The sequence below is a fragment of the Mustela erminea genome, chromosome 5 (assembly GCF_009829155.1).
Source record: "Mustela erminea isolate mMusErm1 chromosome 5, mMusErm1.Pri, whole genome shotgun sequence".
Taxonomy (NCBI): Eukaryota; Metazoa; Chordata; class Mammalia; order Carnivora; family Mustelidae; genus Mustela; species Mustela erminea.
The window spans coordinates 73,777,862-73,902,956 of NC_045618.1; the positions used below are offsets into that span (position 1 = coordinate 73,777,862).

Sequence of the window (125,095 nt, forward strand, 5' to 3'; positions counted from 1 at the left end):
TTGTTTATTTTTATTTGGTACAGTTTATTTTTATGTAAATTATGCATTACAATAACCATTAAATATCCAAATTTACTATAGGATACTTTCCCTCAATGTTGTACCAGTCTTTTTGTATGATCCCAAATACAAAATATTTCTCCTGTAGGCATTAATTGGCCTGAAAGTATTTTTTTTTTAGTTATAGATAATGAATTTCTGCATCCACGTGGTACTGTTTCTTTCTTTTTTTAAAAAAGATTTTATTTATTTATTTATTTGAGTGTGAAAGAGAGAGAAAGAGAGTGTGCAATAAGACTAGGGGGAGAGGTGGAGAGAGATGAAGAGGGAGAGAATCTTGATCAGATCCCTTATGAGCTAGGAGCCCCATGTAGGGCTTAATCCAACTACCCTGAAATCATGACCCCAGTCAAAACGAAGGACCTGAAGACCAACAAACCAAGCCCCTATTTTCCCCCTGTTTATTTTCAACCAGCATCATCCCCTCTTTGGGTTTCTCCCTGCATATCTGAATACAAATTTATAGTGGCTGGTCCCATATTCCTTTCTAGCATAGTTTTTTTTTTAATTTATTTTTTATTTTCAGCATAACAGTATTCATTATTTTTGCACCACACCCAGTGCTCCATGCAATCTGTGCCCTCTATAATACCCACCACCTGGTACCCCAACCTCCCACCCACCCACCAATTCAAACCCCTCAGATTGTTTTTCAGAGTCCATAGACTATGCTTTCTAGCATAGTTTTGTGGCAGGTTCTGACAATGTGATTTAGAAGGTGGAGAGAAAGGGAAGTGATACATGAACCTGAACACAGTCTTGAGTTTCTTACTTCACTCTGCATCTGGGAAAGCATTTCCATGTTGGCTCTGGGCTCATGAAGCTACTTGATATGAATCAGTGTAGAGTGCTCTCCATTGATTAGCTCCTTTAACTAAACTTCCATCTATGCATCTAAAGATAACTGTTACAGGGCTTTATAAAAGATGTGTCCCTGACTAGATCTTTATCCTGATAATCTTGATTTCTTACCTTGTGGGGCAGTTTTTTTAAATTGAATGTTAGCAACAAAATATGACAGATGCATGGTAATGATTAGCATCCTTGAGGGTAAAACCTGTTAAGAGGATAGCATTAGGGGGTGGGAGTTCGGGGTACCAGGTGGTGGGTATTATAGAGGGCACGGATTGCATGGAGCACTGGGTGTGGTGCAAAAATAATGAATACTGTTATGCTGAAAATAAAAATAAATTTTAAAAAAAGAGGATAACATTAGTATTTGCTGCCTGATTCACATAGACTTGTCACCTGATGTTGGAGTCAACGAAACAGTGAGAACATAAAATAAGAATCTCAGATCATTCTACAGGGATTTGAAAACTTCATGCATCATGATTCTTCCATTTAGAATTCCTATTTTTAATTTTTTTTTAATTTTTTATTTTTTATAACCATATATTTTTATCCCCAGGGGTAAAGGCAAGGGAAGCAAGGGCAAAAATGAACTATTGGGATTTCATCAAGGTCATTTTCCATTCTTTTTTTTTTTTTCCTTTAAATTTTTTTATTTTTTATAAACATATATTTTTATCCCCAGGGGTACAGGTCTGTGAATCACCAGGTTTACACACTTCACAGCACTCACCAAAGCACATACCCTCCCCAATGTCCATAATCCCACCCCCTTCTCCCAAACCCCCTCCCCCCAGCAACCCTCAGTTTGTTTTGTGAGATTAAGAGTCACTTATGCTACCTAAAGCAATCTACACATTTAATGCAATTCCTATCAAAGTACCTATTTTTAATTTTTTAGTGATTCTGAAATTTAGGAATATTTGACTATAAAATACTGTGGTGTTTCTTCTAAGATGCTTTTATTAAAAAGATAATATTCCTTACAATTGGTATTATTTTAGAACTACATAAATGCTGTATTTCAAGTAAAGACCATTTGTTCATTTGTTTAATTTAACAAATATTAATGAATGCTTAAAAAAATGACAGTTGTAGTTCTAAATATTGGGACACAGTGCTGAAAAGAGACAGAATCACTCAGCAATGACTTGACTTCTTATTACTTTTTCTGTATTCAACTCCAACCTCTTTTCTGCCAGGCAGTAGGTTATAGGCTGGCCCACATCGATACATAAAAATATAAAGTACGGTAGTAGAATGTTTCGGAAGATTACTATCCTCCTGCTACAGAAATGCCCTGGGATGTGTGTTAAAGAATTCTCATATCAGGTAGTGTCTTAAGAACAAAACTGACCTGAGAAGTCAGGATTGCTGTTGTTCAGACTTCCAAGGGCCACCTGAAGACTGACATGTGCCTCATGAAGTCAGGGAGGAGACTGATGGCTGACTTGGGGAGGATTCTGGCCAACATGCACGCATTTCAGTCCCTGTCCACCAGGCGGTGCAGCTTCCTACCACAATCACATTTCCTGTGTGAATGTGGGCTTCCATTGATCATTTTTCTGTCACTCCAACATTTTTTCATGTTAAGAATGGAAGACATTATTTAGGTAACACTCCAGATATGAAGTGTTCTCCAGGCTTCGTGACTGTGCTACTCTTAATGCTTGGTAAATAAAATGCCTTTTAAAACTTGGATCCTTTTATCTATTGTGTCAGCAAAACTTTTAACTATAATTTTATCCAAGAGCTTTATGCCCAAGGTGACACAAGTCTCTTCTTTTTCACCAGGACAAACTCATAGAAATTCAGTGACCCAGAGGAAGGCCAACCGACCCTCTTAGAAGAGGCTTCCTTGACTTTGAATTGTATTTATTCAACAACTATGTTTCACACCTGTATAAGTACAAAGGCATGTGGAAAATATGCTTTAAACAATTCAAAGGGTATATAATAAAAGTTTTCCCAGACATTTGGATAACCATGGAAGATCAGGGGTTTCTGACTGGCTCTGTGGTTTGAATTGGACTCTGGATCTCAGAGTTATAAATTCAAGCCCATGTTGGGTGTATAGATTACTTAAAAATAAAATCTGTAAAAAAAAATTCCATGTTAGATTAATAATAAACATTTATCTCTTGATTTTTGTAATACCTTTTTTTAAAGATTATTTATTCATTTGAGAAAACAAGTGCATAGGCACAAGTAATGGGAGGGGTAAAGGGAGAGACATACTCCCCACTGAGCAAGGAGACTGCTGAGGGGCTTGATCCTAGGACCCTGAGATCATGACCTGAGCTGAAGACAGAGGTTTAAATGGCTGAGCCACCCAGACACCTCTCTAATGCTCCTTAAAAATTTTAGTAAAGACATCCCAAAGGGCAGAAAGCCACAAACAGATAAAGATGAAGGGGGCTATCAACAGACAGTGATTAACCAATTTAGAAAATGAGTTGTATGTAGATAGGGGTGAACTCGCATGAAAGACTAGATTAAAGAAACCTGGGCCTATTGTAGAAGCACCTCAGCTGTGCTGTGCTTTGGAAAGGGTCAGGGAAAGGAAGCACTTCGTATTTTCGGATAATTGAGGAAGATGACATTGCCCACATTGGTGCACACATGTGTGTGCACAGGTGTGGTTGTGTGCACGTGTATTGAGGGTACTGGAGGAGAGAAGGTATAAAAGAAGACTGAGTGGTCACCTTGGGTGCTCAGAACTGAGCATACAAAGCATGGGAGGTTATTGTGGTTCAAATGAAGTTAGGGGAAAACATAAACTAAAAGGATTAATAATCTAATGAACAAATTCTGGTACCTGTTCTGAGCTTTCTGAACACAGCTGGGCTGTGGAAACTAAAGAGTGAGGAGGAGACCTTGATGACAGATCTATTGTCTGAGAGCTGCAACCTGAACTCTTCAACAAGAAATGATTAGATTTTTCTGCTTTAGGCTTCAGCATAGGCATCTGAACAGATAATGAGTAGTGAGGAGGAACACTGGCATAACAATAGGTAAATTGAAAGAGGTACAGTGAATGTCTAAACACTTTGCCTTCTTGACATGTGATTTAGTTCTACCTGAGGTGAAATAACATACTGGGAGCATACATGATTCTTACATCTTTTTTTTTTTTTCACAATTCTTACACCTTATGTTGTTTACATAATTCATTACAAGCAGTTTTTAAAAATCATGGAATGTTTCAAGAATTTGTGTGTCATTCTTGAACACAGCTATGCTGATTTTCTCTGTATAGTTTGGATTTTAGAAGATGTGCTGTCTAAGTTAGTCCCACCTGTCTAATTTTTCAGTAGTGCCATTCACCCACTTTTATCATAGATGCAATGAATATCATAGTTAGCTAAATTATCAATCCTCAATTCTAATTTCAATACAAATTTTACTCATGTTTCTTTTCAAATGTAAGGTTTTCAAAGTTGCATCATGCAAAAGAATTTTAGGTAGTGAGATTCTCACTGGGACATAGAGAACTATGACATGACCCACACAACTTGCTATACCAGGAAACCCCTATTTCCTGTTCTGGGGCCAGAGTAGCACGTACCCAACAATCCTTCCCTCACCCTGTCAGAATCCCCTCAAAGTGCCGAGTCCTGAAGTTGAGGAAGAAGACATTTTCCATCTTGTGGGAGAACTCAAACATGTTGCTCTCCAACCTTCTCAAGGTGGTCCTGGCTTCCGTGTGGCTAGGTAAGGATGGTCCCTGTGGGAACGTGTCTCCTCTATGACTTAAAATCAGGAGAGATAGGCAGGATCTTGTGGGAACCTTGGGAAGGAAGGATGACAGTGTGTAAAACAGAAGTTCGTTGTGGCACATCACATATTCCAGAAGTTTCTGATTCTGTGTTTTTTTCCCTTCAGGATCCAGTATTGCCCAGAAGGTTACTCAAGCCCAACCAGCAATGTTAGTGCAGGAGAAGGGGACTGTCACTCTGGAATGCATATATAACACTAGTGATCCACGTTATATTTTACTTTGGTACAAGCAGCCCAGCAATGGGGTAATGGTTTTCCTTATTCATCAGGATTCTTACAACCAGGAAAATGCCACTGAAGGTCGCTACTCACTGAATTTCCAGAAGACAAGAAATTTCATCCAACTTGTCATCTCAGCTTCACAGCTGGAAGACTCTGCAGTGTATTTCTGTGCACTGAGGGAGCCCACAGTTGAGAGGCATGATGGAGGGAGGTATATCCAAACCCCAGGGCTCTTGTTGATGCATCTCCCTGCAGTAGGGCCCAAGGGGGGAAATTGTCATCCCAGACAGGAAGTGGCACAGGGGCAGGCTTAGAGGGAGAGCCTCACTCTAAGAAAATACCACTCTGGTTAAGAGTTATCATGCATTAAACACTTTCTAATCCCTGAAAATTTGTGCTGTAATTATTTATTGAAGGCTAGAATAGCCACAAAAAAGAATTTGTCATTTTGCAATTAGATTCAGCTAGAAAAATTGGCTAAGGAAGTTTAGAAACATTTGACTCAAAAATCAGCAATAATGTGTGTGAATTGCAGAATTTTTCAGATCAGTTTCTTCAATAAATATTTATTGAGCATATATTATGTTACAGACATTGTTAGAATAAGGAAGGTCATGAAATGTCTCTGTGGTTTTCCTTTTTTTAATATCATGCTGTTTTATACCACTTAATGTTTTATTTTAATTGTGTTTGTTTGCTGTGAATCATTGTACTTACATTTAGTTTCTAGGGTGTCTATTGTGTGATATGTTTGTATCCATCTTATTAACACCTCCAGGATAGATGTGCTCAGTTTGCATACAGGAAGTTTACCTGCTTCCCACCAGTATTATTCACAAATATGCACAATTAGGGGTCCTGAAGGGGATATTATGAAGGAGCAGAGTATGAATTTTTCCAATAGTCTGTTTCTGCCTCTGACATCAACACTCCTTCAAAATTACTTTTTTCCAACACAACTGCACCCAAAACCGTAAGATACCTAGGGATAAACCTAACCAAAGAGGCACAGAATCTATACTCAGAAAACTATAAAGCACTCGTGAAAGAAATTGAGGAAGACACAAAGAAATGTAAAAATATTCCATGCTCATGGATTGGAAGAACAAATATTGTGAAAATATCTATGCTACCTAAAGCAATTTACACATCTAATGTAATCTCTATCAAAATCCCATCCATTTTTTTCAAAGAAATGGAACAAATAATCCTAAAATTTATATGGAACCAGAAAAGACCTTGAATAGCCAAAGGAATATTGAAAAAGAAAGCCAAAGTTGGTGGCATCATAATTCCAGACTTCACACTCTATTACAAAGCTGTCATAATCAAGACAGCATATTACTGGCACAAAAACAGACACATAGATTAATGGAACAGAATAGAAAGCCCAGAAATAGACCCTCAACTCTATGGACAACTAATTTTCAACAAAGCAGGAAAGAATGTCCAATGGAAAAAAGACAGCCTCTTCAACAAATGGTGTTGGGAAAATTGGACAGTCACATGCAGAAAAACGATTTTAGGTGTAGAGCCTACTAGTATGAAATACATTTACATTGTTGTTGGACCAGCACAACCATCCATTTTCAGAGTTCTTTTCATCTTGAAAAACTGAGCATCTGTACTCATTACACAATAACTCTCCATTACTCCACCCTTCTAGTCTCTGGAATCTGCCATTTTGCTTTCTCTTTCCATGAGTTTGACTAGTTTAGATCCCTCATAGAAGTGGAATTCTGCAGTATTGGTCATTTTGTAACATTTAATTTAACATAGTCTCAGGGTTCATCCATATTATTAATAATATATCCAAAGAGATTGACAAGTAGCAGATGAACAATTTTTGAAGATATCTCAATGGGTACAGAAAAAGCATTTGACAAAATTCAAATCCATTTCTGATTAAAACTCCAAGCAAATTATATAGAATTGAGGGGAAATTCCTCAACTTAAAAAGGCTCAACCCAACACTGACATCATGGACCATAAATGCTATATTTCAAATAAAGGCCATTTGTTCATTTGTTTAATTTTTTTTAAAAGATTTTATTTATTTATTTGACAGAAAAAGAGAGATCACAAATAGGCAGAGAGGCAGGTGGGGGTGGGGGGGGAAGCAGGCTCCCTGCTGAGCAGAGAACCTGATGCGGGGCTCAATCCCAGGACCCTGAGATCATGACCTGAGCTGAAGGCAGAGGCTTTAACCCACTGAGCCACTCAGGTACCCTCATTTGTTTAATTTAATAAATATTTAGTGAGTGCTTAAAAAATGATGGTCATCGTTCTAAATATTGGAGCACAGTGCCAAAAACACAGACTCACTCAGCAATGACATGACTTCCTGTTACTTTTTCCATATTCAACTCCTACAACTTTCCTGGAAGTCAGTGAATTATAGGCTGGCCCACATGGGCACATGAGAATATGAAGTATGATACTATAATAAGATGCTTTAGAAGATTACTATCCTCCAGCTAAAGAAATGCCCTGGGAGGCTGTGTTAAGGAACTTCCACATCAGGTAGTGTCTTAAGAACAAAGCAGACCTGAGAAGTCAGGATTGCTGTTGTTCAGACTTCCAAGAGCCACGTGAAGATTGACACGTGTCTCATCAAGTCAGGGATGAGACTGATGGCTGACTTGGGGAGAATTCTGGCCAACATGCACGCATTTCAGTCCCTGTCCACCAGGTGGTGCAGCTTCCTACCACAATCACATTTCCTGTGTGAAATGTGGGCTTCCATTGATCATCTTTCTGTCACTCCAACATTTCTTCATGTTAAGGATGAGAACGTTTTTTAGGTGACACTCCAGAGATGAGGTGCTCTCCAGGCTTCGTGACTGTGGTACTCTTAATGCTTGGTAAGTAAAATGCCTCTTAAAACTTGGATTCTTTCTTCCATTGTGTCTGTAAAATTTCTAACTATAATTTTATCCAAGAGCTTTATGTCAAGGTGACACAAGTCTCTTTTCTTTTTCCCCAGGACAAACTCATGGAGACTCAGTGACTCAGACGGAAGGCCTAGTGACTCTCTTTGAAGAGGCTTCCCTGACTATAAACTGTACTTTTTCAACAACACAGTACCCTGCCCTTTTCTGGTATGTCCAGTATCCAGGAGAAGGTCTAGAGCTCCTCCTGAAAGCCCTGAGGGACAAGGAGAAGGGAAGCAACAAAGGATTTGAAGCCACCTACAGCAAAGATTCCAAATCCTTCCACTTGGAGAAAGGCTCAGTGCAAGCCTCAGATTCAGCTGTGTACTATTGTGCCATGTACGACACAGTGACAGGAACTGCAGGGGGAGCTGAGCACAAACTCTGAGCAGAACAGGGGCCTGGGTGCTGAGCATGTCTGCCTGATCCACTCTGGTTCCAGAACAGTCTGTGGTTGTTTGTCCCTCAGTGTGTGGTTGGAACAAAAATCATACAAACCACTAGAGCATAGGAATCAGAAGTAACATTCCCCAAACCCAGGTGTTCCTTAGTGACATTGAGAACAGTTTGATGCCAAGAGTTCCCCAGACAGAGCATAAGTAATTTCAAGGTAGAATCACATAACAATGAAGTAGTCTTGTGGTCATCCTTGCAGTGCTGTTCAGGGCACCCTGGTGTACGTTGTTGTGTCTATTACACTTTTAAAGAGACACAATGGCATCCCCTCAGTGTCTTCCTGACAGAGCATGGCATGAGGGGTGATGGGGAGCTTTAGCCCCAAGCCCGGTTCAGTAAAGAAAGAATAGAAGGTAAGAAAAGAGGAGGAACACATGTACCCAAGGAAGAGAGAGGCCAGAGACTTCTGCCCTGCTTTCTTTTCTCGTAAATGAGGTGGCAGACTCAGGCTGATATTCAACATGCAGAGGTAGGTGCAGAAACAGAATGGAAGAAATGGCTCATATTCTGACTGGTTAAATAGATCAGTTGGCTTTCTTTTTTTTTTTTTTTTGAGAATGAATTTTATTTCATATAGCTGTATCTGTATGTGCATACATATATGTATGTGTATGTGCAAACACATTTATACAGAGTGGAGGTTTTTTTTAATTAACATATAAAGTATTATATGCTTCAGGGATACAGGTCTGTGAGTCATCAGTCTTGTATAATACCCAGTGTTCATTAGAACACATACCTTCCCAAATGTCCATCACCAATTTACCCCATCTTCTTACCTCCCTGCCCTCCAACAACCCTCAGTTTGTTTCCTGTGATTAAGAGTCTTTTATGTTTGTCTCCCTTTCTGGTTTCATCTTCTTTCATTTTTATTTCTCTTCCCTGATGATCCTCTGCCTTGTTTCTTAAATTCTTCATATCAGCAACATATGATTATCGACCTTTTCTGATTGACTTATTTCACTTAGCATAATACCCTCTAGTTCCATTTTTGTAAATGTCAAGATTCAATTTTTGCTGGCTGTATAATATTCCATTGCATGCACGCGTGCACACACACACACACACACACACACACCCCACATCTTCTTTATACAGTCATTGGTCAATGGACTCTTTTCATAGTTTGGCTACTGGACATTGCTGCTATAAACATTTGGGTGCAAGTGCCCTTTTGGATCACTATATTTAGTGTCTTTGGAGTAAATACCAGTAGTGCAATTATTGGGTTATAAGGTAGTCCTATTTTCAACTTTTTGAGGAACCTCCATGCTGTTTTATAAGTGGCTACATCAGCTTGCATTCCCATCACTGTAGGAGGTTTCCCCTTTGTCTGCATCCTCGCAAACATCTGTTGTTTTCTGACTTCTTAATTTTAGCCATTCTGACTGGTGTGAGGTGGTATCTCATTGTGGTTTTGATTTGTTATTTCCCTATTGCCCAGTGATGTTAGCACTTTTTCATTTGTCTGTTGGCCAACTGCATGTCTTCTTTGCAGAAATGTCTGTTCATGTCTTCTGCCCATTTCTTGACTGGATTATTTTTCTTTGGGTGTTGAATTTTTTAAGCTCTTTATAGATTTTTGGATACAAACTCTTTATCTGATATGTCATTTACAAATAACTTCTCCCATTCTGTTGTCTTTTGGTTTTGTTGACTGTTTGTTATGCTGTGCAAAAGATTTTTATCTTGATGAAGTCCCAATAGTTCATTTTTGGCTTTGTTTCTCTTGCCTTTAGAGACATGTCTAGCAAGAAGTTGCTGCAGCCAAGGTCAAGGAGGTTGCTGCCTATGTTCCCCTCAATGATTTTGATGGATTGTTGCCTACTTTTAGGTCTTTCATCCATATTGAGTCTTTTTTGTGTGTGTATGGTAGAAGAAAATGGTCTGGGTTCATTCTTTTGCATGTGACTGTTCAATTTTCCCAACACCAGCTGTTGAAGAGACTCTGTTTTCCATTGGATATTAGTTGAACATTGAGTTGAGGGTCCATATCTGGGTTCTCTATTCTGTTCTGTTGATCTATGTGTCTATTTTTGTGCCTGTACCATACAGTCTTGATGATTACAACTTTGTAATAGAGGTGGAGGTCAGGAATTATGATGCCCCCAGCTTTGGTTTTCTTTTTCAACATTCCTTTAACTATTTGGGATCTTTTCTCATTCCATATGAATTTTAAGATTATTTGTTCCAGCTCTGAGAAGAAAGTTGATGGTATTTTGTTAGGGATTGGTTTGAATGTGTAGATTGCTCTAGGTAGCACAGGCATTTTAACAGTAATTGTTCTTCCAATCCATGAGCATGGACTGTTTTTCCATTTCTTTGTGTCTTCTTAAATTTCTTTTATGAGTATTCTATCATGTTCTGAGTACAGATCCTTTGCATCTTTGGTTAGGTTTATTCTTAGGTATCTTACAGTTTGGGGTGTAATTGTAAATGAGATCAACTCCTTAATTTCTCTTTCTTCTGCCTCATTGTTAGTGTATAGCAATGCAACTGATTTCTGTGCATTGATTTTATATCCTGCCACTTAACTGAATTGCTGTATGATTTTTAGCATTTGGGGTGACATCTTTGGGGTTTTTGCATAGAGTATCATGTCATCTGCAAAGAGTGAGAGTTTTATTTCTTTGCTGATTTGGATGCTTTTTACTTCTTTTTTGTTGTCTAACTGCTGAGGCTAGGACTTCTAGTACTATCTTGAACAGCAGTGGTGATAGTGGTGATAAATAGCAGTGGTGATAGATCTGTTGTGTGCCTGGCCTTAGCGGAAGAGCTCTCAGTTTTCCCACACTGAGAATGATATTTGCTGTGAGTTTTTCATAGATGGATTTTATGGTATTGAGATATGTACTCTCTATCCCTTGATAAAAGAGTTTTAATCAAGAAAGGATGCTGTACTTTGTGAAATGCTTTTACTGCATCTCTTGAGAGGTCAGATGGTTCTTGTCCTTATTTTATTTAGGTAATGTATCACATTGATTCATTTGTGGATGCTGAACCAACCTTGCAACCCAAGAATAAATCCCCCTTGGTCATGGTGAATAATCCTTTTAATGTACTATTAGGTTTTATTTCCTAGTACTTTGGTGATAATTTTTGCATCCATGTTCATCAGAGATATTGATCTATAATTATTTTTGTTGGGGTCTTTGTCCAGTTTGGGGATCAAGGTAATTCAGGCCTCATAAAAAGAGTTTGGTGAGACTGGCTTTTAGTGCTATGCTGGATAAAAGTAGTGACACTGAAAAAAAAATAAAAAATAAAAATAAGTCAGTCAGTCTTATTTTTTTTTAAGTTTGGAATTTTTCCTTCCATTTCAATTTTTTGAAAAAGCTTCAGAAGAATAGGGATTAATTCCTCTTTAAATGTTCAGTAGAATTCTCCTGGGAAGCCATCTAGCCTTGGGCTCTTGTGTATTGGAAGATATTTGATTACTGCTTCAATTTCCTTGCTGGTTATGGGTCCTTTCAGGTTTTTTATTTCTTCCTGGTTCAGTTTTGGTAGTTTATATGACTCTAGGAATGCATCCATTTCTGCCAGATTGTCTAATTTTTTGGCATATAGTTGCTCATATGTTTTTATAATTGTTTGTATTTCTTCAGTGTTGATTGTGATCTCTTCTCTTTCACTCATGATTTTATTTATTTGGGTCCTTTCTCTTTTCTTTTGGATAAGTATGGCCAGGGGTTTATCAATGTTGTTCTTTCAAAGAACCAGCTCCTACTTTTGTTGATCTGTTCTTTTGGTTTCTATTTTATTGATTTCTACTCTACTCTTTATTATTTCTCTTCTCCTGCTGGGCTTAGGGTATATTTGTTGTTCTTTCTTCAGCTTCTTTAGGTGTAGGGTTAGGTTGTGTATTTGAGACCTTTCTTGTTTCTTGAGAAAGGCTTGTAGTGCTATATTATTTCTTCCTGGACTGCCCTTTCTGTATCCAAAAAATTTTGTTGTGTTTTCATTTTTGTTTCTATGATTTTTTTTTTAGTTCTTTAGTTTCCTGCTTGACCCATTCATTCTTTAGTAGGATGCTCTTTAGCCTCCATGTATTTGAATTCTTTCCAACTTTATTCTTGTGATTGAGTTCCAGTTTCAAAGCATTGTGGTCTGAAAATATGCAGGGAATGATCCCAATCCTTTGGTACTGGCTGAGACATGATTTGTGACCCAGGATGTGATCTCTTCTGCAGAATAGTCCATGTGCACTAGAGAGAAATGTGTATTCTGTTGTTTTGAGATGAATGTTCTGAATATATCTGTGAAGACTGTCTGTTCCAGTTTGTCATTCAAAGCCCTGACTTTCTTGTTAATCATTTGCTTAGATGATCTATCCATTGCAGTGAGGAGGTTGGTAAAGTCCCCTACTATTATTGTATTATTGTCGATGTGTCTCTGATTTTGTTATTAATTGGCTTATATAATTGACTGCTCCCGTTTTAGAAGCATAAATACTTACAAATGCTTGATCTTCTTGTTGGGTAGATCTTTTAATTATGATGTAGTGTCCTTCCTCATCTCTTATTACAGTCTTTGGTTTAAAATCTAATTTGATAGGATTGCTACCCAGCTTTCTTTCTCTCTCTTTTTTTTAAGATTTTATTTATTTATTAGAGAGAGAGAGAGAGAGAGATCAGAAGTAGGCAGAGAGGCAGGCAGAGGGGGAAGGGGAAACAGGCCCTCTCCTGAGTGGAGGGACCCATGCAGGAGTCTATCCCAGGACCCTGAAATCATGACCCAAGCTGAAGGCAGAGGCTTAACCCACTGAGGCACCAGGCACCCCCTCCAGCTTTCTTTTGATGTCCACTAAGGTGATAAATGGTTTTCCACCCCCTCACTTTCAATCTGGTGGTGTCTTTGAGTCTAAAATTAGTCTCTTGCAGAAAGCATATCAATGAGTCTTGATTTTTTTTTTTATCTAATCTGATACCCTGTGTCTTTGATTGGGACATTTGGCCCATTTACATACAGTATAACTATTGAAAGATATTAATTTTCTGCCATTGTATTGCCTGTGAGGTGACTGTTACTGTATATTGTCTATGTTACTTTTAGGTAACAAGGGTCTATGTTACTTTTAGGCTCTCTCTTTGCTTAGAGGACCCCTTTCAATATTTTTTGTAGGGTTAGTTTGGTGATCACAAATTCCTCTAGTTTCTGTTTGTCCTGGAAACTTTTTACTGCGCTTTCTATTTTGAATAAGATCCTAGCTGGATAAAGTATTCTTGGTTGCATATTTTTCTCATTTAGCACCCTAAATATATCATGCCATTCCTTTCTGGCCTGCCAGGTATCATGAATAGGTCTACTGACAATCTAATGTTTCTACCCTTGTAGGTTATAGACTTCTTGCCTCAAGCTGCTTTTAGGATTTTCTCTTTGTCTCTGAGATTTGTGAGTTTCACTATTTTATGTTGGGGCATTGATCTATTTTTATTGATTTTGAGGGGTGTTCTCTGTGCCTCCTGGACTTTGATGCCTGTTTCCTTCCCCCAGGTTAGGGAAGGTCTGCACTATAATTTGCTCCAAATATACCTTCTGCCCTTCTCTCTTTCCTCTTCTTCTGGGATCCCACTTATTCTAATATTGTTTCACTTTTGGTATCACTTGTCTTTCAAATTCCTCCCCTCATGATCCAGTAATTGTTTATCTCTCTTTTTTTCTCAGATTCTTTATTCTCCATCATTTCATCTTACATATCACAAATTCTCTCTTCTGCTCCATTTAACCTAGCCATTAGAACCTCAATTTGTGATTGTATCTGATTAATAACCCTTTTTATTTTGACTTGGTTAGCTTTTATTTCTTTTATTTCTACAGAAAGGGATTCTTTACTGTCTTCTATGCTTTTTCCAAGCCCAGCTAGTATCTTTATAATTATTATTCTGAACTCAGTTCTGAATTCTTACTAATGTCCATATTGACTTGGTCCCTGGCAGTCAGTACTGCCTCTTTTTCTCTTTTTTTTTTTTGTGTCCACTGATTCCCTGCTATCCACTCAGTTTCACCGTCAGATTGCAGGTGTCTTTATTTTTTTTTTTTATTTCCAGCATAACAGTATTCATTATTTTTGCACCACACCCCGTGCTCCATGCAATCCGTGCCCTCTATAATACCCACCACCTGGTACCCCAACCTCCCACCCCCCGTCCCTTCAAAACCCTCAGATTGTTTTTCAGAGTCCATAGTCTCTCATGGTTCACCTCCCCTTCCAATTTCCCCCAACTCCCTTCTCCACTCTAAGTCCCCATGTCCTCCATGCTATTTGTTATGCTCCATAAATAAGTGAAACCATATGATAATTGACTCTCTCTGCTTGACTTATTTCACTCAGCATAATCTCTTCCAGTCCCGTCCATGTTGTTACAAAAGTTGGGTATTCATCCTTTCTGATGGAGGCATAATACTCTATCCCCAGGGGTACAGGTCTGTGAATCACCAGGTTTACATACTTCACAGCACTCACCAAAGCACATACCCTCCCCAATGTCCATAATCCCACCCCCTTCTCCCAAACCCCCTCCCCCCAGCAACCCTCAGTTTGTTTTGTGAGATTAAAAGTCACTTATGGTTTGTCTCCCTCCCAATCCCATCTTGTTTCCTTTATTCTTCTCCTACCCACTTAAGCCCCCATGTTGCATCACCACTTCCTCATATCAAGGAGATCATATGATAGTTGTCTTTCTCTGCTTGACTTATTTCGCTAAGCATGATACGCTCTAGTTCCATCCATGTTGTCGCAAATGGCAAGATTTCATTTCTTTTGATGGCTGCATAGTATTCCATTGTGTATATATACCACATCTTCTTGATCCATTCATCTGTTGATGGACATCTAGGTTCTTTCCATAGTTTGGCTATTGTGGACATTGCTGCTATAAACATTCGGGTGCATGTGCCCCTTTGGATCACTATGTTTGTATCCTTAGGGTAAATACCCAATAGTGCAATTGCTGGGTCATAGGGCAGTTCTATTTTCAACATTTTGAGGAACCTCCATGCTGTTTTCCAGAGTGGCTGCACCAGCTTGCATTCCCACCAACAGTGTAGGAGGGTTCCCCTTTCTCCGCATCCTCGCCAGCATCTGTCATTTCCTGACTTGTTGATTTTAGCCATTCTGATTGGTGTGAGGTGATATCTCATTGTGGTTTTGATTTGTATTTCCCTGATGCCGAGTGATATGGAGCACTTTTTCATGTGTCTGTTGGCCATCTGGATGTCTTCTTTGCAGAAATGTCTGTTCATGTCCTCTGCCCATTTCTTGATTGGATTATTTGTTCTTTGGGTGTTGAGTTTGCTAAGTTCTTTATAGATTCTGGACACTAGTCCTTTATCTGATATGTCATTTGCAAATATCTTCTCCCATTCTGTCAGTTGTCTTTTGATTTTGTTAACTGTTTCCTTTGCTGTGCAAAAGCTTTTGATCTTGATGAAATCCCAATAGTTCATTTTTGTCCTTGCTTCCCTTGCCTTTTGCATTGTTCCTAGGAAGATGTTGCTGCGGTTGAGGTCAAAGAGGTTGCTGCCTGTGTTCTCCTCAAGGATTTTGATGGATTCCTTTCGCACATTGAGGTCCTTCATCCATTTTGAGTCTATTTTTGTGTGTGGTGTAAGGAAATGGTCCAATTTCATTTTTCTGCATGTGGCTGTCCAATTTTCCCAGCACCATTTATTGAAGAGGCTGTCTTTTTGCCATTGGACATTCTTTCCTGCTTTGTCGAAGATTAGTTGACCATAGAGTTGAGGGTCTATTTCTGGGCTCTCTATTCTGTTCCATTGATCTATGTGTCTGTTTTTGTGCCAGTACCATGCTGTCTTGATGACGACAGCTTTGTAATAGAGCTTGAAGTCCGGAATTGTGATGCCACCAACGTTGGCTTTCTTTTTCAATATCCCTTTGGCTATTCGAGGTCTTTTCTGGTTCCATATAAATTTTAGCATTATTTGTTCCATTTCTTTGAAAAAGATGGATGGTACTTTGATAGGAATTGCATTAAATGTGTAGATTGCTTTAGGTAGCATAGACATTTTCACAATATTTATTCTTCCAATCCAGGAGCATGGAACATTTTTCCATTTCTTTGTGTCTTCCTCAATTTCTTTCATGAGTACTTTATAGTTTTCTGAGTATAGATTCTGTGTCTCTTTGGTTAGGTTTATTCCTAGGTATCTTATGGTTTTGGGTGCAATTGTAAATGGGATTGACTCCTTAATTTCTCTTTCTTCTGTCTTGCTGTTGGTGTAGAGAAATGCAACTGATTTCTGTGCATTGATTTTATATCCTGACACTTTACTGAATTCCTGTATAAGTTCTAGCAGTTTTGGAGTGGAGTCTTTTGGGTTTTCCACATATAGTATCATATCATCTGCGAAGAGTGATAACTTGACTTCTTCTTTGCCGATTTGGATGCCTTTAATTTCCTTTTGTTGTCTGATTGCTGAGGCTAGGACCTCTAGTACTATGTTGAATAGCAGTGGTGATAATGGACATCCCTGCCGTGTTCCTGACCTTAGCGGAAAAGCTTTCAGTTTTTCTCCATTGAGAATGATATTTGCGATGGGTTTTTCATAGATGGCTTTGATGATATTGAGGTATGTGCCCTCTATCCCTACACTTTGAAGACTTTTGATCAGGAAGGGATGCTGTACTTTGTCAAATGCTTTTTCAGCATCTATTGAGAGTATCATATGGTTCTTGTTCTTTCTTTTATTGATGTGTTGTATCACATTGACTGATTTGCGGATGTTGAACCAACCTTGCAGCCCTGGAATAAATCCCACTTGGTCGTGGTGAATAATCTTTTTAATGTACTGTTGAATCCTATTGGCTAGTATTTTGTTGAGTATTTTCGCATCTGTGTTCATCAAGGATATCGGTCTATAGCTCTCTTTTTTGGTGGGATCCTTGTCTGCTTTTAGGATCAAGGTGATGCTGGCCTCATAAAATGAGTTTGGAAGTTTTCCTTCCATTTCTATTTTTTGGAACAGTTTCAGGAGAATAGGAATTAGTTCTTCTTTAAATGTTTGGTAGAATTCCCCCGGGAAGCCGTCTGGCCCTGGGCTTTTGTTTGTTTGGAGATTTTTAATGACTGTTTCAATCTCCTTACTGGTTATGGGTCTGTTCAGGCTTTCTATTTCTTCCTGGTTCAGTTGTGGTAGTTTATATGTTTCTAGGAATGCATCCATTTCTTCCAGATTGTCAAATTTGTTGGCGTAGAGTTGCTCATAGTATGTTCTTATAATAGTTTGTATTTCTTTGGTGTTAGTTGTGATCTCTCCTCTTTCATTCATGATTTTATTTATTTGGGTCCTTTCTCTTTTCTTTTTGATAAGTCGGGGCAGGGGTTTATCAATTTTATTAATTCTTTCAAAGAACCAGCTCCTAGTTTCGTTGATTTGTTCTATTGTTTTTTGGTTTCTATTTCATTGATTTCTGCTCTGATCTTTATGATTTCTCTTCTCCTGCTGGGCTTAGGGTTTCTTTCTTGTTCTTTCTCCAGCTCCTTTAGGTGTAGGCTTAGGTTGTGTACCTGAGACCTTTCTTGTTTCTTCAGAAAGGCTTGTACCGCTATTTATTTTCCTCTCAGGACTGCCTTTGTTGTGTCCCACAGATTTTGAACCGTTGTATTTTCATTATCATTTGTTTCCATGATTTTTTTCAATTCTTCTTTAATTTCCCGGTTGACCCATTCATTCTTTAGAAGGATGCTGTTTAGTCTCCATGTATTTGGGTTCTTTCCAAACTTCCTTTTGTGGTTGAGTTCTAGCTTTAGAGCATTGTGGTCTGAAAATATGCAGGGAATGATCCCAATCTTTTGATACCGGTTGAGTCCTGATTTAGGACCGAGGATGTGATCTATTCTGGAGAATGTTCCATGTGCACTAGAGAAGAATGTGTATTCTGTTGCTTTGGGATGAAATATTCTGAATATATCTGTGATGTCCATCTGGTCCAGTGTGTCGTTTAAGGCCTTTATTTCCTTGCTGATCTTTTGCTTGGATGATCTGTCCATTTCAGTGAGGGGAGTGTTAAAGTCCCCTACTATTATTGTATTATTGTTTATGTGTTTCTTTGATTTTGTTATTAATTGGTTTATATAGTTGGCTGCTCCCACGTTGGGGGCATAGATATTTAAAATTGTTAAATCTTCTTGTTGGACAGACCCTTTGAGTATGATATAGTGTCCTTCCTCATCTCTTATTATAGTCTTTGGCTTAAAATCTAATTGATCTGATATAAGGATTGCCACTCCTGCTTTCTTCTGATGTCCATTAGCATGGTAAATTCTTTTCCACCCCCTCACTTTAAATCTGGAGGTGTCTTCGGGCTTAAAATGAGTTTCTTGGAGGCAACATATAGATGGGTTTTGTTTTTTTATCCATTCTGATACCCTGTGTCTTTTGATAGGGGCATTTAGCCCATTAACATTCAGGGTAACTATTGAGAGATATGAATTTAGTGCCATTGTATTGCCTGTAAGGTGACTGTTACTGTATATGGTCTCTGTTCCTTTCTGATCTACCACTTGTAGGCTCTCTCTTTGCTTAGAGGACCCCTTTCAATATTTCCTGTAGAGCTGGTTTGGTGTTTGCAAATTCTTTCAGTTTTTGTTTGTCCTGGAAGCTTTTAATCTCTCCTTCTATTTTCAATGATAGCCTAGCTGGATATAGTATTCTTGGCTGCATGTTTTTCTCGTTTAGTGCTCTGAAAATATCATGCCAGCTCTTTCTGGCCTGCCAGGTCTCTGTGGATAAGTCAGCTGCCAATCTAATATTTTTACCATTGTATGTTACAGACTTCTTTTCCCGGGCTGCTTTCAGGATTTTCTCTTTGTCACTGAGACTTGTAAATTTTACTATTAGGTGACGGGGTGTGGGCCTATTCCTATTGATTTTGAAGGGCGTTCTCTGAACCTCCTGAATTTTGATGCTCGTTCCCTTTGCCATATTGGGGAAATTCTCCCCAATAATTCTCTCCAGTATACCTTCTGCTCCCCTCTCTCTTTCTTCTTCTTCTGGAATCCCAATTATTCTAATGTTGTTTCGTCTTATGGTGTCACTTATCTCTCGAATTCTCCCCTCGTGGTCCAGTAGCTGTTTGTCCCTCTTTTGCTCAGCTTCTTTATTCTCTGTCATTTGGTCTTCTATATCACTAATTCTTTCTTCTGCCTCATTTATCCTAGCAGTGAGAGCCTCCATTTTTGATTGCACCTCATTAATAGCTTTTTTGATTTCAACTTGGTTAGATTTTAGTTCTTTTATTTCTCCAGAAAGGGCTTTTATATCTCTCGAGAGGGTTTCTCTAATATCTTCCATGCCTTTTTCGAGCCCGGCTAGAACCTTGAGAATTGTCATTCTGAACTCTAGATCTGACATATTACCAATGTCTGTATTGATTAGGTCCCTAGCCTTCGGTACTGCCTCTTGTTCTTTTTTTTGTGTTGAATTTTTCCGTCTTGTCATTTTGTCCAGATAAGAGTATATGAAGGGGCAAGTAAAATACTAAAAGGGTGGCAACAACCCCAGGAAAAAATGCTTTAACCAAATTAGAAGAGATCCAAAATCGTGAGGGGGGAGAAAGGGGATAAAAAGAGGTTCAAAAAGGAAGAAAGAAAAAAAAAGAAAAGAGAAAAAAAAATTTTAAGAAAAAGGGAAAACACCTAAGAAAAATGTAAAAAAGAAAAAATATATATATTAGATAAACTAGTAAAAAATCGTTAAAAAAGAAAAAGGTAACAGTTAAAAAAAAAAAATTTTACCCGAAGGCGAGAAAAAAAAAACAAAAAAAAAACCAAAAAATAAAAAAGAAAAAAATTAAATTAACTGCAAGACTAAAAAAAAATCACAGGGAAAAAGCCATGAGTTCCGTGCTTGGCTTTCTCCTCCTCTGGAATTCTGCTGCTCTCCTTGTTATTGAAACCGCACTCCTTGGTAGGTGAACTTGGTCTCGGCTGGATTTCTTGTTGATCTTCTGGGGGAGGGGCCTGTTGTAGTGATTCTCAAGTGTCTTTGCCCCAGGCGGAATTACACCGCCCTTACCCGGGGCCGGGGTGAGTAATCCGCTCGGGTTTGCTTTCAGGAGCTTTTGTTCCCTGAGCGCTTTCCATAGAGTTCCGGAGGACGGGAATACAAATGGCGGCCTCCTGGTCTCCGGCATGGAGGAGCTGAGAGCCCAGGGCCGCACTCCTCAGTGCGCCCTCAGAGAACAGCGCCCAGTTACTCCCGTCTGCCTGACCTCCGGCCGCGCTCCGAGCTCTCCGAGCCTGCGACCAGTTCAAGGTAACACCGAGCTGTGAGCTTACTGTCGGCTCTGTCTCTGTAGCTGGCTTTCCCGTTCCAATACCCGCAAGGTCTGCGACACTCAGACACCCCTGCTCCTTCTGTGACCCTGCGGGACCTGAGGCCACGCTGAACCCGCGTGGGCTTCGCCCCGGTTTAGCCTCTGGAGCGATGTCCCTCAGCGGAACAGACTTTTAAAAGTCCTGATTTTGTGCACCGTTGCTCCACCGCTTGCCGGGAGCCGGCCCCTCCCCCCGGGGTCTATCTTCCCGTCGCTTTGGATTCACTTCTCCGCCGGTCCTACCTTTCAGAAAGTGGTTGTTTTTCTGTTTCCTGAATTGCTGTTCTTCTTCTCTTCGATCTGCCGATGGATTTTCAGGTGTTTGCAATCTTTAGATAAGCTATCTAGCTGATCTCCGGCTAGCTGAAGCAGTCTCAGCCTGCTACTTCTCCGCCATCTTGACTCCTCCCTCCCTCTTTTTCTCTTTTTTGAGGTGAGTTTTTCTGTCTTGTCATCCTGTCCAGAGAATAATCGATTATGAGAGAGCAAAATACTAAAATACTAAAATGGCAACAATGACCCTAGAAACATATACACTAAACAAATCAGAAGAAACCCAAAACTGGAAAAAAAGAAAGAAAGTAGAACAATATAATCAGACAGCTGAACAGAATAGAGCAATACACTGGATTCTGTGTCGTTTTGGTCTGTTTTTTAGAAAACCAGATCTCAGAATTATAAAGAAAGAAAAACTTATATATGTAAAAAAATAAAATTAAATACAATGAAAGGATAGAATGTAACTGTAAAAAGGGGAATTGAAAGACAAAAAAAAAGAGAAAGAAACAACAGCAACAAAAGGGATATAAACAGACAAATGAATGGAACAGAGCAATACACTATCTTCTGAGAGTATTTTCATCAGTTTGTAAGAGGACACTACATGTCAAAATTACAAAGGAAGGAAGACTTATAAATACAAAAATAAAATTGAGTACATTGAAGTGATAGAATGTAACTGTAAAGATGAAGATTAAGAAAGATTAACAAAACAATTTTAAAAATGGAGGGAAAAAAAAAGAATATGATCAGGTGAATGAATAGAACAGAGCCATACACCAGATTTGGGGTGGATTTTGGTCTGTTAGAAGAAACTGCATCTCAAAATTCTAAAGAAAGAAAGAGAGAAAGAAAGAAAGAAAGAAAAAAAATATATATATATATATATATGCACACACACATATGAGATTAAATACATGAATGGATAGAATGTGACTAAAATTTAAAAAGATTTTAAAAAAGAAGTTGATAAAATGAGAAGCTGGTTGAAATAGAAAAGAAGAAACATTTTAAAAAAAGAAAAAAGCAAAGAAATTTTTTTAAAAAGTTGAAAGATTAAAGAATCATGGGGAAAAACACATGTGCTCCATGTGCTGTATTCCCCTAGAGCTGGAGTCATTGATCAATAATCTTGGTCTTCACCGGATATTCTTGCTGATCTTCTGTGGGAGGGGCCTGTTGTGTTGATTCTCAAATGTTTTTGCCCAAGGCAGAATTGCACTGCCCTTGCCAGGAGCCAGGATAAGTAATCTGTTCAGGTTTCCTATATATGGCTTTTGGTCCCTAAAGTCTTTCCTAGCAGCTTTAGAGGATGAAAATGGAAATGGCAGCCTCCCAATCTTCAACCTCAGAGCCAAAAGCTTGGAGCCCCACTTCTCAGTGTGCCCTCAGGAAAAAGTGGTCCCTCACTCCTGTTTCCCTGGTCTCTATCTGCACTCTGTGTTCACCCAGCCTGTGACCTAGCATTTCTACCTCAGGCATACCACCCCATTTTGAGCCTCCAAACCCAGCAGACTCCTGCAGTATGCTCTCACACCACTCCTCATGGGGGAAAAAAGGGGGTCTTGCAGGTTTAGCCATTTGTTGGGACGCTGCTTGAAGAACAGTGGCCTGACTTTGCTGCGGATCACAGTTTATGGTAACCCTGAGCTGAGAGCCACTCCTGGGCTCATCCTTTGCAGCCGGCTTCTCCACTCCAATACCTATGAACTCTGCCACACTCAGGAACCCCCGGGTTTCCTGTGACCATGAGGATCCTGAGACCACACTGTCCCACCCAGTGAGTGTTCTACCACCTGCCCCCCCCCAACTCAGCTGCCTGACCAAAGTCCTTCACGAGAGCAGACTTCTACAAGTTCCAATTTTGTGCTCCACTGCTCTCCCTTGCTGGGAGATGGTTGACAGAGGCCCCCTCCCCCTGCAGTCTATCTTCCCAGATATCACCTTGGATTAACTTCTCTGGACCTCCTACCTTGCAGAAAGTGGTGGCTTTTCTATCTGTAATAGAGTTACAGCTATTCTTTTCTTTGATCTCCAGTTGAGTTTGCAGGTGTTCAGAGTGGTTTGATAGCTATTTAGCTGAACTCCTGGGACCTGAAGAAGTTGAGACCTCTTATTCCTCAGTCTTCTAGGACTCCTCCCTTAGATCAGTTAGCTTTCTTACAGTAACAACTCAAGTGAGATTGTTCTCAGTGCCCAGGAAATATGGTGAGAGAAAATGTTCTTGCACTGAGGTTTCCTAACAATATAAACAGAGGACACTGGGAGGGAAATCCTATGGATTTCTCTAACTCCAATTTATAGCCTCTCACAGAGAGCCATAAATCATGGGATTGGGAATATACATGAGAGTCAGAGAAGTCATGTAAAAGATAATGAAAAAGCAATGTCTGTATTGCACTGCCAGAATTTGCCAATATTGTTGCAATCTTCTTTATTCTTAAAATACTTTTAAGTATTTTTTAATTTATCTTAGAGAGAGAGGGAGAGTTGGGGGTGAGTAGAAATGGGAAGAGAATCTGAAGTGGACTCTGTGCTCACACTGGAGCACAACAGGGGGCCAGATCTCATGACCCTAAGATCAAGACCTAAGCTGAAACCAAGAGCCTGTTGCTTAACTGAGTGTGCCCAACAGGTGCCCTGCAATCTTTTTAAAATTATTATCTCTTTATTGGTAGATTTTATGAATGAGTTATAAGAATATTAATAGATTTCCTTATATAAGTTATATTTTCTTTATTTAAATTAGTTTTCTATTTAATTGGCTTAAAATACAAAATTTTTCAAAACTCTATAAATGTAAATCCATGCAAAATGTGCCTTAAACAATTCAAAAGGGTATATAAGAATCTTCCTCAGATATTTGGATAAACGTGGTAAACTATGGGTGCCCGGCTGGCTTAGTTGCTAGACCTACAACTCTTTTTAATTTTTTTTAACTTATACAATTGACAATACTGTGTACATTGTGAATTAAGCACTGTAGATAATTTGTTTCCAAAAATTCTAGAGTGAAAGCTCTTGAATTTCATGTTTCCCCACCTTTTCCCCAACACCACAGTTCTAAGAGATGGCTGGCACTGTTTTTATTGCCAGAGCAGTGTATGGCTGGAGCTGCTACCCTGGTAATCTGGAAGAATGGAAGAAACAAAAAATGTTTTAAAGAATTTATTTATTTATTTTTGTGGGAAAGAGGGAGAGTGTGCACAAGCATGGGGTGGGAAGGGGCAGAGGGAGTAGTAGAGTCTCCACTGAGCAGGGGCCCAGATGTGGGACCCTGAGATCATGACCTGAGCCAAAGACAGATGCCTAATGGACTGAGCCACCCAGTCACCCCAAACAGCAACTCTTGATCTCAGGTGGGTGTTGAATTACTTAAACTGAAGCTTTTCAAAACAATTCATGGTATTAATTATATATGCTTTCCTCTTGATTTGTTTAAAACTCTATTAATAAGATAATAAAGACATCTCAAAAGGCAGAAAGCGACAAACAAAAAGAGAAACAGAAAAGAAGCTAACAGCAGACAGTGAGGCCAACCAATTTTAGAAAATGTGTTGTATACAGAGAAAGGCAAACTTGTATGGAAGACTAGACAAGAAGAAAACTTGGCCTAGTGTGGAAGCACCTCAGTGTGGGCTGTGCCATCTGGTAAGAGTTAGGGAAACGAAATAACACATAATTTTGAATAACTGAGGAAAATGGTGTTGCCAAAATTGGTACGTGTGTGTGTGTGCGCGCGCGCGCGCACGCACTGGTGTGTGCATGTGTTGAAGCTAGTGGTGTGAAGGGAAGTAAAATAACTAGACTGAATGAGAAAATTTATAAGTCACAGAAGAGCCATGCATCCATAGCCCATTATAAGAAGCAATGATCACTTTCTTAACCCAGCAGGAAACTGGATGTTGGTCTTTGAGGACCTGAGAGGAGCACATAAATAATTTCCCCCAAATCTGTGTGTTACTAAGCTTTTTGATTTTTGCTCAAGTGTTAAACTCTCATTCCTTAATGAAGTGTTTCAGTTCCTCCCGCTATCTCCTGGAAACCACCGATTTTTTTTACTGTCTCCATACTTTTTCTTTTTCAATAATGTCACACACTAGATATCAAAGAGAATGTATTCTTTTTCGGATTGGCTTCTTTCACTTAGAAATATGCATGTAAGTTACCTCCATGGATACCCATTGCTTGATAACTCATTTCTTTTAAGCACTGAATAAGACTTTTTGTCTGATCTATAAAGAATTTTTAAAACTCAACAACCCCCAAAATAAAAAAGAAATGTGCAAAAGAATGAACAGACATTTCTCCAAAGAAGAAATACAAATAGCCAACAGGCACATGAAAAAATGCTCAACATCACTCAGCATCAGGAAAATACAAATCAAAACCACAATGAGATATCACCTCACACCAGTCAGAATGGTTAAAATGAACAATTCAGGAAACAACAGATGTTGGCAGGGATGTGGAGAAAGGGGTACCCTCTTACGCTCTTGGTGGGAATGCAAACTGTTGCAGCCATTCTGGAAAACAGTATGGAGTTTCCTCAAAAAGTTAAAAACAGAGCTACCCTATGACTTAGCAATTGCATTACTAGGTATTTATCCAAAAGATACAAACATGGTGATTTGTAGGGGCACCTGCACCCCACTATTTATAGCAGCAAGGTCCACAATAGCCAAACTATGGAAACAGTCCAGATGAAAGGATAAAGATGATGTGAGATATAGACATATATCAAATACACACACACACACACACACACACACACACAAACACACACACACACACCATGGAATATTACTCAGTCATCAAAAATAATGAAATCTTGCCATTTGCAATGACATGGTTGGAATTAGAGGGCATGATGCTAAGTGAAATAACTCAGAGAAAGACAAATACCAATGATTTCAGTCATATGTGGAATTTAAGAAATAAACATATGAACATAGCAAAGAGAAGGGAAAATAAAGTAAGAGGAAAACAGAGGGAGGCAAACTCCTAATTATAGGAAACAAATTGAGGGTTGCTGTAGGGGGCTGCATGGTAGAATGGGGTAACTGAATGATGGGCATTAAGGATGGTACTTGATGTAAGGAATACTTGGTGTTGTATGCAACTGATGAATCACTGAATTCTACCTCCAAAACTAATAATACAGTATATGATAATTCAATTGGGTTTAAATAAAAAAAATTTTAAAATACAACTTTGAAAAAAGAAAAGACTCCTTTATCTGGATATACCATCCTTTACCTGTTTTTGTTTTTTTTTTTTTTTTACCTTTTCTTCTACTGAAGGACATCTTCCTTTCTTCCATATTTTGGCAATTATGAATAAGACTGCTGTAAATATTTGTGTGCAAGTTTTTATGTACACAGTTTTCTAGCCATTTGGGTAAACACCAAGGATTGTGTGGCTAGATCATATGGTAGGAATCTGTTTAGTTGTGTAAGAGCTTACTAAATTTGTGTTCCAATGTTGAGATACCACTGTGTATTCCTGTCAGCCAAGAATGAGGTTTCCTGTTGCTGGACATCCTTCCTGTGCTAAAACAACAACAAAACAAAACAAACAAACAGACAGACAAGCCAAAAAACAGATCAGCCTTGAAATTTCCCTCCCTGAGCAGACAAAATCAGTGTAGTCCTACAAATAAAGTTTAATTTAGTTTATTTGCCAGACTATCTTGACCTGCATCATTTTTTGCTGTGCTTCTGGAAATCAAAGCAAAATTTGAACTATTTTCCAAGTTTGATATGAAGTACCCACTGAGTGATATCTGAGATCATTTGTAGCAATTCTGATATTATAACTAATCACTGTGAATAATAGAGACTCAATGGCTCCTCACTTATATAAGCTGCTTTCTAACAATATATCCCTGAGCTTCATTCCATGTTTTGGTTTGAGTGCTCCCAGTTCATGAGCTGTCTTTTTGGTGTGTGCACATGACACTTTTACTTATTACTACTTTGGTGAAATTCACTGGATTGATCTGGTCTATTTCTAAGTTTTTGACACCAGCATTTTGTTGGTATTAGTGTTTTAGATTTTGGTCATTCTAATAGGTGAGATCTGCCATGTCTCTCTTTTTTTTTAATTTAATTTGTAACATGTAAAGAATACCTAACATGAGATAAAGCCTCTTAAATCTTTAAGTGTACAGTACATGATTGTTGGAATGGGTGCAATGTTGTACAGCAACTCTCTATTCTTTCATCTTGCTCATGGATCAGTAACTCCACATGACTCCATCCCTAGAGCCCATGACAACTTCTTCTTTGGTTCACTCTTTGATTCTATGAATTTGACTACTTTAATGCCAATTTAAGTGGAATCATGCACCATTTGTCTTACTGTGACTGGCTTATTTCAGTTAGCATAAGGTCCTCAAGATTCATCCATGTGCTTGCAAATTGGAAGTTTTCCTTTCTTTCTTTTTAGGCTGAATAGTATTCCACTTTTTGAAGAACGTCTATACTGTTTTCCATGGTTAGAACACTGTGCATTGCTTCCAAAAGTGTACAAGTGTTCCAATCTCTTTACATCCTTAAGAATACTTCCCTGAGAATATTTTGTGATTTTGATAATAGCTATATATTTTAATGTATAAAATATGGATGTTATTAGAGAATTTATTGTAAATGTAGTGGCAAATACATTAAGATTGTCATTACTAAAAAGGAACAAGAAAATTACACATGTTTATAGTATGTACTTGTTTCTGCCACCTTTGTAAGTTGTGGCTAGTACCAACATTTTAAATACTGAAATATTTAATGGATTGGTCCATTTTCACATACCTGCATGACTGTGTGAGGTGATATTTCACTGGAACTTTGATTTGCATTTTTCTTATAATTAGTGATATTAAATATTTTATCACATACTTGTTGGCCATTTGAATATCTTCTTTAGGTAACTGTCTATTCTAGTCCTTGGACCATTTTTAATTGGCTTATTAGTGTTTTTTTTTAAGTTATTGTTGTAGGAGTTCCCTATGCAGTTTGGATACTAGCCCCTTATCATATATGTGGTTTGCAAATATTTTCTCCCACTCTGTAAGATGACTTTTGATGCTGTGGATTGTTTCCTCCATTTACTGAACTTTTTAGTTTGAGGTAGTGCCTCATGCTAATTTTTGCTTCTCTTCCCTGTGCTTTTGAATGATCATTGATCATTCCCAAAATCAGTATCATAGAACTTTTTTCTATGTGTTCTTTTCAGAAAAATAACTCTTAGGGGCAGCTTCATGGCTCAGTCCTTTAAGCCCCCAACCACTGATCTCACCTCAGGTCATAATCTCAGGGTAGTGAGATTTAGCTCCTTCTTGGGCTCTGGGCTGAGCATGGAGCTTACTTAAGATTCTCTTTCTCCCTCTCCATCTGCCCTTCCAAACCACCCCCACCCCCAGCTTACATGGACTTTCTTTCTTTAAACAAACAAACAAATAAACAAAAAAACAGCTCTTAATTTGTGACTTTTTCTATTGTTTTGCTATTTCTGCTGTAACTTTTGTTATTTCCTTCCTTCTCTAGACCTTGGACTACTTCATTCTTGTCCTAGTTCCTTGAGCTGTAAATTAGGTTATGTAGTGGGTATCTTTTGTTAGGATGTTAGACCTCTATACATAATTCCTAGGGGAATATCTAAGACAAAATAACACTTTAATCTAGGAAACAATGCACTAAAGCATGCATTTAAAAGATAAACTATTAAAATGATTAAGATATTTATACGTGTGGGTATGATTCCAAGATTGCTTTTTGTGATACACTTCATTTAATAGGATACTAAAATTGTCCCTCTAGTAAATAAATGTGATGTTCATAAGCAAAACAGTTGAAGTCTCCCTTGATTCAAATTTGCACTTGATTTCTTATGCAGAGTATGATTATACACAATTTTGATGATGGTTTCTCAACTTCTCTTAATGGGTTTTTAGAGGCATTAGCAATGTGTGCTTTCAATAGCTCTTAATGCATTCCCAGTTGTGAAAGAATTGATATTTGGGGGACCACTGATGAATGTGTAGAGGCTCACACTTGTTTTTATCCTGTGCTCTATCAAGATGTGAAATTTGCTCAATTTTACTTTCATCCTTTTCTGTAAGTCTCAATTTATTCTTGGTATTTCCTCTCTCCCAGTTTTCTGTTTTCTTTCCTATTTAATATTAAATGCTTTAATGTCTGTCTTTTCTTTCTTAGTTCTTTGCAGGTATTACCTTAGTTTGCTAACTACGTGTTCTCCCAACTTTGACAGCTTCTTCCACAGAACTGACATTCTTTGGGATCTCTCTGGTGGGTGTGGTGGGGTTAGCAAGTGAAGAGGAGGCTTTGGTCTTTGCACAGAGAGGCAGCAGGAAAATCCCATCCTATCTGCTCACATTTCTGGGCTGTTTTCTTTTAAGTTTGTCTCTAAATCAATACATAGCAAGATTTTAAAATTTTGCTTCAATCCAATAATTTCTTTTTTAGTATGTTTTGATAACTGATATATTTGAAATAATTTTTAATATTTTGGTTTTGCTCCATATGCTTTTGTTTCCTTCTTTTCTAGACTGCCCTCTGTTGCACTGGAGAATTTTCTTTCTGTTTTAATGACAAATATCCTTAAATTGTGTGTTTGTGCTTGTGCAAATGTGTATATTTTCTCTATGTCTAATTTTATTCTGTAACATTTTTTCCCTTGTATATACCACTTCTTTCTCTTGGTGTGCTTTTTCTCTTGTTGCTTTACTATATTTAGAAAACCTCAGTGTCTAGCTGGAGCAAACACTACATTAGGTACCTATCAGGACAGTAATTTCAGAAACAGTGTCAAATGAGCTGATAAACTAAAGCTGAAATGCACATTAAGAAAAATAATAGGGGTGCCTGGGTGGCTCAGTCAGTTAAGTGTCTGCCTTCAGTTCAGGTCATGATCCCTGGGTCCTGGATTCAAGCCCTGCATCAGGATTCTCGCTCAGCAGAGAGGCTGCTTTTCCTTCTCCCTCTGCTGCTTTCCCGCTTGTATACACACACACTCTCTCTCTCTCTCTCTCTCTCTCTTTCTGCCAAAAAAAAAAAATCAATAAAATATTTTAAAAATTCTTCATAAAAAAAGAAAAATAATAGAAAAAAAAATCAAACACGATAATCAGAACATGAGCTCTCTCCATTCTTTTTCACAATTTTGGTCCCTGGCTTTCCTGTGCTTTGAGTAATTTTCACCAGTAGACCCATGGCTTGTTCCTTCAGTTCTTCTAGTTTCTGTTCCTAGAAAAACATGTGCACAATATGATGAATGCCTATAACATTTTTTGCAGAATAATATTTTATAAATTTAAAAAATCATCTTAACTATTACTCAGTAAGGGAGGTATAAATGGAAGTACACCCACAATATGAAATATAATGGAACAAGGGATGTGTATGGGTTAGTATACTACAAGATTTGCTATTGCATTTATAAAGCAAGTTACAGAAAGGTATACCCAAAATGTGTATTTGTATTATAACAAAATCTAAATAAAATACTGTCCACTTCCTGGTGATTGAAATCAAACAAAACACCTGGAAACATCAACTCCAAATTGTCACAATGAAGAAAGAATTAGGGTAATAAGGGACAAAATGGTCAGAATTAGGGGTGATAGTCAAAAGAAATTTTAGACTATAGGCAATAATAGTTTTAATGATTCATATATTGGAGGCACCTGGGTGATTTAGTAAGTTAAGCATCTGTCTTTGGCTCATGTCAAGATCCAAGGATCCTGGGATTGAGCCCCATGTTGGTGGGGAATTTTCTTCTCCCTCTCCCTCTGCCTGCTGCTCCCCCTGCTTGTTCTCTCTTTGTGTGTCAAGTAAATAAATAAAATATTTTAAAAAATAATTTATATATGCACAAATTCCTCCTATTGTTAAAATTATTTAAAATTAATAAAAGCCATCATCAAGGATTAGGCATATTCTCTTTTGCTCTTTACACCAAAAGATTTTGTCCATCCACCCAAAGTGTAAACATTTCTTCTTCCTGGTGTCCCACAGTTTTTAGTTTTCACTCCTCTTAGACACTATTATAATTATGTGTATTTTTGTCTTCCCCTGTAGATAGTAAACTTGAGTGTTTTCCACTTTTAAATATTCTTTTAAACATTTCATTTATTTATTTATTTATAATTTTTATTTGAATTCCAGTTAGTTAATATACAGTGTTACGTTAGCTTCAGGTGTACAATATGGTGATTCAACACTTCCACAGAACACCCAGTGCTCATCAGGACAAGGGCATTGCTTCATCCTCTCAGCTATTTAACCCATCCTCCACGGCTCCTTTCTGGTACCCATCAGTGTGGTCTCTTTAAGTGTTTGTTTCTTGATTTACCTCTCTCTATCTTATTTTTTCTTCCCTTTTCTTGTTAGGTTTGTTTTTTGAATTCCACATGAGTGACATCATATGGCATTTGTCTTTTTCTGACTGACCTTTTTCCCTTAGCATTATACTCTCTAGCTCCTAGCATGTCATAGCAAATGGCAAGATTTCATTTTTTATGGCTGAATAATATTCCATTACACTTTTAGATATTCTGAACATCTAGAAAATTAACCCACTGAAACTAAAAGCTCAAGAAATGCTGATTTCTTTTGAACTAAATGAAGAAATAAAATAAATAGCACAAGATGGGATTAACCAAATTATTTTCTGATATCAATTTCCATGAAGTTCCATTTTAAAAGTAGGATATGATTCACTTGTAATCTCCATTAAATATAAACAGTTATCTTCTTTTCTGATCATCTGAATTTCATTCATCAGGAAGCTTGGAATGGCTGGGGGTTCTGACTGTTGAGTTGCTTGGTCTGAAGTGTCTTTGCTGACCACTTCGGCCCTCTAGGGGGCACTCTAAGCTTTACCAGAAACAAAGACTTTCTGATGGTCCAAAGTTGAATGGTTACAGAGAGAACCGAAATCACGTGAACCAGTCCAATTATAGATAGCAAAGATTGGGAGAGAGTGCGGACACGATTGGTGTAAAATTCATCTAAGGTTTCCAGTTCTGCCATTGCATATCAACTTCAGACATCTGGAGGCCATGCCTCTAGAAATCCATTAAACAGATAATTCTTCACAGGTACCAGGATAGGAATATTTCTGGACATTGTGACGGTGGAAACTCAACAGAAAACTTTCCACTACCTGTTGTCAATTGTTATGAATAAAATCCCCAGACCCACTGACCTAGAAATTATTTCAAAACCCCAGATGTCCTACCTCTTCATACATCTTGGCTGATTGTGGAAGGAGCAAAAATGAACAGAAGAAGGAGGAAAAAAAAAAAAAGAAAGAAACAAAAAGCGAAGGAAAGGGAGAGTACAGTTTTGACTTTGACCAGAAATGTGTTGCCTGGCCAGACTCAGCTGTGTGGGTGAATAGAGTGTCCACAAGTTGAACAGGAAAGGTGGGGAGGAAATTAAATCACAGGGGACATTATGCAGACATGTATTTTTCACCAACCAAATTCTCTTTGGAAACATTTTTAATGCAGATGGTGACTGTCTGTCTTGGTTTCTAGAACTCTCCTGATTTCAAGAAATTATAGTTACTTCTGTAATACACAATACATGCTATCAGATAGTTTTCCTTTGTCAGTATTTTTATACGAATGAATTCTCATTTTCTGTCACACTATGCAATTTGGGGACTGGAGTTACTCTTCCCTAAGATTCATCAAGTTTCTTTGTAACCCCCAATGAGACACTGACTCTTCTAGAAAGACCATTCAGCTTTCCTCACACACTAGCCCACAGATTTATTCCATAATGTGTTTTAAGAAAAAAAAGAACCCTTATATCTTTCCATATTGGAAATATTGCCTCTACCTGCCTACACTGTTGGCAATCACAATTTTAAGAAAGATTGCTATGAGTGTCACTGGGCCACTGTGGGTGCAGTCTGGAGTTCCCTGAATGACAGGGCTGAGGTGTGATTGGTGCTCAGTGATTCTGGTGGAACTGATTGGTTGTAAGAATACAATTTCTCTGAAAACAACTCTACTGTACTCTCTGCAGACTCAGGGTCTTGATAATTCAGCAACTAGACAACGAAGAATGGAGACACACTGGGAAACTCTGCTGGGGCTCCTGTGGCTCCAGGTTTGCTGTAAGTGGGGCATTCCATATGGGGGCTGGGGAGTGGTCCACAGCCCACCGTGGTGGGGGAAGCTGACATGTGCTCCTAGAGGGTACTACATCCTCAGGGGTGTTTCCTAGGATATTTTGCAGGTTTGAAAATGGCACTGGTGATTCCCTAGTCATGTCATTTGTGTATGATCCTTTCTTTCCACACAGTGGCGAGAGGGATGACGGTGGAGCAAAGCCCTTCAGACCTGAGCCTCCAGGAGGGAGACAGCTCTACCCTGAAGTGCAATTTTTCTAGCACTCCAGACAGTGTGCAGTGGTTCCGACAGCATCCCGGGGGCGGCGGTCTCACCCGGCTGTTTTACATAGCTTCAGGGATGAAGCAGAGTGGAAGATTAAACTGCACAGTGAATACTAAGGAACAGTCCAGCACCCTCCACATCAGGGCCTCCCAACTGGAAGACTCAGCCACCTATCTGTGTGCGGGGGAGGCACAATGCTCCCCTGTGATCTGCAGCCTGCACCCAAACTGCTGCTTTGCCTGCAGCCCTGGCCTCTCCCTGGAGCAGGCATTTGCTCCCACAGCAGCCTTTGCATATTTTTAGATTTATGTTACAGCACATTTTTCTTCCCAAAATTAGACCCATTGGGGCTGTCATTTCATTTGGTTTTGTTCCTCCTTTTCTTCCCAGAAAGTCTTTTGCTGGTAAGGAGCTCTACCATGGAACCACTGGAATAAGTGATACAGGTGTCCATATCCAATACCCTGGGAAAACAGATATCTTGGCCGCTGGCATGCAAATTATATGTAAATTACTCTGATGGAAAAGGCTGAAAAAGTAGACTTTGTCAACAAATACAGATTACTAAATTTTTAGTTACCTGTTGATGTTTCCATTTTCAAAGGATAGTAAAGAGAACATGTGCAGGGTTCTTTCAAGTCTGTATTCAGATTTTCTCTCCTGGAAATACAAATATAATAAAACGATTTTATTGAAGGTCAAGCACTCTACTTACACTATTACATTTATTTTCTTTTTCAGTAATTTAATACACTATAAATAGGTGCTTTTATGGACAAATAAAGGGAGGATTATAAAGCATAAGTGACTTGGTGGAGCTCATATTATTCCTAAATTAGTCAACTGAGGTAACATGACCTATCCTCTGAGTACCTGATATAGAAGACTCTATAGAATCACAAAATCTAAATGACTTCTTTTGATGAATTTGTACATTGTGCTGCCATATACCAATGAGAAAATGATGCTTTTAAGTCGTTTCTAAATAGCACTTTGTGGGGAAGAGCTCATGGAGATTTTCATTCTGTTCAATGAAAATCTATTGTTCTTCTTTGCATTTTGAATGAACCTATTATTTATAATTTTATAACATCATGCCCAGTTTGGGAAAGGGTGCAGAAATCTTCCAGGACTACTATAAAAGAACCCTTCTCTGTCGTAGCCAGACAAAGACTGCTGACCCAGACCCAACTTGAAACTTGCATGTAGAAAGATTCCAGCAATTTTGCATTCCAGACTGCACTGGCTTTTATGTTGAGAAAATGGCATTGATAGGAAAGCCTGTGCCCCTGAAAATTCAGATGGAGGTAATTGGGCAGACTCCCTGACGCTGAGAGCAGAGCCAGCTTCTTGAGCATTGGACCTGTGAAGTTACACAGCCCTCAACTCTCCCAAGGAACCCTGCCCTTGGTTTAATGCTGTGCCCTCACTGTATTAAAATTAACACTAGTTTTTTCTTTATACTTGTTTTTTTATAGGTGAGTCTCATTAGTGGGAGGAACAAGTGCCTGTGCAGAGAAGTGCATGGGCACTAGGACTCAGGCAGGAACACATGCAGACTCAGCTTCTGGGTCACAGCAGGCTATGTGTGAGCTGAGCAGTTGGCAGGGCCACCTGTGGTGTCTGTGCCTGCTTTGGACTAGTTGGGGCTTTGACATGTAACAAAGTGTGTAGTAAATATTGTCAGGAATTACTACAAAGGAAAGTGTTTACATGGACAATTCAATTAAGTAGTTTGGTAGTTTCTTACACAACTAAACATACTCTTATCCTATGATCCAGCAATGGCCTTCTTGAGTATTTACCCAAAGGGATTGAAAACTCATGTCTTCACACAGTCTTTACACAAATATTTTATAGCAGTTTATTCATAATTGTCAAAACTCTGAAGTAAAAATCATATTCTTCAGTAAGTGAATGAATTAATAATGGAGGTATATCCAAAACAATGAGATATGATTCAATGCTAAAAAAAAAAATGAACTATGAAGCCATGAACAGATAGGGGAATCTTATATGCATTTTACTAAGAGAAAGAAGACCATCATTATTAGCCATTAGGGATTCAAATCAAAACCACATTGAGATACCACCTTACACCAGCTAAAATGACCAAAATTAACAGGGCAGGAAACAAATGTTGGAGAGGATGAGGAGAAAAGGAACCCTCTTACACTGTTGGTGGGAATGCAAGTTCGTGCAGCCACTTTGGAAAGTGGTGCAGAGATTCCTTAAGAAATTAAAAATAGAGCTACCCTATGACCTAGCTATGGCACTACAGGGTATTAACCCCAAAGATAGAGATGTAGGGAAAGAAGAGCCATATGTACCCCAATGTTCATAGCAGCAATAGCCACAGTCACCAAACTGTGGAAAGAGCCTAGATACCCTTCAACAGACAAATAGATAAAGAAGATATGGTTCATATATACAATGGAATATTATGCCTCCCTCAGAAAGGATGAATACCCAACTTTTGTATCAATATGGACAGGACTGGAGGAGATTACGGTGAGTGAAATAAATCAAGCAGAGAAAGTCAATCATCATATGGTTTTACTTACTTGTGGAGCATAAGGAATAACATGGAGGACATTAGGAGAAGGAAAGGAAAAGTGAATTGGGCGAAATGAGAGACTGTGGACTCTGAGAAACAAACTGAGGGTTTTAGAAGGGAGGGGGGTTGGGGGATGTGTGAGCCTGGTGGTAGGCATTAAGGAGGGCACATATTGTATGGAGAACTGGGTGTGGTGCATAAACTATGAATCTTGGAATGCTGAAAAAATAAAATTAAAAAATAATAAACTTACACGTGGTTATATTTTCTGAGTTTGTACCTTGCTGTTTCATCAGAATTTCTACTCTACTTTCAGTGCTTTCCAGAATGTAAGGCACACAGCATTCAAATGGATTTTTTTTTTTTTTCCACAAATATCAAATGGATTTTTTCAAGCACACCAGATTTCACCTTGCAAAGTTGTCCAATCTTGGTTCAAACAGTTTCCTGTTGTTGAAATACGAATAACTGATGGAAGTTTCTCCCATGCTCCCTTATCATTGAGATTTGGTCCTTTACTTTTTTTCACAGTCATCTTAACTGGGGGAAGATTCCACATTTTGACAGATAATACTTTTAATCCTCTCCAACAGCAAGGTTATGAGAAACACCAGCTAGGAGGAGCACAGTCTGAGATCAGAGACATTTGAGATATCGGATGATCTTGACTCTGTTACTCTAATCTTTGGCTACGTTCTTTTTTTTTTTTTTTCAGATTTGTTTGACAGACAGAGAGGGTACACACAAGGGCCACATGAGTCAGTGGTGGGATGGGTTGGGCAGAGAGAAGGAGAGGAAGAGAATCTCGAGCAGTCTCTACATTGAGTGTGGAGCCAGGTGTGGGGCTCCAACTCATGACCCATGAGATCAAGACCTATGAGATTACGACCTGAACTGAAATCAAGAGCTGGTTGTTTAAGTGACTAAGACACCCAGGCGCCGTGCTACATGTTCTTTTTACAAGGAGTTTTTCTACATAACAGACAATTGAGGGTGGTAGATTTGGTAGAAATGGAAGACCTTCTATTTTCTTTGTTTAAGGAATGGAATCATGATTTCTTCCTGATTTTTTTAAAAAGATTTTATTTGTTTATTTGACAGAATGAGAGAGATCACAAGTAGGCAGAGAGACAGGCAGAGAGAGAGGGGCAGCAGGCCCCTGCTGAGCAGAGAGCCTGATGTGGGACTCAATTCCATGACCCTGAGATCATGACCTAAGCAGAAGGCAGAGACTTAACCCACTGAGCCACCCAGGCACCTCCCTTCCTGATTTCTAACATGTACGCCAGGGCCATCACTGAATAAATACCAAAAGCATCTACCTCTTTCCAACTAATAACAGTGACTCAGTAGTGAGCAGAGATGTAAATCTTGATCTCCACATTCTTCCTGTGCACTTCATCTCTTATCTAACAAACAATTTGCTTGACCGATTGCTACCTTGATACATGTGAGTCCCTCAGAGGCACAAAGAGAAGAGCATTTCCCCAATGAGTTCAGTAGAGATGTGACCACAAGACGGCAGTGCATCTGTGCTATGCAGAACACGTGGAGGGTTTATTTAGTGCATCTGATGGACTAGACTATGGCAGAAGCAGAGCCTTTTTCTTATTGGCTGGTAGACAATGTGGGAAAGTACTCTGTTAGAGGAAAGAAGGGATGGCCTGATAAGAAAAGGTGCTAAGCTGGCTGGAGACTACAATTCTGAACCTGAGCTTAACTGGGAGGAACCATGAAGACATCCATGGGAGCTTTAATCATGTTCTCGTGGCTGCAGCTGAACTGTGAGTTCAGAGTATATTAGTGGATATTCTTCAGAACTCAAGACTGGCTTTACTCAGGTTTCCTACCATTAGTGTCGAAAAAGAGCATTCTGAAGCACAATAACCTGGAATCTCTTCTCCTTTCTCTGACCTTTTCTTTCTGCACAGGGTTCAGCCTGGGAGAGAATGTGGAGCAGCATCCTTCTACCCTGAGTGTCCAGGAGGGAAGCAGCTCTGTTATCAACTGCAGTTATTCAGACAGTACGTCAGACTACTTCCCCTGGTATAAGCAAGAACCTGGAAAAGGTTCCTTGTATACATTCTTTCAAGCATGGCCACAAAAGAACAAAGACTCACTGTTTTATTGAGTAAGATGGCCAAACGTTTCTCCCTGCACATCAGAGACACCCATCCTGAAGACTCAGCTGTGTACTTCTGCATAGCAAGCACACATTGCTTCCCAGGCACCTGCTGCCTCCACTCAAATGTGGGACTGGGGCGGCCCCTGTCCTCTGACACAGACCTTCAAGGATAGCTTTTGTGCTATTGTTGGTCTGTAGGTGGAAGCTAATATGTTTGACATTAAAAGAGTTTAGTAAGAATATTAGGATGGAGATGATCCAGAGAGATTTAGAATATTTTGTTGGATGACCATTTTCTAATGGATTCTTGATCGGAATTAGTAATGTTTTATTTTGAAATGCAGGTATTAAGGAACTCCACAATTGCTTTTGAGACTCCTCTCCTATAAATAACCCCTTAATACTAACATTACAATCCTTGTTATTGATGGGCACTTATAATATTGTGTTGCAAAAGTAGCATTCATGATTTTTTGACTTCTAAAACATTACATGCCACACATAGAAATATTTAAGGTGCAAATATGAAAGTGATCATTCTATGAAGAATTTTGGGTAGTGAGACTCTTCTGGAGCATAGAGAACCATGACATGACCCACACACTTACTACACCAGGAAACTGAAACTCCTGTTTTCTGTTCTGGAGACACAGCAGCAGGTACCCAGCAATCTTTCCCTCACTCTGTCAGGTTCCCCTCACTATGCTGAATCCTGAAATTGAAGAATAAGGCATTTTCCATCTAGTGGGAGAACTCAAACATGTTGCTCTCCAACCTTCTCAAAGTGGTCATGGCTTCCATGTGGCTAGGTAGAGAGAACCCCTGTTGCAATGTGCCTTCTCTATGACCTAAATCAGGGGAGATGGACAGTGTCTTGTGGGTTTTGTGGGTAAAAGGGATAGTAGCACGTAAAATAGAATTTCTTTGTGCCAAATCACTTATTCTGACACCACTAATTCCATGTTTTTTCCTTTAGGATCCAATATTTCCCAGAAGGTAGCTCAAACCCAAGCAGCAAAGGTAGTGTATGAGAAGGGGGTTGTCATTCTGAAATGCACATATGACCCCAGTGATCTAAGTGATAGTCTATTGTGGTACAAACAGCCCAGCAGTTGGGTGGTGTTATACCTTATTCATTAGGATTCTTAGAACCAGCAATACACCACAGAAGTTTGATGCTCATTGAATTTCCAGAAGACAAGAAAACCCATCCAACTTGTCAACTCAGATTCATAACTGGAGAACTCCACAGTCTATTTTTGTAAACTGAGGGAGCCCACAAGAAGAGGCATGATGGAGGGAGGTGTGCTCAAACTCGAGGGCTCTTGCTGATGTCTCTCCCTTTTATAGGGTCCAAGGCAGGGAATTGCCATCCCAGACAGGAAGTGGCAAGGTTTAGGCTTAAAGGGAAAAACTCACTCTGAGAAGATACCTCTCTAGATAAGAGTTACCATGCATCAACAATATCATTACCCCTGAAATTTGTGTTGAAATTATTTATTGGTGACTAGAATTTGCACAATAAACAAATTACCATTTTGCAATTAGATTCAGCTAGAAGAATTGGCTAAGAAAGTTTAGAAAGATTTGACTCAAAAATGAGTAATATTGTATGTGAGTTGTTAGATTTCCAGATCAAATTTGTTCAGTATGTAGTTATTGAGTATGTATTAAGGTACAGACCTTCTTTAGAATCAGAAAGGCTGAGAAATGTCTCCAGTTTTCCTTTTTCTGTTTTATTTCATGCCATTTTATACCACTGAATGATATAATTTAATTAGGCTATTTTACTGTGAGTCATCTCTACTCACATTTAGTTTCTTTTCCTTTCTTTCTTTCTTTTCTCTTCTTTTCTGTTTTTTTCCCCTTTTTTTTTTTTTTGGTTTTTGCATGTCAGCTTGGCTTGTTTTATTTTTTTATCTGTTTTAAAGATTTTATTTATTTATTTGAGAGAGAGTGAGAGAGAACGTGAGAGGGAAGAAGGTCAGAGGGAGAAGCAGATTCCCTGCAGAGCTGGGAGCCTGATGTGGGATTTGATGCCGGGACTCCAGGATCATGACCGGAGCTGAAAGCAGTGGCTTAACCAACTGAGCCACCCCAGCTTGTTTTATTTAAAAAATTTTTGGCCCATAGAGTTGAGAGTAATCTCGACAAAGCAGGAAAAAATATACAGTGGAAAAAGACAGTCTCTTCAATAAATGGTGCTGGGAAAATTGGGCAGCTATATGTAGAAGAACGAAACTCGACCATTCTCTTACACAGTACACAAAGATAAACTCAAAATGGATAAAAGACCTCAACGTGAGACAGGAATCCATCAGAATCCTAGAGGAGAACATAGGCAGTAATCTCTCCGATATCAGCCACAGCAACTTCTTTCAAGATATGTCTCCAAAGGCAAAGGAAACAAAAGCGAAAATGAACTTTTGCGGCGTCATAAAAATCAAAAGCTTCTGCACAGCAAAGGAAACAGTCAACAAAACAAAGAGGCAACCCACGGAATGGGAGAAGATATTTGCGAATGACAGTGCAGACAAAAGGTTGATATCCAGGATCTATGATGAACTCCTCAAACTCAACACACACAAAACAGACAAGCATATCAAAAAATGGGCAGAAGATATGAACAGAGACTTCTCTAATGAAGACATACAAATGGCTATCAGACACATGAAAAAATGTTCATCATCACTAGCCATCAGGGAGATTCAAATAAAAACCACATTGAGATATCACCTTACACCAGTTAGAACGGCCAAAATTAACAAGACAGGAAACAACATGTGTTGGAGGGGATGCAGAGAAAGGGGAACCCTCTTACACTGTTGGTGGGAATGCAAGTTGGTGCAGCCTCTTTGGAGAACAGTGTGGAGATTCCTCAAAAAATTAAAAATAGAACTTCCCTATGACCCTGCAATTGCACTCCTGGGTATTTACCCCAAAGATACAGATGTAGTGAAAAGAAGGTCCTTCTGTACCCCAATGTTTATAGCAGCAATGGCCATGGTCACCAAACTGTGGAAAGAACCAAGATGCCCTTCAACGGATGAATGGATAAGGAAGATGTGGTCCATATACACTATGGAGTATTACGCCTCCATCAGAAAGGATGAATGCCCAACTTTTGTAGCAACATGGACAGGACTGGAAGAGATTATGCTGAGTGAAATCAGTCAAGCAGTGAGAGTCAATTATCATATGGTTTCACTTATTTGTGGAGCATAACAAATAGGATGGAGGACATGGGAAGTTAGAGAAGGGAGTTGGGGGAAATTGGAAGGGGAGGTGAACCATGAGAGTCTTATGGACTCTAAAAACAATCTGAGGGGTTTGAATTGGCGGATGGGTGGAAGTTTGGGGTACCAGGTGGTGGGTATTATAGAGAGCACGGATTGCATGGAGCACTGGGTGTGGTGAAAAAATAATGAATACTGTTATGCTGAAAATAAATAAAAAATAAATTTAAAAAATTTTTTATTATGTTACGTTCGTCGCCATACAGTACATCATTAGTTTTTGATGTAGTGTTTCATGATTCATTGTTTGCTTATAACACCCAGTGCTCCATGCAATCCGTGCCCTCCTTAATACCCATCACCAGGCTTATGCATCCCCCACTGCCTCCCCTCTGAAACCCTAAGTTTGATCCCTGGAGTCCATAATGTCTCATGGTTCATCTTCCCATCTGATTCCCGCCCCCCTTCATTTAGTTTCTAAGGGGCCTGCTCTATGACTTAGTTTGTACTAGTTCTCATTCCATCTTTTTTTTTTCCATTCCATCTTATTAACACCTCTAGCATAGGTGTGCTCAGTTTGCGCACTGGAGGTTTACCTGCTTCTTCTCACCAGTCTTACCCACTAATGCTCATAACTAGGAGCTCTAAAGGGAACACTGTGAAGGAGTAGTGTGAATTTTCCTCTTTGTCTGTTCCTGCCCTTCACTTCAACAATCCTTCAAAAGCACTTTTTGCCAGTATGTGGCTCAGTCAGCACACTTCCAAACACTGCTGGTTTGAACAGTGTTTCACACTCCAAAATCATCATTCTCTCCATTTCCCTCCTTCCACCTCTAACCCCATTTGCCCAGTGTCTTATAATTTGAATGGTAATCGATTAATAATTGGTCTCACATTCTAGCACCCTCTAATATTTGATTTGAAGGTAGATGTGTGGAGCAGAAATCTTAACAAGAATCTCTTAAGATGTATTAATTACAAAAATTTACCATTTTAAAAAATATTAAATTTACCATTTTAACAATTTTTAATTGTACAATTACTGGTAAACACATTTACATTGTGTTCAACCAGCACCACCATCCATTTTCAGAGTTGTTTTCATCTTGAGAAGCTGAATATTTGTACTCATCAACAATAAGTCTCCATTACTCCATCCTTCCAGTCCTTGGGAACTACCATTCTGCTCTCTTCCCATGAGTTTGACTACTTTAGGTATCTCATAGAAGTGGAATTATGCAGTATTGGTCATTTTGTGACTTACACTTTTTTTGACATAACGTCCTCAGGGTTTATCCGTGTTGTGGCATGTGACAGAATTTATTTCCTTTTCAATGTTGAATAATACACCACTGTATGCACATTTTGTTTATCCACAACCATCTGTGGATGGTCTTTTGGGTTGTTTTTGCCTTTTGGTGGAAATCAGAATTCATAAACATCTCAATACTTTCGTTAAATAAAGCCAAATTCCATCCAATTTTGAATATATATCAAAAGTGAATAGCTGGATCATAAGGTTATTCCATTTAAAAGTTTTTGGGAAACATTTGTAGTAGTTAACTGGAACACCTATCCTCTAGACTTTGTTTTCAAAAGCAAGTTTCAAGGACAAGAGAAAAAGAGTGATCACTAGTCATGAATAGAACTCCAATATTTGGGTGAGTCACAAAATTCTGAAAGAGTTTGTCACTCTTGCCACAGTGCATTGCTTAAATCAGGTGTCTAGGAAGCACTCTGAATGGAATGATGAAGCCACTCTCCAGTGATCAGCTCCTGAATAGCAGTTTGGGCATCCATTATAATACGTTTTCTTTCTTATTTTGGTAAAGATCCAAACTTACAATTACTTAATTTTTCTTTAGTAGTTCTATTTGTATAAAGAAAGTACCAGTAAAAGACTGTCTTAAAAATATTTCAAAACTTGGGAAGAAGTCATTTTGCTACCCTCTAGTCTCTCTTTCAGTTTTTCTCTGGTAACCATCTATAATAACAAAAACAGGGAACAGGCTTTTGCTATCCCAGCTCTGTGTTGTAATCCATTAGCTCTGCTGTGAACTTTCTGATCCTTTTGAACTTTGTTTCATTCTTTGTAAAATGAGAAGCGGTATAGTCTTTAGTATTTTGTTGTGACAATTTATTAATAATATATCCAAGAGATTGTGAAGTAGGAGATGAGCAATTTAGGAGGGTATCTCAATAGGTACAGAGAAAGCATTTGAAAAAATCCAGATCCATTCATAATTCAAGCTTCCACTATATTATATAGAATTGAAGGAAATTTCCTCACCTTGAAAAAGGGCTAACAAAAGACCTACATCAAATGCCATACTTGAGGGTGAAAGCCTAAGTGATTTTTCCTTAATTTCACAAATAAGGGAAGATTTTTGGCTTTCACCACCTGTATTTAATACTGAAGTAGTATTCCAGATAATGCAATAAAACACATGAAACAAACAAAAACTATAGAGTTTGGAAAGGAAGAAGTGAAATTATCTTTATTAACAGCCAGCATAACTGGCTCTCTGAGCAGAAAATGGAAGAGAATATACAAAACAGCTACTAGAATAAATTGGTTTAACAAAGTCAAAAATGTAACTAGTATATGATCCAGCCATTCTACTCCCAGATATGGACCCAAAATATAGGAAAGCATATTTCTATAAAAATATTATATACAAATGTTCACAGCAATTTTATTTGTAAAAGCTCCACTGGGACTAACCAATATGGTTAGCAAGAGGGGAATAGACAAATTATTTTGTAGGCACATGATGTGACACCACACAGAAAAAAAAAAGTCCTGATAATAATGATCAATGAGAATTTTTAAAATAATTAGGTTGAGAAGAAGCCAGACGAAAGAACACATATGATCTCATTTCATAAAATTATAAAATACCCAAACTAATTCGTGACAGAAGTGTTGGCTTTAAATGGGGGTAGGAGAAGGTTGAGAGGATTACAAAGAAACATGAGGAAACTTTTGGGGTAATGCATATGTTCATTATCTCCATTGTGGTGATAGCTTCACAGATAAATATATATGTCAAATCTTATAGAATTATTCACTTTATGGGGAGCCTGGGTGGCTCAGTCATTAAGCATCTGCCTTCAGCTCGGGTCATGATCCCAGGATCCTGGGATGGAGCCCTGCATCTGGCTCCCTTCTGGGTGGGAAGCCTGCTTCTCCCTCTCCCTCTACAGCTCCCCCGACTTGTGTTCCTTCTCTCATTGTGTCTCTCTCTGTCAAATAAATAAATAAAAATCTTTTTAAAAATAAAAGCAAAAGTCTTCCTTAAAAAAAAAAAGAATTGTTCACTTTAATTTGGTAGTTCATTGTTATACAAATTATGTATAAATAAAGCCATTAAATATCTAAAATCTACCAAGTACTATCCTCCCTAAATGTGCAAGTCTTCTTGTGTGACACAAAATGGAAAATATTTCTCCTGTAGGATTTCATTGGCATGAAATGCTTTCTTTTAAATTCTAGATAATGACTTTCTGCATCATGAGCTACAATGTTTATTTTCAACCAGCATCATCCCAACATATTTAGCATTGTCTCTGCATATCTCAATAGAAGTTTGTAGTGGCTTGTCCCAAATTCTTTTCTAGCATAATTTTGAGGCAGGTTCTGACAATGTGATTTGGAAGGTGGACGGAAAAAAGGATACATGAACCCAAATAGTACCCAGGACTGAATTTCTTACCTCACTCTCCATCTGGGTAAGTGTTCCCATGCTGGATCAGACTCATTAAATCTGTGCAGAGATGCCTCCAGGAAATAGCCTGAGCTGTTTCTGTATGTGTCTAGAGATAACTGTTACAGGGCTTTATAGAAGATGTGTCCCTCTCCAGAACTTTATGCTGATAATCCTGATTTCTTACCTTGTGTGAAAAATTATTTGATTAATGCTTAGCAACCAAATGTGACATATGGATGATAATAAGCATCTTTGAGCTAAAACCTGTTAAGAGTATATATACCGTGAGTATTTGTTGCTTGATTCATATGCAATAGTCACCTTATGTTGGAGTCACTAAAACAGTGACAATATTAGAATCTCAGATCATTCAGTCTCAGATCATTGACAACTTCATGTATGGTGTTTCTTTTGTCTAGAATTCCTGTTTTTTACCTTTTAATAATTCTGAAAGTCAGGAATACTTGATTAATAAATGCCTGCCTATGAAATAGTGTGACATTTCTTCTGAAAGCTTTATTAAAAATAGTATTTAATTATATTAGCAATTGCTAATAATTTAGAAACAAACAAATATGGTATATATCAAGTAAAGGCCATTTGTTCTTTTTTTTTTGTTTAATGTGAAAATTATTCAGTGAATACTTAAAAAATGATAATCACAGTTCTAAATGTTGGGGCACAGTGCCAAAAAACACAGAACCACTAAGCAATGACTTGACTTACTATTCCTTTCTCTGTGTTCAACCTCAACCCCTTTCCTGGCAGTCAGTGGGTTTGGGGCTGGTCCACATAGACACATGAGAATATGAAGTACTGTAGTAAGATGCTTTAAGAAGTTTATTACCCTCCCTGTTTCAGAAATGCCCTAGGATGCTATGTTAAAGAACTTCCATATCAGTCAGTGTCTTAAGAACAAAATAGACCTGAAAAGTCAGGATTGCTATTGTTCAGACTTCCCAGGGCCACCTGAAGACTGACATGTGCCTCATCAAGTCAGGGTTGAAACAGATGTCTGACTTGGGGAGGATTCTGGCCAACATGCATGCATTTTAGTCCCTGTCCACCAGGGGGTGCAGCTTCCTACCACAATCACATTTCCTGTGTGAAATGTGGGCTTCCACTGATCATTTTTCTGTCACTCCAACATTTCTTCATGGTAAGAATGAGGAACATTTTTTAGGTGACGCTCCAGAGATGAAGTGTTCTCCAGGCTTCGTGATTGTGGTACTCTTTATGTTTGGTAAGTAAAATGCCTCTTAACAAATTTGGATTTTTTTCTTCCATTGTATCAGAAAACCTTTAACTATAATTTTATCAAACAGCTTTATACACAAGGTGACAGGTCTCTTTTCTTTTTCCAGGACAAACCCAGGGAGACTCGGTGACTCAGACGGAAGTCCAAGTGACCCTCTTAGAAGAGGCTTCCCTGACTGTGAACTGCACTTATTCAACAACTGTGTTTCCCACTCTTTTCTGGTATGTCCAGTATCCCAGTAAAGGTCTACAGCTCCTCTTGAGCTCCTCGAGAGACCAGGAGAAGAAAAGCAGCAAAGGTTTTGAAGTTACCTTGGACAGCAAATCCAAATCCTTCCACTTGGAGAAAGGCTCCGTGCAAGCATCAGATTCAGCTGTGTACTACTGTGCGATGAGTGACACAGTGACAGGGACTGCAGGGGGAGCTGAGCACAAACTGAGCAGAACAGGGTCCTGGGTGCTGAGTGTCTTTACCTGATCCACTCTGGCTCCAGCAACAGTCTGTTGTTGTTTGTCCCTCAGTGTCTGATTGGTATAAAATCATACAAGTAACTAGAGCATAGGAAACAGAAGTAACATTCCCCAACCCCAGCTGTTCCTTAGGAACATTGAGTATAGTTTGATGCCAAGAGTTCCTCAACCAGGGTGTATGTAACTCATTTAAGGTAAAACCACATACAATAAAGTGGTCATGTGCTCATCCTTGCAGTGAAGGTCCAGCCCCACAAGTTTTTCATGGCATCCTGGTGGGTATTACTGTGTCTATGACACTTTTAGAGACACACAGTGTGCCTGAGAAGGTGGCCTCTGCCTAGTATCTTCCTGACAGAGTATAGCAGGAGAGGTGATGGAGATGATCAGCCCCAAACCAGGTTTTAGTAGAGAAAGAAGGGAAGGGAAGGAAGGTGGAGAAACACATGTACCTGAGCAAGGAAAAGAGGCCAAGGACCTCTGCCCTGTTTTTTTGTTTTTGTTTTTGTTTTCCTAGTAAATCAGGTGATAGACACAAGCTGATATTCAACATGGAAGGGTGGGGACAGAAACAGAGTGGAGGAATTGGCCTAAGTCCTGGCCAGGTAAATAGATCAGTTGGCTTTCTGACCGTAAGAACTCAAGTGAGATTGTTCTCAGTACCCAGGAAATATGGTGAGAGAAAATGCTCTTGCACTCATGTTTCCTAAAAATATAGAGAGATAAGTGACACCGAGAGGGAAATCCTATAGATTTCTCTAACACCTGCTTTGGAACCTCTCACAGAGCGCCACAAATCATGGGATTGGAGAATGCATGGGAGTAAGTGAAGTTTTGCAAGGAATAATAGAAAACACAATGTCCATATTACACTGCCAGATTGGCCAGTAATGTTGCAATCTTCCTTGTTTTTAAAATATTTTTAAGATTATTTATTTAACATAGAGAGCTAGGGAGATTGACGGGGGGCGGGGTGAGGTGGGGGGAAGGCAGAGAGTGAGAAATTGATCTGAAGCAGATTCTGAGCTCAGCCTGGAGCCAGACAAAGGGCTGATCTCACCATCCTGAGATATGACCTGAGCCAAAACTAATAGTCAGTCACTTAGATAATAGTCAGTTGCTTAGCCAACTGTGCCAGGCAGTTGCCCTTGGATCTTTACATTATTATCTCCTCATCAGTATATTTTATGAATAAGCCATGACCAAAATATTAATACATTTCTTTATATAGTAATGATATATTCTTGGTTTAAATTAATTTTTATTTAATTCTTTAAAATATAAATTTTTTCAAAGCTCTAGAAATATAAATGCATGTCAATATGTACTTTAAACAATTCAAAAAGGTATATAATAATTTCCCTGACATTTGGATAAACAATGTAGACTAGGGATGCCTGGCTGGATCAATCAGTAGAACTGCAACTCTTGATCTCAAGGTTGTAAGTTCTAGCCCCACAGCATGTTATGAGATTACTTAAAGTCTTTTTTTAAAAAAAAAATCATGGTAGATTATTGCTCATCTATTGATTTGTCTAAAATTCTATTAAAAAGATAGTAAAGACATGGCAAAGGGCAGGAAGCCACAAACGTAAAGTGAAACAAGGAAAGAAGCTACTAGCAGAGGGTGACATCATCCAATTCTAGAAAATGTGTTGTATATGGAGAAAGCAAACTTGCATGAAAGACTAGCTGAAGAAGAAAACCAGGCCTAGTGTAGAAGAAATTAATTGTGTGCTGTGCCCTCCAGAAAGAGTCAGGAAAAAGAAGCACCACAGAATTTTTGATATTTGAGGAAGATGGTGTTGCCAGCATTGATGTGTGCTTGCGTTTGTGTGCTCTGTGTGCCTGTGTGCATGTGTTGAGGGTAGTGGGGTGAACAAAGTAAAGTAAGTGGACTGAGTGAGAAAACTTATAACTCACAGAATAGCCATCCATCCATAGCCCATTATAAGAAGCAATGATCACTTTCTTAACCTAGCAGGAAACTGGACGTTGCTCTTTGAGGAACTGAGAGGAGCACATATATAAATTCCCCCAAATCTGTGTATTAGTAAGCGTTTTAATTTTTGATCACCAGTTCAACTTTCCTTCCTTAAATAAGTTATTCAGTTCCTCCCTCTATCCCCTGGCAAACACTGATCTTCTTACTGTCTCCATACTTTTGCCTTTTCCAGAATGTCACATTTTCACATATGAGAATGCAGCCTTTTCAGATGGGCCTCTTTCACTTAGAAATATGCATGTAAGTTTCCTTCATGTCTATCCATTGCTTGATAATTCATTTCTTTTTAGCACTGAATAAGATTTTTTTATCTGATCTATAAAGAACTTTTCAAACTAAACACCCCAAAAAAACACAAAAAATACCGTCAAGAAATGGACAGACGAATGGACATTTCTCCAAAAAAGACACACAAATAGCCAACAGACACACGAAAAAAATGCTGAACATCACTTGGCATCAGGGAAATACAAATCAAAACCACAGTGAGATACCACCTCACACCAGTCAAAATGGCTAAAATTAACGAGTCAGGAAATGACAGATGTTGGCGAGGATGCGGAGAAAGGGGAACCCTCCCACTCTCTTGATGGGAATGCAAGCTGGTGTAGCCACTTTGGAAAACAATATGGGGGTTCCTCAAAAAGTTGAAAATAGAGCTACCCTACAACCCAGCAATCGCATTACTGGGTATTTACCCTAAGGATACAAATGTAATGATCTGAAGGGGCATGTGCACCCCAATGTTTACAGGAGCAATGTCCACAATAGCCAAACTATAAAAAGACAAACTATGGAAAGAACTTAAAAGTCCATCAACAGAAGAATGGATGAAGATGTCACACACACACACACACACACACACACACACACACACACACACAAAATGGAATATTATGCAGCCATCAAAAATGAAACCATGCCATTTGCAACAACATAAATGGAACTAGAGCGTATTATGCTAAGCAAAATAAGTCAATCAAAGAAAGACAATTATCATATCTCTCTGATATAAGGAGTTTTAGAAGCAGGGTGGGCATCATGGGGGGAAGGGAGGGAAAAAATGAAACAAGATAGGACTGGGGAGAGAGACAAATAATAAGAGACTCTTAATTTCAGGAAACAAAGTGAGGGTTGCTGGGGGGTGAGGGGAGGATAGGGTGGCTAGGTGATGGACATTGGGGAGGGTTGTGCTCTGGTGAGTGCTGTGAATTGTGTAAGACTTGTATGTACCCCTGAAACAAATAATACATTATATGATAATTTTTTAAAAACAAGCACAATGAGACACCACCTCACATCAGTCAGAATGGCTAAAATTAACAAGTCAAAACAGCAGATGTTGGTGAAGATGCAGAGAAAGGGATATCCTCTTAAGTTGTTGTGGGAATGCAAACTGTTGCAGCCACTCTGGAAACAGTATGGAGTTTCCTCAAAAAGTTAAAAATAGAGTTATCTTATGACCCAGCAATTACTTTACTAGGTATTTATCCAAAAGATACAAACATAGTGATTCGTAGGGGCACCTGTACCCCACCATTATAATAGCAAGGTCCACAATAGCTAAACTGTGGAAAGATCCCAGATATCCATGGACAGGTGAATGGATAAAGAAGATGTGGCACTTGTGTGTGTGCGCACGCACGCACACACACACGAATATTACTAAGCCATAAAAAAGAATGAAATCTTACTGATTTGCATTGATGTAGAGGGAACTAGAGGGTATTATGCTAAATGAAACAAGTCAGTCAGATAAAGACAAAAAACATATGATTTCACTCATATGTGGAATTTAAGAAATAAAACAGACGAAAATAGTGGAAGGGAAGGAAAAATAAAGTGAGAGGGAGGCAAACTCTAAGAGACTCCTAACTACAGGGAACACACTGAGGGTTGCTGGAGGGGAGGTGGTGGGTTGAGGCAGAACTGGGTGATGGGCACTAAGGAAGCACTTGAAATAATGAACACTGGGTATTATACGCAACTGATAAATTACTGAATTCTATCTCTGAGACGAATAATACAGTATATGTTAATTAAATTGACTTTAAATAAAAATTTTTTTAAAATACAACTTTGAGAAAAAAGAAGTCTCCTTTATCTGGATATGCCATAGTTTATTTACCCTTTCTTCTACTGAAGGACATCTTGATTGCTTCCATCTTTTGGCAATTATAAATAAGGCTGCTATAAATATTTGTGTGCAAGTTTTTGTGTAAGCAAGAGTTTTCCAACCATTTTGGTAAACATGTAAGACTGCCATTGCTCGATCATTTGGTAGAAGTCTGTTTAACTGAGTAAGATACTGGTAGTGTTCCAGTGTGGTGGTACCATTGTGCATTCCTGTCAGTCACGTATGAGGTATCCTGTTGCTGGACATCCTTCCTGGTATTAAATTAAAAACAAAAAACAAACAAACAAACAAAACAAAACAAAACAACAACAACAAAAAACCAGATCAACCTTGAAAATTCCCTGGGCAAAGATCACTTCAAAATCAATTAAATCCTTCAAATAAAGCTTAATTTAATTTATTTGGGCAGACTACCTTGACCTGAATCATTTTTTGCTGTACCTTTGGAAATCGTAAGTGAAACTTGAACTATTTCCCAAGTTTGGTATTTGGTGTCCACTGAGCATCTTCTGATATCGTTTACAGGAATTCTGATATATAACCAATGCTGCCTGTGAAGAGTAGACACTCCCAGACTCCTCACTATATCAACTGCTTTCTAGCAATATACCCCTGAGCCTCATTCCATATTTTGGTTTGAGTGTTCCCACTTCATGAACTGTCTTTTCAGATGTGCACATGACACTTTTATTATTAATTACTACTTTGGTGAAATTCATTGGATTGACCTGGGCTATTTTTGAGTTTCTGACACCAGCATTTGCTGGTGGTAGTATTTTGGATTTTGGCCATTCTAACAGGTGAGACTGCGCTGTCTTTTTTTTTTTTTTTTTTAATATAATTTGTATTGTGTAGCAAACACTTACCATGAGATATAGCCTTTTGAAATTTTAAGTGTACAATATGGGATTGTTGGCTATGAGCACAATGTTGTACAATAACTCTGTAATCTCTCATATGCTGCATTAGTATCTCCCTCTTACCCTGTATGCAGAGCCTATGGCAACCTTTTCTTTGATTCACTCTTTGGTTCTATAAATTTGAATATTTTAGATACCACATTAAGAGTGGAATCACATACTATTTGTCTTCCTGTGACTGGCTTATTTCAGTTACCATAATATCCTCAAGATTCATCCATGTGGTTGCATATTGTAGGATTTTCTTTTCTTTTTTCTTTTTAAGGCTGAACAGTACTCCGTTTATGTATATAGCACACTTTCTTTATCCAGTCATCTGTTGTTGGGCATTCAAGTTGTTTCCCTATCTTGGCTACTGTGAACAGTGCTGCAATGAGCATAGGAGTGCTTAATAACTCTTTGAGATTCTGATTTCAATTATTTTTAAAAGATTTTATTTATTTATTTATTTATTTATTTATTTATTGTCAGAGAAAGGAGGAGAGTACAGCAGGGGGAGGAGCAGGCATGGGGAGAAGTAGACCCCCCACTGAGTAGGGATCCTGGGATCATGACCTGAGTCAAAGGCAAACATCTAGCTGACTGAGTCACAGAGGTGTCCCCTGATTTCAGTTCTTATTATTACATACCCAGGAGTGGGATTACTGGATCATATGTTAGTTCTGTTTTCAACTTTTGAAGAACCCCTATATTGTTTTCCATGGTTAGAGCATTGTGCATTCCCACCAAGAATGCACAAGTGTTCCAATCTCTTCACATCCCTGACAACACTGTTGTTTTCTATTTTTGATAATAGTCTTCATTGTATGTATGTACATTCAGTGTATGTAATGTATAACATATGGATGATATAAAAATTTGTTGCAAATGTAGTGGCAAATACATTGAGATAGTCATCATTAAAAGGGAGTAGAAAATTACACATGTTTAAAGTATGTGCTTTTTTTTGCCACCTTTAGGTTGTGGCTAGTATCAACATTATATACTGAAATATATAATGGAATGGCCCATTTTTACATATTTATATGACTCTGTGAGGTGATATTTCACTGGGACTTTGATTCATATATTCCTGATCATTAGTGACATTGAGTATTTTCTCACATACTTGTTGGCAATTTGAGTATCTTCTTTGAAGAAATGTCTACCTAGTCCTTAGACCATTTTTAAAAGTTGGCTTATTAGTATTTTTAAACTATTATTATAGGAGTTCCTTTTATCATTTGGATATTAGCCACTTATCATATATATGTAGTTTTCAAATATTTTCTTCCACTCTGTAGGATGACTTTTGATGCTGCTGACTGTTTCCTTTGTTGTACTGAGTTTGATGTGGTCCTTCTTGTTAGTTTTTGCTTCTGTTCCCTTTGCTTTTGATGTCACATCATTGATCACTGCTAAAACCATATTGTGGAACTTCTCTCCTATGTTTTCTTTCCAGAAAAATAACTTTTAGGGTTGCCTGGGTGGCTCAGTGGGTTAAGCATTCGACTCTTGATCTAGGTTCAGGTCATGACCTCAGGATTGTAAGACTGATCCTTGTGTCAGGCTCTGGACTGAATGTGGAGCCTGTTTAATATTCTCTCTCCCTCTCCCTCCCCCAGCTTGCACGTACTCTCTTTATAAACTACAAAAAAAAAAATCTCTTAGTTTGTGACTTTTTCTATTGTTTTGCTATTTCTGCTGTAATTTTTGTTATTTCCTTCCTTCTCTAGACTTGGAACTTACTTTATTCTTTTCTTAGTTCCTTGATCTGTAAATTAGGTTATTTAGTGGGAATCTTCTGTTAGGATATTAGATCTAATAGAATTCCTAGGGGAGAATATCTAAGACAAAGGAACACTTTAATTTAGGAAGCAATGCATTAAAACATGCATTTAAAAGATAAACTGTTAAAATGATTAAGATATTTTTATGTGTAGTTATGACTCCAAGATTGTGTTTTGTGATACATTTCATTTAATAAGATACTAAAATTGTCTCCCTATTAAATAAATGTGATATGCATAAACAAGACAGTCAAAGGTCTCCCTTGATTGAAATTTGCACCTGATTTCTCATGCGGAGAATGATTATAGACAGTTTTGATGATGGTTTCTCAACTTCTCTTAATGGGCTTTTAGAGGCATTAGCAATGTGTGCTTTCAATAGCTCTTAAAGCATTCCCAGTTGTGAAAGAATGGATATATGGGGGACCACTGAAGAATGTGTAGAGGCTGTTACTCACACTTGTTTTTATCCTGTGCTCTATCAAGATGTGAAATTTGCTTAATTTCACTTTCATCCTTTTCTGCAAATCTCAATTTACTCTTGATATTTCATCTCTCCCAGTTTTCTCTCTTCTGTTCTCTTTTCTACTGGAATATTAAATGTTTGAATCTCTTCTTTTCTTCTTTAGATCTTTCCTTTGCAGCAGTAACCTTAGTTCACTAATGAGGTGTTCTCTTAGGTAGCTTTGACTGATTCCACAAGACTGACCTTCCTTGGGATCGCTCCTGTGGGTGTGGTGGGTTTAGCAGTTGAAGGAAGGGCTTTAGTCTTTCCACACGGAAGCAGCAGGAAAGTCCCATCCTATCTGCTCACCTTTCTTGGCTGTTTTCTTTCAGCACTTCCACAGATCACCTGGTGCTCATCAGGACAAAGGCACTTCTTCATCTCCTCACCTATTTAACCAATCCCCAGCCCTCTCCCTTCTGGTAACCATCAGTGTGTTCTGTTTAGTTAAGAGTCTGTTCTTCCTTTATCTCACTCTGTCTTATTTTTTCCCTTGATCTTGTTTGGCTTGTTTCTTAAATTCCACAGGAGTGAAATCATATGGTACTGGTCTTCCTCCAGCTACATTATTTTCCTCATTTTCCCCTCATTATTATACTCTTTAGCTCTGACCATGTTATTGCAAGTGGCAAAATTTCATTCTTTTATATGGCTGAGTAATATTTCATTACTCTTCACATATTTTGAATTCTAGTAAACTACCCCAATGAAACTAAAAGTTCAATGAATATTTGTGGATTTCTTTTGAACTGCAGTAAAGAAATCAAATAAATAGCACAAAATGAGATTTACCTAATTATTTTCTGATATAATTTTCTTTAAAATTCCACTTTAAAAGTAGGTTTAGGTTTACTTGTAAGCCACATTCAATCTAAGGAATAATCTTCAATTCTGACCATCTGCATTTCCTTCATCAGGAAGATTGGAATGAATAGGCCTGGGGATCTGTGTCCGAGGAGTTGCTTGGTCGGAAGGCATCTTAGTTGACCCCTTCAGTCCTCTAGGGGGCACTCTAGGCCTAACAAGAAGCAAAAACTTCCTGGTGGTCCAAGCTTGAACAATTAAAGAGAGAACAGAAATCATGTGAGCCAGTCCAATTATAGATAGGAAAGGTGGGGAGAGAGTGGGACCAGGTTTGTGTAAAGCTCATCTAAGGTTTTCAGTTCTGCCATTGCATATCAACTTCAGACATCTGTAGGCCATATCTCTAGAAATCCATTATAGAGATAATTCTTAGAGACAGGTGACAGGATAGGGATAGTTCTGGACCTTGTGACCAAGGAAATGAGACAGAAAACATTCTTTTACCTGGTATCAGTTGTTATGAATAAAAGCCCCTAAACCTACTGGCATTGAAATTATTTCAAAATCCCCAATATCCTACCTTTTTATATACCTCTGCTCAGAGTGGAGGGAACAAGAAAAAAGAAAAAAAAAAAAAGGAACAAAAATAGAAGGAAAGGAAGAGATCAATATTGACTTTGACCAGCAAAATGTGACTTGGCCCGCCTCAGCTATGTGGGTGAAAGAGTATCCACCAGTAGCACAGGAGAGGTGGAGAGGTGGAAATTAAATCAAAGGGGGCATTATGCAGAAATGTATTTTTCACCAACAAAATTCTGGTTGGAATAATTTTTTATGCAGATGTTGGCTGCCTGTTTTGGTTTATAGAACTCTCCCGACTTCAAGAAATTGTAGTTACTTCTGCAGTGCACAATGCATGCTACCAGATAGTTTTCCTTTATCAGTATTTATACATAGCTGAATTCTCACATTGTCTAAGTATGCAATTTGGGGAATGGAGTGTCTCTTCCCTATGAGTCTTCAAGGTTCTATGTAACCTCCTTTGGGACATTGACACTTCTAGAAGGATCATTTAGCTTTCCTCACATGCTAACCCATAAATCTTACATAAAGTGTTTTCAGGAAAATCCCTTATATCTTCCTTTATTGGAAATTTGGCACCTACCTCTCTGCCTTGCTGGCAAGCATACTTTTGGAGAGATTACTGTGCACTGCTACTGGGTCACTGTGGGTGGAGTCTGGAGTTCTGTGAATGACAGAGCTGAGGTGTGATTGGTGCTCAGTGGTTCTGTTGGAAGCGATTGAGGGTAAGAACACAATTTTTCTACACTCTGCAGACTGGAGTGTTCCTAATACAGCCACTGAAAAAGAAACATGAAGACAGACTGGGGAGCTCTGCTGGGGCTTCTGTGGGTCCATGTTTGCTGTGAGTTGCATTCCTTATGGGTATTGGGAGGAGTCCACAGCCCAGTGGTGAGGGGAGTGAGCGGACAGAGAACTCCTGGAAGGCCCTACATCATTGGGATTGGTTCTTTGAATATTTTACAGGTTTGAAAATGGCACCGCTGACTCCCCAGTCATATCGTTTGTGTTTTTCCCTTTTCACACAGGGGTGAGAGGGATGACGGTGGAGCAGAATCCTTCAGACCTGAGCCTCCAGGAGGGAGCCAACTCTACTCTCAAGTGCAATTTTTCTAGCACAGTGAACAGAGTGCAGTGGTTCCGACAGAATCCTGGGGGCGGCGGCTTCACCTCATTGTTTTACATATTTTCGGGGATGAAGCAGAGTGGAAGGTTAACCTGCACAGTGAATACTAAGGAACAGTCTAGCACCCTCCACATCACGGCCTCCCGACTGGAAGACTCAGCCACCTACCTGTGTGCGGGGGAGGCACAGTGCTCCCCGGTGATCTGCAGCCTGCACCCAAACTGCAGCTGCACCTGCAGCCCCCGCCTCTCCCTGGGGCTGGCATTTGCCTCCATAGCAGCCTTCGCATATTTTTAGACTTAAGTTACAGCACTTTTTTCCCTTCTAAATTAGAACTACCAGTGCTCTCAATTCACTTGCTTTTCCTGCCCTTTTTCTTCCAAAAAGCCCTTTGTAGGTAAAAAGTTCTACCATGGAACCTTTGGAGCAAGTGACAGAGATGCCCATATCCAGTACCCTGGGAAGACAGATGTCCTGGCAGCTAGCATATAAATTATTTGAAAATAGCCAAATGGAAAAGGCTTGAAAAAATAGATGGTCATCAAAAATAGAGAGAGTTGACTAAAATTTTTAGTTACCTGTAAATGTTTTACTATCAAAGGATAGTAATGAGAACATGTGTAATGTTTTCTCCAGTCTGTATTCACCATTTTCCCCTTGAAAATACAAATAAAATAAAATAAAATAATTTTATTGAGGGTCAGGCACTCTATTTATCTAATTGCATATATTTTTTATTTTAGTAAGGTAAACCCTGTGAATAAGAACTTTTATTTCATGCAAGAATCAATGAGGATTTTAGAGCGTAAGTGCTTTAGTGGAGCTCTTATTATTCCGAAAGTTAGTGAATCTGAGGTGATATAAGAGCTTATCCTCTGAGTATCTGATATAGAAGACACTTTAGAATCACAAAATCTTAATGATTTCCATTGATCAGTTTTACAATATGTTAACATATCACTGACAGAAGTATTTAAGTCATTTCTAAATAGCACCTTGTGTGGACGAGTTTATGAGAATTTTCATTCCACTCCATGAAAATCATGCTCTTCCTTGCATTTTGCATGAATTTATTCCTCATGATTTTATAACATTATTCCCAGTCTGGGGAAGGGAGAAGACAGCTTTCAGGATTACCATAAAAGAATCCTTCCCTCTTGTAACCAGAGACAAAGACTGCATGAAATACATGCAGAAAGATTCCAGTAAAAATGGGATTCCAGCCTGCACTGGCTTCTATGTTGAGAAAAGGGCATTGACAGGAAAGCCTGTGCCCCTGAAAATTCAGATGAAGGTAAATGGGCAGATTCCCTGAAGCTGGGAGGAAACTCAGTTTCTTGAGCATGGGACCTGTGCAGTTACACAGCCCCCCAAATCTCCCAAGGAACCCTGACTTTTGATGCTGTGCCCTGTCTTGAAATTAATACTAGTTTTAACTTTATGCTTGCCTTTTATAAGTGAGTCCTATAAGTGGGAGGAACAAGTGCCTGAGCAGAGAGGTACATGCGGCACCAGGACACAGGCGGGAACACATGCAGGCTCAGCTTTTGGGTCACAGCAGGCTGTGTGTGACCTGAGCAGTTGATGGGACCACCTGTGGTGTCTGTGCCTGCTTTGGACTAGCTGGGGCTTTGACATACAGCCAAGGGTGTAGTAAATTATGTTGGGAAATTACTACAGATTGAAAGTGTATGCCTAGACATTTCAAGAAAGCAGTTTGGCAGTTTCTTATGGGACTAAACATATTCTTACCGTATGATGCAACAATGAATTTCCTGATTATTTTCCCAAAGGGTTTTAAAAATTATGTCCACACAAATTTGTACACAGGTGTTTTATAGCAATTTTATTCGTAATTTCCAAAACCTTGAGGTAAGTTGCATGTCTTTCAATAAGTGAATGAATAAATAAATGGTGGTACATCCAAACAATGGAATATGATTTGCTGCTAAAAAGAAATGAGCCATGAAGCCATGAAGACATAGGGGAAACCTGTATGCATTTTACTAAGTGAATACAGCTGATCTGCAAAGGCTAGGTAGGGTATGATTCTGATCCTATGACTTTTTAGAAAAGGCAAAACTAAGGAGGGAGTAAAAGATTGTGGTTGTCAAAGGTTGAGGGGAGCAGCAGGGATGAAGAGCACAGAGAATACTTAGTGTAGTGAGCCTAGTCTCTGTGATACGATAATGGTGGATACATACTTACATTTGTTCACACCCATAGAATGCACAATAGCTGGAGTGAACCCTAGATAAACTCTGGGCTTTGGATGATATGATCTGGCAGCTCCTTCACTGTGAAAATTGTCCAGGGGAGGTTGATAATAGGAGAGGCTATACCTGTGTGGGGGCAGGAGTTGCATCGGATACCCAGTACATCAGCTGTTTTTCTTTGAACCTAGTTGAAATGGTTGAAAATAAGAGAGTCCTTAAAAAATTAAATTGAGAGACATGAAACTAATAAGTATGAAGAGTTAAAACATTTTTGATACATGATTCCTCTAGAAACATTACCTAATGAGAATTCTTCCTTGCTTTTTGAAAGATGTTCCCAAGTTTTCATTTTGGAATGATCTCAAAAATTGTGTAGATATCCATGGCTGGAAAGAAGGAAACTCCAAAGTAAAGTTTCAAGGAGAAAGCCAGAATCCAAAAAGAAATTAAGCTGTCTTAAAAAGTACTTCTCTCAATAGAAACCAAAAAAACAATAGAACAAATCAACGAAACTAGGAGCTGCTTCTTTGAAAGAATTAATAAGATTGATAAACCCCTGGCCAGACTTATCAAAAAGAAAAGAGAAAGGACCCAAATAAATAAAATCATGAATGAAAGAGGAGAGATCACAACTAACACCAAAGAAATACAAACTATTATAAGAACATACTATGAGCAACTCTACGCCAACAAATTTGACAATCTGGAAGAAAGGGATGCATTCCTAGAAACATATAAACTACCACAACTGAACCAGGAAGAAATAGAAAGCCTGAACAGACCCATAACCAGTAAGGAGATTGAAACAGTCATTAAAAATCTCCAAACAAACAAAAGCCCAGGGCCAGACGGCTTCCCGGGGGAATTCTACCAAACATTTAGAGACGAACTAATTCCTATTCTCCTGAAACTGTTCCAAAAAATAGAAATGGAAGGAAAACTTCTGAACTCATTTTATGAGGCCAGCATCACCTTGATCCCAAAACCAGACAAGGATCCCATCAAAAAAGACAGCTATAGACCAATATCCTTGATGAACACAGATGCGAAAATTCTCACCAAAATACTAGTCAATAGGATTCAACAGTACATTAAAAGGATTATTCACCACGACCAAGTGGGATTTATTCCAGGGCTGCAACGTTGGTTCAACATCTGCAAATCAGTCAATGTGATACAACACATCAATAAAAGAAAGAACAAGAACCATATGATACTCTCAATAGATGCTGAAAAAGCATTTGACAAAGTACAGCATCCCTTCCTGATCAAAACTCTTCAAGTGTAGGAATAGAAGGCACATACCTCAATATCATCAAAGCCATCTATGAAAAACCCACCGCAAATATCATTCTCAATGGAGAAAAACTGAAAGCTTTTCCGCTAAGGTCAGGAACAGGGCAGGGATGTCCATTATCACCACTGCTATTCAACATAGTACTAGAAGTCCTAGCCTCAGCAATCAGACAACAAAAGGAAATTAAAGGCATCCAAATCGGCAAAGAAGAAGTCAAATTATCACTCTTCGCGGATGATATGATACTATATGTGGAAAACCCAAGACTCCACTCCAAAACTACTAGAACTTGTACAGGAATTCAGTAAAGTGTCAGGATATAAAATCAATGCACAGAAATCAGTTGCATTTCTCTACACCAACAACAAGACAGAAGAAAGAGAAATTAAGGAGTCAATCCTATTTACAATTGCACCCAAAACCATAAGATACCTAGGAATAAACCTAACCAAAGAGGCACAGAATCTATACTCAGAAAACTATAAAGTACTCATGAAAGAAATTGAGGAAGACACAAAGAAATGGGAAAATGTTCCATGCTCATGGATTGGAAGAATAAATATTGTGAAAATGTCTATGCTACCTTAAGCAATCTACACATTTAGTGCAATTCCTATCAAAGTACCATCCATCTTTTTCAAAGAAATGGAACAAATAATGCTAAAATTTATATGGAACCAGAAAAGACCTCGAATAGCCAAAGGGATATTGAAAAAGAAAGCCAACGTTGGTGGCATCACAATTCCGGACTTCAAGCTCTATTACAAAGCTGTCGTCATCAAGACAGCATGGTACTGGCACAAAAACAGACACATAGATCAATGGAACAGAATAGAGAGCCCAGAAATAGACCCTCAACTCTATGGTCAACTAATCTTCGAAAAAGCAGGAAAGAAAGTCCAATGGAAAAAAGACAGCCTCTTCAATAAATGGTATTGGGAAAATTGGACAGCCACATGCAGAAAAATGAAATTGGACCATTTCCTTACACCACACACAAAAATAGACTCAAAATGGATGAAGGACCTCAATGTGAGAAATTTTTTGAAGGACTTCAATGTGAGAAATTTTCTCAAAAAATCCTTGAGGAGAACACAGGCAGCAAGCAACCTCTTCGACCTCAGCCGCAGCAACATCTTCCTAGGAACATCACCAAAGGCAAGGGAAGCAAGGGCAAAAATGAACTATTGGGATTTCATCAAGATCAAAAGCTTTTGCACAGCAAAGGAAACAGTTAACAAAATCAAAAGACAACTGACAGAATGGGAGAAGATATTTGCAAATGACATATCAGATAAAGGACTAGTGTCCAGAATCTATAAAGAACTTAGCAAACTCAACACCCAAAGAACAAATAATCCAATCAAGAAATGGGCAGAGGACATGAACAGACATTTCTGCAAAGAAGACATCCAGATGGCCAACAGACACATGAAAAAGTGCTCCATATCACTCGGCATCAGGGAAATACAAATCAAAACCACAATGAGATATCACCTCACACCATTCAGAATGGCTAAAATCAACAAGTCAGGAAATGACAGATGCTGGCGAGGATGCCGAGAAAGGGGAACCCTCCTACACTGTTGGTGGGAATGCAAGCTGGTGCAGCCACTCTGGAAAACAGCATGGAGGTTCCTCAAAATATTGAAAATAGAACTACCCTATGACCCAGTAATTGCACTACTGGGTATTTACCCTAAAGATAGAAACGTAGTGATCCGAAGGTGCACGTGCACCTGAATGTTTATAGCAGCAATGTCCACAATAGCCAAACTATGGAAAGAACCTACATGTCCATCAACAGATGAATGGATCAAGAAGATGTGACGGGGCGCCTGGGTGGCTCAGTGGGTTAAGCCGCTGCCTTCGGCTCAGGTCATGATCTCAGGGTCCTGGGATCGAGTCCCGCATCGGGCTCTCTGCTCAGCAGGGAGCCTGCTTCCTTCTCTCTCTCTCTCTGCCTGCCTCTCAGTGTACTTGTAATTTCTCTCTGTCAAATAAATAAATAAAATCTTTAAAAAAAAAAAAAAAGAAGATGTGGTATATATACACAATGGAATACCATGCAGCCATCAAAAGAAATGAAATCTTGCCATTTGCGACAACATGGATGGAACTAGAGCGTATCATGCTTAGCCAAATAAGTCAAGCAGAGAAAGACAACTATCATATGATCTCCCTGATATGAGGAAGTGGTGATGCAACATGGGGGCTTAAGTGGGTAGGAGAAGAATAAATGAAACAAGATGGGATTGGGAGGGAGCCAAACCATAAGTGACTCTTAATCTCACAAAACAAACTGAGGGTTGCTGGGGGGAGGGGGGTTGGGAGAAGGGGGTGGGGTTATGGACATCGGGGAGAGTATGTGCTTTGGTGAGTGCTGCGAAGTGTGTAAACCTGGCGATTCACAGACCTGTACCCCTGGGGATAAAAATATATGTTTATAAAAAATGAAAAATTAAAAAAAAAGTACTTCTCTCTTTCTGTATTAGTAAGCTCATTTACCCCCTCTAGGTTGCCTCAACTGCCAACATTCTTTCTTTCTTCTGTAGGATATATAAATTATATGTTTTATATATATATATGTGTGTGTGTGTGTGTGTGTGTGTGTGCATATATATATATGATATATATATATCATATATATATGAGATACATCTCCAGAAGAATATCCTGCCTTCACATGCCTCAGCCATGAATCCCCCTGATCTCACTGCCTGTGAAGAACTTTCACTCAGTGAATAAATCCCATTTTATTACATTTTCATATGGATTTAACTCTCCTTGATACATTATTGATCTTCTAGAAGAAATGAAAATCCTGATAGGATTTCATTCTGAGGATCGTATCTCTGCTTCTGAAGATGCCTCTGCCATTGGCTAAGATCAACCTCAGACATACTCGGTCACCTGTGGCTGTGAAAATAGTCTTGGAGTTCCATGATGCAGGTAATTTCACCCACAATGACACTTGTCCACAGTGCACACCACCAGTCATCAACAAATATTTGTTTTGTTATATAGTACAAAAGAAATTTAATGCTGGAAGTGCTCTTAGAAATTCTTGAGTCCAACTTCATTTACACATCAGAGACTGTAACCAAGATAACAGTAAGAAACAATTAGGTATTGAATGAGTGAGGCGAGAAAGAAAGTGGGTTTCCTCACTTCCTCTTTGACATTAAACATTTTGACTGTTGGTACAGTCAACTCTCTGGGAATCGCAAGGTCTGGAGCAAGACCAGAGAAGGAATAGTCTGAAGAAAGAGGCATTTGAAATATCAAATGACCTTCTCTCTCTTACTCTAATCTTTGGCTTCTATGTTCCTTTTACAAATGGTTTTTCTCTGTAACAGACAAATGAGGACAATAGGTTTGGCAGAAAGGGAAGGGTTTCCATTTTCTTTGTTTAAGAGACTGAATCTTGATTTTTTCCTGAGTTCAAACATGGACACCAGGCCCATCACTGAATAAATAGCAATAGCATCTACCTCTTTCCAAATTACTAACAGTGACTCAGCAGTGTGCAGGCATGTAAACCCTGATCTCCATGTTCTTACTGTACAGTTCATCCCTGATCTAAGATATAATTTCCTTGAACGATTGCTGCCTTAATGCATGTGAGTCCATCAGAGGCACAGGCTAAGAGAACATTTCCCCAGCAAATTCATAGAGATGTGACCACAAGATGGCAGTTGACCTGTGCTGATGCAGAATACATGGAGGGTTCATTTTAGTGCATCTGATGGACTAGACTATGGCAGAAGCAGATCCTTTTTCTTATTGGCTGGTAACAATGTGGGAAGTTACTCTGTTAGAGAAAAGAAGGGACAGCCTGATAAGAGAAGGTGCTGAGCTGGCTGGAGGCTACAATTCTGAACCTACCTGGGAGGAACCATGAAGTCATCCATGGGAACTTTTATCTTGTTCCCGTGGCTGCAGCTGAACTGTGAGTTCAGAGTATATTAGTGGATATTCTTCAGAACTCAAGACTGGCTTTACTCAGGTTTCCTCCACTTAGTGTTGAAAAAGAGCATTCTGAAGCACAATAACCTGGAATCTCTTCTCCTTTCTCTAACCTTTTCTTTCTGCACAGGGTTCAGCCAGGGAGAGAATGTGGAGCAGCATTCTCCTACCCTGAGTGTCCAGGAGGGAAGCAGCTCTGTTATCAACTGCAGTTATTCAGACAGTACCTCAGACTACTTCCCCTGGTATAAGCAAGAACCTGGAAAAGGTCCCCTGCTCCTTACATACATTCATTCAACTGTGGCCACAAAAGAAGACCAAAGACTCACTCTCTCATTGAATGAGACGGCCAAACATTTCTCCCTGTGCATCAGAGACACCCATCCTGAAGACTCAGCTGTGTACTTCTGTGCAGCAAGCACACATTGCTTCCCACGCACCTGCTGCCTACACTCAAACCTGGGATTGGGGCAGCCTTAGACAGACCTTCAAGGATAGGTTTTGTGCTGTTGTTTGTCTGTAGGTGGAAGCTAACATGTTAGACTATTAAGATAGAGATGACCCAAACAGGGTGAAAACATTTTGTTGGATGATTCTTGTTTTTGGATTCTTGAAGTGATTTAATAATGTTTTATTTTGAAATTCAAGTTTTCAGGATGACTTCATATTTGCTATTCAGACTCCTCTCCTACAAATAACCAGTAATACAGTCCTTATTATGGATGGCTACTTAATACTGTGTTTCAAAGCAAAATTTATAATTTTTCAATTCTAAAACATTACATGTCAAATAGAGAAATACATAAAGTACAAATATGAAAGTGATAATTTTGTAATCACATAATATTGCTAATATAATTCTTATTATAATTAGGATCATGATTTTTTTCACTTTATGTGTTTTGATTTGATTATTCCACACTTCATCAAGTCTTTCCCTCAAACATCTGCTTTTTTTAAAACTACTTTTTTAAGTTTTCATTTAACATGTGCTTTAATATAGCTCTGTGGTATATTTTAATTAATTACACCTTCAAATCAATTTTGTTCCTCTGTATTTGGGGCAATATTTGACAGCCATTTCTTTTTCTTAAAAAGATTTTATGTGTTTATTTGAGAGAGAGAAAAAAATAGAGTGCAAATATGAGTCGAAGGAGGGGCACAGGGAAAGGGAGAAGCAGATTCCTCTCTCAGCTTGGAGCAGGATCCTGGGAACCTGATATCATGACACAACCTGAAGTCAGTTGCCTGGTTTACTGAACCACCCAGGCACCCCTGACCACCATTTCTATGTGCTTTGATTAATGTCTTATTCAAAAATTGTGCCCCAGTTTTTCCAAGCACACAGCTAGTAAGTACTATTTGAGTGTATAAAGGGAATTAGATAGTGATCTGACAATGTGAGCTTCAGATAAAGCTCAGAAATCTGTTCTCATTTACACAATTCTGTATGTATCTGTTCACAATAATTCTCTCATACAATTTAGGACACAGAATTTTGTATTTCATACATTTCTATATTTTCAGTACCTAGGAAAATTTTTCCACATGATTATCAATAGATGATAACAAAAGAAGGAAAGGACAATTCTGTTACTGACTCATAATTTTAAGCTAAGCTTTCTGTTTGAATTATATTTATAAATTAATTTGCAAAAATAAAAGTCTTTAAAGTGTATGTGATTATTTGATTGTTTGAGTACATAGTATTTCTTTCCATTTTTATATCTCTCTTAATGATGTTCTGCTGTTAGAAGATTATTCAATTTATTCTTGAACTTGTAAGTTTTTGTTATCATAATAAGAGCCTTTATTTCTGAGATATATGGGAAAATTTTTGTATGCATGTGTCAACCGCCTTACTATTAGTAGATTGCACAAAGGCATTTGGACTAATGGCTAATGTAGAGATGACGTGCTACCAACCTCCCTCCACATGTTCATGTTCGACTGAATTAAACATTACTAACCGTTACATATATTTAAAAAAATCATTTCTCTAGTGTTGCAAAGAAATCAATGGAATAAAACAAACTGAGTAAATATTTAATTCTGTCATTCCTACCCCCACCCCTGCTCAAGGGCAGGGTCCTTTCAAGGTCCCTCAAGTCTTCCTAACTAACGATGTATATAATTGGTAATTGGTAAGGTGACAGTGGTTCCTTTTAGCTGAGTTATGGTTGCTAGGTATTTAGTAACTGGCTTTCTCTTACTGGGGAAGTCCCCAGATTAAATTCAGCTTATCACATCTGACCAAAGGAGGTCAAAACTGTGCCCAGCACGTCAATGGGCTTGATTCCTTCCCCCTTATACTGCCAACTCCTGTGCAGTAGAAGGAAGACGACTTCTGATTGGAGCCTTTCCTCCAAGCCTGATAATGGAGTCAGAAGGAGGCAGGCTTCTATATTATTCATTTGTTTCTTCTTAAATCAATTAGAAGCAAGACAGAGGGTGCAGTTCCTACAGGTTTGAATGCTTGATCAGACTGAGGTGAGAATTGATGCAGTGGAAGAAAACAAGTGTTTTAGCCTGAGTGTGCTCTGAGTCTCAGACCCAGACACATTCAGGTTTAAACCTTCATCATGTTTGGTGTATTTGTTTCTTACGTCCTGGGACAAGGTAGTACAAACTTTTAGGCCTTCTCTTGATCCTGTGAAGCCAGATTGGGTGCCAAGAGTCTCCTTTTTGTTTCCTTTCTCTAGGACGGTGCTGACTGAATTTGTGTGATTTCTCCCAATCCGGGAGAGTGGGCCTACTCTCTGTGCATGCACAGCAGCTGCTTACAAAAGCTCACTGCTGTTGCCCCCTGTGTGCACTGGTGGAAGGCCACAGGATGGGATGATGTGTGGGTGAGGGACTGAGTGTTGTGCGTGCTCATGGACCATTTGTGGGGGTCTGTAGGCAGGCCATCTCCAGTGGGCCACGGGCAGATTCCTAATGAAGGCTGTGCCATGGTTTGTAGGGTACATGCTGGGTGCTACCCCTCAAGAGCCCTGGGTGCTGTTCTGCTGGGAGCACCCCACTCCCCAGTGAGCAGTGCACCTCAGTATTCTGGATGGGTCTAGACGATGGTTCTCTTTGGCAGCATCCTCCAGAGGCTGGGGAGACAGATGTCACTCGCATGTTCTTACTTCCCTCCGTGGGGGATTCACAGGCTGGATCTTCCATATACACTCATCTCTGGCTTCTTATGATTCTCTAGACAACCTCTAAACTCTAAACTCTAGACAACCTCTTAAACTCTTAGAGTTTAAGATCTCTAATATGAATAAATTTTTCAGTTCTTGTCAGTGAAGGGTGCATGATGTCATACTAGTTAGTAAACATGCAACCAAGGATCCATTTCTTATACTTTATTTGCTGAACAGATAATAAGTAGCACCTAATAAGATCATTTCACTGATCTCAATGGCAACTTGTTCTGGGATTTTGTTCAGAGCACCAAAGGTTAAGATCTTGTAAAGGTGAATAAATGAAAGGCCAGGAGAGAAATCTGTGTCTGAATAAAAGTAAAGGACCATGGGCTTTCTTATCTATTTTAGTTTGTGATGCTGGAATAAGTATGGGTTGGGACATCTGAGTTATGTGGGCTACAGTGAGAAATTTATGGTAAGACAGCATAGGACATTGTGAGGGTAGGATGCAGGGCCACCTGGGATAAGGTTAACATGTACCAGACACTAGTAGCTGTGAACTACATTAAAAACGTATTGACTGACACTGACTACATCATTTTTTGTCAATTGGCATGGCCAAGAGATATTCACCAATTTAACCACTTGAATTAATTTTACTTCTGGTAAGTGATTGGATTTTAAAAGGAAGTCCAGAGTAGTAATTGCATGATCAGTCTGGTATTGTCTATTTCAATATTTAAGATAAGATTATTAAAAATCTATTAACTCAGAATTTGGTCTGAGAGTGTTTAAAACGTCTGTCCTGGACATGGACACTTCTTGAATGACAGAAGCAAAATCATGAGATTCCCTACACTGAGAAATCTATTAGAGTTGAATAATGGGAGGAGTAATGAATATTTCACACTTATTCACCCAGCTGGTAGGAAAATGTTGGGTGTTTTTAGATAGTTATAGTCTATCCCTTAGAGAGGAGGCCAGTTTGCCTGTATGTGGTTCCATCATATTTCATGCAGACATATGCAATGCAAGTTCTGAAGATGCTTCAACCAATTTGCCTGAGGCTACAATGATTTTGAGGCAAAGATGTTAAGCTTTGGCTACTTTATCAAGAGACAGACAATGATAGGCAATGGTTCTTCGCTGTTTGCCATGATGTGGAGGAATATCCTTGGGGCACAGCCTTACTTTTAATACATACACAGGGAAAGTTTTATTACAATCACTTATTATATCATCAAGAGTCCTATGGAGGTATATGGGGTCACCTAGTGCATATTCACTTCAGAACTGAGCACACAAAGCATGGAAGCTTACTGTGGTTCAACTGAGGTAAGGGCAAAATGTAAAGTTAAAGGATTGATAACATAGTTACCAAACTCTGGTGTCTATTCTGGCCTTTCTGAACACAGCTGAGCCGTGGAAACTAAACAGTAAAGAGAAGACCTCGGTGACAGGATCTATTGTCTGAGGGCTGCAACCTGAACCCTTCAACAAAGAATGATTAGATTTTTCTGCTTTTGGGTCTGTACATAGTTATCTGTAGAGACATGGGTAGTGAGGAGGAACACTGGCATAACAATAGATACACTGAAAGAGCTGCAGTGAATGTCTAAACACTGCCTTCTTGTCATGTGATGTATTTCTACCTTAGATAAAAGAGCAGTATACATAGTGTGAGGATACATCATTCCTAATCCTATGTTGTTTTCATAATCCATTACATGAAGTATTTTCATGTAGGTGCCACCCAACTACTTTCATCACAGATGCAATGAATGTACATATCATAGTAGGTTAAACCATCAATCTTCATTTCAATATAAAATCTGATTTTCAGATGTAATTGTTTCCAAGTTAAGGGTTGTATAATGCAAAAAGGATGTTGGGTAGTGAGACTTTCCCTGGCACATTAAGAACTATGACATGACCCACACAACTTGGTACACCAAGATACCCTGTTTCCTGTTTTGGGGCCACAGCAGCACATACACAGCAGTCCTTCCCTCACCTTGTCAGGCTCCCCTCACAATGCCAAACTCTGATACAGAAGAATAAGGAGAAGGAGAAGGAGGAGGAAGAGGAGGGGAAAGAGGAGGGGAAGGGGGAGGGGGGGGGAAGGAGGGGGAGGGAGAAAAGGAGGGGGAGAAGGGGGAGGAGGGGGAGAAGGGGGAGGAGAAGCTAGAAGAGGAGGAGGAGAGGGGGTGGGAGGAGGGGGAGGGGGAGGAGTGGGAGCGGAAGGAGGAGGAGGAGAACTCAAACATGTTGCTCCCCAGCCTTCTCAAGGTGTTTGTGGTTTCCATGCGGCTAGGTGGGGAGAACCCTTGTTCGAATGTTCCTCCTCTATGTCCTAAAACAGGGTGATGGGCAGTGTCTTGTGGGTGTTGTGGGAAGGAGGGATAATAACATGTAAACTACAATTTCTTTGTGCCACATCACTTATTCTGACACCCCTAATTCCATGTTTTTTCCTTCAGGATCCAGTATTGTCCAGAAGGTAGCTCGAGCCCAACCAGCGAAGTTAGTGCTAGAGAAGGGGGCTAACATTCTGAAAAGCACATATGACCCTAGTGATCTAAGTGATAGTCTATGGTGGTAGAAGTAGCCCAGCTGTGGAGTGATGACATTCCTATTCATCAGGGTTCTTAGAACCAGCAATATGCTATCCTCCTAAGGAGACTAAAGGCCCTCTTCTCTGTTCGTTCCATCTTATTAACAACTCTAGCATAGGTGTGCTCAGTTTGCACACTGGAGGTTTACCTGCTTCTCACCAGTCTTATCCACAAATGATCATAATTAGGGACTCTTAGGGGGACACTGAGAAGGAGCAGAGTATGAATTTTTCTCTTTGTCTGTCCCTGCCCTTGACTTCAACACTTCTTCAAAAGCACTTTTTGCCAACATGTGGCTCAGTTTGCACACTTCCAAACCCTGGGGTTTGAACAGTGTTTCACACTCCCAAATCCTCATTCTTTCCATTTCCCTCCTTCCACCTCTAACCCCATTCCTGCAGTGCCTTAAAATTTGGACAGTAATGGATGGTTGATCATTGGTCTTGCATTGTAACACCCTCTTATATTTACTTAGAAGGCATATGAGTAAAATAGAAATCTTATCAAGAAACTCTTCAAACTTTTTTAATCACAAACTTTTACCATTTTAACCTACTATTTACCATTTTAACAATTTTCAAGTGTACAAATCAGTAGTATTAAATACATTGACATTGTTGTTCAACCAGCACCACCATTGATTTCTGGGATTCTTTCCATCTTTAAAAACTGGATATTTGTGCTCATTAAACAATAACTCTCCATTACTCCATCCTTCCAGTCCCTGGAAACTGCCATTCTGCTTTCTCTTGCCATGAGTTTGACTGCTTTAGATAACTCATGGAGGTGGAATTATGCAGTATTGGTCATTTTGTGACATTTCATTTAACGTAATGACTGCAGGGTTCTTTCTTGTTGAATCACATGACAGAATTTCTTTCCTTTTAAGGCTGAATAATATTCCAGTGTATGTCATACCACATTTTGTTTATTTGTTCCTATCTGTTGATATACTTTTGGGTTACTTCTACCTTTTGGTAGAAACAGGAATTCATAAACATCTCAATATTCTGGGTATATAGCCAAATATTTCAATTTTTGAGTATATACCGGATGTGGATTGCTGGATCAACGAAGGCACCCAGGTGCCCCCCAACTCTTGGTTTTTGGCTCAAGTATGATCTCAGGGTCTTGAGATTGAGTCCTGCATCAGACTGAAATCTTGGCATGGTGTCTGCTTTCCCTCTCCCTCTGTCTTGGGCCCTCCCCTCTTTCTTTCCTCTCTCTCTCCCTCAATAAATACAAAACTATATTTTTTAAAAAGAATCTGAGATCATCTTGTGGGATTCAACTTCACTTATGATGTTTCTTCTATCTAGAATTCATATATTTCATTATTGAATGATTCTGATTTTCCAGAATATTCAACTATTAAAATTATTGACTATAAAATAGTATGACTTTTACTCTGGAAAACTTTCATTAAAAAGATAGTATTCCTTACAATTGTTAACTTTTATGACCAAGTAATATGGTGTTTCAAGTAAAGGCCATTTGTTCATTTTTGTTTAATTTAACAAATATTCAGGGAGTGCTTTTAAAATTACAGTCACAGTTCTAAATATTGTGGTACAGTGCCAAAAACACAGAATCACTCAGCAAAGAACCTGGTTTCCTATTACCTTTTCCATATTCAACTCCAACTCCTTTCCTGACAGTCAGTAGGTTATAGGCCCGCCCACATGGACACATGAGAATATGAAGTAAAATGCTTTAGAAGATTGCTATCCTCCAGCTACAGAAATTCCCTGGGGTGCTGTTTCTTAAGAAGAAAATAGACCTGAGAAGTCAGGATTGCTGTTGTTCAGACTTCCAAGGGCCACCTGAAGCCCGGCATGTGCCTCATGAAGTCAGGGTTAAACAGATGGCTGACTTGGGGAGGATTCTGGCCAACATGCACGCATTTCAGTCTCTGTCCACCAGAGGGTGCAGCTTCCTACCACAGTCGCATTTCCTTTGTGAAATGTGGGCTTCCACGGATCATTTCTCTGTCACTCCAACCTTTCTTCATGGTAAGAATGAGGAACATTTTTTTAGGTGACGTTCCAGAGATGAAGTGTTCTCCAGGCTTCGTGACTGTGGTAGTCCTAATGCTTGGTAAGTACAATGCCTCTTAAAATTTGAATTCTTTCTTCCATTGTGTCAGGAAAACCTTTAACCATAATTTTATCCAAGAACTTTATGCCCAAGGTGACACAGATATCTTTTCTTTTTCCTCAGGACAAACATATGGAGACTCAGTGACTCAGACTGAGGGTCAAATGACCCTCTCAGAAGAAGCTTCCCTGACTATAAACTGTACTTTTTCAACAACATGGTCCCCCACTGTTTTTTGGTATGTCCAATATCCAGGAGAAGGTCTAGAGCTCCTCCTGAAAGCCTTGAAGGACAAAGAGACGAAACACAACAAAGGTTTTGAAGCCACCTTCAACAGCAAATCCAAATCCTTCCATTTGGAGAAAGGCTCGGTGCAAGCCTCAGATTCAGCTGTGTACTACTGTGCCATGAATGACACAGTGACGGGGACTGTAGGGGGAGCTGAGCGCAAACTCTGAGCAGAACAGGGTCCTGGATGCTGAGCATCTCTGACTGGTCCATTCTGGTTTTAGCAGAGTCTGTGGTTGTTTGTCCCTCAGTGTGTGGTTGGAACAAAAATCATACAAACAGCTAGAGCACAAGAACCAGAAGTAACATTCCCCAACCCCAGCTGTTCCTTAGTGACATTGAGAACAGCTTGATGCCAAGAGTTCCTCAGCCAGAGCATAAGTAATTTCAAGGTAAAACCACATAACAATGAAGTGGTCTTTTGCTCATCCTTGCAGTGAGAATTCAGCCCCACAAGTTGTTCATGGCACCCTGATGTGTGTTGTTGTGTCTATGACTCTTTTAGAGAGACATGGTATGCCTGAGAAGGTGGTGATGCCTAATGTCTTCCTGACAGAATATGGCAGGAGAGGTGATGGGAGAGCTTCAGCCCCAAACCAGGATTTATTAGAGAAGGAAGGGAAGGGAGGAAAAGAGGAGGAACACGTGAACCTGAGCAAGGAAAATAGAAGGCAGAGACCTCTGCCCTGCTTTCTCCTCTAGTAAATCAGGTGACAGACTCAGGCTGATATTCAAAATGAAGCGGTGGGTACAGAAACAGAATGGAGGAAGTGGCTCCTGATCTGGCCAGTTAAATAGATTAGTTGACTTTCTGACAGTAAGAACTCAAGTGAGATCCTTCTTAGTACCCATGTGAGAAGTGTGAGAGAAAATGCTCTTGCACTGAAGTTTCCTAGCAGTATAGATGGGTAGGTGACACTGGGAAGGAAATCCTTTAGATTTCTCTAACTCCTGTTTTGCACCCTCTCCCAGAGGGCCATAATCATGGGATTGGGTAAATGTTTAGGAGTCAGTGAAGTTATGTAATGAATAATAGAAAAACAGTGTATGTATTGCAGTACAATACTTTGCCAAAAATGTTGCAATATTCTTTATTTTTAAAATATTATTTATTTTATTTAAAAAAATTTTTAAATATTTTTAAGAATTTATTTATTTATTTTAGAGCAAGAGTAAAAGATAGCCAGAGGCTTGGGTGGAGGGGGTGAGGGAGAAGGAATGAAAATCTCAAGCAGACTCCTCACTGAACAGGGAACCTAACATGGGGCTTGATTTCATAATCCTGAGATCATGACCTGAGCCGAAAGCGAAAGTGAGTCGCTTAACCATCTGAGCCCCCCAGGTGCCCTGTAATCTTTAATTATTATCCACTTCAGTAGATTTAATGAATGAGCTATGATCAAAATATTAATATATTTATATATATATTAGTATATATTCTTGGTTTAAATTAATTTTTTGTTTAAATGGTTTAAAATATAAACTTTTTAAAAACTTCTATAAATATAAATGCATGTCAAAATGTACTTCAAACAATTGAAAAGAATATATAATAAGAATTTTTCTCTGACACTGGGATATAATGGCAGACTAGGGGTGCAGGCTGGTTCAGAAGGCAGAGCTGCAACTCTGGATCTTGTGGTTGTAAGTTTGAGACCCATGTTGAGTGTTGAGACTACTTAGAAATAAAATCTTTTTCAAAAAACCATGGTAGACTAATAATGCATGTTTACCTCTTGATTTTTCTAAAGCTCTATTAAAAAGATAGTAAAGACATCTTAAAGGGCAGAAAGCTGCAAACACAGAGAGAAACAGGACAGAAGCTATCAGCAGGCAGCAAAGTCAACCAGCTTTAGAAAATGAGCTGTTTATGGAGAAAAGCAAACTTGCATGAAAGACTAGATAAGGAGAAACCCAGGCCTCCTGTGGAAGCACCTCAGTGTTTGCTCTGCCTCCTGGAAAGGGTCAGGGAAAAGAAGTACCACACATTTTTGGATAATTGAGGAAGATGGTGCCGCCTACGTGAGTGGGTGTGTACATATGTGTGTGTGTGTGTGTGTGTGTGTGTGTGTGTGTGTGTTGAAGGTATTGGGGTGGAGGGAATAAACTACGTGAGCCACGTGAGAAAATTTTAAGTCACAGAACAACCATGCAATACACAGCCCTTTATAAGAAGCAATGATCACTTCTAATCTCAGCACAAGATTGCAAGTTGGTCTTTGAGGAATTGAGAAGAGTACATAAAAACTTTCCACACATCTTGTGTATTACTAAGCTTTTTAAATTTTGCTCACCAGTTCAACTTTCCTTTTCTTTCTTTTTTTTTTTTTTAAAGATTTTTTCTTTATTTATCTGACAGAGATCACAAGTAGGCAGAGAGGCAGGCAGAGAGAGAGGAGGAAGCAGGCTCCCTGCAGAGCAGAGAGCCTGATGTGGGGCTCGATCCCAGGACCCTGGGATCATGACCTGAGCCGGAGGCAGAGGCTTAACCCACTGAGCCACCCAGGTGCCCCTCAACTTTCCTTTTCTTAAAGAAATTCTTCCCTTCCTCCCTGTAATCTCTGACAACCACCGATATTTTACCTTTTCCAGAATGTCATATAGTGGATATCAAACAGAATGCAACCTTTGCAGATTGGCTTCTTTCACTTAGAAATATGCATGTAATTTTCCTCCACGTCTTCCCATGGTTTGATGGCTCATTTCTTTTCAGAACTGAATAAGATTCCCTTATCTAGCTGTGCTATAGTTTGCTTACCCTTTCTTTTACTGATGACATCTTGGTTGCTTTCATGTTTTGCCAATAATAAATAAAGCTGCTACAAATATTTTTGTGCAAGTTTTTGTAGACAGAAGTTCTCCAGCCATTTGGGAAACACTAAAGATTGTCATTGCTAGATGATATGGTAGGAGTGTGATTAGCTATGTAAGAACCTTCTATGCTTGTGTTCCAAGTAGGCTGTACCATTGTGCATTCCCGTCAGCCACAAATGAAGTTTCTTGTTGCTGGACATCCTTGTCCATGTTAAAATAAAAACCAAACTGAGCAGCCTTGAAAGTTCCCTGGGCAAAGATTACTTCCCAAATCAGCTTAGTCCTACAAATAAAGCTTAATTTAGTTTATTTTGTTGAATTAACTTTACCTGCATCATTTTTTGCTCTGCCTCTGGAAATCATAAGCAAAACTTGAACTGTTTCCCAGGTTTGACGTGAGGTACCCCCTGACTAATTTCGGATATAATTTACAGCAACTCTGATACAACTAATCACCAGGAAGAAGATAGACTCCTGGTGTCCTCACTATACAAATTGCTTTCTAACAATATACTCCTGAGCCTCATTCCATGTTTTGGTTTGAGTGTTCCCACTTCATGAACTGTCTTTTTGGTGTGTGCGTGACGCTTTTACTAATTAACACCTTGGTGTAAGTCATTGGATTGACCTAGGCTATTTCTGAATTTTTGACACCAGCATTTGTGGTATCAGTGTTTTGGATTTTGACCATTTTGATACCTGTGGTTTCTTACTTTTTTTAAAATTTAATTTGTATCATGCAAAGAACACTTACCATGAGATTTAGCCTCTTAAAATTTAGGTATACAATACATGATTGTTGGTGTGGGTACAATGTTGTACAGCAACTCTGTATTCTTTCATATGCTAGATTAGTAATTCTCCATTACCCAATAGCCAGAGCTCATGGCAACCAAATTTTTATTCACTCTTTCATTCTATGAATTTGACTATCACAGATACCACATTTAGGTGGAATCATCCACTATTTGTTTTACTGCTACTGGCTTATTTCAGTTACCATAATGTCCTCAAGATTCATCCATATGGCTTCATATTGTCAGATTTCCTTTTTCTTTTTCCTCTTAAGGCAGGGTAGTACACTACTTCTGTATATACACCACATTTTCTTTATCCATTCTTCTGTCTTTGGGCATTGATGTTGTTTCCCCATCTTGGCTATTGGGAAGTGTTGGCAATGAAAAAAGGAGTGCTTAATATCTCTTCAAGATCCTGATTGAAATTCTTTTTGATATGTCCTCAGAAGTGGGATTACTGGATTATACGGTGGTTCTCTTTTTAACTTTTTCACAACCTCTCATATTGTTTTCCATGGTTGCAGCATTGTGCATTCCCACCAACGGTGTGCAAGTGTTCCAGTCTCTTCACATCCTCGGCAACACCTGAATTTTGTGTTTCTGATAATAGCCATCAATTTTTTTAAAAAAATATAAACTATGAATGATATAAAAGAATTTATTGTAAATGTAGAGGCAAATACATTGAGATAGACATCATTAAAAGGAACAAAATTACACGTTTATAGTAAGTATTTTTTCCTCCCATGTTTAAGTTGTGGCTAATACCATTTTAAATACTGAAGTACCAAATAGGGTGGTCCTTTTTTACATAATTGCATGACTGAGGGAGGTGATATTTCACTGCAGCTTTGATTGCATTTTCCTGATAATCAGTGACATTGGGTATTCACTCACACACTTGTTGGCTATTCGAATGTCTTCTTTAAAGAAACGTCTATTCTAGTCCTTAGACCATTTTTAATTGGCTAATTAGTTTTCTTAAAAACTATTATTGTAGGAGTTATTATATTGTTTGGATATTAAACCCTTATCATGTATGTAGTTTGCAAATATTTTCTCCAACTCTGTAGGATGACTTTTGATGCTGTTGATTGTTTTCCTTCTTATGCTGACTTTTTTAGTTTTGTTTGTTTTTTTAGACTTTGTTGTTTTTTCTTAGATCTTCTCTTTGTAAGGGCTAATTAGTTTGCTAGCTAGGTCTTCTCTTAGGTGCCTTTTGACTGTCTCTTGGGCAGAACTGACAGTTCTTTGGGTTCTTTCTTTGGGTGTAGTGGGTTTAGTAGATGAGGAGAGGACTTCAGAATATGCACGCTGGGACAGCAGGAAAATATCATCCTATCTGCTCATGTTTGTTAGTTGTTTGCTCTCAGGTTTGCTTCTTAAGCAATATGGAGAAATGGTTTTAAATTTTGATTCAATTTGGGGCATCTGGGTCACTCAGTCAGTTAAACAGCTGCCTTCGGCTCAGGTTGTGATCCCGGGTTGTTTGGATCAAGCCCTGCCACCAGGCTCCCTGCTCAGTGGGAGCCTGCTTCTCCCTCTGCCTGCCACTCTGCCTACTTGTGCGCTCTCTCTCTGTCAAATAAATAAATAAAATATTTAAAAATTTTTGATTCACAATTATCATACAATCTCTCTCACATGAAGAATAATTTCTTTTTAATCTATGTTCTGATTACTGAATATTTGAACTTGTTTCTAATATTTTGGTTTTGTTCCATATGCTTTTGCCTTTTTCATTTATTTTCCCTTCTGTTGCATTGACAGAACTTTCACTTTTTCTCTGCTGATTTGAAAAAAGCAAAATGTGCTTCCATATTATTGACAATATTCTCAAATTGTGTGTGGGGGTGTGTGTGCAGATGTTTACATTTTTTCTATGTTTAATTTTGTTCTGTAATAGTTTTTCCTTGTATATACATACCACTGCTTCTCCTTGGGTGTGCTTTTTCTCTTGCTGATTTGCTATATTTGGAAAACCTCAGTGAATGGTTAGAGCAAACTATATACTACCTCTGTATCAGGACAAAATTTAAGAAAGAGTTTATCAAATGAGCTGATAAACTCCAGTTTTAATGCACATTAAGAAAAAAATAGAAAATGAAAATCTTCTAACACAATAATCAGAACATGAATTCTCTTCATTCTTCTTCAAGCCCTTTGTCCCTGAATTTCCTCCACCTGGAGTAATTTTCACCTGCCAGCCTCAGGGCTTATTCCTTCATTTCCTCCTAGTCTCTGTTCCTAAAAAAAACATGTGCTCATGTGAGGAATGCTTAATAAGCTTTATTGTAGTGTAGTATTTCCTAGATTAAATAAATCATTGTAGCCTTTAATCAATAGAGGAAAGGATTATAAAAATATGTACACTATATAGAATATAATGGAACAAAGGATGTATATGGGTTAATATAATAAGACCTACAAGATTTACTACTGAGTTTATAAAACAAGTTACAGAATAGTATACCTTAAATGTATGCTTACATTATAATAAAGTCTAAGTAAAATACTATATATTTTCTGTTGATTCAAATCTAGTAAACATCTGGAATTATCAACTCCAAATTGTAAAGATGAAGAAAGTATTACGGTAATCAGTGATCTAAGGGTCAGAATTGAAAAAGGTAGTCAAAAGGGATTTTAGTCTATAGGTAATGTTTTATTACTTTTAATAATTCATATATGCACAAGTTCCTCCTATTATTAAAAGTAATAAAAATCATAAAAGCCATCATAAAGGCTTATCCATATTCTCTCCTAGATTTTTGCAAGATTTTGTCCAAGGACCTAATGAAAATGTATTTGTTCCTCCTCTCAGATCAGGTAGTTTTTAGTTTCCTCCTCTTATGGTCCTACCCTTTGACTCTATAATAATGTATATTTTTGCCTTTCCTCACAGACTGTAAACTAGTACGTTTTCTAATTTTATATATTTATTTATTTTTATTTTCTTTTCAGTTACTTAAGGTACAATGTTATATTAGTTTCATCTGTACAATATAATGATTCAACACTTCCACAGAACGCCTGATACTCATCACGACAAGGGCATGCCTTCACTCCCCCACCTATGGAACCCATCCCCCAGTCCTCTCCCTCTGGTAACCATCAGTTTCTTCTCTTTAATTAAGAGTCTGTTTCTTGGGGGCACCTGGGTGGCTCAGTGGGTTAAGCCGCTGCCTTTGGCTCAGGTCATGATCTCAGGATCCTGGGATCGAGTCCCACATCGGGCTCTCTGCTCGCCATGGAGCCTGCTTCCTCCTCTCTCTCTCTCTCTCTGCCTGCCTCTCTGCCTACTTGTGATCTCTCTCTGTCAAATAAATAAATGAAATCTTAAAAAAAAAAAAAGAGTCTGTTTCTTGATTTATCGCTCTCTATTATATATTTTTCCTTTGCCTGTCTGGTTTGTTTCTTAAATTCCACATGAGTGAAATCATATGGTATTTGTTTTCTCTGACTTACTTATTCCTTCAGTGCTATACTCTCTAGCTTAATCCATGTCATTACAAATGGCAAGATTTCATTCTTTTTGTGGCTGAATAATATTCCATCACACGTTTAGATATTATAAATATCTAGGAAATTACCCCAGTGAAACAAAAAGCTCAATGAATGTGGATTTCTTTTGAACTAAGTTAAAGAAATCAAATAAAAGCACAAGATGAGATTTACCAAATTATTTCCTGATATCAATTTCCATGCAATTCCATTTTAAAAGTAGGATTTGGCTCACTGGTAATCCCCCATTCAAACTAAGCAGTTATTTTCTTTTCTGATCATCTCCATTTCCTTCATCAGGAAATTTGGAATGGAAAGAGCTGGGAGGTTCTTTCTGTGGAGTTACGGTCTGAAGTGTTTTTGCTGACCGTTTCAGTCCTCTAGGGGGCACTCTAGGTTTTACCAGAAACAAAGACTTTTTTTTTTTTAATCTTTTTTTTTTTGTGCTCCAAAATTCATTGTTTACGCCACACCCAACAAAGACTTTCTGATGGTCCAAGGTTGAGCCATTAAAGGGAGAACAGAAATCATATAAGCCAGTCCAATTATAGACAGCAAAGTCAGGGGAGGCAGGGATGGACAGAGTTTGTGTAAAGTTCATCTCAGGTTTTCAGTTTTGCCATTCTATATCAGCTTCACACATCTGGAGGCCATGTCTCTAGAAATCCATTATACAGATAATTCTTGGAGCATAGGTGACAAGATAGGATTATTTCTGGGCATTGTGACCATGGAAACGCAACAGAAAACGTCCCATTACCTGTTGTCAGTATCAATAAAATCCCCTAAACTTACTGACCCTGAAATTATTTCAATACCTCAGAAACCCTACCTTTTCATGTATCTCTGCTGAGAATGGAGGGAACAAGAATGAAGAGAAGAAAGGAAAAAATAAGGGACAATAAATAAGAGAAAGAAAGGGAGAAGACAATATTGCCCGTGACCAGCAATGTATGGCCTGGCCAGACTCAGCTATGTATGTAAACAGAGTGTCCGCTAGTTAATGGCAATGGAGAGGTGGAGAGGTAGAAATTAAATCAGAAGGGACATCATGCAGGTATTTTACTTTTCACAACAAATTCTGGTTGGAATAATACTCTATGCAGATGGTGACTATCTGTCTTGGTTTCTAGAACTCTCCTGATTTCGAGAATTTGTAGCTACTTCTGCAATACACAATGCATGCTATTGATAGTTTTCTCTTATTAGCATTTTTATATAACCAAACTCTCAGCTTGTCTGTCAAACTGTGAAGTTTGGGGAATGGAGTCACTCTTCCCCATGATTCCTCAATCTTTAGTGCAACCCACTGAGACACTGACTCTTCTAGAAGAATCATTCGCCTTTCCTCATACACTAACCCACAAATTTCTTATATGAGTGTTTAAGAAAGAAACCTCTTATATCTTCCTATATTGGAAATATTGTCTGTACCTCACTGCACTGTAAAAATCACAATTTTAGAGAGATTGTTAATGAGTGTCACTGGGCCACTGTGGGTGGAGTCTCGAGTTCAGTGAATGACAGAGCTGAGGTGTGATTGGTGCTCAGTGATACTGGTGGAAAGGATTGAGTGTAAGAACACAATTTCTCTGAATCCAAGACTACACCCAGCACAGTAGCATTGTCAGTAATTCAACAACTAGACAAGAAATCATGAGGAGATATTGGGGAGCTCTGCTGGGGCTCCTATGGCTCCAGGTTTGCTGTGAGTAGGGTGTTCCAGATGGGGCTGGGGAGCAATGCACAGCCCACATTGGGGGTGGGGGTGCTGACACTGAGCTCCTAGAGGGTCTTACATTTTCAGTGGTGTGTCTAGGGATATTTATTTTACAGGTTTGAAAATAGCACCAGTGACTCCCCAGTGACATCACTTGTGCTTGTCCTTCTCTTTCCACACAGGGGTGAGAGTGATGACGGTGGAGCAGAGCCCTTCACACCAGAGCCTCCAGGAGGGAGCCAGCTCTACTCTCAAGTGCAATTTCTCTAATGCAGTGAACAATGTGCAGTGGTTCCGACAGAACCCCGGGGGCGGCAGTCTCACCCGGCTGTTTTACATAGTTTCAGGGATGAAGCAGAGTGGAAGGTTAAACTGCACAGTGAATACTAAGGATCGGTCCAGCACCCTCCACATCGGGGCCTCCCAACTGGAAGACTCAGCCACCTACCTGTGTGCAGTGGAGGCACAGTGCATCTTGGTGATCTGCAGCCTGCACCCAAACTGCAGCTGTGCCTGTAGGCCCCACCCTTCCCTGGGTTGTACATTTGCCCCCAGAGCAGGCTTTGCACATTTTCAGACTTTCAGATTTATGTTAGGGCACCTTTTTTTCCTCTCCTAAAATTAGACCCATCAGGGCTTTCATTTCACTCACTTGCCCTTTTTCCTCCCAGAAAGCCCTTTGCAGGTAAAAACCTCTACCATGGAGTCACTGGAGCAAGTGATAGAAATGCCCATATCCAGTACCCTGGGAAAACAGATGTCCTAGCAGCTAGCATATAAAGTATCTGTAAGTAGTCAAATGGAAAATGCTCAAAAAACTCAGTGGTCATCAGCAAACAAAGAGATGACTAAGTTTTTTAGTTATCTGTGGGTGGTTCTTTTTCAAAGAAATGTAAAGAGAATATGCACAATGTTTTCTAAAGTCTGTATTCAGCTTTTTACTCCTGGAAACACAAATACAATAAAATAATTTTATTGAGGGTTGGGCACTCTACTTATAACATATATTTTCTTTTTCAGTAAGATAATACTCTGTGAATAAGTACTTTACTTTTATGCATGAATAAAGGGAGGATTCTAGAGCATAAGCTACATTGTTGAGATCATATTATTTCAAAATTAGTGAATTTGAGGTGACATTAGAGCTTATTCTCTGAGAACCTGGTATAGAAGACCCTACAGAATAATAAAATCTAAATGATTTGTACAATGTATTGACATACATCACTGACAAAAGTATCTATTTGAGTAATTCTAAATAGCACCTTGTGAAGAAGAGCTCATGGAAATTTTCATTCTGTTCCATGAAAATCTATTGCTCTTCCTTGCATTTTAAATGAATCTATTACTCGTGATTTTGTAACATCATTCCTAGGTGGGGAAGGGAAGCAAACAGCTTCCAGGACTTCCCTAAAAGATCCCTGTCTGTCTGTCTTTGTATTTGAGGTCTGTTGCAGCCAGACCTCAAATACAAAGTCGAAATACAAAGTCGAAACTTACATGTGTAAAGATTCCAGCACAAACTGAATTCCAGCCTGCAGTGGCTTTTATGTTGAGAAAAGGGCATTGATAGGAAGGCATATGCCCCTGAAAATTCAGATGGAGGTAAATGGGCAGACTCCCTGAAGCTGGGAGGAAACTCAGTTTCTTGAGCATGGGACCTATAAAGTTACACAGCCCTCCACTCTTCCAAGGAACCCTGACCTTGGTTTGATGCTGTGCCCTCACTGTCTTGAAATTAATACCAGTTTTACCTTTATGCTTGTCTTTTATAAGTGAGTCCAATAAGTGGGAGGAACAAGTGCCTGAGCAGAGAGGTACATGGACAGCAGGACATAGGTGGGAACACATGCAGGCTCAGGTTCTGGGTCACAGCAGGCTGTATGTGAGCTGAGCAGTTGGCAGGGTCACCTGTGGTGTCTGTGCCTGCTTTGGATTAGCTGGGGTTTTGACATGCATCAAAGGGTACAGTAAATATTATTGGGAAATTACTACAGATTGAAAGTGTATACCTGGACATTTCAAGAAAGCAGTTTGCAGTTTCTTACGGGACTAAACATACTCTTACCATTTGATGCAGCAATGACTTTCCTGAGTATTTTCCCAAAGGGTTTTAAAAGTTATGTCCACACAAACTTGTACACAGGTGTTTTATAGCAATTTTATTCATAATTGCCGAAACCTTGAGGTAAGTTGCATGTCTTTCAATAAGTGAATGAATAAATAAATAGTGGTACATCCAAATAGTGGAATATGATTTGCTGCTTCAAAAAAAAAAAAAAAGGAGCTGTGAAGCCATAGGGCAACTTCATATGCATTTTAGTAAGTGAATACAGCCCATCTGAAAAGACTACATAGGGTATGATTCTGATCCTATGACATTCTGGAAAAAGGAAAACTAGGAGGGAAAAAAAGATGCCAAAGTTTGAGGGGAGCAGCAGGGATAAAGAGCACAGAGAATAGTGTATTGAGCCTAGTCTCTATAATAGTATAATGGTGGATACATTCCTTATACACTTGTTCATACCCACAGAATGTACAACAGCTGGAGTGAACCCTAGAAAAACTGTGGGCTTTGAGTGTTAGGATGAAGCAGTGAAGGCTCATCCATTGTAAAAGGTGTCCTGGAGAAGTTGACAATGGGAGTCTGTACCTGTATGGGGGCAGGAAATGCACTGGATACCTCAATATGTCTGCCTCATTATCTTTGAACTTAGTTGAAGTGTTTGAAAATAAGAAAGTCTTTAAAAAATTAAATTGAGAGACATGAAACTACTATGTATGAAGAGTTAAAGCATTTTAGAAAAATGGTCCCTTAGAAACATTACCTAGTGACACATTTTCCCTGTTTTTTGAATAAAGATCCTACATTTTCATTTTGAAATGATCTCAAAAACTGTATAGGTATCCATGGCTAGAAATTTTAAACATCCAAACTGAAGTTTTAAGGAGAAAGTCAGAATCCAGCAAGCAATTAGACTGTTTTAGAAAGTGCTTCCCACTTTCCATATTAGTAAGTTCATCCACCTTGCCTAATTTGTTTTTCTTTTTTTCATACAATACATACAATTAAATGTAATAGATAAATAGAAGAAATATGACTCCAGAAGAACATCCTACTTACCCATGGCTCAGCCATGGAGCCCCCTGGTCTCACTGCCTATGAAGGACTTTCCACTCAGTGAATGAAGACCCATTTTTTCCCCATGTTAATTTGGCTTTAGTTCTCCTTGATACATTATTGATCTCATAGAAGAAAGAAAAACCCAAATAGGATCTCGTCCTGAGAATTGTGTCTATATTCTGAAGAGGCCTCAGGGTGGGTTAGGATCAACCTCAGATCCATTAGATTACATGATATTGTGAAAATGGTATTGGGGTTCCATGATGCAGGCAACTTCTCCCACTCTGACACTAGTCCACATAGCACACAATCAGTATTCAATAAATATTTGTTTTGTTATACAGTATAAAAAGAACTTAGAGATGGAAAAGCCCTTAGAAATCCTTTTGTCCAACTTTGTTTTACAAAATAGAGACTGTATTCTAGATGACAGCATGGAACAATTATGTAGTAAATGATCTGGGTGAGAAAGAAAGTAGGTTTCCTACTTCCTTTAAAACATTCTCTCTCTTGCTGTAGGACCATCCTGCTGTGTAAAGAGAATGTGTTTAATGCAAGCCCAGATCTCTGCAGTTTTGGTCTGATAAAGACATGGTCCTATCATTTTGAAACCCTAAACGAAGAGTTCCACTTTGTGTAAATGTCTGAGACCTTGGGCAGGAAAGACACTCTGGCTGAGCTACTTTGATTCCACCAGCAAATTCGTGCATCACTCACTGTTACTGTGGGAGAAAGCCAGAGGTGATGGTGTCATGTGAACACCAACAAGTATTTCTAAGGACTTTCCCCAAAATAGCAAATATATTTATCATCCCAGGTGGAAATCCCTTGAAGGCAGTTTGAGTATAATGAGTATAATTCACACATTGTCTGCAAAATGACCATTGGAATTGGAAGACTTGTGCAGCTGGAAGTCCACGAAGATGGTAGGTGAAGGTTTTCTAGGCCAGCACTTTAACAAAAGGAAAACAATATTCTATGAAATCATCATGGAGCTGGAAATTTTGCTCCAGGAATGGCTGTTTCTCTGCAATAGTTTATTCATGGAAGAGTCGTTCATATGAATGGTCATATTCAGACCATTATATTTGTTGTTAGTGTCACACCTCAAAAGTGCAAATATTGCCTTTTTGGTCTCTGAGAAGAGGAAAATTTGCCCAGAAAGTGTTTGAGCATGCTTATTTTATGGGGAATGGGTGAAAGAATGGAAGATGCTCTGAATCAAGAAATTTTCCAAACATAAAAACAATTTCATATATACACGTATATTTATATATTGAGTTGATTGATATTCTTCACCATAGCTATCTTTAAAGCTTTCAAGGTGAGAAAGATGGAAGGAAGATGAGTTTATTCTTTGTCATTTAAGAGGATCCATGAGTAGGAATTAGAGGAAAGGGGCTTCTTTTGAAAATGAGGTTGTCTTGTTTTCCCAGAGATCATTTCTCCTCATCATTTCTTTAGGACAAGTTTCTTGTTGGTACCATCCCCAGAGCACAGGGAATATTTGTGATTGCCTGGATTTATTGTCACAGAGGTCATCAGAAATTTCCAGATAATTAATGTGAATGTGAAAGGGGCTTTAGCAGAGAGAGAGATTTCTCGATACTCACAGGGCCAGTGAGCTTTATCAAACACTGTAGTAGCGTTTAGGGGAAATATGATGGCGCATGGAATGTGAAGCGTGCGGGGCAGGAACTGGGAAGCATGACAGGGTAAATGGCTAATACTCAAGAGGAAATTGTCCTGAGGCCATGAGTCAGTAATTGCATTGGAGGACATGCCATCTATTTTGATTTGAGAAAAGGAAATCACCTCAAGGATAAACTTACATGTGGTTGTATTTTCTGAGTTCGCAGGTTGAGGTTTCATCAGAATTTCTACTGTGTCTTTCAGTACTTTCCAGAATATAAAACACATAGCATTCAAATAGATTTCTTAAAGCATATCAGATTTATTTATGTAAATTACTGCAATCTTTCCTGTAGTTGAAATATTAATAACTGATGGAAGTTATCCCCACTGCTTATCACTTAGATTTAGTCCTTTACTTTTTGTTATAGTCATCTCAAGTAAGAGAATAGCCTACATTTTGACTATTGGTACTGTCAATCCTCTGAAAAAAGCAAGGTCATGGGCAAGACCAGCTAGGCGAAACACATCCTGAGATCAGAAACATTTGAAATATCATATGATCTTCTCTCTCTTATTCTAAGCTTTGGGTTACATGTTCCTTTTACAAAGAGTTTTCTTTGTCACAAATGAGAATGATAGATTTGGCAGAAAGGAAAGTTTCTCTAATATCTTTTTTAAGAGAGTGAATAATGATTCCCTCCTGATTTCAAACGTGTGCACCAGACCTATCATGGAATAAATAGCAATAACATCTATAGCTTTCCAACTTATAAACAGTAACTCAGTAATGCACAGAGGCATAAACCTTGATCTCCACGTTCTCACTGTGCCCTTCATCCCTGACCTAAGATTTAATTTGCTTGACTGATTGCTGCCTTGATACATGGGAGTCCCTCAGAGGCACAGGCTAAGAGAAGAGCATTTCCCCAGCGAGTTCAGTAGAGATGTGACCACAAGACGGCAGTGCACCTGTGCTGATGCAGAACATGTGGAGGGTTCATTTAAGTGCATCTGATGGACTAGACTATGGCAGAAGCAGAGTCTTTTTCTTATTGGCTGGTACACAATGTGGGAAAGTACTCTGTTAGAGGAAAGAAGGGACAGCCTGATAAGAGAAGGTGCTGAGCTGGCTGGAGGCTACAATTCTGAACCTGAGCTTAACTGGGAGGAACCATGAAGACATCCATGGGAGCTTTAATCATGTTCTCGTGTCTGCAGCTGAACTGTGAGTTCAGAGTATATTAGTGGATATTCTTCAGAACTCAAGATTGGCTTTACTCAGGTTTCCTCCCATTAGCGTAGAAAAAGAGCATTCTGAAGCACAATAACCTGGAATCTCTCCTCTTTTCTCTGACCTTTTCTTTCTGCACAGGGTTCAGCCAGGGAGAGAATGTGGAGCAGCATCCTTCTACCCTGAGTGTCCAGGAGGGAAGCAGCTCTGTTATCAACTGCAGTTATTCAGACAGTACCTCAAGTTACCTCCCTTGGTATAAGCAAGAACTTGGAAAAGGTCCCCAGCTCCTTATAGACATTTTTTCAAGCATGACCACAAAAGAAGACCAAAGACTCACTGTTTCATTGAATAAGACGGCCAAACATCTCTCCCTGCACATCAGAGACACCCAGCCTGAAGACTCAGCTGTGTACTTCTGCGCAGCAAGCACACATTGCTTCCCAGGCACCTGCTGCCTGCACTCAAACCTGGGACTGGGGCAGCCCCGTGTCCTTTAACACAGACCTTCAAGGATAGCTTTTGTGCTGTTGTTCGTCTGTAGGTGGAATCTAATATGTTAGACATTAAAAGAATGTAGTAAGACTATTAAGATGGAGATGACCCAGACAAGTTTAGAACATTTTGGTGGATGACTGTTTTTTAATGTATTCTTGAATGGACTTAGTAATGTTTTATTTTGAAATTCAGGTTTTAAAAATGTCTTTACATTTGCTATTCAGATCCCTCTCCTACAAAGAACCAGTAATACAGTCCTTATTATGGATGGGCACTTAATATTGTGTTTCATAGGTGGCATTTATTACTTTTCTGATTCTAAAACATTACATGCCAAATATAGAAATATGGAAAGTAGAAATATGAAAATGATAATTCTGTAATCAGATAATATTGCTAATATTCCCTTTAGTCTCTACAATATTTATTAGAATTACATTCACGATTTTTTCACTTTATGTATTTTGATCTGAGCATTCCCCACTTCATCAATTCTCTCCCTCAAAGGTCTTTTTTTTTTTTTAAGTTTTCATTTAACATTGCTTTAAAATATCTCTGTGAGGTATTTTCATTCATTGTAGTTTCATATTAATTTTGTTCATCTATATTTAGGGCAAAAGTTCATCTATATTTAAGGCAAAAGTTGACTGCCAAAAATTTCTATGTGCTTTGATCACTTTCTTCTTGTGTCATGGGTTTTCCTTTAGAGCTCAGGGATGCTATGTATTGTTTGTGTGTTTAAGGGAAATTAAGATAGGGAGAGATTTGACAATGTGTGCTTCAGATAAAACTCAGAAATCTAGTCTTGTTTATAAAATTTTGTCAGTCTCTGTTCACAATCACCCTCTCATAGAATCTAGGAGACAGAATTTTGTATTTCATTCACTGGTATATTTTCATTAAGTATCACAAACTTTTTCACATAATTAATTATAAGTAGATGTTAAAGAAAGACGGGAAGGAGAATTCTGCTACTTACTCATAATTTTAATTTAAGCCTTATGATTGAATTAAATTGATTTGTGAAAAGAAATGTCCTTATTCTATATCTGAGTATTTGATTGTTTTTACAATATACTGTTTATTTCTACTTATATGTGTCTCTTTCCTAATAATGCTCAGTTGTTTGAAGATAATTCAATTTATTCTTGGACTTGTAGTTTTTTGTCATCATTATAGTGAAACTCTTCCTTCTGAGATATATGGGAAAATTTTATATGCATGTACCAGCCACCTTACTATTACTAGTAAATTGCACAAAGGCATTTGGACTAATGGCGGATGTAGAGATAATGTGATATCAACCTCCCTGCCACGTGCTCCCGTTGACTGAGTTAAACATTACTAACTACAACCATCCTTTAAAAAAAAAAAAGTTATTTCTCTAGGATCTTGAAGAAGTCAAAGGAAAGAAGTTGTGTAAGTATTTAATTCTCTCAATCTCCCACCCCTGCTCAAGGGAGGCTCCTTTCTAGGTCCCTTGAAGTCTTCCTAACTAACGATGGATATAATTGGCAATTGGCACAGTGGGAATGGTTTCTCTTGGCTGAGTTATGGTTGTTAGATATTTGCTAATGGCTTGTTTTTACTGGGGAAGTGTTCGGATTAAATTCAGTTTAAAACAGCTGAACAGAGGAGGTTAGAACACGTCAAGGGGCTTGATTCCCCCTTATACCGCCAACTCTTGTGCAGTAGAAGGAAGACGACTTCTGATCGGTGCCTTTCCTCCAAGCCTGATAATGGAGTCAGAAGGAAGCATGCTTCTATATTATTCATTCGTTTCCTCTTAAATCAATTAGAAGCAAGACAGAGGGTGCAGTTCCTACAGGTTTGAATGCTTGATCAGACTGAGGTGAGAATTGATGCAGTGGAAGAAAATAAGTGTTTTAGCCTGAGTGTGCACTGAGTCTCAGATCCAGACACATCCCAGTTTAAACCTTCATCATATTTGGTGTATTTGTTTCCTACATCCTGGGACAAGGTAGTACAAACTTTTAGGACTTCTCTGAATCCTGTGAAGCCAAACTGGGTGCCAAGAGTCTCCCTTTTGTTTCCTTTCTCTAGGACGGTGCTGACTGAATTTGCGTGATTTCTCCCAATCCGGGAGAGTGGGTCTACTCTCTGCGCATGCTCACTAGCCACCTACAAAAGCTCACTGCTCTTTCATCCTGTGTGCACTGGTGGGAAGCCACAGGGTGGGATGATGTGTGGGTAAGAGACTGAGTGTTGTGCGTGCTCATGGACCACTTGTGGGGGTCTAGGCAGGCCATCTCCAGTGGGTCATGGGCAGATTCCTAATGAAGGCTGTGCCATGGTTTGGAGGGCCCATGTTGTTTTACTGCCCTCCAAGAGCCCTGAGTGCTGTTCTGCTGGGAGGACCCCACCCCCAAGTGAGCAGTACAGCTCAGTGTTCTGGATGGGGCTAGAAAGAGGTTCCTCTTTGAGAGCATCCTCCAGAGCTGGGGGGTCATGTGTTCACTCACATGTTCTCACGTCCCTCTATGGGGAAATCACAGACTGGAAAGTTCCTCTTGGCTCGGGACTGAGTCACATGGGCTGGGGTGATGGAGGTAAAGTGGAATTGTTTTCATCCTCTCCTCAATGTATCCAATCTCAAATTCGTTTTGTTCCACAACTGCTGTGTCTTCTTTGCGGGACTTCTTAATAGGCACTTTCTTTTAGTTTATTGTATGACTGTGAAAATTGGTGGAGGGGGGTGGTTGGGGAGGGGTGGCAGAGATGGTAGAAAATTTCTATTTTGCCATTTTGATGTCAGCGTTGAAATTTTTATTTATTTATTTATAATACCTCAAGTGAATTTTTAAAAGATTTTATTTATTTGAAAGAGAGTGAGACTGAGGGCGTGGGCAGGAATGGTGGGTTTGGGGGGGCAGTGGGAGAAAGAGAAGCAAATTCCTGGCTGAATAGGGATCCAGATGCAGGGCTGGATCTCAGGACCCCAGGATTATGACCTGACCTCTCAGAAGAACTTTAACCAACTGAGCAACCCAGTTGCCCCTAAATTTTTTATTTGAAAATAAGTATATAGAAAATTCACATTTTTGGTGTATGTTCTTGTGAATTTTGAATTTTAATACATTGTATACATCATGTAACCATCATACAATCACTGTACAGAATAATTTCTTTGGTCTCCAAAACTCCCTTGTGCTATTCTCTTACCTTTACACAATTCCATATTCCCCACTCCTTGCAAACATTGGTCTATTCTTATTTTTGTGTTTTAAAATGTCATAATGATGAGAGCATACAATACATGAGCTTTTGAGAACTATGTGTCGTGGTGGGAGGAAGCACGTGCTACAGGCACATGCATAACCTTACCCTTGTCACTACTCTCAGTGTTTCCTACCCCTGAGGTTTTGAACTTTGAAGTTATTTTGATCAGAATAAGCTCATCATTTCAAGTGTTTTGAATTTCTTTAGAGACTTGATTTATAATTCTATAGAATGTATTTGGCAAGTGATAATGCAGAGATGGTGTTGAAGTTTGGGTCAACTCATAATCGAGATGAGTCACATTTTGTACACAAGTCTTATTGTACAAACTTCATCTTAAATTTTTATCAATAGATACTTTTTCACATTGTATGAGCAATTTAATCGGTTAAAATTCACTCTAACAGTACCAATTAGGGTATGGTTATTACTTGTTTTTCCCAGGAATTCATTTGAGATAACACAGCAAATGATTTTTTTTTAAGTTAATTTATCTATTTTAGAGAGAGAGCACAAGTGAGAGGAGCACAAGAAGAGGGAGAGAGAATCTCACGCGGTCTGTCTGCTGAGCATGGAGCGCAACACAGGGCTCAATCTCACAATCTTGAGATCAAGACTTGTGATGAAACCGAGAATCCAGTGCTTAACCAGCTGTGCCACCCAGGCACCCTTGCAATAATTCTTAATCTTTGTTACACTAGCAATGTCTGTACAGAGCTGAACTATAACACTAGGGTGGATATGTATTGTCTCAGGTAAAGGCTATACACGTGCAAGTTATTTTATTAGTAAAAGAACAAAGTCAAGATAATCAGAAATATGTAACATTTTACCATTAAAGTGGGAAAGTACCTATAAAAGTATAAAAATAACCTCAAAAGAAGCAAAGTATTAAAATTGGTGGTACCAAACATCTAGGAGAATTCTTAGATTCCATCTCTTCTAATGGCCTAGGTGGAAATCTGCGTTAAGCAATTACCAGCTTATTTCAAGGCTCTTGCTTATACACTCATCTGTGGACTATCTCTTTCTGTTGATTCTCTGGGGGACCTCAGTTTAAGATCTCTAATATGAGTAACTTTTTCAATTCTTGTCAGTGAAGGATGCACAATGTCATATAATTGATAAACATGTAAGCAAGGATTCATTTCTCATACTTTATCTGCCAAACTGGTAATAAATTGTACTTATAAGCTCATTTCATACATCTCAATGGCAATCTTTTTCTGGGATTTTGTTCAGAGCACCAAAGGTTTAGGTCATGTAATGGTGATGAAATGAATGGCCACAGAGCAGTCTGTACCTGTGATGTAAGGAAGAGTGTCAAGGGTTTACTTATCTAGTTCTATAGTTTGTGAAGGTTAGAATGTGTATGGGTTGGGACATCTGAGTTATGTGGGCTACAGTGAACAGTTAAAAGTGAGACAGCCTAGGACTTTGTAAGGGGGAAACAAAGCCATGAGGGCTAAGGCTGTACCAGACCACAGTAGTTCAAGGGTAACTGTTATAGTAACTCATTTCAGTTTTAATATTCCATTTGTTGTTTCCACTTTTCCACAGGATCGGTGTGTGATAGGAGAAGAGAAGTTTCTATGTGAGTCCTAACTTTACCTAACTTTCCCAGAGAAATTTGCTCTGCCCTCTGGAGAGTAATTGAAATGGCATAGGCAGTAAACACAAAATCCAGTTGATATTTGGCTCTTGTGATTGCTGTGGTTTTCAGGCAAGAAGGTGGGCCAATCCATGTAGGAAATAAAATACTATTACCCGTCCACACTCATAGCTCATGGAAGGAATGCAGCTGTGTTATATAGCTTTGGAGATACTCAAATGTTTCCTTAGGACGGTATTTCAGAGCATATTCCACATTCCAGATTTTATGGGATTTCATTGACTCCCAGAAAAGCATGATTAGCCCCATTGTCTGCCATCCTAGAAGTCTGCCACTAGTGTTTGTTTAATGTTGCAACCAGTATATTCCCAGTGTGAAGTGTTGTTTCTGGTGGATTGTAGCAAATGTTCATTGGAGATCACTTGGATTAATGCACCAGGCAGCTGTTCTGGCTTTGATACATTTTGTTCTCATGGATTATCAAATCAATCATTCATAGTGATTCTTTACAAAATTTAGTGCCACATTCTATTTTTTTAATTTAATTTTTATTTATTTTTTATTTGAGAGAGAGAATGAGGGAGAAAGAGAGTACAAGCAGGGGGAGAGTCAGAGGGAGTGGCAGACTCCCAGCTGAGCAGGAAGCATGATGTGGGACTCGATCCCAGGACTCCAAGATCATGACTGCGCAGAAGGCATTCGCTTAACCAACTGAGCCACCCAGGTGCTTGGTGCAAACTTTCTGTAATTAAGATGGTATTATTGAACTTTCTCATGGTTTTGTCTTTCTGTTTTTAAAGAGATGGTTACAGGGATGCGTGGATGGCTCAATGTGTTAAGTGGCTGCCTTCGGCTCTGGTCACGATTCCCAGGGTCCTGGGATTGAGTCCCGCATTGGACTCCTTGCTCAGTGGAAAGCCTGCTTCTCTCTCTGCCTCTGCCTGCTTGTGCTTTCTCCCTCCCTCTGACAAATAAATAAGCAAAATATTTTAAAAGAATAAATAAAAAAGAGGTGCTTACATATACTCTTACTTGGAAATGTATATTCAGATAACTTACTCAAGCTTTTTTTCTTAGCTTCTACCTTGTCTTTTTTACTGTGAGATTTGTCTTTCTACAAAACTAATTTGAATTACATGAATTCATCAAATATTCATGTATTTGCTGTGCATTTCTAATAGGATGCAGGAGATACGTGAAAGGGTTAAGAAAAATTAGGAAGTTAAAAAACCTCATTGTTGGGTGCCTGGGTGGCTCACTTGGTTAAGCGTCTGCCTTCGGCTCAGATCATGATCCCAGGGTCCTGGATCATCAGGCACCCTGCTCAATGGAAAGTCTGCCCCCCCTCCTCTGCTCTCTCTCTCAAAAATAAATAAAATCTTTAACACAAAAAAGGAATGTCATCTTCTTTATAGTATTTGAAAGTTGTGACCAACATTAAAAACATATTGACCAACACTGACAACATTATTTTTTGTAAAATGAGATATAAATGAGATGTTCAGTAATTCTGCTACTTGAATTAATGTTACTTCTCCAAGGTTTGGATTTTATAAAGGGGTCTGTAGTAGTAATTTCTTGACCAGTCTGTTTTTGTCTCAGTGTTTTAACGGACTCTGGCCAACACGCCCACATTTTAGTCCCTGTCCACCAGGGGGTGCAGCTTCCTACCACAATCACATTTCCTGTGTGAAATGTGGGCTTCCACTGATCATTTCTGTCATTTCAACATTTCTTCATGTGAAGAATGAAAAATATTGTTTAGGCGATGCTCCAGAGATGAAGTGTTCTCCAGGCTTCGTGACTGTGGTACTCCTATTGCTTGGTAAGTAAAATGCCTCTTAAAATTTGGATTCCTTTTTCCATGATGTCAGGAAAAAGTTTTAAGTATACTTTTATCCAAGAGCTTTATGCCCAAGGTGACACAGTTTTCTTTTCTTTTTCCTCAGGACAAACACATGGAGACTCAGTGACTCAGACAGAAGGCCAAGTGACCCTCTCAGAAGAGACTTCCCTGACTATAAACTGTACCTATTCAGCAACTGGGTATCCAAATCTCTTCTGGTATGTCCAGTATCCAGGAGAAGGTCTAGAGCTCCTCCTGAAAGCCCTGAGGGACAAGGAGAAGGGAAGCAACAAAGGATTTGAAGCCACCTACAACAAAGATTCCAAATCCTTCCACTTGGAGAAAGGCTCAGTGCAAGCCTCAGATTCAGCTGTGTACTATTGTGCCATGTACGACACAGTGATGAGGACTGCAGGGGGAGCTGAGCACAAACTCTGAGCAGAACAGGGGCCTGGATGCTGAGTGTCTCTGCCTGATCCACTCTGGTTCCAGCACAATCTGTTGTTTGTCCTTCAGTGTCTGGTTGATACAAAAATCATACAAATGACTAGAGCATAGGAACCAGAAGTAACATTCCCCAACCCCAGCTGTTCCTTAGTGACATTGAGAACAGTTTGATGCCAAGAGTTCCTCAGCCAGAGCATAAGTAATTTCAAGGTAAAGCCGCATAACAATGAAGTGGTCTCTTGCTCATCCTTGCAGTGAACGTCCAGCCCCACAAGTTGTTCATGGCACCCTGGTGGATGTTGCTGTGTCTATACACTTTTAGAGACACACAGTGTGCCTGAGAAGGTGGCCTCTGCGCAGTGTCTTCCTGACAAAGTGTGGCAGGAGAGGTGATGCGAGAGCTTCAGCTCCAAACCAGGTTTTAGTAGAGAAAGAAGGGAAGGGAACAAAGGAGGAAAAACACATGCACCTGAGCAAGGAAAAGAGAGACCAGGGACCTCTGCCCTGCTTTCTTTTCTAGTAAATCAGCCGGGGGGTGGGGTACAAGCTGATATTCAACATGAAAGGGTAGGGAGCAGAAACAGAATGGAGGATGTGGCTCATGTCCTGACCAGTTAAATAGATCAGCTGGCTTTCTGACAGTAAGAGCTCAAGAGAGATTGTTCTCAGTGCCCAGAAAATACGGTGAGAGAAAACGCTCTTGCACTGATGTCTCCTAAAAATATCAATAGTTAGGTGATACTGGGAGGAAACTCCTATAGATTTCCCTAACTCCTGTTTTGCAACCTCTCACAGAGAGCCACAAGTCATGGGATTGGGAGAACGTATGGGAGTCAGTGCAGTTCGGTAAGAATCATGTCAAAAGCAATGTCTGTGTTGCAGTGCAAGACTTTGTTAATATTGCTGCAATCTTCTTTAATTATTATCTACTTATCTGCAGATTTTATGAATGAGTTATGATCAAAATATTGATACATTCACTATTATGTTACTTATATATTCTTCATTTAAAATATCTTTATTTAATTGGTTTAAAATATAATTTTTATTTTGCAACCTGTATAAATATAAATGCATGTAAAAATATAGTTTAAACAATTTGAAAGATATTTAGTAAGTGTTTTCTCAGACATTTGGATAAACACAGTAGACTAGGGGTGCCTGGCTGGCTCTGTGGATAGAGCTGGGACTCTGAGTCTGAAGGTTTTATGTTCGAGCCCATGTTGAGTGTAAAGATTACGTAAAGGTAAAATCTCTAAAAAAAAAAAAACCATTGGTAGATTAATAATATATATATTTATCTCTTGATTTCTCTAATGCTCTTTTTTTGTTGTTTTTGTTTTGTTTTTGTTTTTGTTTTTTTACCATTTTTAAAATTTTTTATAAACATATAATATATTTTTATCCCCAGGGGTACAGGTCTGTGAATTGCCAGGTTTACACATTTCACAGCACTCCCCATAGCACATACCCTCCCCAGTGTCCATAACCTCACCCCCCTCTCCCAACCCCCCTCCCCCCAGCAACCCTCAGTTTGTTTTGTGAGATTGAGTCACTTATGATTTGTCTCCCTCCCAATCCCATCTTGTTTCATTTATTCTTCTCCTACCCCCTTAACCCCCCATGTTGCTTCTCTACTTCCTCATATCAGGGAGATCATATGATAGTTGTCTTTCTCCAACTGACTTATTTCGCTGAGCATGATACCCTCTAGTTCCATCCACGTCGTCGCAAATGGCAAGATTTCATTTCTTTTGATAGCTGCATAGTATTCCATTGTGTATATATACCACATCTTCTTGATCCATTCATCTGTTGATGGACATTTAGGTTCTTTCCATAGTTTGGCTATTGTGGACATTGCTGCTATAAACATTCGGGTGCATGTGCCCCTTCGGATCACTACGTTTGTGTCTTTAGGGTAAATACCCAGTAGTGCAATTGCTGGGTCATAGGGTAGTTCTATTTTCAACATTTTGAGGAACCTCCATGCTGTTTTCCAGAGTGGTTGCACCAGCTTGCATTCCCACCAACAGTGTAGGAGGGTTCCTCTTTCTCCGCATCCTCGCCAGCATTTGTCATTTCCTGACTTCTTAATTTTAGCCATTCTGATTGGTATGAGGTGATATCTCATTGTCGTTTTGATTTGTATTTCCCTGATGCCAAGTGATGTGGAGCACTTCAATGCTCTTTTTTTTAAGGATTTTATTTTTTTGAGAAAGAGCGTGCATGAACACAAGCAGTGGGGGAGGGCAAATGGAGAGGGAGAAACAGACTTCCCACTTAGCAGGGAGCAGGAGGCATGGTTCAATCCCAGGACACTGAGACCATATCCTGAGTTGAAGTCAGAAGCTTAACTGACCGAGCCACCCAGGCGCCTCTCTAATACTCTTTAAAATTTTTAGTAAAGACATCCCAAAGGGCAGAAAGCCATAGACACAAATAGAAATATGAGAAAAGCTATTAGCAGACAGGGACACCAACCAATTTTAGGAAATAAGATATATATGGAGAAAGGGAAACTGGCATGAAAGACTAGATAAGAAGAAACCTGGGCCTACTGTGGAAGCACCTCAGTATGTGTTGTGCCCTCTGGAAAGGGTCAGAGAAAAGAAGCACCACATGTTTTTAGATAATTGAGGAAGATGGCATTTCCCATGTTGGTACATGTGTGTGCACAGATGTGGTTGTGTGCACGTGTGTTGAGGGTATTGGAGGAGAGAAGGTATATAAGAAGGTTGAGAGGTCACACTGGGTGCTCAGAACTGAGCATACAAAACATGGGAGGTTATTGTGTTCAAATGAGGTAAGGGAAAAAAATAGATTCAAAGGATTGATAACCTAATGACCAAATTCTGGTGTCTATTCTGGCCTTTCTGATCAGAGCTGAGCTGTGGAAACTAAACAGTGAGGAGAAGACCTCGGTGACAGGATCTATTGCCTGAGGGCAGCAGCCTGAACTCTTCAGCAAGAGTAATTAGATATTTCTGCTTTTGGCTCCAACATAGGCATCTGAACAGACATGAGTAGTGAGGAGGAACACTGACATAACAATAGGTACATTGAAAGAGCTACAGTGAATGTCTAAACCCTGCCTTCTTATAAAGTGATTTATCTCTACCATGGGTGAAATCATATAGTGTAGACATACAAGATTCTTACATTTTTTCATCATGATTCTTACATCTTCATTGCTTCCATAATTCATTATATGTAGTATTTAAAAATTATGGAATGCTTCATGAATTTGCATGTCATTCTTGCACACAGGCCATGCTAATTTTCTCTGTATCATTCTAATTTTAGTATGTGTGCTCCCAAAGTGAGCCTTATCTGTCATGTTTTCAGTAAGTGCCATCCCCCCACTTTATCGCAGATGTGATGAATGAACATCACAGTTAGTTAAACCATCAATCCTCAAATCCTCATTTCAATATAAATTTTACTCATGTCTATTTTCAGATGTAAGGTTTTCAATTAAAGTTGCTTAATACAAAAGAATTTGGGGTTTTGAGACTCTCACTGGGACATAGAGAAGTGTAACATGACCCACACACTTGCTATACCAGGAAGCCCCTATTTCCTGTTCTGGGGCCACAGCGGCACATAACCAGCAATCCTTCCCTCACCCTGTCAGGATCCCCCCCAGTGCTGAGCCCTGAAGCTGAAGAAGAAGAAGAAGACATTTTCCTCTTGTGGGAAAACTCAAACATGTTGCTCTCCAACCTTCTCAAGGTGGTCATGACTTCCGTGTGGCTAGGTAAGGATGGTCCCTGTGGGAACGTGTCTTCTCTATGACCTAAAATCAGGAGAGATAGGCAGGATCTGGCGGGAACCTTGGGAAGGAGGGATGACAGTGTGTAAAATAGAAGTTCTTTGTGCTAAATCACATATTCCAGAAGTCTCTGATTCTGTGTTTGTTTGTTGTTATTGTTTTTTTCTTCAGGATCCAGTATTGCCCAGAAGATAACTCAAGCCCAACCAGCAATGTTAGTGCAGGAGAAGGGGAGTGTCACTCTGGAATGCACATATAACACCAATGATCCAAGTTATAGTCTTTTATGGTACAAGCAGCGCAGCAGTGGGGCAATGGTTTTCCTTATTCGTCAGGATTCTTACAACCAGCAAAATGCCACCGAAGGTCGCTACTCACTGAATTTTCAGAAGACAGGAAATTTCATCCAACTTGTCATCTCAGCTTCACAGCTGGAGGACTCTGCGGTGTATTTCTGTGCACTGAGGGAGGCCACAGTGAGGGGAGTGATGGAGGGAGGTATACACAAACCCCAGGGCTCTTGTTGATGCTTCCCCTGTGTTGGGCCCAAGGCAGGGGGAAATGGTCATCCCAGACAGGAAGTGGCACAAGTACAGGAGTAGAGGGAGAAATTCACTCTAAGAAAATACCACTCTGGGTAAGAGTTATCTGCATCAAACACTTCCTAATCCCTGAAAATTTGTGTTGAAATTGTTTTTTGAAGACTAGTCATGAAAAATAATTTTATTTAGCTAGATTTAGCTAGAAGAATTGGCTAAGGAAATTTAGAAATATTTGACTCAAAAATCAGTAATAATGTGTGCAAATTATTGGATTTTTCAGTACATATTTACTTGTTCAGGACATATTTGTTCAGTACATATTTATTGAGTATATATTATGTTACGGGTATCTCTTGAATAAGAAAGGTCGTGAATGTTTCTGTGATTTTCCTTTTTTGTTTTATATCCTGATATTTTGTGCCATTTAATGATTTAGTTTAAAATTAGGTTTGTTTGCCATGAGTTATCGTATTCACATTTAGTTTCTAATGAGCCTGCTCTGTAAGGTAGTTTGTACTAGTGTTCATTCCATCTTACTAACACCTCTAGCATAGATGTGCTCAGTTTGCATCATGGAGGTTTAGTGCATCTCCCCAGATTGATCCACAAATGATCATAATTAGGGACTCTTAGGAGGACACAGTGAAGGAGCAGAGTGTGAATTTTCCCCTTTATCTGTTCCTGCCCTTCACTTGAACACTTCTTCAAAAGTACTTCTTGTCAACATGTGGCTCAGTTTGCACACCTCTGAGCCCTCCTTGTTTGAACAGTGCTCTACTCTCCAAAATCCTCATTCTCTCCATTATCCTCCTTCTATCTCTAACCCTATTTGCCCAGTGCCTTAAAATTCAGATGGTAATGGATGGTTGATAATTAGTTGTACATTCTAACACCCTCTTATATTTGCTAGAAAGGCAGATGAGTAAACTAGAAATCTTAACTAGAATCTCTTCAAATGTTTTTAATTGCAAACTTTTACCATTTTAACATATATTTTACCATTTAAAAAATTTTTGAGTGTACATTTCAGTGGTATTAAATACATTTACATTGTTGTTCAACTAGCAATACCATCCATTTCCAGAATTCTTTCCTCTTGAAAAATTAAATATTTGCACTCATTAAACAATCAGTCTCCATTACTTCATTCCTCCAGTTCTTGAGAACTATCATTCTGCTTTTTCTTCCCATGAGTTTGACTACTTTAAGTACCTCATAGAAGTAGAATTATGCAGTCAAATGCCCTACCACTTGGGGGTATAGCTCAGTGGTAGAGCATTTGACTGCAAATGCCCTACCACTAAGCTGTAACCCCTCTAGAAGTGGAATTATGCAATGCTGGTCATTTTATGACACTTTATTTGACATAATGTCTCAACATTCACCTCTGTTGCAGTGTGTGTGAGGATTTCTTTCCATTTTAAGGTTGAATAATATTCCAGTGTATGTACATAGCACATTTTGTTTATGTACATTTACTTGTGGATGGACTTTAAGGTTGCATCCACCTTTTGGTAGAAATAGGAGTCCATAAACATTTCAATATTGTGGGTATATAGCCAAATTCTTGCCATTTTTTAGTAGAATCTTAAAGTTGAATGTGGAGGTGTTCTTAGAAAATATATTGTAAGCCCTAAGGAGTGACTGTGGAAGCAGCTGAAACGTCAACGGCATTCCAGCTCTCGAAATATTGAAGGCAATAGTCCAGTAGGAGTAGGATAAGATCCCCAAGGACAGAGCATAAGTTAGGAGGTATGAAAGAATTCCACCTTCAGCACCCCCTTTCTGCACCTGGCGATTGCTAGCCCAAACATTCAGCTCCTCCCTTACCCCATGACTGACTGGCTGTGTTCCTACATGTAGGAGGGAGTACAAGCCTGCTTCAAGTATCTGCCATCCCATTTTAATCCTTTCCCATGTTTTGAGGAGTCTTTTTTTTTTAATTAAAAAACAAATAAAAGCTATATGCAGGATTCAGCTGCTGCTGCTCTCCCTTGCAAAGGCAGTGCTGCATGGCTTCTCAGACTGGTGTCTGAGAACTTTATTTCAGTGCATGATAACAGTTGAATTTCTGGATTATAAGGCCATTCTATTTCACAATTTTTCAGAAACATTTATACTTATTAATCGGAACAACAATGTTCTAGACTGCCTTATCACAAGCAAGTTTCAAGGAACAGAGAAAGAGAGTGATCACTAATCATGAATGGAGCTCTAGTGTATCAGTGACTCACAAAACCCTAGAAGAGTTTGTCACTCTTGCTTCAGGGCATTGTTTAAATCAGGTGTCTAATATTTGGTCTGGATGGAATGGTGAAGCCACTAGCCACTGGTTAGTTCCTGAATATAAGTTTGGGTACCCATTGTTCTAGGTTTTCTTTCTTCTTTTGGTGAAAGAGTTAAACTTGTCATTATTTAATTCTCCTGTATTAGTTTCATTTGCATAAATAAAGATCCTGCTAAGGTGTGACTTAAAATATTTCAAAAGCTGGGAAGAAGTCATTTTACTACCATATAGTCTCTCTCTCAATTTTTCTCTGATGACAATCAAAGTAGCAAAAATAGGGAACAGGTTTTTGCTATCATTGAGCTTTGTGTTCTAAACTATTAGCTCTGCCATGAAACTTCCTGATCATTTTGAGCTTTGTTTCATTATTTATAAAATGGAAAAGTGATATCTTTTTAAATATTTTGTTGTGACAAATTTGACAGTTATGTATCCAAAGACTTTGACAAATAACTGATGAGCAATTTAGGAGGGATCTTAACAAAGTCCTGATCTGAACCTGAGAGAAAGTCCCAGTGAATTAGATAGAATGGAAGGGAATCCTCACCTTTAAAAAGGGCTCCACAAAAAGTTTGCATCAAATGTCATACTTGATGGTGAAAGCTTAAATGTTTCTCCTTAATTTGGGATGTAAGGAAAGAATTTTCATTTTCACTTATGTCTAATATTGAAGTAGAGGTTCCAGCCAATGCAATAAGACACGTGGAAGAAACAAGAGCCATATAGTTTGGAAAGGAAGACGTGAACTTGTCTTTATTAATAGGCAGAATAATTGTCTGAGCAGAAAATGCAAGGGACTCTACAAAATAGCTACTAGAACAAATTGGTTTCCGAAGCCAATTGTATACGTACCATATGACCCGGCCATTGGACTCCCATATATGGAGCAAGAAAAATGAAAGCATATGTCTATAAAAAAGTCTTATACACATATATTCAAGGCAACTCTATTTGTAAGAGCCCCTCTGGGACTAATGGGATATGGTCAGCAACAGGTGAATAGACAAATTGTTTTTTACGCACATGATGGGATACACCACAGCAACAGAAAGAAACAAACTCTTGATAATTATGATCAATGAAAAAAAATATCAAAATAATTATGTTGAAAAGAATCCATACAGAAGAGTACAATACAGAATTTCTACAAAATTAAAAATATGCAGACAAATTCATGCAGAAATATTACCTAGAAATGGGGGGGGGGGTGAGTGTTGAGAGAAAGATTACAAAGAGACATGAGGGAACAGTTGGGGTGATGCATATGTTCATTATCTCAACTGTGTTGAGGGCCTCATATGTCAAATCTTATAGAATTGTTCACTTCAAATTGGCACAGTTTATTTTTTTTACAAAAATTACCCAATATTAAAGCCATTAAACATCCAAATTTACTATGCATATCTTCCCTCAATGCTGTACAATTCTTTTATGTGAACCAAAAGGCAAAATATTTCTCTTGTACATTTTCAGTGGCCTAGAAATATGTTTTTTTTACTAGGAGTTATAGGTAATGACTTTCCGCAACCATGTGCTAGACTGCTTATTTTCAATCCAGCATCATTCCAACTTATTTGGTATTCTGTCTACATGTCTGAATACAAGTTTGCAGCTACTTGTCCCAAATTTCTTTTTAACATAGATTTTAGGCAGTTTCTGATAATGTGATTGGAAGGTGGAAGGGAAGAGAAGGAACATGTGAACCCAAGAAATATCCAGACCTGAATTTCTTATTTCACTCTGCATCTGGAAAACTTCCCATGTTAGCTCTGGACTCATGAAGTTCTTTGATCTGATTGTGTGGAGAGTTGCGTCTAGGAAACAGCTTGAACTAAGCTTCCATCTCTGTTTCTAGAGATAAATGTTTGTAGGGCTTTACAGAAGATGTGTTCCTTTCCAGAACTTTATGCTGATAATTCAGATTTCTTAGCTCATGAGGAAAATTTTTTTGATTAGCATTTGGCAACAGAATGTGGTAGATAGGTGGTAATAGAATGCATCCTTGAGGCTAAAACCTGTTAAAGGTATACAGCATTAGTGAGGCCCCTGGGTGGCTCAGTCAGTTAAGCATCTGCCTTTGGGTCAGGTCATGATCTGAGTCCTGGGATGGAGCCCCATGTTGGGAATCCCTGCTCAGCAGAGAGTCTGCTTATCCCTCTGCCCCACTCCCCCTGCCAGCTTGTGCTCTCTCTCTCTCTCAAATAAATAAATCAAATATTTTTTCTTTAAAAAAAGGAGTATAACATTAGTATTTGTTACCTGATTCACATACACTATTCATCTCATGCTAGAGTCAACGAAACTGTGAGAGTATAAGATAAGAATCTCAGATCAGTCAATTAAGCATCCAGCCCTTGGTTTGGCTCTAGTAGTTATCTCAGTTTTGTGAGGCTGATCCTCATGTTAGACTCTGTGCTCAGCCTGGGGAGTGTTTTCCCTCTCCCTCCGCCCCTCTGCCCATCCCTTGCTCTCATACTCTCAAACATAAAAAAAAAATAAATCTTTAAAAAAAGAAGAATCTCGCATCATTCTATAGGTATTTGACAACGTCATTTGTGATCTCTCTTCTGAATACAATTGATATTTTCCATTTGTTTATGATTCTGAAAATAAATATTTGACTATTAAAATGGTTACCTATAAAATAGTGTGACTTTTATTCTGAAAAACATATATTAAAAAGATAGTATTCCTTAAATTGCTAATTTTTATGACCAAGTAATACAGTGTTTCAGGTAAAGGGCGTTTGTTCATTTTTTTAAATTTAACATATATTTAGGGAGTGCTTAAAAAAAAAATGATAGTCACTGTTCTAAATATTGGAGCACAGTGCCAAAACAAAACAGACACAAACGAATACAGAATCACTCAGCAAAGACTTGACTTCTAATTACTTTTTCCATACTCAACTCAAACCCCATTTCTGGCAGTCAGTGGGTTTGGGGCTGGTCCACATGGACCCATGAGTATATGAAGTACTATAGTAAGATGCTTTAAGAAGTTTGTTACCCTCCCAGCTACAGAGATTCTCTGGGATGCTGTGTTAAAGAATTTCCATATCAGGCAGTGTCCTAAGAACAAAACAGACCTGAGAGGTCAGGATTGCTATTGTTCAGACTTCCAAGGGCCACCTGAAGCCCGGCATGCCTCATCAAGTCAGGGATGAAACAGATGGCTGACTTGGGGAGGATTCTGGCCAACATGCACATATTTCAGTCCCTGTCCACCAGAGGGTGCAGCTTCCTACCACAATCACATTTCCTGTGAGAAATGTGGGCTTCCACTGATCATTTCTCTGTCACTCCAACATTTCTTGTTGGAGAACATTATTTAGGTGACACTCCAGAGATGAAGTGTTCTCCAGGCTTCGTGACTGTGGTACTCTTAATGCTTGGTAAGTAAAATGTCTCCTAAAATTTGGGATTCTTTCTTCCATTGTGTCAGCAAATTGTTTAACTGTCATTTCTCCAAGAGCTTTATGCACAAGGTGACACAATTCTCTTTTCTTTTTCCTCAGGACAAACACATGGAGACTCAGTGACTCAGACAGAGAGCCAAGTGACCCTCTCAGAAGAGGCTTCACTGACCATAAACTGTACTTTTTCAACATCATGGTCCCCCACTCTTTTCTGGTATGTCCAGTATCCAGGAGAAGGTCTAGAGCTCCTCCTGAAAGCCTTGAGGGACAAGGAGAAGGGAAGCAACAAAGGATTTGAAGCCACCTACAACAAAGATTCCAAATCCTTCCACTTGGAGAAAGACTCAGTGCAAGCCTCAGATGCAGCTGTGTACTACTGTGCCATGTATGACACAGTGATGGGGACTGCAGGGGGAGCTGAGCACAAACTCTGAGCAGAACAGAGTCCTGGATGCTGAGCGTCTCTGACTGGTCCATTCTGGTTTCAGCAGAGTCTGTTGTTGTTTGTCCCTCAGTGTGTGGTTGGAACAAAAATCATGCAAACAACTAGAGCACAGGAACCAGAAGTAACATTCCCCAACCCCAGCTGTTCCTTAGTGACATTGAGAACAGTTTGATGCCAAGAGTTCCTCAGCCAGAGCATAAGTAATTTCAAGGTAGAATCACATAACAATGAAGTGGTCTCTTGCTCATCCTTGCAGTGAACATCCAGCCCCACAAGTTGTTCATGGCACCCTGGTGGGTGTTGCTGTGTCTATGACACTTTTAGAGACACACAATGTGCCTGAGAAGGTGGCCTCTGCCCAGTGTCTTCCTGACAGAGTGTGGCAGGAGAGGTGATGCGAGAGCTTCAGCCCCATACCAGGTTTTAGTAGAGAAAGAAGAGAAGGGAACAAAGGAGGAAAAACACGTGTACCTGAGCAAGGAAAAGAGAGACCAGGAACCTCTGCCCTGCTTTCTTTTCTAGTAAATCAGGTGGGAGACACAGGCTGATATTCAACATGAAGGGGTAGGTTAGAAACAGAATTGAGGAGTTGGCTCATATCTAAATCACCCACTGTGTCCTTCCTTTTATTCTCGGCAAGTACATGGATCGTTAACCTTCTAACAAGTAGGCCTTGAGTGAAGTGGTTTTTCAGTGCCAAGGAAAGTTGCACCATACACACTTGTCTCTATACCCCTGAAGCCCTGTTAAAAATGTGGTAAGGAAATTATAAAGAGAACAGACAAAAAATGACAGTGGACAGTGATGTTAGAAAAACTTTAGAGGGTGAGGTGTATGCAAACTTGCTCAGCAGACCAAATAAAAAAGAAACCAAGTAGAACTTAGGCGAGAAGCATCTTAATGTATGGTGCATCCTCTGGAATGGGTTAGGAATAGGAGGCATCAATTACATTTTAATAATTATGGCAAGTACTGTGTGTGTGTGTGTGTGTGTCTGTGTGTGTCTGTGGGTGTTTTGGGGACATTTGGAAGATCTTAGGAGGACTGAAGAGAAAATATGTAAGTAATAGACAACCCAGGCTATTTACAGAGCCTATATAATAACCAATGATCACTTTTCAAACCCTGCAAAAGATGGAAGGTAGTCATTAAGAACTGAAGAACTGCACATAAAAAGTCCAAAGGTCTAGGAGCACCTGGGTGGTTCAGTCAGACGAGCCTCTGCCTTTGGCGCAGGTTATGATCTCAGGGTCCTGGGATGGAAGCAGGTATGGGGCTCCCTGCTCCTCGGGGAGCCGGCTTCTCCCTTTCCCTCTGCCCTTCCCCCTGCTCATGCTCCTGCACTTGGGTATGCATGTCCTGTCTCTCTTAAATAAATAAACAAAATCTTTAAAAAATGAGAAAGGCAAAATAATTAAAACAGAAAAATATAATGATTAATTATTCACTTCAGAGAAAATAAAATACTACTCAGGAAAGGCACATATTCATAATAGTCCGTATGTTTCAACCAAATTGTCTTCTAGATAAGTTTTAGTAATATGTACTGCTAATAATGGTGATTGGGCAGAAAACATATTTCCCCACGCCTTGTGTATTACTGAGATTTTCAACTTTTGTTTGTCAGTTAGGCTTCCCTTATTATTAATAGTTTCTTTAATTATGTATGTGATGGAGTTTCATCTCGTGTATTTAAAAGCTGTTTACATTTTTTCTGTACAAATTGTCCACATATATATCTGCCTATTTCCAGTTATGTTACTGTCTTTTAAATAAACATATTTTAAGGAACATTGTCTGTGTTAAGAAAATTGTAATATGACTGTCATATATATGTGCCTTTTTAAAAATGTTTATTATTATCCTTTTGACTTTCTGGGGTTTTCTTGCTACCCAGAATTTTAAAAAATAGTGTATAGTACTTGGTACACTAAAATAAAGAATATTAAGCTACCTGATTATTTTTTACATCCATTACTTATCTTTTTTCATATGTAAATTCATCTCTCAGAGAATTAGCATATGATTCCCCAGTAAAGACAGAATGTCAATTTTCTTTAGCACATCAACTGTATAAAATAATAATAAAATTGTTCTTAAAATCCCCTTAAAATAGTATATAGTAAATTTAATGAATTTTTAATGGATTCTGAGTCATTGCATGCTGCTTAATAATCCTTAGCACTCTAAAATGGTAACTTTTTTTTCCTTCTTTTAAAAATTAACTTATAATGTATTATTAGCCCCAGGGGTACAGGTCTGTGAATCGCCAGGTTTACACACTTCACAGCACTCACCATAGCACATACCCTCCCCAATGTCCATAACCCAGCCACCCTCTCCCTCCCCCATGCCACCCTCAGCAACCGACAGTTTGTTTCCTGAGATCAAGAGTCTCTTATGGTTTATCTCCCTCCCTATCCCATCTTGTTTCATAAAATGGTAACATTTTATCTCATTTTTTCTTTAGTTTCTCCCAAATTATTTTTATTTTTAAATCTCTCACTTGGATGTGTGAGTATAAGATGTAAGCTTGAGGTTCAAGGCTTTCTCTTTCCCTTAATTTTGTTTGTTTAGTTTGAAGCAACTAACCAGGCTCAACATCCACTCTTGAATGACTAATTATTCTTCATTGATGTTAAATGTTCTCTTTGGGGTTTTTTCCACTTATAAATTTTTCCTTATTAAGGTTTTCAACATAGCCACGGTGTTTTCATCCAAAATTATACTTGAATATTTTGGTGCTTCCAATAGCTTACAGAATATGTAAAGAATATATATGTCCATTCAGCCTGGAGCCCATTCTAGAACTTAATACAGAGAAGATGTTGTGAATGGAAGCAATGCGATTAGAGAAGGAGGGAGAGGTAAACCCAGCCCATGACTTGACAAGATGTGTAGTGAGAGATCCTTTCAGGCCATGTGAACCAATCACTGGTTCTTCTGACTCTGCCAGTCATTTTGGATTGCAAGGACCCAAAGTACCTGATGCCATGCTCACAAGCGATTCACCCAAGAATGGGAAGTAGACAGCCAAGTTTGAAGAGTAAGTACAACTTTGTAGCTCTTGTGTCCTTCTTTAAGCAGAGGAATTAAATAACCAAGACTTGGTTTTGGAGTTCAGAAGAGTCCCAGCTACTTGAAATGCTTTGAAAGCTGATGCTGCCTCAGTGTTTTGGATCCTGTCACTGTTTTGCAGGAAATTTCCTAACTTTTCTTCTATTACTGTATATGCTTCTTGATGAAGTTTATGAAAATCCATTGTAGTAACGGTCATTGCCTCTCTTGAGGGTGCTGTTCAAAGTACATTTTATTTCAAACAGAGTGCCTTTATTTTAAGCAGAATGAGTATGGAATGTTCTATTGTCTGAGACTCTCTCTTTCTCCCTCTATCCTCTCCTCTCTTTCCTCAGCTTTCTCCCTCCCGAGTTTGCTGGACCAATTCTGTGTTTTAGTTCTTCCTTGAAGTGAGTTTCTCTGAGGGATCAACCATTTCTTGGGGCTACAATATCTTTGCCATCGATACTTTTTATTAAAAATCATTTTACTGTGAAATCCAACAAATTTCACAAAAGTAGACAACACAAACACACCATCTGTATTACTTAGGGGTATACAAATTTAAGACTGATTTTTTTGAATATGAAATTTCTTCATTAATTTTTAAAAATACTTTCTGTATTAGAGTTCTCCAGAGAGACAGAATCAATAATATCAACAGGGTGTGTGTGTGAGGCTGTGTGTGTGTAAAGAGAGAGACAGACACAGAGAGACAGAGATTTTAGGAATTGGTTCATGTGATTGTGGAGACTGGCAAGTCCAATTCTATAGGGCAGGTGGGCAGGCTAGAGACCCAGGGAAGAGTTGATGTTGCAGCTTGTGCCCAAAGGCAGTCTGGAGGCAGAATTCCTTCTACCTCCAGGACCTCTCATTTTTTTCATAAGATCTTCAACTGGTAGGATGAGACCCACTCATGTTATAGAGGGTAATCTGCCTTACTCAGTCTATTGACTTAAATATTAATCTCATCTAGAAAATATCTTCATGGGTGCCTTGGTGTCTCAGTTGGTAAAACATACTGTCTCAGTTGGTTAAACATATGACTCTTGCTTTCAGCTCCGGTCATGATCTCGGGGTCATGGGATGGAGCGCCATGTGGTGTGGAGCCTGCTTGGGATTCTCTTTCTCCCTCTCCTTCTGCCTACAGCTCTTGAAAGAGAACAAAACAAAACAAAAATGAAAAAACATTCATAGTGACTTCTAAACTGATGTTGGAAAATATCTGCATGACCTAGTCAAGTAGACACATGAAATTAACCATCACACCTTCTTTACCTCCAATAATTCTATTTCTAAAGCCTAGTTTGTTTTCTATGCATTCAGTATGCCAGGTTTTTTTTTTTTAAGGGTTTGCATGGTCTATTTCTTTCCATCTTTTGCATTCAGCCACTGTGTGTACTATATCTCAAACTTGCAATGAAACCTCATATATATATATACACCCTCAACTATTCATTGAAAAAAATAGAAGCAATAAGAAGATAATTTTCACAAGCTTCTAAACTTACAGTTTACCAGTATCTATGCTCAAATATTCTGCCTTTCCTCTTACTAGATTGTAATTCCATGAGAGCAGAGTCTTTGCTTATTCTCAACATGTACAAGCATACCTGACAAACAGTAGGTCTACAAAAAAAATTGTTGAGTTACAAATGAGTAATAAAAAATACCACCATCAGTACTAGAGCAAAAAATACAAGGAAACCTTGTTATGTGCCCATTGTTACAAACTGACGGTATAGTAGAGAATAGAACAGATATCCTAAGGAGTTTATATTTTAGTTAAGGGAATAAACTATTCCCTGCTGTAGGCACTTTATATGCATTTTCTCTTTTGTTTAAAAATTTTTCCAGCTTTTCTGATGTAAAGTTGCCTATATATAGGCATATATATTATCTAAATTGTCTAAATATAGACAATAAAATTTTCTAAATTGTCCAAATATAGACAATAAAAATTGTCTATATTTAGGGTGTCCCACATAATGTTTTGATGTATGTATACATTATGAAAGGATTACCACAACAAAGCTAATTAACATATCCACTATCTCACATAGTTACTATTGTGTGTGTGTGTGTGTGTGTGTGTGTGATAAGAACACTTACGGTCTGTCTATTTTCTTAGCGAATTCCAAGTATGCAGTACTATTAACTATACCCTAACTAATATCCTAATATCTCAGATATTCGGTCTTCAGAACTTACTCACCTGGCATGACTGAAACTTTATTTCATCCTTTGACATACATCTCCCCATTTTTCCCCACACCCAAACCACCTTAACACCACCATTCTACTCTCTATTTCTGTGAGTTTAACTTTTTAAGATTCCTCATACAACTTGATTCATGCAATATTTTTCTTTCTGTATTTGGCTTATTTCATTTACTGTGTTCTTCAGGTACATCCTTGTTGTCACAACTGGCAGGATTTCATCTGTTGGTGGACATGTAGGTTGTTCTCCATACCTTGGCTGTTGTGAATAATGCTGCAGTGAACATGGGAGCACAGATATCTTTTTGAGTTACTGATTTCATTTCTTTTGGATTTATACCCAGAAATGGGATAGCTGGATTGTATGGTTGTTCTGCTTTTAACTTTTTGTGGGACTTCCATACTGTTTTCCATAGTGACTGTACCACCAACAGTGCTCAAGGGCTCCCTGTTTTCTTTCTTTCTTTTTAAAAAAGATTTTATTTATATATTTGACAAAGAGAGAGAGAGAGAGAGCACAAGCAGGGAGAGCTGCAGGCAGAGGGCGAGGGAGAAGCAGATGCCCCACTGAGTCCCACTTGGGACTCAATCCCAAGACCCTGGGATCATGACCTGAGCTGAAGGCAGACACTTGACTGAATCACCCAGACACCTGGCTCCCTGTTTTCTACATCCTCACCAACATTTGTTATCTCTTGCCTTTTTGGCAATAGCTATTCTAACAGGTGTGAAGTGGTATCTCATGGTGGGTATGATTTGCATTTCCCTGATGATTAGTGATGTTGAGCCCCTTTCTATACACCTGCTGGCCATTTGTATGTCTTCTTTGGAGAAATTTCTATGTAGGTTCTTTGTCCATTTTTAAATTATTTGTTTTCTTGTTGTTGAGTTGCTTGCGTTCTTTATATATTTTGGATGTTAGTCTCTTATCAGATGTGTGGTTCACAAATATTTTCTATAATCCCATATGTTATCTTTTCACTCAGTTTGGCTATTTCCTTTGTCATGCAGAAGTGTTTAATTCAATGCAATGTAAGGGTCTATTTAGCCAGAATGATTTTATCTCGGTTAAACAGTGATTTTGTTGTTTATGCAGTAAAACTTAAACTGACCCTGCTCCCCCCCTCCCCCGCAGGGGAACTTACTTAAAAGCAAGTCCAGGGAACCAGTAACATGTGGCCCACCAGTCCCTGATAACAGAGCCCAAATACAAGGGTGTGTCAGGTCAAGGGGCGATAACAGAATGCAGGGATGAGTCGGGCCAGGTAGAGACATCCAATCAGTGGGGTGGGCATACTGTCTCCCTAGCTACCAAGGAGTGTGGGCCCTGACTTTTGGGCGCCTTTTGGGCGCCAATTCTGACCAAGTTGATAGGCTCGTTCAAATAGCTACTATGGGGTGAATTGTAATTCAACTGGCCACCTGTGTGTGACCTAGCATGACTGTGCAGCTTTCTCTGTGTGTTGCAATCTCATTGGCCACCTGTGGGTGGCCAGGCTCAACCACATGGCTTTTGCTCTATAAAAGTTAGTCTGTGAGGCTAGGAGTCGCTCACTTTCTCTGTAAGAGGCGGCCCCAAATGGTCAGTTTGATATTTGATGCTTGGCGCGAAATAAAGCTTTGCTTGACCTTCGCTTTGTATCAGTCTCGCTCCTTTGACCACGGACCTAACAGCAATCCCACTCATTTATTCTTGTTTTTATTTTCTGTGCCTTTGGGGGTCATATCTTAAAAAAAAAATAAAAATAAAAAATAGCTAACTGAGAGGCTTAAGCTCTGTCTTTCAGTGCTCTGTATGAGGTAAGATAAAAACTGGCTCATGGAGAGTGGTTGGAATTACCAAGCATCAGGCCTCCTGCCCTTCCATCCCTTCCTTGTGGGGGTAAACTCTTAGTTCTGCACCTATTCCCAATCTTGCAAACCATACCAGTGGTAGAATGATGCCTTTCCTTTCCTTTTGTTCCCGGCTGTCCTAACAGATTGGGCTCTGCCTGTGGTTCTGCACTGGTATGAGGCAAAATAGAACCCAGCCCCACAGAGGGGGCCCCGAGAGGCTGGAAGCCAGGTGTGTGCTTGATTCTTACTCCCCACTCTCCAAACACCTACTTCTCCGTGGAAGAAATCACGGGCCCAGGCAATCGTCTTGGTACTGAGCTAACTTGATGGGGTGGAAGGACAGACCTGGGTTCAGTGAAACTGGTCTTCTTACCTGGATCAATGTAGCTATTCTCAGTTTGTGTTCCTCTGGGGTGCTTTTAATTCTTAGCTGGATTCTGAATTTGTCTCCAAGGTACTAATATCATTGTTAAATCAGTGTAGTGGTTCTGTGTAGGAAGAGATGGTCTGCATGGTGTCTTCTAAATCTTTCCAAAATTGTCGAAGAACTGTTACTACACTTATTCTTAGATAAGAAAGCTGAGGCTTAACTCTTCGATCCAATATCCGCTATAGCCAGAATTCAGACTGAAGTGTTCAAACATATATTTTAAGTACTAGTCTACTGTGCTTATACAGACACATCAGGGCTTATATCCTACACTATATTGCAAATGGCAAGGAGAAAACCTGGCAAGAAGGTTAATCAGAGTGGGTCACCTGGGTGGCTCAGTGGGTTAAAACCTCTGCCTTCCGCTCAGGTCATGATCTCAGGGTCCTGGGATCAAGCCCCAAATTGGGGGGGGGGGTGTCTCTGCTCAGCAGGGAGCTTGCTTCCCCCACCCTCTCTCTGCCTGCTTCTCTGCCTACTTGTGATCTCTGTCTGTCAAGTAAATAAATAAATAATCTTTTAAAAAAAAGTAGAAGATTAATCAGGGCTTTTGAGGAACTGTAGCTACAGCAGCAAGATGGCAGTGTTTTCAACGGCCTTGCCTATAGAAAGAATGTGTGTAGGAGGGGCGTGTTGTCTCTGATTGGCTGATCACAAACCCTGTGAATCTCTTTGTTTAGTGTTTAAAAAATGTTGAATAGACGAGTCAGCTTTTGGGGGCAGCCCTGTGCAGAAGAAGGATGGAGAAGCATCTGAGAACCCTGTTGGTGGTTTTGTGGCTCCATTTTTGTTGTAAGTTACTGCCGAGTTTTAGCCAGGTTGACGCAGGATGTTTAGGGAACATTCTCTTAGGATTTTCAGCAAAAGTGCATTGCATTGGGATAGGAGAAGGGAAGAAAATGGGGTCATTTTATAGTTTACCTGGGATTCAGTGGAGAGAAGGAAGAGTGGCAGATTAAGAAGCATTCAAATGGATATTCTATTTCTTAAATCTCACTTTGCTTTCTGGATAGGGGTGAGTGGCAAAGACCAAGTGGAACAGAACCCTCAATCCTTGGTCATCTTGGAGGGGGAGAACTGCACGATTCAATGCATCTATTCAGTGACCCCCTTTAGCAGCTTAAGGTGGTACAAGCAGGGCACTGGGAGAGGTCCTGCTTCTCTGATAGTCATGGCTAATGATGACGGCAGAAAGTCCAATGGAAGGTACACAGCGACTCTGGATGCAACCTCCAAGCACAGCTCCCTGCACATCAGAGCCATCCAGCTCAGCGATTCAGCCCTCTACATCTGTGGAGTGAGCGCACTGTGTTCCCTGGGCACTTGCAGCCAGTACCCAAATCTGCACCTGCAGGTTGTTAAAGGAAGTTTAGGAGGTGAAGTAGAGCATTTTTTTTTATGTCATTTATACTTTCACAAGTGAGCTGATACTTCTTTCTTGCATATTATTTTGAACTTAAACTGGGATGTCTACAAAGCATAAAGTTATCTTCATTCAACAAATAAATTTAACTGCCACATCTGGCTGTTCCCAAAGGTAAGACTGTCATATTGCATTACTGCTGTTGAAGTAAATAATAATTTTGCTTTAAAGGGACAGATCAGCTCTGTCTGGTGTCTGGCGACTAGTAGAATGTCAACCAGGTGGAAAAGCAACAAGTTGATGGGGCTGAGGACAATATCTGTTAAGCTTCCTTCCCCCTGAAAGATTTTAGCCCTCACTTAATGGCTATTCAAGTTCTGAGGAAGTATTCTGTGGGGAGAGATATGCTTTACCAATTTATCCATGCTCCATATCAAGCCACCTTTCCAGATGCACCCCCAACTCATTTATTGCCTTTTACAGCTGCTCCTTCCGAGAACGTCTCTGCTCATACTATTATGCCAACATAATACTGGCAGGCACAGTCACTCTGAGACAGCAGGGCAGCCGTCCCAGGCTCTTCAACTAATAGTATTTTAGAAAATAAACATAAGGGACAGAATGTCTTCATGCTAGGGTAGTCTTAGATTGCACAAATTAGCTACGATGTTCTTTTTTGAGAGACTTTGAGAAATTTAAATATGGTTTGAGAGTTAGATGAGATAAATATTTGTTTTATTTGAAATGTAGATATTAACTGAGAGAAAGAAAGAGAAGAATATATAATAAGATATTTTAAAAGGTAATCTCTGAGTGCTAAGAATAATTTTATTTTTATGTCTTTTCTTATTTATATATCTAATTTTCTATACTTCACAGGTTCTACTATGTCAAAATAAAGGTCATTAAAAACAAAAACTTGGGACTTCCAGTTTCTTGTTCTGTGTGTAAGGAGCTTTTTTTTTTATTTTTAAGATTGCTTGATTGGTTGATTAGTTTATGAGAGAGAGACAAGCAGGAAGGGCAGAGGGAGAGGGAGATGGAATCTCAAGCAGACTCCACAGTGAATGCAGAGCCCGATGTAGGGTTGGACCTCAGAACCCTGATTTCAACACCTGTCTGAAACCAAGAGTCAGATATTGAACCGACTGCACCACCCAGGCAACCCTGCACATAAGGAATTTTAAAGTTACCACTTGTCCTAGTAAGTAAAGAGTTGAACAGGATGAAAAATTGACAACTGTTCTTGGATATGTAGAGGAGGAGAACACAGGACAAATTGCTGTCCCTTTTGGAGAGACAGACAGTGGAAACATAGTTGCAGCTTATTGGAGCAAAGACTCATGAGCATAAACTGCATGGGGAACCAGTGCTGGACAAGAAATCCCAAACTGTAATTGATGAATTGCTGGAGGCTTAGTGTGGACAAGTCTGAGAATTAAAAACTCCAGGGCACACAGTCATAGGGGAATCCCACAATATTGTGAGATTACATCTAGCAGCTCAATCAGGTACCCACAGTATATACTGGAGAAAAATCCCCTAATGCTCTGCAGAGAGGGGTGGGGGAAGAACTACTTGGAAATGCACTAGAGCAATCTATTCTTCCTTCACAAGGCTTGCCCTCAGAGGAATAGTTAACAGGTACTTAAACTGTCGGGGTCCTATCAGAGCCTAACTAACCTAGGGGAAAGGAAATACCCAACTCTGACCAGTTTAACCATCTTGTCCCTCCTAATGAGGGAGAAAGAAATAGAAAAAGAAAATTAGAGAAGTTCAAAATCCAGTACAGGCTTAGTCTTCCACTTCCCTTTAGCAGGACCATGGATGCTTCCCCTCTTCCCATCTCTCACCACCACATTCCCAAAGGTTTATTTCAACAAATCCTTTTGCCCAGTACATCTTGTCTGGCTATTAAGGAATATGACACGGCAGACCAAAAAACAAAAAGCACACTTTGGAGAAACATAACAATAAGATGTGGCAGAGATGTTGGAATTATAAGACCAGGAGTTTAAGACAACTACAATTAATATACTAAGCCCTCTAATGGATAAAGCAGACAGCATGCAAAAACAAATGAGCCATTTCAACAGAGATGGAATTGCAAGAAAGAATCAAAAAGAAATGTGAGAGATCAAAAGCACTTAGAATAGAAGCACCTGAAGAAAAAAATCTCTGAACATGACGGTATCTCAACAGAAACCTCTAAAATTGAAAAGCAAAGAAAACAAAGATTGGGAAAAAAAAAAAAAGAACAGAGTATCCTAAAGACATGTCACAGCTACAAAAGTTGTAACATATTACTAAAGGAAATATCAGAAGAAGAAACAAGAACAGTGAGAGGAAAAGAAGAAATAATTGAAACGGTAATGGCTACTTATTTTCCTCATTTAATGTCAGACACAGATTTGGGGAACTCAGAGAACACCAAGCAGGATAAATGCCAAAAAAAAAAAAACAAAAACAAACAAATAAATAAATAAACAACACTTAGGCATATCACTATCTACATAGATAGTGATTTCTATCATACTTAGAAAATCAAAGGTAACACCCACAACAACAAATCCCTAAAAAATCCAAGGCAAAAAACCCCCTGCCTATAGAGGAACAAATATAGGCATTACATCTGACTTCTTTCAGAAACTACACAAGCAAGAAGAGAGGGAAGTGAAATGTTTAAAGTCTGAGAGAAGGAAAAAAACCCACCAACCTAGAATTCTATACCCTGTAAAATCTTCTTTCAAAAGTGAATGAGAAATAAAGGCTTTCTCAGACTAACAAAAATTGAGGGAATTTTTTTCTGCTAGACGTGCTTTGCAACAGACACTTAAAGTTCTTTAGAGAGAAGGAAAAGAATATAGGTCAGAAACTGAGACTGACATGAAGCTGTAGGGGCCTGGTTAGCCAGAGGGAGCCATTTGGTTATAAACTTAGATTGACTCCACCCCTCCCAGAGGAACTCACTTGCAAACCCCGATACAGGGGCGGGCCAGACCGGATAGAGACATCCAGTCAGTGGGGCGCACATGTATTTGCTATGGTGAATTGGAATTCAGTTGGCCACCTGTATTGCTGACCAAACATGACTGTTGCAGTTTTCTCTGTGTGTTGTAACCTCATTGGCCACCTGTGTGTGGGCCAGACTCAATCACCTCTATAAAGGTTAGTCTGTGAGGCAGGGGAGTAGTAGTAGTAGTCGTTGGGGGTAGTCGTGGGGAGCATCCAGGTCATGAGAAGCAGCATCGCTGGGAGCAGCGTCCCGGGGAAGGGTTGTCATGGGGTAGCGTCGTTGTAGTGTCGTCATCAGGTAGCATGGTAGTCGTCAGGAGCGTTGTCGTCGGGTAGGGGAGTCGGGAGCAGTGTCGCTGAGGTCGGTGTCCTTGTCGTCATCTCCTCTTTGTAAGAGACACCCTGACCAGTTGGTTTGATTTTCTATGCTTGGCACGAAATAAAGCTTTGTTTGACTTTCGCTTTGTGTTGGTCTCGTTCCTTTGATCACAGACCCTAACAAAAGCAAGGGAAAAAAGACTAGGTGAAGGTAAAATAGAAAGTTTCATTTTCATTTTGGTCATAATTGATCTAACAGACACACATTGATTTTATTTGTTATGCAATTATTTATTGAACACACAATAAGTAACAGATGTTTTTGTAGATTTATAATGTAGAGTACTGAACAAAACAGACAAATGAAGATACCAAAAGACCTTCCCTAATGAAGTGTGAATCTAGATTGGTCTATGGTGTTTACTTTCTTTAAAAGGAATATACTATTAAATTTATTTTCCAATGTATGCATTTTCTTTGCTTGCTTTCTGTAACTGGCATGTTTCATGTGCTGATGAAAGACATAGACATTGAAATTTGCACTTACTAAATGATGTGATGACAAAATTACTAAACTTAGAGCACCTATATTTCATTATCTATAACAACATATAACCTCATCACATAGTTGTAAGGATTCAATTCAATTAATTAAATTAAAATAATGGCATTAGCAGAAAATGATTTTTCAACTAATGTTTATTTGTGGACATAGATGGAATGAGACAGTGAAGATAATTTAAGAAAAAAATAACAAAAAATATCAAATATAAACTAAGGCTTAGGTTTCCATCATTCTACTATTGATTATGTTATTTTCCTATGGTGATGGCTGGGAGTCTTCCTCTATTTCACATATCCCATCCAATTATCTGAACAGACTGTAATGGCTTTCTTGGGTTTGTTTTTGTTTTTGTTTTTGTTTCATAGGTGTTATGCACAACAAAATCACAATTTCTTGCTTCTAGTGTTTTGTTTTTTTTTTAAGTAGGCTCCATGTCCAGTGTGGAATCCAAAATGGGGCTTGAACTCACAACCTGGAGACCAGGACCTGAGCTGAGATCAAGAGTTGGATGCACAGCTGACTGAGCCACCCAGGCACCCTACTGCTAGTGTATTTAATGTAAATTGTAAGACGGATCCACACGACTTTATGAGCAGATACAAGATCACTGTACTGAGCTACAGTGTCACTAGGTAGGTTCCTATGCAGGGGCTCAACTGGTCAGGGTGTCTCTTACAAAGAGGAGATGACGACAAGGACACCGACCTCAGCGACACTGCTCCCGACTCCCCTACCCGACGACAACGCTCCTGACGATTACCATGCACTGAGAAAAGAGAAAAGGTCCTCTCTAGGTTTTCCTTGGTGGAGGGATGCTTTTTTTATTATTCAATTTATAACTTGACATGATAAATGCTGAAGAATTTTATAAAAGACAAAAGGAAAGAAAACAGTCTAGGGGACAAACAATAGGTGTAGCTCTCCAACTAATCTGCACTTGGTCTTGACATGGTGCTCTTCCCTTATGATCTCTTCAGAGGTCAGGAGTAGCTGAGTGAATATGTGCCCAAGCAAATGGATCTAATTCTGGGACTCTCTCTGCTTCCTGTGACAACTGAAGGATAAATGAGGCTTGTATGTCTGAGAGCTCTCAGACTCCAAGCTGAGTCCTCTAAAGTCTGAAGATAGGAAAATGGAGAAGTCCTTGGGAGTTTCATTTGCTACTTTCTTTGGCAGCTGTGCTGTGAGTTTTGGGGCTTTGGAGATATGAACAAAAAGATCAGATCCTAGTCGTTTTTGCCATAAATCTGCAAGCTATGGAAGGGTGGCTAGAAGTACCAGGTTCAGCTGGGAGGACTGTGAAAAGACACTCTATTCTTGCAAAAATAATCAGCCATTAATAAATCTTTTCTGTGGTTCTATTTAACCACAGTTGAGCAGCTCATATACATTTGAATAGAACCCTTCATTCCTGAGTACCTAGGAGAGAGCACACACCATTCTTAATTATACAACTTCCATTGGTTCAAGCAGGATTCTGGGAAAGGGTGTGCATCTTTAACTTTAATTCAATCGAGCTGAAAAGAACAGGCAGGCAGAAATTTTAAAGAACTTCCTGGAAAGGAGAAATTGTATAGAGTTTTGCATATTCCAGCCTGTCATCCTGAAAATTAGACCATCTACTTCTGTTTTTGTGGTCCAGTGCTCTCTGAGCACAACTCTTGACACAAGCGGGTGTGAGCGAACCTGTTGCCTTTATTTATAGAGGGAATTTTCCATATCATTTTTGACTCCAAACAGAGGTGAAGGATAATATACCAACTCCCTTATGTGATGAATCCGAATTTATATAGACTTCAATTTCCTTTAGTTGCTACTGAAATTTCATTGCTCACTGCAGATTATACTGATCCTGGACCTGGGTACCCAGAGAGTGCCTTCCACTGCTGTCACTGGAAGAGGGCAGACTCTTTTGTGGTTCAGGCTGTCATTCCTTGAAGCAATTTTTGCCAAGTGGCACCCTCACCAGCAGCATTTTACTCATTTGTTTATAATCTTCATGACATCTTCTATATCCATGTACAGTTTATATCATTATTTAATAATTTAATACTAAATTGACTTTTATATTAAATAGACTTTAAAAATAACTACATAAAAATAATGTAGCTCGCTTTAACTCACGCCATCTGTGAAACCGTGTATTTGATGTGCTCGTATTTTTTATTACAAATTAAAACAACGTTATTTATATATAACAAATAAAAATATACTACCTAACAAATTTCTAGTATCAATCACACTTTAGGAAATACTGATTCAGCCATACCCTTTATTTAACAGACGGAAGAATTAGGATCAATAGGCATTGCATGACATACTCAAAGTATGACTTACAGCAAAATGGAAGGTAAAGGTAGAACTGAGACAGTTTGACCCCTTATCAATTGCTTCTTCCACTAAAGATGCAAAGTAGGATCTAGAATTTGAAGGAATGAGTTATGTGTCTTAAATTTAAATTAAATTTAAAATTTTATTATTTAACTTCCATGTTAACCTTAGATTAGTTAGGAGATATAAACCCCCCTTCCAAAATAGAACAGTCCCATAATTTCATGATATAAAAATGGTAACTATTACTATTTTTCAATTTTTTGTGAGTGCACACATACAGCTATATTTTTCTATGAAAGGTACTTACAATGTACCTGGTATTTATTAGCACACTTCTTTCTCTCAATATTGTAATAAGGGAGGTATTTCCCTGCCAGGAAACATATATGCATGTGAGATACTATATATATACATATATATATATATATATATATATATATATATATTAAGATTTTATTTATTTATTTCACAGACAGAGATCACAAGTAGGCAGAGAGGGAAGGAAGCAGGCTCCCCACTGAGCAAACAGCCCGATGCGGGGCTCAATCCCAGGACTCCAGGATCATGACCTAAGCCGAAGGCAGAGGCTTTAACCCACTGAGCCACCCAGGTGTCCCAACATATATATTTTTTTTAATAAGTAATCTCTATGCTCAATGTGGGGCTTGAACTTATGATCCTGAGATCAAGAGTCACATGCTCCACCGACTGAGCCAGGCTGGCAGCCCCAGGAAACACAGGAAACATATATTAAGGGCTGGGTTTCCATTATATAGATGTATTTTTTAAAATAATCACTTTGTTTCCTCTTTTAAAAATTTAATTTAATTTATTGGGTTTTTTTTAAGATTTTATTTATTTATTTGACGGAGATCACAAGTAGTCAGAGAGGCAGGCAGAGAGAGAGGAGGAAGCAGGCTCCCCGCTGAGCAGAGAGCCGGATGCGGGGCTTGATCCGAGGACCCTGGGATCATGACCTGAGCCGAAGGCAGAGGCTTTAACCCACTGAGCCACCCAGGCGCCCTAAAATTTTAATTTAATTTAATTATAATTCTAGTTTTAGTTAACATGCAGTGGTATATTAGTTTCAGGTATACAATATAGCGATTCAACAGTTTCATACATCACCCGTGCTCATCACAAGTGCACTCTTTAATTCCCATCACTTATTTCACCCTAAATTAACCACTTTTTGATATTATTTCCAACCATCCAGTACTATAGACAATGCTTTTATGAACATCATTAAAGCTGTAGCTTTAATGTAATTGAAATTGCTTGGATAAGGGAAAAGACATGACACTGAATGTCTGATTTCCCTGAAGAATTTTGTAACTGAGCTATGACTTCAATAGGAGTATATGAGGCTGCTGATTTTCTAACACTTTACCAGATAAGGATATTATTATTTTAAGGTGGTTTCCATTTTACTAAGTGAACATTTTCCGTGTTTTAATTTTCTCTTCTTTTAACCTGCAGGTTTATGCATTTTGTCATTAGAAAATAAGATTGGAAAACACCGGGGTACACTACACAGTTAGAATAAATATCCTTTCATAAAACATTAAACAGAATTTGAAAAACACTCTTCTGGTCCAAGCTACCTTCTAACAGGTCTTTTTTCTCTAAAAGACGTCTATTTCCTACATCTCTGCTACTCAAAATGTGGACCAGCAGTATTGCAACTTGTGCAAAATCTCGGGATCCACCTTAGATCGATTGAATTTAAGTCTGCATTTTACCAAGAGCCCCGGGTAATTCTATCACTTAAAAGTTTGAGAAGCAGCAGCCTGATGGGTAGCCAGAGGGATTGTTTAAAGCATAAGTCAAAAGCTGTCTCTGCGTGCCTAAAATGCTTCAGTGGTTTTCTATTAACTCCTACAGTAAAATACAAACTCCGGGTTGTGATATACAAGGCGAGGCATCATTTGAATCTCTGCTGACCCCTCAGTCTCAGCTCTTAGCTCTCCTTCCCTGTCTCTCTGTGCCACAGCGACACTGAGCTCCTCTCAGTTTTCTAAATTTGCCATACCCTTTCCCACATTTGGTCTCACTCTTTCATCCATGTGAGAGGCTCTTCCCCTACACCTCAGCAACCTGACTCATTTTCATCTCTCAGCTCAAATGCACGACTGTAGAAAAAGCCTTCTGACTTCTGCTGGCCTCTCTGACTAATGCGACCCCCCACAGACCTCCTCCTAACTCTCCATCCCAACACCCCAGCTACTTCCCTGGTGGTAGTAACCTCCGCGTGCAGTTATATGGTTGACTTATGTATCGATGTGGTCATTGCCCATATCTCTGATTAGAATACAAGCTCTGTGAGGCCAGAGGTATTATTTATTTAGTTCATGGGTTTGTTCTTAGTGCACAGAATAGTGACTGACCCACAGTTGTCAATTATATGAGGCAAAAGAAAACTCAGGGAGCTTACTGCTCCATCATTCTACTGAATGAATGCATGAAGAAATGGAGGAACGAATGAATGTTTTGGCCCTCCTTTCTGTCCCCTTTTTTCATTCTTCTCATCCCCAACCCAACATTCTCTATATTCTCTTTGCTTAAATATGTGGTACAATTTTGTTCTCTGTGGCCCTTATCCTCCCCATTCAGATCCTGGCCTTACTCTGCTCAGTGGGGTCTGCCAAATAGTTATATCCACTCGGAGTCTCAGCCTGTCTCCACTCAGCTGAACTCACTGTAACTCACTGTATAATCTGAATGAGCTGAGCCAGCTCAAAGGCTAGTCACCCCATAATGAAACACCTAAAAGGAAAAAGAAAAAAAAGACATATCCAAAAGGCTTTGGAAAGTAGAAAAGTGAACTCAAGTCAAATAATCATGAGCACATGTCAAAGTTTTATTTCAAATTATTGCAAGAGGAAAGTTCCTCAGGAAACAAGTTCAGATAATCAGCCTTGTTAGAGACATTTCGTAGGAGACTAGATTTTTTTAAAAGTCTGATTAAAGATCATTAGTATGATCAAAAGACTGGTTCATTATTATTCTATTTTTGAATGTCTGTGCACTGAATATTAGGTTCCTCAGATTATTAATAATCATTTGAGTGTGTTAACACTAATTTCCCAGAAGGAGTTTATTTCATTAAAGTAAATCAGAAAATTGCTCTAGCATTTTATCAGAAATTATAAGTCCCATATGGGGCTATACATTACATCCTTCAAAAAAAAAAAAAGTCCATTCTAGACCAGTTTGGGGAAACGTATCTTTCTCAAAGGCATTCAAATCTTTACTACAATATTTATAAATGTGGGAGAGAAGGGGTTTGGCAGGATTTGGATCTTAACCTTCTTACAAGCTAATAATCTTATTGTTTCTTTGAAGATGCAGGACTCCTAGGTCAGAGACAAAGCATTTTATTTTTGCAAAGCAAGAACATTGGCATATTTGCTTCAGTTGCCTTTGCTCCTAATTTTCACAGGGTGATATAATGGGTGCACAGGGAAGTTATGCATGCAGTGGGATTATGTCATAGCTAAGGAACACTGAGCTTGGGGAATTTACTGCTTTTTTAGCAAGCAGCAAGCAAGCTTGTTCTTTGTCTCTGAGAAGACATTACCATATTGCTCAAGGTTGCTTGCTGCAAGCACAGTGCTAAAAATTGGTTCAGGGAGTGGTCATGACCTTACATTACTGGCACACCCAGCAAGATATGTAGAAGTATGAAAGATTCATGGTGGATAGTCTTTCAACAATAACCACTCCATGGTCTTACACTGTGCATTCCTAGAAATGTTTCTCATGAATATGCCAGTCCATCAGCCATGCTGATTAGTCCGACTGAAAGAGACCAAGACTAAATCCATTCAATTTGTCTTCAACAGCAGTTGATCCAAGCTACTGTTGGCAGAACTCTAAGCAGTATGATGACACCAATTTGCAACATTAACCCCAACCATGCCTCCTAGGATCCCAAATTCAGTCATCTGTGATTAAGTCCCAGGATACAGACAGCTAGGATATAAGTTAATATTCATTATGATCTATGCGAGGGAGTTTAAACTGACACACAGATCTTTGGTTTAATTGTCAAAAAAAAAAAGACAAAGAAACAACCACGTTCCCGATAAAACAGTGTTCTCTGGCCCTTTTCTCCCCAGACATCAACATATAACCCAAGAAATCACAAGTTAACCCAGTTAGGGATTTATTGTTAAACTTGATGAGAGTCAACATTCCATCACTTTGATTAAGCTCTATGAGCATTGTTACTGAGTATTTGCAAACTCTAACACTTCATGAGGCATAGCTCAAGACTGCTTGGATGTCAGAAGCATATATGTTGGTACCAGTCAGATTGGAAAAAGGCTGTGCTGATTTATATTTGTGTGCACATGTGGGGATAGGACTCCATGTTGAGAAGCTTCCACTGATGGTGTCAGACACAGCAGAATAGTTCAGGACAGGCCATATTCATTTCAGTTTTTCTGTTTTCGCAGAATGTGCAAGAGGATGCCCAGCCAGAGGAGGTCAAATTGCCAACTGCAGCTGTTGCTTGGCCCCAGCAGCCCACATGGTTGTCTTGCCAGGTGGCAGTCCTGGATCTAGCACACAGAGACAGCATTCATCCCTCACCCTTCCTGGCCTCTCAAGGTCTCAGGTTTTCCTTTCTCAGGTGCCAGGGCTGTTGCTCTTTTTCTACTACCACAAAACTGGAGATTTTTATATGCACGGAAACACATCCGTCTTTACCCATTGTGTGCTCTTTAACATCACTGTATTGTTTATGTACTTGACTTTTAAATCGTACAAAAAAAAAAAAAAAAGAGGAGATACAAACAATGTATGGCACTGCCATGTCATCAGTACCCAGAACGTGGACCTGAAGCACATAT

The 125,095-nt window shown here is 39.1% G+C and overlaps 1 long non-coding RNA gene, 2 other non-coding genes, 1 pseudogene and 7 gene segments (V, D, J or C); 8 read left to right on the plus strand and 3 right to left on the minus strand.

The window, feature by feature from the left end:
• Positions 1–4,101: 4,101 nt before the first annotated feature.
• Positions 4,102–4,210, minus strand: LOC116592172. The gene has a single exon (XR_004286353.1). It is a non-coding gene; the product is annotated as a U6 spliceosomal RNA (small nuclear RNA).
• A 280-nt stretch (positions 4,211–4,490) lies between these two features.
• LOC116590184 lies at positions 4,491–5,228 on the plus strand. The segment is given in 2 exon segments: positions 4,491–4,626; positions 4,798–5,228. Coding segments are annotated over 2 exon segments (480 nt in total).
• Positions 5,229–7,688: 2,460 nt separating this feature from the next.
• LOC116590185 lies at positions 7,689–8,235 on the plus strand. The segment is given in 2 exon segments: positions 7,689–7,778; positions 7,901–8,235. Coding segments are annotated over 2 exon segments (381 nt in total).
• A 16,997-nt stretch (positions 8,236–25,232) lies between these two features.
• Positions 25,233–35,497, minus strand: LOC116591119. Its single transcript, XR_004285843.1, has 3 exons — positions 35,389–35,497; positions 34,261–34,262; positions 25,233–25,271 (listed from the first exon to the last, which is right to left on the minus strand). It is a non-coding gene; the product is annotated as an uncharacterized LOC116591119 (long non-coding RNA).
• On the plus strand, positions 32,962–34,063 carry LOC116591101. The segment is given in 2 exon segments: positions 32,962–33,066; positions 33,255–34,063. Coding segments are annotated over 2 exon segments (447 nt in total).
• A 2,132-nt stretch (positions 35,498–37,629) lies between the features above and the next one.
• Positions 37,630–38,201, plus strand: LOC116590186 (annotated as a pseudogene).
• A 7,891-nt stretch (positions 38,202–46,092) lies between these two features.
• On the plus strand, positions 46,093–68,640 carry LOC116590187. The segment is given in 4 exon segments: positions 46,093–46,217; positions 46,339–46,626; positions 56,141–56,149; positions 68,582–68,640. Coding segments are annotated over 4 exon segments (402 nt in total).
• LOC116591102 lies at positions 56,157–57,059 on the plus strand. The segment is given in 2 exon segments: positions 56,157–56,268; positions 56,453–57,059. Coding segments are annotated over 2 exon segments (447 nt in total).
• Positions 68,641–71,616: 2,976 nt separating the features above from the next.
• LOC116590188 lies at positions 71,617–113,760 on the plus strand. The segment is given in 5 exon segments: positions 71,617–71,878; positions 94,291–94,405; positions 104,871–105,041; positions 105,488–105,492; positions 113,714–113,760. Coding segments are annotated over 5 exon segments (600 nt in total).
• Positions 80,839–81,904, plus strand: LOC116591109. The segment is given in 3 exon segments: positions 80,839–80,989; positions 81,184–81,516; positions 81,673–81,904. Coding segments are annotated over 3 exon segments (387 nt in total).
• Positions 97,858–97,962, minus strand: LOC116592140. The gene has a single exon (XR_004286331.1). It is a non-coding gene; the product is annotated as a U6 spliceosomal RNA (small nuclear RNA).
• Positions 113,761–125,095: the final 11,335 nt, after the last annotated feature.